The sequence below is a fragment of the Salvelinus alpinus genome, chromosome 8, assembly GCF_045679555.1.
Source record: "Salvelinus alpinus chromosome 8, SLU_Salpinus.1, whole genome shotgun sequence".
Taxonomy (NCBI): Eukaryota; Metazoa; Chordata; class Actinopteri; order Salmoniformes; family Salmonidae; genus Salvelinus; species Salvelinus alpinus.
The window spans coordinates 35,654,211-35,798,389 of NC_092093.1; the positions used below are offsets into that span (position 1 = coordinate 35,654,211).

At 43.3% G+C, this 144,179-nt stretch overlaps 3 protein-coding genes across 5 annotated transcripts; 1 reads left to right on the forward strand and 2 right to left on the reverse strand.

Moving 5' to 3' along the window:
- The first annotated feature begins 7,304 nt into the window (after positions 1-7,304).
- On the forward strand, positions 7,305-21,605 carry ccn6 (cellular communication network factor 6). Of its 2 annotated transcripts, none has more exons than XM_071413762.1 (5): positions 7,305-7,516; positions 14,473-14,755; positions 15,189-15,443; positions 16,074-16,267; positions 20,553-21,605. In XM_071413762.1, the coding sequence occupies exons 1-5, from the start codon at positions 7,469-7,471 to the stop codon at positions 20,832-20,834; spliced, it is 1,062 nt and encodes a 353-aa protein (XP_071269863.1). In that variant the 5' UTR covers positions 7,305-7,468; the 3' UTR covers positions 20,835-21,605. The 2 variants fall into 2 exon arrangements, with proteins under 2 accessions (XP_071269863.1, XP_071269864.1); XM_071413763.1 differs by lacking the exon at positions 7,305-7,516 and adding an exon at positions 10,259-10,381.
- On the reverse strand, positions 18,131-32,838 carry tube1 (tubulin, epsilon 1). 2 transcript variants are annotated; one of them, XM_071413760.1, is made up of 13 exons: positions 32,640-32,838; positions 32,050-32,458; positions 31,713-31,822; positions 31,440-31,492; positions 31,234-31,294; positions 31,031-31,146; positions 30,604-30,725; positions 30,269-30,456; positions 29,975-30,147; positions 29,476-29,616; positions 27,860-28,000; positions 22,101-22,275; positions 18,131-21,835 (listed from the first exon to the last, which is right to left on the reverse strand). In XM_071413760.1, exons 2-13 carry the CDS (start codon positions 32,072-32,074, stop codon positions 21,677-21,679), a joined length of 1,464 nt encoding a protein of 487 aa, XP_071269861.1. In that variant the 5' UTR covers positions 32,075-32,458; positions 32,640-32,838; the 3' UTR covers positions 18,131-21,676. The 2 variants fall into 2 exon arrangements, with proteins under 2 accessions (XP_071269861.1, XP_071269862.1); XM_071413761.1 differs by having other exon boundaries at positions 31,713-31,786; positions 32,050-32,837.
- A 5,139-nt stretch (positions 32,839-37,977) lies between these two features.
- Positions 37,978-69,316, reverse strand: LOC139583053 (laminin subunit alpha-4-like). The gene is made up of 40 exons (XM_071413758.1): positions 68,902-69,316; positions 65,325-65,426; positions 64,469-64,596; positions 63,991-64,071; positions 63,497-63,711; positions 62,696-62,796; positions 62,309-62,489; positions 61,092-61,175; positions 60,805-60,956; positions 60,380-60,490; positions 59,657-59,768; positions 59,215-59,379; positions 58,930-59,123; positions 57,446-57,562; positions 52,422-52,570; positions 52,020-52,161; positions 51,826-51,919; positions 51,613-51,729; positions 51,288-51,473; positions 51,030-51,166; positions 50,497-50,661; positions 49,588-49,733; positions 49,090-49,252; positions 48,736-48,869; positions 48,418-48,589; positions 48,108-48,239; positions 47,842-47,984; positions 47,518-47,647; positions 47,266-47,403; positions 46,148-46,281; positions 45,815-45,970; positions 45,277-45,430; positions 44,634-44,827; positions 42,207-42,396; positions 40,334-40,489; positions 39,665-39,824; positions 38,874-39,004; positions 38,693-38,786; positions 38,436-38,555; positions 37,978-38,231 (listed from the first exon to the last, which is right to left on the reverse strand). The coding sequence occupies exons 1-40, from the start codon at positions 69,016-69,018 to the stop codon at positions 38,086-38,088; spliced, it is 5,643 nt and encodes a 1,880-aa protein (XP_071269859.1). The 5' UTR covers positions 69,019-69,316; the 3' UTR covers positions 37,978-38,085.
- Positions 69,317-144,179: the final 74,863 nt, after the last annotated feature.

Sequence of the window (144,179 nt, forward strand, 5' to 3'; positions counted from 1 at the left end):
CGCTGCTGCTGCCGCTGCTGCCCGTTGCTACGCTGCTTGGTCCGAGATTGGTGGGTGGTTCTGTAACGGCAGCCTTCCCTCTCTTCACTAGAAGAGAGAGTGTAGCAGGGATCGGACCAACACGCAGCGTAGCCAGTGCTCAACATGTTTAATTACACGAAAACAGTGAACACTTACAACGATACAAAACAACAAAAATGTGGCAAACCGAAACAGTCCTATCTGGTGCAGACAAAACACAGAGACAGGAAACAACCACCCACAATCCCCAACACAAAACAAGCCACCTATATATGATTCTCAATCAGGGACAACGATTGACAGCTGCCTCTGATTGAGAACCATATTAGGCTGGACACAGAAACAGACAAACTAGACACACAACATAGAATTCCCACCCAGCTCACGTCCTGACCAACACTAAACAAGCAAAACACATAAGAACTCTGGTCAGGACGTTAAAGTTCTACCCCAGCTGGCATGAGAGGAATATTGACTTTGTTCTTGATGTTTTCGACAACAAGGGTAATATTCTCACATATGAACAATTTATAACATTGAAAGAGTTTCCAATACCTTTCAGAGAGTTTATTTCTGTGATCAAAGCCGTTCCCAGTGGTCTAACTACACAAATGAAAACTCATCTTAGCTTTGGTAATGATCACAAAGTGTCACACCCTGGCCTTTGTTATATATATTTTCTTGATTAGTTTAGTTAGGTCAGGGTGTGACATGGGGGATGTTTGTGTGTTTTGTCTAGTTTAGGGTGTGTGTATTGTTTAGGGGGTTTTGTAGTATGTATGGGGTTGTGTTCAGTGTAGGTGTTTAGAAAAGTTTATGGTTGCCTGATTTGGTTCTCAATCAGAGACAGCTGGTTATTGTTGTCTCTGATTGGGAGCCATATTTAAGGCAGCCATAGGCTTTAGGTGTTTGTGGGTAATTGTCTATGTGTAGTGTTTGTGTCAGCACTATTTGTATTTATAGCTTCACGGTCGTCAGTTTTGTTATATTGTTAGTTTGTGATTAGTGTTCGTTTCGTGTTTTCTCTCTTCAAAGAATAAAAAAAGATGTATTATTCACACGCTGCGCCTTGGTCCAATCTCTCACCGCAAGACGATCGTGACAGAATTACCCACCAACAAGGGATCAAGCAGCGTGTCAAGTGGCAACAGGAGCAAGGAATAAAGGATTCATGGACATGGGAGGAAATATTGGATGGTAAGGGACCTTGGGCACAACCGGGAGAATATCGCCTCCCTCGTGAAGAGCTGGAGGCAGCGAAAGCCGAGAGGAGGCGATATGAGGAGGCAGCACGGAGGCAAGGCTGGAAGCCCGCAAGTACAACCCAAAAATTTCTTGGGGTGGGGCTAAGAGGTAGTGGGCCGAGGGCAGGTAGGAGACCTGAGAGAGATTAAAGTAGATGTCACGCGTCAAAATTTTGATTGATGACCCTATGTGAACCTATGTGACCGCTATGTGAACCCTATGTCCTGATGACGTGTGCATGCCTTCCGGTCAGGCAAGCCTGGTGGTTAGGTGGGGGCTGGGTGGGTGAGTAAGGGTCCAGTTGTCAGGTCAACCGGTAATGATTTATGACCCAAGCCTGATTTATGACCCTATGTAATGATTTATGACCCTATGTCATGTAGAAGGGTGCATGCCAATATTTGGGTTTCAGGTCAGGACATCGTGGTGGTTAGGGGGGTAGGGTTGGGGGTTGAGTAAGTGACCAGGTGTCAGCGCCCACTTCCCAGGCTAACCGTGGAGAGCGGGAGTACGGGCAGACACCGTGTTACGCAGTAGAGCGCACGGTGTCTCCTGTACGTGTTCATAGCCCGGTGCGGGTTATTCCACCTCCCCGCACTGGTAGGGCTAGATTGGGCATTGAGCCAGGTGCCATGAAGCCGGCTCAACGCGTCTGGTCTCCAGTGCGTCTCCTCGGGCCGGCATACATGGCACCAGCCTTACGCATGGTGTCCCCGGTTCGCCTACATAGCCCGGTGCGGGTTATTCCACCTCCCCGCACTGGTCGGGCGACGGGGAGCATTCAACCAGGTAAGGTTGGGCAGGCTCGGTGCTCAAGGGAGCCAGTACGCCTGCACGGTCCGGTATTTCCGGCGCCACCTCCCCGCCCCAGTCCAGTTCCACCAGTGCCTACACCACGCACCAGGCTTCCAGTGTGTCTCCAGAGCCCTGTTCCTCCTCCACGCACTCGCCCTATGGTGCGTGTCTCCAGCCCGGTACCACCAATTCCGGCACCACGCACCAAGCCTCCTGTGCGTCTCCAGAGTCCTGAGCATCCTGTTGCTGCTCCCCGCACTAGCCCTGAGATGCGTGTCCCCAGCCCGGTACCACCAGTTCCGGCACCACGCACTAGGCCTAATGTGCGTCTCCAGGGTCCAGTATGCCCTGTTCCTTCTCCCCGCACTAGCCTTCAGGTGCGTGTCCCCAGCCCGGTACCACCAGTTCCGGCACCACGCACCAGGCCTACAGTGCGCCTCAGCCGGCCAGAGCTGCCCGTCTGCCAAGCACCGTCTGAGCTGCCCGTCTGCCAAGCACCGTCTGAGCTGCCCGTCTGCCAAGCACCGTCAGAGCTGCCCGTCTGTCCCCGAGCCGTCAGAGCTGCCCGTCTGTCCCGAGCCGTCAGAGCTGCCCGTCTGTCCCGAGCCGCCAGAGCCGTCAGCCAGACAGGATCAGCCCGAGCCGTCCGCCAGACAGGATCAGCCCGAGCCGTCCGCCAGACAGGATCAGCCCGAGCCGTCCGCCAGACAGGATCAGCCCGAGCCGTCCGCCAGCCATGAGCAGCCAGAGTCGCCCGCCAGCCAGGATCCGCCAGAGTCGCCCGCCAGACAGCCAGTATCCGCCAGAGCCGTCAGCCAGCCAGGATCCGCCAGAGCCGTCAGCCAGCCAGGATCCGCCAGAGCCGTCAGCCAGCCAGGATCCGCCAGAGCCATCTGCCAGTCATGAGCTGCCCCTCAGTCCGGAGCTGCCCCTCAGTCCAGTGGCGCCCTATGGGATGGTATTCAGTCCGGGACTCGCCGTTCCAGAGGCGCCACCAAAGCGGGTAGTGTCTATGGTGGAGGGGGGTCCACGTCCCGCACCCGAGCCGCCACCATAGGAAGGCCCATCCGGACCCTCCCCTTCTGTGTCAGGTTTTGCGGCCGGAGTCCGCACCTTTGGGGGGGGGTACTGTCACACCCTGGCCTTTGTTATATATATTTTCTTGATTAGTTTAGTTAGGTCAGGGTATGACATGGGGGATGTTTGTGTGTTTTGTCTAGTTTAGGGTGTGTGTATTGTTTAGGGGGTTTTGTAGTATGCATGGGGTTGTGTTCAGTGTAGGTGTTTAGAAAAGTCTATGGTTGCCTGATTTGGTTCTCAATCAGAGACAGCTGGTTATTGTTGTCTCTGATTGGGAGCCATATTTAAGGCAGCCATAGGCTTTAGGTGTTTGTGGGTAATTGTCTATGTGTAGTGTTTGTGTCAGCACTATTTGTATTTATAGCTTCACGGTCGTCAGTTTTGTTAGTTTGTGATTAGTGTTCGTTTCGTGTTTTCTCTCTTCAAAGAATAAAAGAAGATGTATTATTCACACGCTGCGCCTTGGTCCAATCTCTCACCGCAAGACGATCGTGACACAAAGTTTATCCAGAACTCAGATTGGAAGGCGTGGGCTTACTTAAGAAATCTTGTTGTAATAAATATATAAGACAAATTCTTCATTCACAAAACCAACTTACACCGAGAGGAACATTTTTCTGGAACATGCTTATTCCTGACATTGTCTGGAAAAATGCATGGTTAAGGCCTTACAAATACTGTATACCAAACAAAGTTAAGGAAGTGCACTTTAACATTTTACATAAGATATATCCATCTAATTCTATGATATCCAAATTTGTGGCTATTGATGATATCTGCGTTTTCTGTGAAAAAGAAGGTGAGAATCTGTCTCACTTGTTCTTTGAATGTAAATTTGTGTCAGAATTTTGGGAAAACCTTGCAAAATACTTATTTACTATTATGAACACTACCCATGTTTTTGAAATTAAGGATATAATATGTTACTATTGCAATGATAATAAGACCATTGAAATGATTGTGCATTTTTTAAATTCTTGTGGCCAAATACTTTATACACAAACAAAAATAAAAAAATTATATACCAAAATTACAGTTTTTTAAAATTGAATTTAACTATTTTATTAAAACATTAACCCTAATGAATAAGAACAAGAATAACATTTTCCTGAATCATTATAATAAGATGTTTTCAGAGTGATTACAATTGCACTAGAATTGTTTATTTTTTGATTACTTGATATTTTTTATATATTTTAGTATTTTCTCGTTAATACCTGTGTTCTGTTTTGTATGATGTAACAATGTAAATTGTTGATTTGTATTTTTAACAATAAATGAAAAATAAAAAATAAATGTGTACCGCTTACAACACTTTAACCAATCACAATGCTTGTTTTGACCAACCCTTTGTAGAAACTACTTTTACTACTACTACTACTACTACTACACAACACCAGTCAGAAGGGAACATTAGGGCATACTATACTGAACAAAAATATAAACGCAACATGCAACAACTTCAAAGATTTGTCTTAGTTACAGTTAATATAAGGAAATCAGTCAATTTTAATAAATTGATTAGGCCCTAATCTATGGATTTCACATGACTGGGAATACAAATATGCATCTGTTGGTCACAGATACGGTGCTGTGAAAAAGTTTTTGCCCCCTTCCTGATATCTTATTTTTTTAGCAAATTTTTCACACTTAAATGTTTCAGATCCTCAAACAAATTTAAATATTACACAAAGATAACCCAAGTAAACACAAAATGCAGTTTAAGTGATAATTTTATTTATTAAAGGAAAAAAACTATTCGAACCTTCATGGCCCTATGTGAAAAAGTAATTGCCCCCTAAACCTTGTAACTGGTTGTGCCACCCTCCGCAGCAACAACTGCAATCAAGCATTGCGATAACTGGCAATGAGTCTTTCACATCGCTGTGGAGGGATTTTGTCCCACTCTTCTTTGCAGAATTATTTTAATTCAGCCACATTGGAGGGTTTTCGAGCATGAACAGCCTTTTTAAGGTCACGCCACAGCATCTCAATCGGATTCAAGTCCGGACTTTGACTAGGCCACTCCAAAACCTTCATTTTGTTTTTAAAAAAGCATTCAGAGGTGGACTTGCTGGTGTGTTTTGGATCATTGTCCTGCTGCAGAACCCAAGTGTGCTTCAGCTTGAGGTCACGAACTGATGGCCGGACATTCTCCTTCAGGATGTTTTGGTAGAGAGCAGAATTCATGGTTCCATCAATCACAGCAAGTCGTCCAGGTCCTGAAGCAGCAAAGCAGCCCCAGACCATCACACTACCACCACCATATTTGACTGTTGGTATGATGTTCTTTTTCTGAAATGCTGTGTTACTTTTACGCCAGATGTAACGGGACACACACCTTCCAAAATGTTAAACTTTTGTCTCGTCAGTCCACAGAATATTTCCCCAAAAGTCTTGGGGATCATCAAGATGTTTTTTGCCAAAAGTGAGACGAGCCTTTATGTTGTTTTTGGTCAGCAGTGGTTTTCACCTTGGAACTCTGTCATGGATGCCATTTTTGCCTCTCTTTCTTATGGTTGAGTCATGAACACTGACCTTAACTGAGGCAAGTCAGGCCTGCAGTTCTTTAGATGTTGTTGTGAGTTCTTTTGTGACCTCTTGGATGAGTCGTCGCTGCGCTCTTGGGGTAATTTTGGTATGCCGGCCACTCCTGGGAAGGTTCACCACTGTTCCAAATTTTCTCAATTTGTGGATAATGGCCCAAAGCTTTAGAAATGGCTTTGTAACCCTTTCCAGACTGATAGATGTCAATTACTTTGTTTCTCATCTGTTCCTGAATTTCTTTGGATCACGGCATAATGTCTTGCTTTTTGAGATCTTTTGGCCTACTTCACTTTGTCAGACAGGTTCTAGTTAAGTGATTTCTTGATTCAACAGGTCTGGCAGTAATCAGGTCTGGGTGTGGCTAGTGAAATTTAACTCAGCTTTCCAAAAAATGTGATTAACCATAGTAAAATCATGATTTAACAAGGAGGGGCAATTACTTTGTCACATAGGGCCATGAAGGTTCGGATAGCTTTTTTCCCTTAATAAATACAATTATTACTTAAAAACTGCATTTTGTGTTTACTTGGGTTATCTTTGTGTAATATAAACATTTGTTTGATGATCTGAAACATTTAAGTGTGACAAATATGCAAAAAAATAAGAAATCAGGAAGGGGGCAAATACTTTTTCACAGCACTGTACCTTTAAAAAAAGTAGGGGCGTGGATCAGAAAACCAATGTCTGTGTGAAGTTGCTGGATATTGCCGGGAACTGGAAAACACTGTCACACATGTCGACCCAGAGCATCCCAAACATGGTCAATGGGTGACATGTCTGGTGAGTATGCAGGCCACGGAAGAATTGGGACATTTTCAGAATCCCAAACAGATATAATATTTGACTAAAACATAATAATGTATATAGTCATATTTGTATATGATCAAGTGTCTCTCTATTATGCGTGGGAATACCTGGGAAAAGATGTCCAAAATTAAAATGACTTCCTGGTGTTTTTACAGAGAGAATGATCATAACCTGCTCTACAGTATCTCAGATGAGCACTACATTTAAACGAATGATTACGGTTTTATAACCATTTTTGATTGGATTCTTTTCATTCAAAAAGTGATTTCAAAAATTCAAAATAATATGCTTATACCACAGTAAATTGTAGCAAAAAACGATCAATAACCTGTTATTATCTGTAACTGTAGTAGTAGATTGTTGTGTTAGGGGTTTGAGGTAGGTTACTGGCTGTGAGAGGGACCTCTTTACACAGTGTAAATAATTAAGGAATGTTACCTTAAATATATCCAGGTCCACCAAAACAAGGACATGCCCAGCACCACACGAAGACGAAAAACCCTGTACACTCCTGCTTGAGAATATCACTTCTATATAAACTAATTCACGTATACTGTCTATCTTTAGAGTATGTGTGTAGTGTAAACATGTTCATCTAAAATGTGTCCGTATAGTGTGGTTTCAAATACGTTTTAACTGAAAGCTACAAGGTTTGAGAATGAAGCACAGATGAATCCAATATGAATGTGCTTGTGTTAGCCAATAGATCTACAGACTGGGGGATAAACAAGTGGGCCGGACTTGGAGGTCTAAGAGCATACCAGAAGTTATGAAGTTAAATATTTCTCCTTCGGATCAGTAAGCCACAGAAAGGTGTGCTTGAAGGAGACAGAGGGGTGCTTTGTGCCTCTCAACCAGGTCAGCTCCCTCGATCTCTCTTTCCCATTCCCCCTCCTCTCTCGGTTGCTATCCCTCCTTCCCACTCTTTCGTTCTCAAGCTCCCAGAGTTCACCCAAACCTGGGTACTTAAAAGATGCTATCTCTGCTCTTCTCTTTGCTCCTGGTCATTCTAGCTCAACAGGTAAGAGCTGCGACTTTCCTTTTCTCTTAACAATAATGATGAGTTGTGTCTCCACGGTCTCTGATAGGACCAGGCTTGATGTGATACTCAGGGAGAACCAGGAAAAGGTGTTGACAACAAACCATAGAGAAAGGGGGTAGGGTTGATCTCAAAGTAAGGCATCAGTTGAACAGATGTTATTCACACCTTACAATATGGGGAACTTTTGTTACTTTCTAGGTTAATGTTATCTGAATGAAAGTGTTTTCTTGGCCTTATTTTATATTTACAACTTGATTCAAGGTTTTGTTTTGAATGAGTGGCTAATTCTACAGTGGCAGGGAATTACTATTGAGGCTAGCTGAGTGAGGTAACGTCACAGTAAAGTCGCAGTCAAAGGGGTTCCCTTTACGTCACTTTTTAAAAGACGTTCCTGGCAAAAGAGGGCAAGAGGTATGAGGTTCGCTGTGCTTTTGAAATGAGCGCATTCTGTAAACCTGGTAGAAAGGATTCACATTTTTGGCATAACCAATCAATCAAATGTATTTTATAAAGCCTGTTTTACAACAACAGTTGTCACAAATTGCTATACAGATACCCAGCCTAAAACACCAAAGAGCAAGCAATGCAGATGTAGCACAGTGGCTACGAAAAACTCCCTAGAAAGGCTGGAACCTAGGAAGAAACCTAGAGAGGAACCAGCCTCCGAGGGGTGTCCAGTCCTCTTCTGGCTGTGCCGGGTAAAATTATAAGAGTACGGCCATTTAGTAGAGAAAAGAGTAGAGAAAAGAGTTGAGATTGTAATCAGGGGTTAGGGAAATATTTTGGGTTTACAACGTTTTCCAGGATTGCAAAAACGGGGTACTTTGCCCTTGTCAATATCTCTGTTTTTATTGTCATAAAGAGCATGTCTAAGATCACATGGGACACCAGAAAGGACAAGAAAGTTTTGAGATCACACAGTGCACCAGATAGGACAGACAGACCCTTGCCCCCCACACTCACTTCGCCAAAGCACAGCCCCCACACCACCAAAGGGAAATCAACAGACCACTAACGTACTACCCTGAGACAAGGCAGAGTAAAGCGCACAAAGATCTCCTTAACCGTACGAGCCCGAGGGGGGTACAAAAACGGACAGAAAGATCACGTCAGTGGCTCAAGTCGAGTCTAGCAAAAAAAAGCCTAGCATGTCGTGATGCGCCCTAGGGATGGCATGGGAGCCCCCCGTAATAGGGTCAGAGGCAGAGAATCCATGTGGCGAGGGGAGCCGGCTAGGCAAAAACAGCAAGGGTCGTTCGTCACTCCAATGCCTTGCCGTTCACTTTCGCACCCCTGGGACTGACTACACTCAATCGTAGGACCTACTGAAGAGTTGAGTCTTCAGTAAGGACTTAAAGGTTGAGAGACCGAGTCTGCGTCTCTCACATGGATCGGCAGACCATTCCATAAAAATTGAGCTCTATAGGAGAAATCCCCACCTCCACCTGTTTGCTTAGAAATTCTGGGACAATAAGGAGGCCTGCGTCTTGTGACCATGGCATATGTGTAGATATGTATGGCAGGACCAAATCAGAGAGATAGTAGGAGCAAGTCCATGCAATGCTTTGTAGGTTATCAGTAAAACCTTGAAATCAGCCCTAGATTTAACAGCAAGTCAGTTGATAATGATAATCTGAAGGACCCAAAAAGGCCAATAGATGTCATCTGATAAAATTCCATACATTCCTTGAAAGTTACCAAAATTCCAGTAGTTTACTGGTAAATTTAGAAAGTTTCCAATAATATACCATCCATTTGCAGCCCTAATCATAATCAATGGGCATTAAATTGACTCGCTCCCTTCTTCCATAGAGTTGTACCTTTTTTATATAATACATTTTAAATCTGTGCTATAGAATATCCATATGTTGGAACAGAAATGAATTGCTGCCAGTTAAACTGACCTAAATACTGTGACTTACTGCTAATGTACAAAGGAGCTACTTGTTTACATCTGAGGGCTGAAGAGATTTTTCGAGGGCTCCATGTTGATTTAAACATGGCAATTTCTAGATTAATAAGAAGTCATTGCTGATTATGGAATGAAAAAGACAAAGATTGTAAAGCAATTTACACATCAGGAATGTATGATATGTTGTGTGAATCAAAATGCCAATCTGAATTCAATCACTATTAATACTGATATCATTTATATAATTTTTTGCCTAAGATCGATTTTTATAATTCATTAATGGAATTTGTTGATACTTTTGTAAGAACACCATGTTACTAGTCCTGCATTGTTTTGGTGTTCTTATCTTTTTATCCTTGTTCGTAGCCTCTTGACTGTTGTGAATGTCCTGAATGTTCTACCTTAGGTGACTTCTTGGTGAACTTGAAATTTTACTAAGAATTTACCAAAGGCAAAACTATATGAAGTCACATAAGGCAACACAATCGCAGGCTTTGTTACCTATTGGGTAACGATTAACTTTGACTACATATCCATAACACATTTACAGTATTACACGTCTATAAGCATTTCATTAACACTTTATAACAGGTCCCAACCGCATTATTAAAGGTTAATAAAGTACATCCATAGTATATCTATGGCAGATTCATATCATGCTATGCAATAAGTAATATTTAGGTATCTTAATACAGTAGATGCAACATCACAATGAAAGTGTAGTGTCATCATTATGGCAGTTTTTATATTTTCTATAAAGAGTGCTTCTGTATACCAATGTTAGTCAATACGCCAAAAGGTATACACGGGTTGGCTGACAACATCACGAAAATGATGCCTGCGAATCGATGGTGCCGGAAGCCGTGCGTTGTTGTGATTCTGAACGGTCAGATAGCTAGCAACAATGACAAGAAGCTGCCATGTGGGGAATCGTATGTGGCTCGTTTCAGCTAGTTTTATCTTGTCCTTGATACGTCTTGTTTTGAGGTGTTTTCATGTCAATGCTAATATGGCTAAAGTTCGCTAGCTAGCGAACAAACAACTGTAACGACGTATTTGAGAGACAACAAGTGCTCATCGTGCAAATATTTTTATGTTTTCAATAAACATTTGGAGACTAAATATAGTTTACATGTTGTCAACAACAAGCCAACCCTGTCTGCTTTGGCCAATAGTGGCGCACAAGTCGGTTTTGTTGCTAACAACCAACACACCTATAGGCCCGTGACTTACCTTCTTCTCACCAATTTGCGTAGTTGAGGGTCTAGTTGAGGATCAAAATATAACTCATTAGAATTATTTTCAATCACTTTGGCAAATTTTTCAGATGTAAGTGGTATATTTTGAAAACGTTTAAGTACAAAACTGATAAGACTTGTAATGCCCCCAATCTTATGTTCAGAACCTTCGATTGTGCATTCACCCAATTCATGAAAAATCTACGTTCTCTACCATGAGATCATTTAGTTTAGTCACCAATACATCAAATAACGAAAGACTCACCATTTTTAAGTCATTTTAACTACCAATTGAATCCAATAGCAAAAAATACATGATACACATTTCAAAACTGTTATTTTTGAAGTGCTGAATATTAACAATAGTAGATGGTATCATTTTCCATACAGTATTTTATGATTACTTGACATTTTTTAAAATAATTTGTATGCAATGGCAGGTTGTGAGCATGTTGAGAAATATGCATGTTTTACAGTTTCATTATCCTTTTACAGTAGGACAAATCATCAGAAATATTGGTTTTGTATGACATTTCTGCCCCATGCAACATTGTACAAGATCACCTTTCTATGCAACTGATACAGTACAGTATTGCCTGTCAGCCAACAGTGTATCAAATAAATGTATATAATGAATGGAATATATTGTTATATACAACCCAAGTATTTCAGCAGTGCATTGTACACTACACTATAATTCCAAAGGGCAGCACATAGTGACTCTGTCCACTTTGCCCTATTGAAGCAATGGAGAATGATGAAGTAGTATTTACAATCACATCCATATATGATTTTGTTTTACATTCCAACATAACTTAATGTCCAATTTATACATTTATAGAATTGTACAGTGTTCAGCAGTTAATAAATAAACTATACACATTAACTAGGCACTACATCATTTGGTTCAGTAGTTATTCGTTTTGAGTAGTTTGATTTAAGTGATAGTCGATTATATTGTTAACAAATTACAAGAAAATCATATCAAAAGTAAAGTTAATTTTGAAAAGTAGATACTTTGATTGAATATGTATCCAAATTGAAAGAGTGATTTGGTGCAGTGAACAAGTGACTTTGTGGATTTTTTTTGCTGTACCCAGCAAATAAAAATGTGCTTAGTTTTGAAACCATTTTGATGTTTAGATTTTTTCTTAGAGTTGTGAAAATGTACCACGTACTTGTGAAAATTGCACCAAAGTGAGAAAAAAAACTGTAACAGCCCTACTTCACATCATAATTAGACCTAAATTGGCCATACTGGTTTATAACGCACGCATGAAGGGTCTATGTATGAATTCTATTCAGTCAAAGTAAAGTCAAATCTATTTTCCCATTCATAATACATTGATAGCTAAGCACTTCATGGTAATTAATGCCGCGTTCACGTGCTATCAGAGTTAGCGGAAGCTCCTAGTTCCCAGTGGGAACTTTCACTTGAATGACCCTCCAAGTCGGAATTAAAAGTGGGAAACGGAGAAAATGTTGTCACCCGATTTGCTGAGTTGTGACATTTTACCACTGACTTTTTTCACCGTTTCAACCAAAAAATGACAACAAATAAGTTTGACAATACAACCGTATCAATATGGATAATGTTGCTAGTCTGACCATATTGTTAAGCAAGCTAGCTAACTTTATTATTAGCAATGTTAGCAACTTTATCAAGCTAGCTAAAGTGTCTGACTTCAAAAGCACTTGAACACAATCATGTCTGACTTACCACTTCCCAGTTTCCTATTTCTCACGAGCATGTGAAGCCAGCATACCTGTGTAGTTTGCCACTGTGATCTCTAACATCCACATTATAAGGTCTATGAATTCTATGCAGACATTGTACTGTCATTGCTATTTTCCGATTTATAAAGGTTTTACAAACATGCCTCACATATAAATAAAAGTATACGGACACCACAGATTGTTAAAGGAAATATGAACATTTTATTTACATTTTCCAGATGTAGTACAGAAAACAATTGCGGAGGACATTCCCAGAGAATCTTACTATTGACATTTTTCAGTTTGACTTTTCTTGAATAGATTCATATTCAAACATTCAAATTCAATTCCCCATTTCAGACTCATAGCAATAACTATTTTAGTGAGTAAAATGTAATAACACAAGGTGTTCCCCCTTACTTAGCTACTAATGTAGCTAGCTAAGCCACTGGCACAATGTAAACACGTTAATCATCATTAAACTCATGAAACATGTAGTTAAACATTTTATGTTACTATTTACAGTGTACTTTGGGACATAAAATATTTTAAAATAAGACAAATAAAGAGACAGAAAGCTGTTGCTTTTGTTTTGACTGCAGAGAAGAGGAGAGATGAGCGGTCCGTGACAGCCTACAGTGCATTCAGAAAGGGACTTTTCCACATTTTGTTACGTTACAGCCTTATTCTAAAAGAGATTACATTGTTTCCCCGCATCAATCTACACACAATACCTCATAATCACAGAGCAAAAACTGGTTTTTAGAAATGTTTGCAAATGTATACATTTTTTAAAACTGAAATATCACATTTACATAAGTATTCAGACCCTTTACTCAGTACTTTGTTGAAGCAACTTTGGCAGCTATTACAGCCTCAAGTCTTCTTGGGTATGATACTACAAGCTTGGCACACCTATATTTGGGGAGTTTCTCCCATTCTTCTCTGCAGATCCTCTCAAGCTCTGTCAGGTTGGATGGGGAGTCTCGCTGCACAGCTATTTTCAGGTCTCTCCAGAGATGTTAGATCAGGTTCAAGTCTGGGCTCTGGCTGGGCCACCCAAAGACATTCAGAGACTTGTTGCGAAGCCACTCCTGTGTTATCTTGGCTGTGTGCTTAGGGTCGTACTGTTGGAAGGTGAACCTTCGCCCCAGTCTGAGGGCCTGAGCGCTCTGGAGCAGGTTTTCATCAAGGATCTCTCTGTACTTTCCTCCGTTCATTTATGCCTCGATCCTGACTAGTCTCCCAGGCCCTGCTGCTGAAAAACATCCCCACAGCATGATACTGCCACCGCCATGCTTCACCGTAGGGATGGTGCCAGGTTTCCTCCAGACGTTACGCTTGGCATTTAGGCCAAAGAGTTCAATCTTGGTTTCATCAGACCAGAGAATCTTGTTTCTCATGCAATTATGCATCTATTAAGATACCTAAATATGAGCATAGCATGACATGAATGCACTATAGATTCAATCAAATCAAATTTTATTGGTCACATACACATGGTTAGCAGATGTTAATGCGAGTGTAGCGAAATGCTTGCGCTTCTAGTTTCGACTATGCAATAAAATCTAACAAGTAATCTAACAAATTCACAACAACTGCACACAATGTATACTAATATGCAATGGATATAGTTAATAATAAATTAACATTTAACAATGTGGTTAGGACCTGTTAAAGCAAGTTAATGAAATGCTTATAGACGTGTAATGAATGCATTATGGCTACGTAATCAAAGTAAATCGTTAGCCTGTTAATTCCACCTCCCAAGCAGTGGTCTTTTACCACTGCACCACATGGGGATCCTGAGTGGCGCAGCGGTCTAAGGCACTGCATCTCAGTGCTTGAGGTGTCACTACAGACACCCTGGTTCAATTCCAGGCTGTATCACAACCGACCGTGATTGGGAGTCCCATAGGGCGGGGCACAATTGGCCCAGCGTCGTCCGGGTTTGGCCAGTGTAGGCCGTCATTGTAAATAAGACTTTGTTCTTAACTGACTTGCCTAGTTAAATAAAGGTTACATTTAAAAACCCTACAAGAACCCTGTCCTTCCTTTCTTCCCTCCAGTCTCTATGCAGGGCTCAGAACCATGGTGGGCAGCTGTCTGGTCTGCGAGGAGGCAAGGCCATGTTGGAGAGGAAACAGTTGTGCCAGTGGCCGTGTAAGTGCAAGGCCAAGCCCCAGTGTGCCCCGGGGGTCAGCTCAGTGCTGGATGGCTGTGGCTGCTGTAAGAGCTGCGCCCGGCAGATAGGCGAGGCCTGCAACGAGAGGGACATCTGCGACCCCCACAAGGGCATGTACTGCGACTTCTCTAATGACCAGCCGCGATATGAGGTCGGAGTCTGCGCTTGTGAGTGAACTTTTCGTTTCATATGTTACCCCTTCGGGCTATTCATAAGAGTTAAAAGTCAATGTATGACTGAATGTCTCAAGGTCAATCACTTTTTTTCAGAGGGGGCAGGAGCTGGATTGTGTAATAGGACTCAGCTACTTCAAAGACCTGGCTAGAAACTGTACTACAGCTAAATACTTTAATCCCATGCTACTCACTCAGGATTGTAGATTTGCATAAACCTGTAGTTCCATGGGATTGGTTGACTCATTTACCCATGGTCTCTTTGATCATGAAAAGAACCCAGTAGGTCACACACATATATCAATCAGGCAAACACCCCAAGGCCAACCACACTAATAGAAACACACTAAGACCAGAAGAATGCTGCAAGCAGTGCACAGGCCAGTCAACCGAGTCGTGTTCAGTTTCTCCATCTCCTTCTCTGTAGACTTGATGGCAGTTGGTTGTGACCTGAATGGGGCCCACTATGAGAACGGCGAGGCCTTCCAGCCCAGCCCGCTGTATAAATGCACGTGCATCGCGGGAGCCATCGGCTGCACCCCAGCCTTCATCCAGAAGCCCGCTGCTCTCCTGGGTCCTGCCCCTCTGAGGAGCAACGCACCCCTGCCAGCTGGCCTCCAGAGCGCCCCTGGTGCCTCCAGAAAACACCAGCAGGACACAACAAACATGGCCGCCATGCCAGGTGTGTGTTTGCAGGGAAAACCAGGGCCAGAACCGCCAGCTTTACTGCCCTGGAATGCTAATTGCTGTAAAAGCTGGATGGAAAGAGGGAGGCGTTTTTGATTGCTTTGGCTGGGAAGTGCAGAGGGTGGATGGTGTGGCTGACTGACTGTGGTTAGCCACACAGAGGGAGTAGGGTGGATGGTTCCAGTCATGCACAAACGTCCATAGAGAGAGCTCTAGTTCACTTTCCATCAAAAGCACCAATGCCTCTTAAGTATGCTCCTTTGATATATTTGAGTAAATGTTCGCTTTGCTTGGCTTGATAAACACAAACGTCCTGCTTTCTAGTGAATCTGAAAGGTTAGCCGTCACTAGGTCTTGATGTTTTTGATATTGCCAACACACAAATCAAATATGTTTGCAATCACTGACTTCAAACCTTACAAAGAGGCAATTGAAACCATCTTGACCATCATGGCCCGCCTAAAGATAATTTCTCTCCAACTGGGATATCCAATCATCTTTAGCAGGCAGAATGCCTGAGGGCTCTTGATTCACTCTGAACAGAATGTGCTCTGTAGCAGCATGGCGGCGTACAGGCCGGGTTCCTTCCTCTAGCGATGCCCTTTTAATACTGTAAAACCGAAAGCTTACAGGGATCCTCCTTTAGCCTGGAAGAAGAATTGCCTGATCCAGACCACTCCGTGGAGCCCCTGCTCCAAGACCTGCGGCCTGGGTATCTCAGTCCGGGTCAACAATGACAACGGCAAGTGTGAGATGAGGAAGGACCGCCGCCTCTGCCTGCTGCGGCCGTGTGAGAAGAGCATCATGAAGTCCGTCCAGGTGACTGACCACTGACCAGCCAGGCTCTCTCTGAGAGATGATGTGTTCTGATGGTGATCGGTGAAATGTTAAATAACTGACTTGTACGCCCACAACACCCAGTGATATTTCTAATTCTGAAAATATGACAATGGTCTTGGAACTACTGTATACAGTGCCTTCAGAAAGAATTCACACCTCTTTACTTTTTCCACATTTTGTTGTGTTACAGCCTGCATTTAAAATGGATTAGATTGAGATGTTTTCGTCACTGGCCTACACACAATACCCCACAATATCAAAGTGGTATTATGCTTTAAGAAATGTTTACAAATGAAAAGCTGCAATGTCTTGAGTCAATAAGTATTCAACCATTTTTTTTATGGCAAGCCTAAATAAGTTCAGGAGTAAAATGTGCTTAACAAGTCACATAATTGCATGGACTCACTCTTTTATGTGCAATAATTGTATTTAACATGATTTTTAACTTCTTGGCGCACAGATCCTGATTAAGGGATCATTTTCGTAAACAACCCCTGAATTGGCAGCGCGCCAAACTCAAAAATAATACTAAAAATATCTATAATCATGGAATCACAAGTGAAATATACCAAAACACAGCTTACCTTGTTGTTAATCCACCTATCGTGTCAGATTTCGCTTTACAGCGAAAGCAATCCAAGCGTTTGTGAGTTTATCAATCACTAGACAAAACAGTAAGAACAGCTAGCCCCAAATTAGCATGGTCACGGAAGTCAGAAAAGCAATAAAATTAATCGCTTACCTTTGATAATTACATTTAAGTCATTTAGCAGACGCTCTTATCCAGAGCGACTTACAAGTTGGTGCATTCACGATAATCTTCGGATGTTTGCACTCACGAGACTCCCAGTTACACAATAAATGTTCTTTTTGTTCGATAAATATTAGTTTTATAACCAAAATCCGCCATTTCGTTTGCGCGTTATGTTCAGAAAACCACAAGCTCGTTCTGGTACTGAAGGGCAGACTTCAAAAAAGTGTCCGTAATGTTCGTAGACACATGTCAAAGGTTTTTTTATAATCAATCCTCAGGTTGTTTTTAACATACATAATCGATCATATTTCAACCAGACGGTAAATTGTTCAATTCTACAGAGATAGAAAATGTCGAGCAAAATCCCTCTTGCGCAGGAACCAATCAAAGGACACCTGGTCATCCACTGTCGCGTTTTGATAAATCTCGCTCATTTAAAAAAAATAAAAGCCTGAAACTATGTCTAAAGCCTGGTCACAGCCTGAGGAAGCCATTGGAAAAGAAATCTGGTTGATACGCCTGGAGGACGGGCAAGCAGTGGATTTAAAAAAAAAATGTTTTTTTTTAAGGAACTTCCGGGTTGGAGTTCCTCAGGTTATCGCCTGCAAAATCAGTTCTGTTATACTCACAGACAATATTATGACAGTTTTGGAAACTTTAGAGTGTTTTCTATCCTAATATGTCAATTATATGCATATTCTAATATCTGAACCTGAGAAATAGTCTGTTTACCTTGGGAACGTTTTTTTCCCAAATATAAAAATTCTGCTCCTAGCTTCAAGAGGTTTTAAATGACTACCTCATCTCTGTACCCCACACATACAATCATCTGTAGGTTCCCTCAGTCGAGCAGTGGCTTTTAGACATAGATTCAACCAGGTTTTCCAATGCCTCGCAAAGAAGGGCACATATTGGTAGATAGGTAAAATAGCAGACATTGAATATCCCTTTGAGCATGGTGAAGTTATGAATTACACTTTGGATGGTGTATCAATATGCCCAGTCACTAAGAATATACAGGCGTCCTTCCTAACTCAGTTGCCGGAGAGAAAGAAAACCGCTCAGGGATTTCACCATGAGGCCAACGGTGACTTTAAAACAGTTAGAGTTTAATGGCTGTGATAGGAGAAAACTGAGGATGGATCAACAACATTGTAGCTACTCTCTAAATGACAGAGGGAAAAGAAGGAAGCCTGTACAGAATAAAAAACATTCCAAAACGTTCATCCTGTTTGTAATACGGCATGAAAGTAATACAGAAAAAAATGTGGCAAAGAAACTAACTTTATGTCCTTAATACAAAGCATTATGTTTGGGGCAAATCCAATACATCACCGAGTACCACTCTTCATATTTTCTAGAATGGTGGTGGCTGTTGTTATGGGTACGGTGGGGGGGGGGGGGGGGGGGTGTACACTGGAGTTGCTTATCAAGATGACATGGAGTGGCCTAGATAGTTTGACTTAAATTGTCTTGAAAATCTATGGCAAGACTTGAAAATGGCTGTCTAGCAATGATCAACAACCACCTTGACAGAGCTTGAAGAAATTAAAAAAGATAATGTGCAATTATTGTACAAACCTGGTGTGTACATCTTTTAGAGACTTGTCACAGCTGTAATCACTGCCAAAGGTGATTCTAACATGTATTGACTCAGGGGGTTGAATACTTATCTAATCAAGATATATATATTTATTACCAGTCAAAAGTTTAAACACACCTACTCATTCAAGGGTTTTTCTTTATTTGTACTATTCTACATTGTAGAATAATAGTGAAGACATCAAAACTATGAAATAACATATGGAATCATGTTCAACAAATCAAAATATATTTTACATTTGAAATTCCTCAAAGTAGCCACCCTTTGCCTTGATGACAGCTTTGCACACTCTTGGCATTCTCTCAACCAGCTTCATGAGGTAATCACTTGGAATGCATTTCAATTAACAGGTGTGCCTTGTTAAAAGTTAATTTGTGTCCAAACATTTGACTGGTACTGTATATAAACTCAAATATTTGTTGAACATAACAAGATTCAACAACTGAGACAAACTGAACAAGTTCCACAGACATGTGATTAACAGAAATGGAATGTGTCCCTGAACAAAGGGGGGTCAAAATCAAAAGTAACAGTCAGTATCTGGTGTGGCCACCAGCTGCATTAAGTACTGCAGTGCATCTCCTCCTCATGGACTGCACCAGATTTGTCAGTTCTTGCTGTGAGATGTCACCCCACTCTTCCACCAAGGCACCTGCAAGTTCCCGGACATTTCTGGGGGGAATGGCCCTAGCCGACACCCTTCGATCCAACAGGTCCCAGACGTGCTCAATGGGATTGAGATCCGGGCTCTTCACTGGCCATGGCAGAACACTGACATTCCTGTCTTGCAGGAAATCATGCTGGAGGGTCATGTCAGGATGAGCCTGCAGGAAGGGTACAACATGAGGATGATGTCTTCCCTGTAACGCACAGCGTTGAGATTGCCTGCAATGACAACAAGCTCAGTCCGATGATGGTGTGACACACCGCCCCAGACCATGACGGACCCTCCACCTCCAAATCGATCTCGCTCCAGAGCACAGGCCTGTGTAACGCTCATTCCTTCGACGATAACGCAAATCCGACCATCACCTCTGGTGAGACAAAACCCCGACTCGTCAGTGAAGAGCACTTTTTGCCAGTCCTGTCTGGTCCAGCAACGGTGGGTTTGTGCCCATAGGCGACGTTGTTGCCGATGATGTCTGGTGAGGACCTGCCTTACAACAGGCCTACAAGCCCTCAGTCCAGCCTCTCTCAGCCTATTGCGGACAGTCTGAGCACTGATGGAGGGATTGTGCGTTCGTGGTGTAACTCGGGCAATTGTTGCCATCCTGTACCTGTCCGCAGGTGTGATGTTCGGATGTACCGATCCTGTGCAGGTGTTGTTACACGTGGTCTGCCACTGCGAGGGCAATCAGCTGTCCGTCCTGTAGCGCTGTCTTAGGCGTCTCACAGTACGGACATTGCAACTTATTGCCCTGGCCACATCTGCAGTCCCCATGCAGTCCCAACGTGCCTAAGGCACGTTCACACAGATGAGCAGGGACCCTGGGAATCTTTCTTTAGGTGTTTTTCCAGAGTCAGTAAAAAGGCCTCTTTAGTGTCCTAAGTTTTCATAACTGTGACCGTAATTGCCTACCGTCTGTAAGCTGTTAGTGTCTTAACGACCGTTCCACAGGTGCATGTTCATTAATTGTTTATGGTTCATTGAACAAGCATGGAAAACAGTGTTTAAACCCTTTACAATGAGTTTATATCCATTTTGATATAGTATTTTGTGTAGATCTTTAACAAATCAATTTTAATTTCACTTTGTAGCACAACAAAATGTGGAAAAAGTCAAGGAGTGTCAATTCTTTCTGAAGGCACTGTATGTTCACAAAAGGAGAGCAGAAGAAGTATGATAGGGTTTCTATCAATCTATCATATGACAAGAGAAGATTTAACTATGTCCCTTTTCCCTCTAGATGCTGAGAGGAAAGACATGTAAGCCCAAGTTCCAGGCTAAGAAAGCAGAGAAGCTGACCCTGTCTGGGTGCACTAGCACCAAGAGTTTCAAACCCACTTACTGTGGCATCTGCACTGACAAGCGCTGTTGCGTCCCCAACAAATCCAAAATGGTGACCATCAACTTCAAGTGCAAGGGCGGCTCCAACGTGCGCTGGAAAATGCAGTGGATAACGTCCTGCGTGTGCCAGAGGAAGTGTAATGACCCTGGGGACATGTTCGCAGAGCTACGCTTCCTCTAGCACCTTCTCCAGCATCTATAATCAACCTCAGAGCCATGTCCATGCCCACAGACTAACACAGGCCTGGCCTAATCTGCCTCTGGCTCCGTGCTGCCCGAGTCATGGTATTTCGGCCTGGCCATGAAGTGCTACTAAACAGTGCCTGTGTTCTCTGGCGATGTGCCAATGGGCTGGTATGGAAAGTTTAAAACGTGGAACCTCAACTCATGAAGACTGGAGAGAAACAACTTGTTCTGGGTATATTGCTTGACAATTAACATGAAAGGAAATGTAATGTAAGTGATCACAATGTGGGGTTAGACCTCAATTCTATAGTTTTTACAGTACCTCATTATACAATAAGGCTGTGAGTGAGGCCATTAGTGGCAACAGGGATAGATAGAGCAAACATGTTCTGGGTCAATCTTAATGAATCTTTGTAGCGATCCACTGATTATACCCCTTATCAACATAAAACACTGTTGTACCAGCTGAATCACAATACATCTTCCTACAAGTTAATTCTCAACCAAGTTTGCACCACAATACCTCATACAATCTCATGTCCACTCTGATTCACTAGAAATTTAGATTCAGAATCAATAAAATTAATTGTTATTATTTTTTTGTATTTTCCCCTGTGTTGTTGACCCTTTTCAAGGCATACATATTCATAACTCAGTTATTAATTGTAATTTATTTTTAACGGATAAGGAATATCATTTAGACACAGGTAAGAAATCCTTTGTAACTTATAAAAAATAAATAAATAAACCAAGTTATCAAATTACAGTACTATTTTCTGCTACAAACACGCTCCACTATGTGTAGTCTGCTAGTGCGAACACACAGACAGAGGACCTTCATGTGGCGATGTTGAGCCTGGCAGCGTCAGGCATAAGTCTGTCCTTGGTGGCATCCAGCTGACTGTACTCTTCTATCAGAGAGGAGAGGGAGGAGATAGCCTCCGTGAAGCAGCCCTGCTCCATCCCGTCCACATGCAGGTAGTGATGCATGTGAGCCTGTCAAAACAATCCATCGTGTCAGACAAGAATATACTCCACACTGATTGCAAGAGGGGGAAAAAAACTGATTGGGAAAATACAGGTGCCTACAACCCTGCTTAGAGAACATTAACTGTTGGTCTTTCCTTAGTATAACTCTGGTATTGTCCACTGTGAAATAGAAATGGGTCTTTTTGCTGTCTTTAACCCTCAATCTTCTGGACCGTAAACACTTATTTTGCAACAGAGTTTTGGATTGTTGCGATTGAAGATTAGGATGTACCTTCTTCCTGTAGAGCTTGGTGAAGCGGTCTCGGAGCTCCATGAAGGTGAGTTTGACACAGGTATTGTTGGCCAGGGCTAGTAGTGAGTGGGAGTGACCCACAGGGGGCACAGAACACAGGCCTGTCTTCCATCCCTCCTGATTCCATGACACAAAAGGCAGCATGGGCTTCAGTCTGAAAGGAAGAAGGAAAGGAGAATAAATGCTGCTTTTCTGTGAAGACGGATAGGATCTGCTTTTTCTTCTCAATGGAGAATATTCATTAAAAGTGCATTTTAGGCTCTGGGAAAATCAGCCCACAGGGTGTTTTTTTTTAATTTTAATTTTTTATACTTAGTCACAAGAAATCCATTAAGACCAGGGTCTCATTTTCAAAAGGTGCCCTGAACACAGCAATACAACAAAATGATCACTCTAACAAAGACAAAAAAAAATAAAAAAATTAAGGTTACAACATTACAAACACAACAATTTCTTCTTCAAAAAATATATATACAACTCTCATTCAACACATCTAATACTAGAGTAGAAAACTGCCATGGCGGCACCGGGGAATCAAGATGCAAAGAGTTCTGCAGGCTATTCCAAGAATGGGGACCATTAAAACGGAACGCGTATCTACCTAGATCGGTACGGAGTCGGACTAGTGGAATCTCGAGTTCACCACCCCTATGAATGGGTTTGGTGTCTCACTTTTTTTTCCTCCCCTGTGAAGTTAAGTAGGTTGCAAGCTTTTTCAGCAGAGCTTTGTAAACAAAAAGGAACTAATGAAGTGCTCTATGGGACTTTAGTGAGCATCAGCCGACCTTCTTATACAGGATGCAGTGATGAGTACTAAACCAGTCACCTGTGATAAAGCAAAGTGCTCTATGGTTGACTGCATCCGAAGGTTTTAAAGTGGTGTCTGCTGCAATTTGATAAATGGTGTCACCATAGTCCAAAACTGTCAGGAAAGTTGATTTTAAAACCAGTTTCCTGCTGTTTAGAGAGAGGCAAGATATATTTCTAAAAAAAGAAGCCCACTTTAAATCTTAGCTTTTTAACTAGCTCATCATGGTTTTTTTAACATGAGATCTTTAATAATCCAAAACGGCCAGACATTTATTGGCGGGAACACACACGATGAGAGAATCATCCAATGAGTAAATACTGTATGTAGTCCACCGGAGACATTTTTTGCATGAATTAGAGAACATATATTTAGATTTGCCCGAATTAAGTCAACAAGGGCTTTCTGTAATGTACTGTAACAAAATCAGATTGCAGCTCTAACATAGCTTGGTCAACAGTTGGTGCAAATGGCGTACATAACCGTATCGTCTGCATACAGATTCGTATTACAGGAGATTACAGATCCCAGACACTGAAGCAACCCATATATCCAGGGCTGACTTTAAAATGGTATCTTTGTGTGCAGGCTAATTCAACAACCAAGGTGAATAATACTGTCGCTATCTAAAGCCACTAAACGTGCCACGAGGTCTCTGTGCTCCAGATTTCCTCTCCTGATTTAGATGGTGGTCACACACGCAAGTATGTGCTCTCATAGAAGCTCCTGTTTCTGTTGCTCTTGACAACATGCCACGTGAAAAAGGTCTCTGCAGGGAGGGAAGAAGGTGGGAGCTGAATGGGCCAGTCATGAATCAGGGGCGTCTGTACTGGAGCACAAACACACGGCGGTGAATGGGAACACTATTTGAGAGTGAGCAGTCGGGAAGGTCATCTCTGGGTCTTATGAGTAGTTATGATGCTGGGTGAACTGGCAGCCCTTTTCATTCGAGACGGGGGAGGGGAGGATAGTGCTCAAAGTCATTTCCCCCGTGGGGATCAATGAAGAATGGATCGTTCCATGTCATTTCAGCAAGCCACGACACCCACTATCTCAGATTGTTCTAAAGTTTGGTCCAACTCAGATGTTGCGTACTACACTGAACAAAAATATAAATGCAACATGTAAATGTTCTGGTCCCATGTTTCATGAGCTGAAATAAAAGATCCCAGAAATGTTCCATATGTACAAAAAGCTTATTTCTCTCAAATTTTGTGGACAAATTAGTTAACATCCCTGTTAGTGAGCATTTTATCCTTTGTCAAGATACACCACACCTGCCAGGTAGATGGACTATCAAGAAGCTGATTAAACAGCATGAACATTACACAGGTAATGATCATGGGGACAATAAAAGGACACTTTAAAATGTACAGTTTTATCACGCAACACTATGCCACAGATGTTACAAGTTGAGGGTGCGCGCAATTGGCATGCAGACTGCAGGAATGTCCATCAGAGCTGTATCCAGAGAATTGAATGAGCCGCCTCCAATGTCATTTTAGAGAATTTGGCAGTAGGTCCAACAGGCCTCACAACCACATGTAACCACGCCAGCCCAGGAACTCCACATCTGGCTTCTTCACCTGCGTGATCGTCAGAGGGGGAGGGCGGGGTGCTGAGGAGTATTTCTGTCTGTAATAAAACACTTTTTTGGAGAAAAAACTATTCTGATTGGCTGGGCCTGGCTCCACAGTGGGTGGGCCTATGCCCTCCCAGGCCCACCCATGGCTGCGCCCCTGCCCAATCATGTGAAATCCATAGATTAGGGCCTAATACATTTATTTAAATTGACTGATTTCCTTATATGAACTGTAACTCAGCAAAATTGTTGTATTTCTATTTTTGTTCAGTATATACACAGTACCAGTATGAGGGCATTTTCTGTTAAACCTTACCAATGCTTGTGCACTAAAATATCCTTCTTTAAGCATAGGCATTGGGCTTGAGTTTGTTAAAGAAACTAAGTTATATAAGATAGAAAAGTACGTTTTGCATTAATAGAGGCCTGTGTGTGAAGTACGACCCCATGATGTCTGGGTGCTCAGCCAAGACCCGACAAAAACTAACTGGTTCCTCTTAGCTTAACTGGAGACAGAGTAAAGGTTATATCCTGCACACAAGTGGCAGAGCTGTTGTTCTGTTTGGAGCCTGTTTCTGGGCCAAAGATTTATGCTTTGTGTGTGTGTGTGTGACCAGTAGGACCATACATCATCTGGGACGACAGTCAAAGGCGCTTGCTTGCCCAACTTGGGGGAACCGTTGAGCTACTGTTAGAGGAAGTATGTCTGGAGTGACTTCCTGTCACTTTGGTACCCATTGTCCTCACTCAGTTGCGACAGACTGATACAACCTCTCCATTATCGTCTGTACCCTGTAACCCAGTTGTCTCCACACACACACACACACACCCTTGTTTTTGAAAGAAAAGCTATTTTTTTGTCCATTAAAATAACATCAAATTGATCAGAAATACAGTGTAGACATTGTTAATGTTGTAAATGACTATTGTAGCTGGAAACGACAGATTTTTTTATGGAATATCTACAACGGCGGACAGCGGCCCATTATCAGCAACCATCACTCCTGTGTTCCAATGGCACGTTGTGTTAGCTAAACCAAGTTTATAATTTTAAAAGGCTAATTGATCATTAGAAAACCCTTTTGCAATTATGTTAGCACAGCTGAAAACTGAGCAAGAGGACAAGTACATTAGAGTGTCTAGTTTGAGAAACAGACGCCTCACAAGTCCTCAACTGGCAGCTTCATTAAAAAACACACGCAAAACACCAGTCTCAACGTCAACAGTGAAGAGGCGACTCTGGGCTCCTGGCCTTCTAGGCAGAGTTCCTCTGTCCCAGTCTCTGTGTTCTTTTGCCCATCTTAATCTTTTTATTGGCCAGTCTGATATGGCTTTTTCTTTGCAACTCTGCCGAGAAGGCCAGTATCCCGGTCTTGCCTCTTCACTGTTGACGTTGAGACTGGTATTTTGCGTGTGCTATTTAATGAAGCTGCCAGTGGGGCCTCCCACTCTTTCTATTCTGTTTAAAGCCAGTTTGTGCTGTTTTGTGAAGAGAGTAGTACACAGCATTGTACGAGATCTTCAGTTTCTCGCATGGAATAGCCTTAATTTCTCAGAACAAGAATAGATTGACGAGTTTCAGAAGAAAGTTATTTGTTTCTGGCCATTTTGAGCCTGTAAATCAAACCCAAAAATGCTGATGCTCTAGATACTCAACTAGTCTAAAGGCCAGTTTTATTGCTTCTTTAATCAGGACAACAGTTTTCAGCTGTGCTAACATAATTGCAAAAGCGTTTTCTAATGATCAATTAGCCTTTTAAAATGATAAACTTGGATTAGCTAACACAACGTGCTATTGGAACACAGGAGTGATCGTTGCTGATAATGGGCCTCTGTACACCTATGTAGATATTCCATTAAAAATCTGCTGTTTCCAGCTACAATAGTCATTTACAAAATGAACAATGTCTACACTGTATTTCTAATCATTTTGATGTCATTTTAAAATGAACAAAAAAAAGTGATTTTCTTTCAAAAACAAGGACATTTCTAAGTGACCCCAAACTTTTGTACGGTAGCGTACATTCACAAGGTCACGTGCTTTGCAGATGCTTGTATAAGATAGCTTGACTACATAAGGCTGCCGTACTCGTGCGGGGGCTCTCACCCCATTCACTTTGTGAATGGTGCGACCAGCCTCCTTACTGCAATATTGACTTTGGCTCTCCTCATTATTAGTTAAAGGTAGAATTTCCACCACACCAGTCAAAAGTTTTAGAACACCTCATCATTCAAGGGATTTTCTTTATTTTTACTATTTTCTACATTGTAGAATAATAGTGAAGACATCAAAACTATGAAATAACATATGGAATCAGATACTAACCAAAAAACAACACCAATAAGAAGAGACTTGCTTGGGCCAAGAAACATAAGCAATGGACATTTGACCGGTGGAAATCTGTCCTTTGGTCTGAGGAGTCCAAATTTGAAACTTTTCGTTCCAACCGCTGTGTCTTTGTGAGACGCAGAGTAGGTGAACGGATGATATCTGCATGTGTGGTTCCCACCGAGAAGCATGGAGGTGGTGCTTTGCTGGTGACACAGTCAGTGATTTATTTAGAATTCAAGGCACACTTAACCAGGATGGCTACCACAGCATTCTGCAGCGATGAGCAATCCCATCTGGTTTGCGCTTAGTGGGACTATCATTTGTTTTTCAACAGGACAATGACCCAAAACACACCTACAGGATGTGCAAGGGCTATTTGACTAAGGAGAGTGATGGAGTGCTGTATCAGATGACCTGGCCTCCACAATCACCCGACCTCAACCCAATTGAGATGGTTTGGGATGAGTTGGACGGCAGAGCGAAGGTAAAGCAGCCAACAAGTGCTCAGCATATGTGGGAACTCCTTCAAGACTATTCGAAAAGCATTCCTCATGAAGCTGGTTGAGAGAATGCCAAGAGTGTACAAAGCTGTCATCAAGGCAAAGGGTGGCAACTTTGAAGAATCTCAAATATATATTTGGATTTGTTTTAACACTTGTATGTTTCTACATGATTACGTGTGTTATTTCATAGTTTTTATGTTTTCACCATTATTCTACAACATAGAAATAGTAAAAATAAAGAAAAACTCTGGAATGAGTAGGTGTGTCCAAACTTTTGACTGGTACTGTATTTATTGAATATCATGTGAACCATAAAAATTAAAAAAAGGGCCAATTTGCGTGCAATCAATTAGCTTAATTTCTCAGAGATCAAATAAAATTTCAACAAATAAAAATGTTTCAGGAATGCAACTCTTACTTGTTTCTAACTACAGAAGCAATTTCAGGAAAATCTGAGACGGTGCGTGTGCTTTTTGAGGTGGAACAATCCTAGTAGCGCTCTCTGTGTCTCACCTCTCTATGTTCCTGCGGAGGTCCGACACTTGCACGTTGCCACGGACCATGAGGGCACAGGCCAGGTACAGGCTGTGTTTGGGGTCAGCCCGGATCAGCTGGTGGTCTTTACTGAAGGCATCAGTGAACATCTGATCAAGCCTGGAGGTAGACAGAGTACACAGCTAAGGAACAACAATTATACAGAAGGGAAACATGCCATTTACATTTGACTCATTCAGTAGACGCTATTATCCATGGTGCCTAACTAACAAAAAAAGTGCATTCAACTAAGAAATGTGAAATACCACACTAGCTCTTTTGCAGTACACTTAACGTTATACAGGCCTGGACATGATCATTGGCACAATGTGCAGCTAATATATTTCCCACGTTCATCCTGAAAAGAGAGACACTGGAGTGAAAATGAGTTCCTGTTCCGTCTTGTCCTGTACATTTTTTGCCCGTACTGTCCCAATCGCACAACAGTTCTATAACCCCACAACTTTCCTGTCCTGATAAAAATCACCCCCGCTCAATTTAACACACAGAAATCAGAAATAACTTATTCCGTTAGCTGCACTCTGCTGCATGAGTTTCCATAGCAACGGCCTCGTTTTGGCCTCATGAGACAAGAGCGGGGGCTGTTAGCTAGCTACTATTTTGTTGCCTGCCCAGCTGGGTACCAAAACATTTCTGCAGTAAATATATTTTGATTTGTTTCACACTTTTTTGGTTACTACATGATTCCATATGTGTTATTTCATATTTTTGATGTCTTCACTATTATTCTACAATGTAAAAATAAAGAAAAACCCTTAAATGACTAGGTGTGTCCAAACTTTTGACTGGTAACGTTACTGTATAAATAAATGGCATATATTATGCATTATATTGATATTTATGTGAACTGTTGGAATCATAGAAATAAAAAATGAGTAGGATATTCTAATTCTGTGGTTGGTGTTGTTGTCATGAAAGTGAATGATAAAGACCGTATAGAAGGAGTTGTGAAAAGTCATTGCTTCCAGGGGACACGACCCTTTGAATAGAAATGTTATCAAGATTTTAGAATATGCTTCACCTATTCTCTCTGATTCAGAACATGACGTTGTTCAAGCAACATGCTGGCACCACCACTGGCAAGCGCCTGTATTAGAGCTAGTGTTTTCTAGCCAGATATGCCCTAGCCTCATATTACGTGCTAGCTCAATGCATTTAGCTAGCGATTAGCAGCTAAAGCAAAAAAATTACGTGGAGCTTGCTAAGACTAACTTATTAGCAATTGGCAGAGATAAAGAAACTAATAGTATAATACAAAACATGTGGATTGATATGAAGAAGCAAAGTTGAAAGCAGCATCGTTCTTGTTTCTTGACTGCATGGGAATCCTGTTCCCTTGTCAACCTCTAATCCAGAGATTCAACTGATACACCTGGATTTATAACAAGTACTGTTTTATACAGCACAGATCAGAGAACACAGCATGGATAACACAGAGCTTTGCCATTCACTAACTGTCAACAAAGGGCACTTGTACAGAGGGCGGTGGAGGAGCTCCAAATATAATATTCTGAGTTACAGAAAAGTCTAAACAAAACAGGAGTAAAATTAGCAATAGGGACAGCAGAGCAGACCTTCTGGTGGGGATGTTGACATCAGCCAGGGTGTAAAGAGGGGTGAGGCTGGGCACCAGGTAGTGCAGTCGAGGGAAGGGCACTAGGTTCATGGCTATCTCATTCAGGTCCATGTTGAGTGATCCCTCAAAACGAGCTGAACTGCAACAAAAGAGAAACAAACAGTTAATTGATATCACACATCAGACATTTCAGAATCAAGCAGACAGATGCTATCGCCTAAAACAAACAAGTCGTTTTCTTTATTGACATAAATAACCCCTTTAACATTTCAATGACTGCACTATGCAATTACGTTGTTGGTGGTGAGATGCTTTTATTTATTTATTCTAATGCAGCACTTAAATAATTCAGACTTTTCTCTGATTTTTACAGTGGCAGTAAAATGCACTGGAGGAGACCAGACTCCAAACACCTGGGAGGCTTAATGAAGGGAGTCTGAAGTTCAATAAAATGCCTAGTGTCACAGACAGCAGACAGCTTGTCTCCAGTAGTCTACCTGGTGATATTGAGCAGCAGGTTGGCTACAATGTTGTTCATGGCATCAAAAGGCTTCTCGGCTCCACTGACCCCTCCCTGGCCTGAGATGATGGCACTGTCCTTCTTGATCACAGAACCTGGCTTCCCACTGTGGGACATGTGCTTGATCTTGTTCACTATGTCTACCAGTGACTGGAAGAGGAATCATAAGAACGGACAAATGGAAGGGAATTGTTATTTACAACAGTCAGTAACAGATTGTAAAACATGGTCATGCATAATACGGAAATACCTTGCACGCACGCAAACACACCTGATTCTCCACAGGGAGGACACAGTCGGCATGCTCGGTGAGCTCCCGCATGGCCAAGACACTGTTGTAGGGGGAAGTGACGACATCGTCCTCTGCTGAGGGGTAGACTGAGGTGACGATACGACATACCTCGGGGAACTCCTCCTCCAGAAGTTTCAACACACAGGTGCCCAGGCCTGATCCAGTCCCTGACCATCACAGCATTGGACACAACACATCATGGTTATCCAAAACGTTACACTGAAAAAGCAGAAAGCACCAACGTCGTTCATGTCGTAATAATGTGTTTCAGTAGTTATGAGACTATGTATACATTTGTACACTCGAGTCCTCACCTCCACCCATGGAGTGAATGAGAAAGAAGCACTGCAGGCAGTCACAATGCTCTGCTGCCCTCCTCAGCTGGTCCACAATCTGTTCCCTGTAGGCTGAGCCATACGTCCAGTGGCCCACTGCCCTGGAGAGGAATAAACAGGTGGCACAGTTGTTTTACAAATGCATGTTATCAAACATAAAATGTACCTGCAATCGTACTGATGGAAATTACTACTGAGTGCCAGTCTGGTGCTATCATGCCAAGTCCTTGTCACTCATCGTTATGCCATAAGAAATGGAGTTGGCAAGAGCACAAACTGATCTGGGACCAGCCTGGGAAATAACCATGTATAGCCTATACAGGAAAAAAATGAAGAGTTTCATAAAGCAACATTTTGAAGGCATGCGAGATGGCACGCCGCGAGGCAGGCAGGCACAGTCGCTAACCAGTTGTTGCCTGAGCCGGACACGTCAGTGATGAGCTGAGTGCTATCAAACAATTCTCTCAGCGGGCCCTGTAGAATCTCATTCACCACACCCTCCTCCATGTCCACCAGCACCGCCTGTAGCGAAGACATTAGTCTTGTCAGAGGGTGTGAAGCCGACACACAAACATCAAAGTGAAGCAATAACTCGTCACTGGAATTTACCCTGGCCTTCAGGGATTGGATCCTCCCACCAGTGATGTCACAAGATCCCCCGACGCTTCTCCTGGAAATACACACATAGCAGGGAACCACAGGGGTCATTTGAGAAGGCACTCCATTTGTTTGTCTGAATGAACATGCACGTTTCACAGCCATGTGGTAGCTAGGGTTGAATGGATCACAGCAAGAGATTGGCAGGATGGAATTACCTTGAGTCAACATTCCGAAAGAAGCTGCTCAGAGCCTCATCGTAGATTCCTTTCTAAAATAAATAAATAGGAAGGCCATGTTAGAGATAATGCAGCTTAGGTAATGAATAGCCTATGCCATTGTCCAATGGAAACATACCAGTAGACTAACTTCCTGTCCCATTTCACACAAGTGATAAGACAACATGAGGCAAGTATATTTAGGCAACCAGCCTGGACTTTTCCAACATAAAATCAAATATTTAATTATTTCCTTTAAAAAGTATTACTTACTTTATTGACATGGGAATGTTCCCGCAAAGCAAGATCCCAAAACCTGCAGCCCACCTGGTTACCACACTGCCCAACTGCAGAACACAGACCATGAAAGCTAAGGGGATAGTCTGTCATAGAAAATTGTGAAACCAGCTGACCCATGTAAACATTTGCTAGCTCTTCCAGTTTCAAGTAATGATATTCCTCACTCATCAGCCATCTGGGTAACACAACTTTCGCCAACATGGCGCTGCTTTGTTTACGAGACGACGGTAAACAATGAGCTCAAAATAGATAATCTTTGTCACTGATCAAAAATCGTAGAAGACAGATAGACAGTATCAAACAAACTCACCTTGTACAACAACTGATTGTGTCATCACTGGAAATAATAGCAGTCTTCTACGACTTATTGCAACATTATCGTTTACAGAACTTCATATCAACTTTCAGGGCAAATGTACACGAATGTAACAAGACAGTTTTATATCCGCCGCACACGTTTGTCGCATGTTGATGCCGTATGTTTGTCATGGAAACATAAACCGTGGACCAATGCAACTTGTTTATTTCATCATATTCCTCCCTTCAGTTTGACAACGGCTTGCATCTGTATGGCCGAGATGCAATCGCGATGAATGTTGAAGCAATCGAATAAGAACGCGATGAATCAGCACAGAGAAATGTTCCATCAACTTCCATCTTCCACTGTCATCATACGCTAGATGGCAGTACACTGTGGTTGAAATTCATACCTCTCCCTCCTAGAATAATAAACAGGTAAGACCTTATTTATTGCATTCAATATACTTTCCATACAGCAATAGTGGGGTTTTAGGGCCACCTTCTGGATTCAAGGTTTAAAATAAAACCATACTTGATGGTCAAAACCAACTTACTCCGCACAACTAAAATAGTACATCGACAAAACTAAAACAAACTCACACTTCTTCCGTCCTCAAAGTTCCATATTTCCCCACTCAGTCTCTTGGGCCTGAAAGGGTAGCACGGCTCGTGACAGTCTTTCATGTAACTCATTCGTAGAGAAGTCCTCCAATCCCAGAAACTGCTCCACAATGATGTCCGTTTTTCTGGACTTTTTCTCCACTTCGGCAGTGCCGTTGATCACTATAGCCACAAAGACTACAAAGCCCACCTTCTTAACATATATAATATCTGGGTCCTGCTGATTAGAGGCAACCCCTTCCGCCTGCAGTGAAGGCCTACCCACCACCATGGGTCCTTCAGGACCATTCACTCCTCAGCTCTCTTTACAGCCGCTGCATATGATACAGTATGTTCTGGTCAGTGGTGGAAAAAGTACCCAGTTGAGTCTTACTTGAGTAAAAGTAAAGATACGTTAATAGAAAATGACTCAAGTGAAAGTCAGCCAGTAAAATACGGCTAAAATACTACTTGAGTAAAAGTATTTGCTTTTAAATATAGAGTTGAAGTCGGAAGTTTACATACACTTAGGTTGGAGTCATTAAAACTCGTTTTTCAACCACTCCACAAATTTCTTGTTAAGAAACTATAGTTTTGGCAAGTCGGTTAGGACATCTACTTCGTGCATGACACAAGTAATTTTTCCAACAATTGTTTACAGACAGATTATTTCACTTATAATTCACTGTATCACAATTCCAGTGGGTCAGAAGTTTACATACAATAAGTTGACTGTGCCTTTAAACAGCTTGGAAAATTCCAGAAAATGATGTCATGGCTTTAGAAGCTTCTGATAGGCTAATTGACATTATTTGAGTCAATTGGAGGTGTACCTGTGGACGTATTTCAAGGCCTACCTTCAAACTCGAAGCCTCTTTGCTTGACATCATGGGAAAATAAAAGGAAATTAGCCAAGACCTCAGAAAAAAATTGTAGACCTCAACAAGTCTGGATCATCCTTGGGAGCAATTTCCAAACACCTGAAGGTAACACGGCCATCTGTACAAACAATAGTACGCAAGTATAAACACCATGGGACCACGCAGCCGCCATAGGAAGGTGACGTGTTCTGTCTCCTAGAGATGAACGTACTTTGGTGCGAAAAGTGCAAATCAATCCCAGAACAACAGCAAAGGACCTTGTGAAGATGCTGGAGGAAACAGCTACAAAAGTATTTATATCCGCAGTAAAACGAGTCCTGTATCGACATAACCTGAAAGGTCACTAAGCAAGGAAGAAGCCACTGCTCCAAAACCGCCATAAAAAAGCCAGACTACGGTTTGCAACTGCACATGAGGACAAAGATCGTACTTTTTGGAGAAATGTCCTCTAGTCTGATGTAACAAAAATAGAACTGTCTGGCCATAATGACCATCGTTATGTTTGGAGGAAAAAGGGGGAGGCTTGCAAGCCGAAGAACACCATCCCAACCGTGAAGCACGGGGGTGGCAGCATCATGTTGTGGGGTTGCTTTGCTGCAGGAGGGACTGGTGCACAATTCACAAAATAGATGGCATCATGAGGGAGGAAAATTATGTGTATATTGAAGCAACATCTCAAGACTTCAGTCAGGAAGTTAAAGCTGGGTTGCAAATGGGTCTTCCAAATGGACAATGATTAAAGCATACTTCCAAAGTTGTGACAAAATGGCTTAAGGACAACAAAGTCAAGGTATTGGAGTGGCCATCACAAAGCCCTAACCTTAATCCCATAGAAAATTTGTGGGCAAAACTGAAAAAATGTGTGCAAGCAAGGAGGCCTACAAACCTGACTCAGTTACACCAGTTCTGTCAGGAGGAATGGGCCAAAATTCACCCAACTTATTGTGGGAAGCTTGTGGAAGGCTACCCGAAACGTTTGACCCAAGTTAAATTTTTTAAAGGCAATGCTACCAAATACTAATTGAGTGTATGTAAACTTCTGACCTACTAGAAATGTGATGAAAGAAATTAAAGTGGATATAAATCATTCTCTCTACTATTATTCTGACATTTCACATTCTTAAAATAAAGTGGTGATCCTAACTGACCAAAACATGATTTTTTTTACTAGGATTAAATGTCAGGAATTGTGAAAAACTGAGTTTAAATGTATTTGGCTAAGGTGTATGTAAACTTTCGACTTCAACTGTAGTTAAGTATCAAAAGTAAATGTAATTGCTACAATATACTTAAGTATCAAAAGTATAAACCATTTCAAATTCCTTATATTAACCAAACCAGACGGCACTATTTTCTTGTTTTTAAAATGTATGGATAGCCAGGGGCACACTCCAACACACAGACATAATTTACAAATTAATTATTTGTGTTTGTGAGTCCGCAAGATCAGAGGCAATAGGGATAACCAGGGATGTTCTCTTGATAAGCGTGTGAATTTGACCATTTTCCTGTCCTGCTATTCATGCAAAATGACGTTAGCTAGCTAAATTGAAACTGCTGGGGGAAAGGTACCTAGCTCTCACCTTAATCACTGCAGTGTAGCTAATGTTAGCTAGGTTTCTAGAAAATAAAAACTATAGCTATATTTTAAAGACTTGTTGCTGACTTTTGAACCCTTTTTTTCAAAGTACTTAATTCCACTGCATGTTTATTTATTAATTGGTGACTGAAAAAGTTGCAAAGAAAAATGTCCCTCCAAATGTAGGCTGTATTGGTTGGGTATCATTTGGCTGATGTGGACATTTACATGACAGGCTGACCACAGCGCTGGCGTCACGTGCGCGAGCGTTGCAAAACAAATGTAGAAATCTATGTTATTCAATTATTACAACCACACTGCTCGCGCGCACCAATGAGAGTCTGCATTGCCAAGGGCTAAAATAGAGATCAGTTCTATTTCTGACGCAGATTTCTGACTGCAAGTCCTACCTCTCCTATCTCCTCATTGGTTTATAGAAGCAGGTACCCACGTGCCATCTCCTCATTGGTTATACCGACGTGGGTGACTGAAAGACGAACGAGGTCAGTGGCAGACATGCACCTAATTTATGAAATTTGCCAATCACAATATAAAGTCAAGAGAATAAAAAGCCTGGAAGGAAGAGAGATGTCTAGAAACGATTCGGTTGATCGGTTATGTGTTGATTAATTGGTAGAGTAGAGGACCTTGTGCATTTCAGGTAAAATAACAACTCAATATTTATATCCCAGGACAAATTAGCTAGCAACAGCAAGCTAACTAAATAGGACAAATTAGCTAGCAAGTGCAAGCTAACTAGCTAAATTGCCATAAATGTTTAATGCTTTTCGACCTGTCCCCAAATTAATATAATTGGTTCAGAGTTTGTTTTGATATTTTAACCTGCGTGTCGTGATCGCGTTTGGTGTGGGGGGACAAAATACATTTATGCACGATGGCGCACGCGCGCAGCCGGGTTTAGGTTCCGTGTGACTGTTTAGTTAGCGAAGTTACTGACTTATAGGCATATTGTTATTCATGTTTTTGTTATTGTATTTTAGGTGGAGAGGGAGTAAGATCACTAGAAAGCAGCATGCTGCCACAACCACTGAATACTGGGGCCTGCCTTGGAGTATTGTTGTATTCATCTCCACCACGTGCCTAGAAATCATATGACGAACCTGCATAGACTAACAAAGGAAAATTGTGTATAGGTTTTTGTTCCAGTACTTCACTAACACCTCATTCAACTTATTGCGGTCTAAATTGAACAAAAACAGAAATCACCCAAGTCTGTATTATTGAATGAGCTTCCAAAGTTACAAGCTTCAATTCTGCATGATAGATAATAACATATGTGGAACTATTTCTATTATGATTGTACTTGCAAATCTCATCCTACAAATTGACAAAACGTCCTACAACGTGACAACAGTGACAGAACTCTGAGCGCGCGCAGATTCAAAAATCTTCAAGTGTATTTTTTATTCACGGCAGAATATTCATAGTCGTAAATGGACTTGCAATAATTTTGAAAATAAATGATGCTTTCAAATCTTATTGAATGTATTCAAATGTAGAGTTAAAAGTTTTCCGACTGTTGTTAAACCTTTCGCACGTCCTGATACAAGCTTGCGAAATTAAATTACACATTTTGCGACCACAAAATGAAAAATACAAAATCACATAGTTCTGTCATGATTATAATCCCATACAGCATGAACTCTTTCTTATCCTCAGAAGTACACTAAATAAAAACATGCCTCTTCTCATAACCCTCCCAGCATTTACTTTACCCATCGCTCTTTCCACCAGGTTGGATATCTCAAATGGATTCCTCAGGTTTGACAACTCGATATGCCCCTTCTCAATTCTCCCCGTTTCCCATTCTTTTGGACCATAGTCCAATCTTCCTTGCTTTCACCGCCATTAGTTCCAAGATCTACACCTAATCATGCCATCTTTTTCTCCTTTCCGGCCTCTCTCTTTCTGTGTGTGTGAGGGCAATAAACCAATAACAGCAAGGAGTTTAGAATATACATTTTATTCATCAGAAAATAAGTAGAAAAACTGCACTGTGACAAAGCAATGAAGACGATTTTGTTACGTACAGATGTGGCAGCATTGAGATGACAACATAGGGTGGTGGAAGCATTGTCTGGAACTGGACTTGGCTGCACTCCTACAGTACATCACAGCTCTCTGACAAAAATATGAACTATGCTTTAGGGTCCTATCAACCAAACCCAAACCAATCCCTTTGGAGTGGGAGTGTGAATTTGTGAGTTCAGCCTTTATATATATATATATATAATGCAGCCTTTATATATATATATATATATATATATATATATATATATATCTGTAATAGATTTCCATTAAAATGGGCAAGAATAGCTTTTTTTTTGCAAAAACAATAATTTTGCTAGTACTGTCTGGGAGTGGTCTGAGTGGGGAGTGGAAAACTGGAAACTAGCTGTTATTGGCAGAGAGGTTTGGAATTCTCTTTGTTATTGGTCTATTAATCACTGTACTGCATGGTGATGTCACCATGAAAAAACAAAAATCCCACCCATGCAAACCAGCTACTATCAGGAAATAACACTGATAAAAAATGTTCTCACACTTTTACAGTGTTAGTTTCATCAGCTGTTGTACAATATTATATAAAACAATGCATTTTGACTGTATTGGGCCTTTAAGAAAATTAAGATACCTTCTCATAGGGTGATACATTTACAAGCCTTCTTAAGTTGGCTATAATATGAGCAGTGGTCCTTAGTCATATCATGTTGCAGTCCAACTCTTTTGGGGGATATTTTCTCATGTGAAACTAATTCATATTGGTTGGTTATGTTGCCGGGTCATTCTCTTTTCCAAATGAAAACAAACATTGTTCTAGTTAACATCAAACAAGAATAGACAATTTAAAACACAATGAAAATGGCTTTTCATGCTTTATTGACAGTGTGGAAACTTGTTAGGAAGCAGAATTTGGTCAGTCGTGTTGCTGGAGAGCTGGGCTGTATTCGTTATGACAGGGCCTTTAGGCAGCTGGACAGGAGCCCACACTGACGGCCCCGCTGACCAGGGCAGCTTTGCTGAAGGCCACTTGGCTCTCGTTCACCGTCAGGTTCCTCATACAGCCTGTGTAGGCCCTCCTAGTGGCAATGCCCTCTGGGAGAAGAGATTCTAGGAAGATATATAATAAACAACATTATAAACACATTTCCTTTTATTTTGCTAAATCTAGGTTGATAGTGCTGCCTCACCCTGTAACCGAAGTACTCACAGTTTGGATGTGTTTTGTTAGTTGGAATGTCAGATATTGTGTCTAGCAAAAACTATTTTGTGTGAACGTTCAGTCGTCTTGAAATGCATGGCTTTGCCACTGACCTGGAGCTCCACCAATGAACACAGGGGCCCTGGCACTCTGGGTACTATGTTGGAGAGGTCCCACCACATGGTTGACATCTGAGTCCACATCCAGCTGGATTACATTGGCATCTCGGATCACTGAACCAGAGGCAGAAAGGACAACAGAACACATTGTTGTCAGCCACTGCACATAACATGGGCCAATCATTGCAAATGAACCGTGGTCCCATACTGTTTAAATCAGGGGCAGTCAATGCAATAATGAGATCTCTTACCTGTGATCCTGTGCCAGCTCCCATCACACAGACCCAGTCTAGGAGTGACCTGAGTGAAGAACTCACGGACCCCATTGTTCACCAGCACCACCACCTGGGAGCATAGAACAATACTCGCATTGAAGATCTACTAATAGCAAATTAGCAAATTACGACGGATTGCTTTGTATTAGTCGCTTACCGCTCCTTGGTGAATATACATGGTTAAGTACTCCTCTGCTGCTGTGTAGACATGCAGTAGTACCCCTGACGCCACACGAGGGCGCACCTCTACCACCAGCTCAAACTTCCGCCCCAGGTTGAACGTGTCATCTGAGGGAGACGAACAGAAAGAGTAATTCAAGTAAAGTCTGCTCTACCAGCCCCTCCGTCCGTTCGGAACCTCATCTTTAACGCCTGTAACCTGGAATGTTTCACTGCACTTCGGCCCAATGGGGCGTGTGCACTTGTGAAACTTAGCCAGCCACAGTAAGGTGTGAAATTGCTCTGCGCTCGTTCAAACAGCTGCAGCGTGGCTTCCAAGACCTTGGAGATTGCAGCTCTCCTCCGCGCCCTCAACTTTTCCACCACGCCAAATGTTCACCACAGCTGCACTGGGGATATCAAATTCCAATATCCTGACGAGAGCCTCTCTGCTTCCCCGTCTCTGTGGTGATTGGTGAGCGGCCCAGGGTTTTTGTCTGCTTTCCAGAGAAAATCTAACATGGCGTGTGATATAACTGACACATTGTTTCCAAACAGCTCCAGGCCCTGCCAAAGTGAACCGTGTACAATGATAGGATGGAGTATGTCCTGAAGATTGCAGGAAAATCAATGTTTCACAAGCTTTTCCTTTGGTATCATACTTCAAATTAATCTGGTAGGGTTCAGCCACAGTATAAAGCCAGAAGGGCCTTGAGGATAATCATCTGCCATTACTTTCTTAATTCCTAGCTAAATGGAGAGGCTTGGCAAAGTGTGTTTGTGTCTTACCCAAGACGACATATCCTCCCTCTTCAGAGAAGTATGTCCCCGGCTCAGAGAGTCCCTCGAAGCACGGCGTCACCCCGAAGGCCTGGGACACGGAGGACAGCCATTGGCCATTCAGCTGGAAGTTCTTCACACAGCCAGTGAAGCTGTATGCAGAGTTTCTCTATTGGAGACAAATACAGCACAGGAAAGTGTAAATGAGTGGTAGTACAGATATCTGTAGGTAATATGTTCCAATAACAGACCCCAGAGAGGGGTCACGTTGATGGTTTATTGTTTTCTGTGGGAAACGTATTGTCTGAGCACAGCAGTCTGAAGTGAAAATACTTGGATGGCTCCCAGTGTGAACATATAATGCCAAAAAAGACTAGAGGACCATAAACCATTCCAGACATCTCTTATAATGTTCTTTATCGAAAGGTCAGGATCTTGACTTTTTTGTTCATTTTATACATTCTTGGCCAGGGTTTTCATATGTTTCCAGGTTTCCACTGTAAAAACATTCTGCTCCATTTTCCTTCAGTAGGGTATAAGGTCCTGCTCTGTGTCCCAAATTACACCTCATTCCCTATATAGTGCACAACTTTTTGACCCTGGTGAAAAGTAGTACACTACATAGGGAATAGGGTACCATTTGGGATGTAGACCTGGGCACTAAGGGGTGTATCTTACCAGTATGTTCTGCTGGGCCCTCCCTGGTGGCACCCCTCCCACATAGAGGGTACTGCTGACGTGCCAGGAGACGTTGGAGCCCTGAGCTCTATCCTCCAGCAGTGTCAGCCCATCAATGATTAATCGGCCCAGATTCCCATCACGAATAAAAATAACCTGCAGGAGGAGAGACAAGACAGGGCTGTTACACTGTAGGGTAGAACTATGTCACTGCTGAAAACGAGTGGCTTATCCCATAGAACAATCTATTTATGTGTGACAGATGTCAGAGGTAACAGTTTTGTATTTTAGTATATGGTTAATGGGGAATAAGTACACTACCGGTCAAAAGTTTTAGAACACCTACTCATTCAAGGGTTTTTCTTTATTTTTACTATTTTATACATTGTAGAATAATAGTGAAGACATCAACACTATTAAATAACACATGGAATCATGTAGTAACCAAAAAAGTGTTAAACAAATGAAAACATATTTTATATTTGAGAATCTTCAAATAGCCACCCTTTGTCTTGATGACAGCTTTGCACACTCTTGGCATTCTCTCAACCAGCTTCACTTGGAATGTTTTTCCAACAGTCTTGAAGGAGTTCCCACATATGCTGAGCACTTGTTGGGTGCTTTTCCTTCACTCTGCGGTCCGACTCATCCCAAACCATCTCAATTTGGTTGAGGTTGGGGGACTGTGGGGGCCAGGTCATCTGATGCATCACTCCATCACCCTCCTTCTTGGTAAAATATCCCTTACACAGCCTGGAGGTGTGTTGGGTCATTGTCCTGTTGAAAAATAAATGATAGTCCCACTAAGCCCAAACCAGATGGGGTGGCGTATTGCTGCAGAATGCTGTGGTAGCCATGCTGGTTAAGTGTGCCTTGAATTCTAGATATATCACAGACAGTGTCACCAGCAAAGCACCCCCACACCATGACACCTCCTCCTCCATGCTTTACGGTGGGAAATACACATGCGGAGATCCTCCGTTCACCCGCACCGCGTCTCACAAAGACACGGCGGTTGGAACCAGTTTGGACTCCAAACCAAAAGACTGGTGGAAATTTGTCCAATGTCCATTGCCCATGTTTCTTGGCCCAAGAAAGTCTCTACTTCTTATTGTCCTTTAGTAGTGGTTTCTTTGCAGCAATTCGACCATGAAGGCCTGATTCACACAGTCGCCTCTGAACAGTTGATGTTGAGATGTGTCTGTTACTTGAACTCTGTGAATCATTTATTTGCGCTGCAATTTCTGAGGCTGGTAACTCTAATGAACCTATCCTCTGCAGTCTTCCAGTCCTGTGGCGGTCTTCATGAGAGCTAGTTTCATCATAGCGCTTGATGGTTTTTGAGGCTGCACAAAGTTCTTGAAATGTTCCATATTGATTGACCTTCATGTCTTAAAGTAATGATGGACTGTCATCTCTCTTTTGCTTATTTGAGCTGTTCTTGCCATAATATGGACTTGGTATTTTACCAAATAGGGCTATATTCTGTATACCCCCCTACCTTTTCACAACACAACTGATTGGCTCAAACGCATTTAGAAGGAAAGAAATTCCACAAGTGAACTTTTAAGAAGGCACACCTGTTAATTGAAATGGATTCCAGGTGACTACCTCATGAAGCAGGTTGAGAGAATGCCAAGAGTGTGCAAAGCTGTCATCAAGGCAAAGTGTGGCTATTTGAAAAATCTTAAATATAAAATATATTTTGATTTGTTTAACAATTTTTTGGTTACTACATGATTCCATATGTGTTATTTCATAGTTTTGATGTCTTCACTATTATTCTACAATGTAGAAAATAGTTTAAAAAAAGAAAAACCCTTGAATGAGTAGGTGTTCTAAAACTTTTGACCGGTAGTGTATATTTACTTACATTGTGCCATGTTCCGTCGTTGTACTTCTCCGGGCTCTTGACCTTGACCTGTTGTTGACCCAGGTTGAAGGTGTATACCAGCTTCCCATGGGAAAGAAACAGAGCCATGTAGTTGTCCTCTGCCTCGTCTGATGCATAAAAGATGAGGCCGAACGAGGACTGGGTCTTCAGGGACAGGGAGAAGTGAGACCTGGGGGGTAAAAGGTGCATTATAAACCGGGTGGTTCGAGCACTGAATACTGATTGGCAGAAAGCTGTGGTATATTTAAGTAATAAGGCCTAAGAAGGGTTTGAGGGCCTTATTGCTTTTATAAAACGGTTATCGTAATACGGTTTAGAAAAATATGAATGACTTTTTCTCAGTAAAACATGATTTTAACGGGTAAATTCGTTTTTGCATTCTGAAGTTGCTACCCAAGCGTGCTGGTCGTTAGTTATTTTCTAATGTTTTGACCCAGTCGTTAATTCGAATCATTCTACGTTGCTATGCTAAACAAGCCATTGGCTTGTAGCTAGCAGATAATCAATGATGAGAGACAATAACTTCAATAAATATTGATTTAATAAATATCCAATAGGCCTACATAGGCCGCACTGCTCTGGTTAATGAATTAATGGGATTCTGAGTGTTTACGGTTTCCATGGTGAATTATTCGTTTTGCGTTCATTTATGGGCTAGCTAGCTAGCCTACAGGCAAGGGAGAGACCGCATTTGTAAAATGAAACCTTGTTGCACAGAGGCATACAGGTGTCACGATCGTCGTACGAACTGGAAATATACTCAGACCAACGTGCAGCGTGATTTGGGTTCCACATGTTTAATAAAGGAAACTCACAAAAACAATAAACAGCAAACGAAACGTGAAGTCATGGAGTGCTCACAGGCAACTACACACAAACAAGATCCCACAAAAACCAGTGGGGAAATGGCTGCCTAAATATGATCCCCAATCAGAGACAACGATAAACAGCTGCCTCTGATTGGGGACCGTACCAGGCCAACAATAAATGCACTAGACAACAACGTGGTTGTCCCACAACTCCCGCATATCAACCTATCAGCATCCAGGATCCAAACAACCTGTTTATAACAGACCTATACCCACGAGTGTGACACAAAAAAAAACGTTTTACTGTTATTACGTTGGTATCAAAAAGGCACCTTGGGAGTTTATGGTATATGGCCACTATACCACGGCTAAGGGCTGTTCTTAAGCACAATGCAACGCGGAGTGCCTGGACACAGAAGTCAGCCGTGGTATATTGGCCATATACCATAAAGTCCCAAGGTGCCTTATTGCTACCAACGTAATAACAGTAAAACGTTTTTTTGTGTCACACTCGTGGGTATAGGTTCATTACTACCTCGTGCCTTATTGCTTAATTATACTATACTCAGACCATTACTCAGAGACCCAGAGTAAAGTGCATGTGACTTGTACTTAGACCAAGAAAACAGAGTGGAGTTCATGTGTAGAGTGGGTTCATGATTGACCTCTGGTTGACCTCTGGTTGACTTCTGCTTGACCTATCACCTATGTTGTACCCCCAGGTTGTGTCCCAAATGTCACCCCATTCCCTTCACAGTGTACTACCTGTATCCAGAGCCCTATAGATGCGGTGAAGAGGTCATTGGAATGCAGACCATGGGGGGATAGAGGAAGGATGCAAGATTGATCTAACAAAGTGGATATTTGTCAAATCCGTCATGGTTGATTTATTGGAACAGGCCCACAATGTGGTTAATAAAGTCTGATATGCCTCATAGCCTGGTTCCTCTCTAGGTTTCTTCCTAGGTTTTGGCCTTTCTAGGGAGTTTTTCCTAGCCACCGTGCTTCTACACCTGCATTGCTTGCTGTTTGGAGTTTTAGGCTGGGTTTCTGTACAGCACTTTGAGATATCAGCTGATGTAAGAAGGGCTATATAAATACATTTGATTTGATTTGATATGGATATCTTTGGTTGTTTTTGCATAACATTTAGAAGTTGTCCCTTTTCAGGTTGAGAAGTGTCTGCTAAATGCTAACTCCCGTTCATATAAGCTGGTAGCATAGAGTAGCTAGCATACATCGGTGGTGGTAGTCAAAGTCATTTTTAACTGTAATGCAGTTGATTGGTGACGATGACATGAACATGTGTTGGGGTTGACATCCATAAAAGCATTATACTCTGATTTTTACCTCAACATAGTGTGAAATACACATATAAACACTAGCCTACATGTAGGATTATTTTGCTGGGGGGCAATGAGGAGATTGGGGATCTTTCACAGACAGCATCTTTAACCCAGGCGTTTCCATTGTTTTGGTTGAGTTCCATTGACCTCTTTACCACATCTATGGGCCCTGGTCAAAAGTAGTACACTATATAGGGAATAGGGTGCTATTTGGAATGCAACCCAGGTGTTCTTCCCTTTCCTGGCCTTACCTCTCAGCGAGGGACTCTGGGATGTCAGTGTACTCCTGCCTGCTGTTGGCGATACCCCCGTAGTGGTGGGCGTGGCGGGTGGCATGGGGCCTGGCGGACAGGTAGCATGGTGTCTCTTCTGTCTCTCCTGGCTCCTGGTCATCACTGTTCAGTCCCAACAGGCCTTGTGGCTGGTTGGACTTGTCTCTGCCCACCTTAGTGAGAGAAGGGAAGTTACTTGACTGTTAGTAGTGGGTCAATGCATGCCTATTGTTCAGTATACAGTATCATCTTTAAAGATCGAAATTAGGGGAAGCAGTGCTACTGTTTGCCCCAGCGACTTTGTTATTGTGGGGAATGGCACCTCCGGCAGCATGGGGAAAAAAATTGCGGTACATATTCTGCTGTTCAATGCGCGTGCAATGGTGTCCGAGGTGTTTGTTGTTTGGAGTAACTTCTTTGTTATTGTAGAATCCCAAACGGATGTGGCAGTATCACCAATTAAGGATTCCATCTTTAAGTGTTTATAGACTCTTTTAAGACTTGAAAAGACAGGCATTTTTTATGAATGAATACTGATGACTTTTGTATCCGGCAGGCATAAGCTTTTAGAAGCCAAACTCGGGTTCAATGACATGTATTTAAATGATCTTTATTTCTTTACCTTCCTAGTATGGCCCTGCTTGGTTTTGGCAGAGTTTTTGCTGTGCTTTGAGAGCAGGGCAGCGGGCGGTCGCTCCACAGGGCAGTCCTGCAGAGAGGTCTGGACATTCTCAGTGTACTTCTGAAAGTCCTCAGGCTCAATGTCCCTGTCTTGTCTGGAGAGAGAGAGAGAGAGAGACTAGCAACTCAGTGCCAAAGACATAAGAGCCATAGAGATACTCAAACACACACACACACACAACTCTGTCTCCATGGAAACAAACTCCATGTCCTCCCACTCGGCTCTCAACAGCAGCTCTGCTTGGCTTTCTTCCTCTCATGGATGCAGCTAGGCAGCAAGGTTTTCACCAACCGACCTGAGCCAGAGGTCCAATGAGCTTGCTATCATAACAATGTTCTCTGGAGATAGGAGGTGTGTAAAACCTTGGACTTGTTCATTTGCTAATATTAGATGCAATCCATTACAGTCCATGACGTCAAACGCATTAGGCTTTTAATGTGGTCTGAGTGCTGTGGCAGTGAGAGAGGGGCCAGGTCACCTGCTGATGTAGGCGTAGCTGATGCAGCCAGTGAAGTTCTTGATGCTGCTACTGGGAGAGCCTCCTAAGTAGAAGCTCCTCACTGTGGAGACTGAGGCGGGGGAGGACGGACGTTTCTTCTCATGCTTGTCTTTGTCATCCACCACCAGCTCATATCTGATGGAGATAGATAGTTATCAGTCAATTGTTACAGTGAACAATTATAATACATTTTGCTTTTAAATCACACTTTTAAATATGAAGAAATATGTATGTGGCTTGACAGCGAGGCAATCCGTAAAAAATACTTGCCAGATAAAGGGAGATGTTTTTTACGGTACATTGGATTCTTACTTGTCATTATTCGCTGAAGCTACCAGGAAATGGGTCATTCCATCGTTGTACTGCTTCTTGTGTGATTTGACTCTGGTGCCCCTGGAGTTCAATACCACTGCTCCGTTCTCCAGAGCGATGGTAAACTCATCAGACTGAAGGAGGAATAGAGTTTGGAGTTGAACAACAGTTGTATTTCCTTTGCAGTTCCTTTGGAACTCATAAACTCAGCAAAAAAGAAACATCTCTTTTTCAGGACCCTGTCTTTCAAAGATAATTCGTAAAAATCCGAATAACTTCACAGATCTTCATTGTAAAGGGTTTAAATCCTGTTTCCCATGCTTGTTCAATGAACAATAAACAATTAATGAACATGCACCTGTGGAACGGTCATTAAGACACTAACAGTTTACAGACGGTAGGCAATTAAGATCACAGTTATGAAAACTTAGGACACTAAAGAGGCCTTTCTACTGACTCTGAAAAACACCAAAAGAAAGATGCCCAGGGTCCCTGCTCATCTGCGTGAATGTGCCTTAGGCATGCTGCAAGGAGGCATGAGGACTGCAGATGTGGCCTTGGCAATAAATTGCAATGTCTGTACTGTGAGATGCCTAAGACAGCGCTACAAGGAGACAGGATGGACAGCTGATCGTCCTCGTAGTGGCAGACCACGTGTAACAACACCTGCACAGGATCGGTACATCCGAACATCACACCTGCGGGACAGGTACAGGATGGCAACAACACCTGCATGAGTTACACCAGGAACGCACAATCCCTCCATCAGTGCTCAGACTGTCCGCATTAGGCTGAGAGAGGCTGGACTGAGGGCTTGTAGGCCTGTTGTAAGGCAGGTCCTCACCAAACATCACCGGCAACAACGTCGCCTATGGGCACAAACCCACCGTCGCTGGACCAGACAGGACTGGCAAAATGTGCTCTTCACTGACGAGTCGCGGTTTTGTCTCACCAGGGGTGATGGTCGGATTTGCGTTTATTGTCCAAGTTCAGTTTATGTCTCATATTTACACATGTTAAGTTTGCTGAAAATAAACGCAGTTGACAGTGAGAGGACGTTTCTTTTTTTGTTGAGTTTAAGAAACAATTAAATACAATTCAGGCAAGAATCAATATACCCCTTCGATGTGGTAGAACAGGAGACCAGTAGGCTGCAGTGTCCTGAAGTTAAGGCCACCCTCGAAGGCGTCGAAGGGAGATATCTTTGCTGCAGACCCCAGGTAGCTCTCTCCAGTGAAGTAGGCTTTACGTGACATCTGTTAGAATCCAAGACACAACAGGGACATTGTCAACTATTGGTAGTTCAGTTGATTCTGTATACATCACCAATGCTTTGTCTAGTAGCGTTTGCTATGGACTACAGTACATACAAAGGACTCCTCAGGACAACCGCTGCTGATGCCAATAGTGCCTGGTTCCTCCAGGAGGTTAAAGTCTTTCTTCTGGAACTGGAAGCCCTTCACACAGCCCTTCAGCCCCATCAGGGAGGATAGCTCAGGCCTGGGGGAGAGGGAATATGCTCATAGTCACATAGGGCCTGCTGTCCAACTGTCCAACTGTACTCAGTGTAATACTAATGTAATAGTCTGTTGATATTGTGTTACAATTGTCAACTATGCTTACAAAGTTAGACCTCTTAAGGTCCTTGGATTGGTGTGAGGAAGTGCACGTGTGTGATTAGATAACTGACTCACCTGGAGAGGAGAATGCGCGAGGGGGCCCCTCCTATGTAGATATCGGAGAAGGGCAACGGTTTTTTCTCATTCTCCATGGACTTCACGTGACTCTTGTCCACCAATAGAATGATCTTCTTGGAGTAATGATAGATGACTGACACCTATAAAAAGAACAGCACAGCTTAGATTGGATTAGGCCTACTGTTGAAAGGAAATTGATTTCATTCACATCTCAATAGGCACACCCCTGCCGACAGAAAGACAATGGGCTGATTTAGATTTACCTCATGGTATCTTGCGTCATTGATCTGTAGTTTAGGTAAGTTACTCTCCATGACGATCGGGCCTCCGCTGAAGCCAAAGTCGTACATGAGACGTAGGAAGCCATTCTTCAACTCTAACAGGAAGAAGTTGTCCTGGAAAGAATTATTGAACATTTTTTTCTAGAGTCATTTTACCCAGTAACATGATGCAGAAAAAGTATTGGTAAATCTCTCTATGCTCTGAAGAATTACAAGGCATAGCATTGCATCACTGACTGACACTATGTTGCTTGTTCAAAAATAAAGGGGACATTTTCGCTACTATATTTACCCCGGTGACCATGAGTAACAGGATGCCGTTGTTTGCTACTGTCCGAACAGCAATGTCAAACCGGGTGACGATGCCAAATTTACCCCTCCTCTCCATGTTGGTGATGAGGGCATATCCAGTTCCGTCAAACAGGTAGCTGGCGATACGACTCTGTGAGAATGCCAGCTTATACCTGATACGGCAAAGAAAACAATGTTAGAGTTAAGTCGAAATTAAGCGACTTGTCTGAAGGAGCCTCAGATGGAGACGTGGACTCTTTAAGGGCAATATCTAAAGTTCCCAACAGAAAATGTATAGACAAGATACAGTATATCATACCTGGGACAAGGTGTTGAAGCAACTACATCCATCTTGTGCGTCTGTTTGAAATTGTACAGACTGATGACATCATTATTTAAAGAGGCCAACTCGATGCAGCCCACAAAAGGAGCTAGGCTGAGTGCAGGTGGAAGCTACAAGGAAAAACAAAACATTCATAATCTTATCTTGGAAGGAAAAAGTAAATAGAGAGTCATCGCAATACTGGTTCAATTCTGCTGTGTCAATGGTTCATGAGTGAAGTACTGTTTACATCAATACTGTACGATGGAAATGGTCTGCTATGCATTAGCCAATGCCACAGAACTCTGATCAGAGGTTGATGTCATATCCTGTTAGAAAGTAATACCGTACCCTGACATCAGCGGGGACGCCACCCACGAAGAATACAGTGTCTTCAGGGTCCAGGTTGAACAGGGAGTAGGTGCCAGAGGCTTCGCCCTTTTGGATGAACTTCTGCTCGTCAGTGGACGTCTGACTGGGTACAGTCAGGAACACTTTTCCATGTCTGCCCAGCCTGTCAAAACAAAGACACAAAGCAGCGTGAATAATCAGTCCCATCAACACCATTACATACTGCATGGCCAGAACAGCCTCATAAATCCCTGTGAGTGGTTAGACTAGACAGATGTCCTGTCTGTGTGAATGGACGGACGGTCTTTAGCAAGGTTGCAAATCTGTACTGTATGTGCTCTAGCCAAGTTTGTCATCGCTTGTCATTCATGAAACATGTATGGCATGACAACAGACACGACAGATGTCTTGTCTAATAAGCATTAGTTGATCTTCTACCAGGCTATGCCAGTCTATCTGTGCGACTGGATCTGTTGCTTAGGTAACACACTACTGTACCTCTCCACTTTGATGAGGTTGAAGACTGGAGGCCATTGGCTGACAGGCTTTGAACCCAGTGGGATTTCAACATCTTCCCCTCCCAGGTTGTAGATGTACACCAGGTTGTCATTCTTGATGGCCAGACCCATGTAGTCCTTCTTACCCTATATGATATGTAGAAGAGAAACCAAGGTGACAGGTTTTATACAGCACAGTGCATGTATTGTAATATTGAATCCCTGCATGCGATCTTATTCAGGAAAATCTCCTAATATTTGCTTTATAAAACCAACGAAGGGTCACAGAGTACCATTTCTAAGCATCAAGCAGACTTACACAAACACCACTGCATAATTTACAGCAGTGGGAGAATCACCAGGGTAAGCAGCATCATTAAAGAGAACAGAGAGGCCCAGAGAGGAGAGCTCTGCCCTGCCGTCATTAACCTCCTGCGGGTGGGGGGTAACGGCATTTATGTAAATGAGCCCCGACTTTGGCGGCAGTGGCGCACACAACAGGCGTCTCCTGGAAACCTTTTGAAAAAGGCAACTGTCTGTTCTCAAAGGCCTCTTCTGCTCACATGATCACAACAAACCATTCATCTGCACACAAGCTGCTCTCGCCCTTTTATCTCAAGCCATCCTCAGGGTCCAAGTCTGGGAACTTTCAATAGCAGATCTGGGCCAGTCTGCAACCCCCTTCTCCAACCCACCCACTTCTTGCACACAATAGAAAAACACCCCAGTATTATCGCTATATACAGGTCTATGCTAGCCTGATCCCAGATGTGTTTATGCTGTATGGCCAACTTCCAGGGTTGTGGCATGACAACAAAAGGAGTCGGTTATACAGGACAAGTAGATCTGAACCCAGCACCAGCCCAGCTCCCTATTTCCTGACCTCCCCCTCTCCCCCCAGCCTCCTCACGTTTCTGTCTCCCAGATAGAAGATGAAGCGGTCCTCAATAGGGTCCTTATCTGGGTCCACCCTGATGAACAGACTGATGGTGGTCACTGTCTTAAGGTCCGCCACATTGATGTGGGGCTGCACTTCAACCGACGACTGACCGTTGAACTTCATGGACACTTGGACCTACAGTATGGTGTAACAAAACATGATATACGGAAAGTATTCAGACCCCTTGACTTTTTCCACATTTTGTTACGTTACAGCCTTATTTTAAAATGGAATAAATAAATGTCATTATGGGATATTGTGTGTAAATTGATGAGGGAAAAAACTATTTTATCAATATTAGAATAAGTCTGTAACTTAACAAAATGTGGAAAAAGTCAAGGGGTCTGAATACTTTCTGAAGGCACTGTATCTGTGTCATACAGGACTCGATTATGAACAAGACTTGGGATTATAGTAACACAAGACTGTACAGGGTTTTTCATTGGTGGTTGAAAGTACATTTTGGTTGTGATGTTAGTGATTGTTCAGATGTTAATATTGACCTTCTTGGCCACACTCCTGGCCTGGGCGATGAGCTCTCTGATCCTCATGATGTTGGTGGTCACGTTGTTCACTGGCTTCTTCTCAATGATACGTAGCTTGTCCAGCAGCTCAGGAACCAGCTCAGACAGGTTCTCAACTGAAAACCCCACCATGGATGGAGAGGATTACCACTTACTAGTTTGAGTGTAATGCTTAGTCATTTAGTCTTCTCTGTCGAGGATTGAAATACTGTAGAAGTGTTTATGAGTGTACTGTACCTGCTTCCCCAGCAGATACTACAGCGCGGTCAAAGGCTGCAGCAGAATAATCTTGGTTCTTCATGTTGGTGGCCCACTCCTCTACCTTCTCGTGGATGGGGGTGATGGTCTGCAGGACCTCCACGGAGCGGTTCAGGGTGCCTTCAGCCACCTCCCTGGTGAGCTCCAGACGCTTGGTGGTTCTGCCTGGAAGGTCAGAGTGGAATTCAGAACAACAAATTCAGTACCGAGATGAGGAGAGCAATCTTCGAATGGCAGTGAATACAATGATGTGCATGTCAGAGACCCTAGATAGGCTATGGTCCAGAACAAGAATGTGTTTTACCTGGCTCAATTCCCTTGATGTCTTTCAGTACTTCCGCTAGTTTTTTGGTGTTGTCATCCATGGTCTCCTTGGTCTCCTCAATATATTTCATCTTGTCCAGAACCTCAGTTTCAACCTCTGTTGAGACAATTCACACATGTATCATTGAGGAGAACCTGTACAGCCTAGTCTAACAACAATCAGACAATGCCCAATCTAAAAAACATGTTATACCTAATTGCTCAGAATGCAATGAAATAGATTCCTTGAAGATGTTGTCACTCTGGGTCGTCAGGAACCCCAGCTGTGTGTTGATCCCGTTGGTGGCCTGCCATAGACAGCACAGTTTTAGCTTATCAATTGAAAACCACTCTATATTAGCCTAAATACTGTATGTAGCTAACTGCTGCGCATTTCAGACAACCTACATCCTCAGCTCTTGTTGCTAAATCCAGTGCTGTCAGTCCAGTCATGTTGGCCTCTTCGATGTACTGGACTATGTTGTTGTACACATTGGCTGCATCCAGAGCCTTCTGCACGAATCCGTTGGCATCGCTGCGTTTCAGATCACTAGGTGGAAAGAAACGTACAACAACGTCAAGGTCTAGTTGGAATCTTTGTAAAGCATTAAGGGTGAAGAACATAGCTGTAGTGTTGGCCTGCTTTTAACTGTGATACTACTACTGTACTACTCATTTGTGCTTCAAGTAATGTGGGATTGAGTGTTGATCAGTGTTGAATAATGTTCAGTGGTGGTTTTGTTCTTGAATGTGGTGTGCATTATAATGGAATAAAGTGGATAATCGAGTGTGGTCGTGTGGTCTCCTCACTACTCCAGCTCGCCCGCTTGACTCTGTAGATCATTTGCATGGTCCTGGGCTCTCTGGACCAGGTCTCTGTCTGCCAGGGACAGCGCCTCAGTCTTCTCCTGCAGTAGCTTGCTGGCACCATCGATCGCAGCGTGGTACTCAGTCACGTTCTACACAGATACAGACCCCATTCCAGGACTTAACTAACAAAATTACGTCTGAATGATTCTATTTCCCCACTGACTAAACCAATAGAGAGCCAATTGACTTAAAGGGATACCTTGGGATTTTGGCAATGAAGCCCTATGCTTACCATTAATGTCCAGTCATTATGCTAATGCTAGTTAGCAATTGCGCTAATGGTAGTTAGCAACATTCTTCACGCAGAGACATACAAATGGTATCCACAAGTTCATCTGACTCTGGGGAAGAATACAAAGTGCTTCATTTCCAAAATCCTGAAGTATCCCCTCAAAAGGGGAATTGTATAACCTGTTAAACACTGAGCGGTTGTTTTGGGTCCTGTACAGGGTCTGGCAAATGTTGGTGGGTCATAAGAATGAAGTTCTTACCTTTCTAACAGTACTAAGCATGTGTTTGTAGTACTTATAGTTTTGAAACCGAAATGTACTTTATAAGGGTAGTATACAATATTATGAATCGTTTAGAAAATGCCATCAGAGGGCGTCAGAGTTTGCAGCAGCGTTTTTGATCTCATGCAACTCCAAAAAATGCCCTAATATCATTTTGGGTGTCTGTTAGATTTGTCATGGATTCATACTAGAGGTCAACCGATTAATCGGAATGGCCGATTAATTAGGGCCGATTTCAAGTTGTCATAACAATCGGAAATCGGTATTTTTGGACACCGATTTTGCCTTTTTATTTTTTATTTTTTACACCTGTATTTAACTAGGCAAGTCAGTTAAGAACACATTCTTATTTTCAATGACGGCCTAGGAACGGTGGGTTAACTGCCTTGTTCAGGGACAGAACGACAGATTTTTACCTTGTCAGCTCGGGGATTCAATCTTGCAACCTTATGGTTAACTAGTCCAACGCTCTAAACACCTGCTTTACATTGCACTCCACGAGGAGCCTGCCTGTTACGCAAATGCAGTAAGAAGCCACGGTAAGTTGCTAGCTAGCATTAAACTTATCTTATAAAAAACAATCAATCAATCATAATCACTAGTTAACTACACATGGTTGATGATATTACTAGTTTATCTAGCGTGCCCTGCGTTGCATATAATCGATGCAGTGCACATTCGCGAAACAGGACTGTCGTTGCTCCAATGTGTACCTAAACATAAACATCAATGCCTTTCTTAAAATCAATCCACAAGTATATATTTTTAAACCTGCATATTTAGTTAATATTGCCTGCTAACATGAATTTCTTTTAACTAGGAAAATTGTGTCACTTCTCTTGCAACAGAGTCAGGGTATATGCAGCAGTTTGGGCCGCCTGGCTCGTTGCGAACTGTGTGAAGACTATTTCTTCCTAACAAAGACAGCCAACTTCGCCAAACGGGGGATGATTTAACAAAAGCGCATTTGCGAAAAAAGCACAATCGTTGCACGACTGTACCTAACCATAAACATCAATGCCTTTCTTAAAATCAATACACAGAAGTATATATTTTTAAACCTGCATATTTAGCTAAAAGAAATCCAGGTTAGCAGGCAATATTAACCAGGTAAAATTGTGTCACTTCTCTTGCGTTCATTGCACGCAGAGTCAGGGTATATGCAACAGTTTGGGCCGCCTGGCTCGTTGCGAACTAATTTGCCAGAATTTTACGTAATTATGACATAACATTGAAGGTTGTGCAATGTAACAGGAATATTTAGACTTATGGATGCCACCCGTTAGATAAAATACGGAACAGTTCCGTATTTCACTGAAAGAATAAACGTTTTGTTTTCGATATGATAGTTTCCGGATTCGACCATATTAATGACCTAAGGCTCGTATTTCTGTGTGTTATTATGTTATAATTAAGTCTATGATTTGATAGAGCAGTCTGACTGAGTGGTGGTAGGCAGCAGCAGGCTCGTAAGCATTCATTCAAACAGCACTTTCCTGCGTTTTGCTAGCAGCTCTTCAAATTTGCCAGCATTCAATTTGCCAGCATTGCGCTGTTTATGACTTCAAGCCTATCAACTCCCGAGATTAGGCTGGTGTGAAATGGCTAGCTAGTTAGCGGGGTGCGCGCTAATAGCGTTTCAAACGTCACTCGCTCTGAGACTTGGAGAAGTTGTTCCCCTTGCTCTGCATGAGTAACGCTGCTTCGAGGGTGGCTGTTGTCGATGTGTTCCTGGTTCGAGCCCAGGTAGGAGCGAGGAGAGGGACGGAAGCTATACTGTTACACTGGCAATACTAAAGTGCCTATAAGAACACCCAATAGTCAAAGGTATATGAAATACAAATCGTATAGAGAGAAATAGTCCTATAATTCATATAATAACTATAACCTAAAAATTCTTACCTGGGAATATTGAAGACTCATGTTAAAAGGAACCACCAGCTTTCATATGTTCTCATGTTCTGAGCAAGGAACTTGAAAGTTAGCTTTCTTACATGGCACATATTGCACTTTTACTTTCTTCTCCAACACTTTGTTTTTGCATTATTTAAACCAAATTGAACATGTTTCATTATTTATTTGAGGCTAAATTGATTTTATTGATGTATTAAGTTAAAATAAGTGTTCATTCAGTATTGTTGTAATTGTCATTATTACAAATAAAAAATAAAAAAACGGCCGATTAATCGGTATCGTTTTATTTGGTCCTACAATAATCGGTATCAGTATCGGCGTTGAAAAATCATAATCGGTCGACCTCTACTTCATACTAAGTGCATTGACAATACATGGTACTCTCCCTGTCATGCCATACAGTGCCTTCAGAAAGTATTCACACCCCTTGACTTTTTCCACATTTTGTTGTGTTAAAGCCTGAATTTAAAAGGGATTCCATTTAGATTTTGTGTCACTGGCCTACACACAATACCCCATAATGTCAAAGTGGAATTATGTTTTGAGACATTTTTACAAATTAATAGAAAATTAAAAGTTGAAATGTCTTTAGTCAATAAGTATTCAACCCCTTTGTTATGACAAGCCTAAATGTGTTCAGGCGTAAAAATGTGCATAACAATGTGACTTACATAATAAGTTGCATGGACTCACTCTGTGTGCAATAATAGTGTTTAACCTGGTTTTTGAATACCTCATCTCTGTAACCCACAAATACAATTATCTGTAAGATCCCCCAGCCGAGCAGTGAATTTCAAACACAGATTCAACCACAAAGACCAGGGAGGTTTTCCAATGCCTCGCAAAGAAGGGCACCTAATGGTAGATTTAAAAAAAAGCAGACATTGAATATCCTTTTCAGGAGTGATTAATTACACTTTGGATGGTGTATCGATACACCCAGTCACTACAAAGATACAGGCGTCCTTCCAAACTCAGTTGCCGGAGAGGAGGAAACCGCTCAGGGGTTTCACCATGAGAGCAATGCTGACTTTAAAACCGTTACAGAGTTTACATTGTAGTTACTCCACAATACTAACCTAAATGACAATGTGAAAAGAAGGAAGCCTATACAGAATACACATTTTCTAAAATATGCATCCTGAATAAGGCACTAAAGTAAAACTGTAAAAGATTTGGCAACGAAATTAGCTTTATGTCCTGAATATAAAAGTGTTATGTTTAGGGCAAAATCAACACGACACATCACTGAGTACCACTCTTCATATTTTCAAGCATGGTGGTGGCTGCATCATATTATGGGTATGCGTGTCATCGGCAAGGACTATGGAGTTTTCTTTTGGATAAAAATAAATGGAATAGAGCTAAGCACAGCACAGGCAATCCTAGAGGAAAACCTTATTCAGTCTGCTTTCCAACAGAAACTGGGAGTCCTTTCACCTTTCAGCAGGACAATAACCTAAAACACAAGGCCAAATATACACTGGAGTTGTTTACCAAGACGACATTGAATGTTGCTGAGTAGCCTAGTTACAGTTTTGACTTGAAAATCTTTGGCAAGACTTGAGAATGGCTGTCTAGCAATGATCAACAACTAACTTGAAAGAGCTTAAATAATTTTTTAAATAATAATTTGCTAATACTGTACAATCCAGGTGTGCAAAGCTCTTAGAGACTTACCCAGAAAGACTTACAGCTGTAATTACTGCCAAAGGTGATTCTAACATGTATTTTATGTATTCTATTTTTTTACCCCTTTTTCTCCCCAATTTCGTGATATCCAATTGGTAGTTACAGTCTTGTCCCATCACTGTAACCACCGTACGGACTCGGGAGAGGCGAAGGTCGAGAGCCGTGCGTCCCCCGAAACACGACCCCGCACTGCTTTTTGACACACTGCTCGCTTAACCCGGAAGCCAGCCACACCAACGTGTTGGAGGAAACACCGTACAGCTGGCGACCGAAGTCAGCTTGCATGCGCCCGACCCTCCATAAGGAGTCGCTAGAGCACAATGGGACAAGGACATACCGGCTGGCCAAACCCTCCCCTAACCCGGATGACGCTGTGCCAATTGTTCGCTGCCTCATGGGTCTCCCGGTCACAGCCGGCTGCGACACAGCCTGGGATCGAATCCGGGTCTGTAGTGACACCTCAAGAATTGCAATGCAGTGCCTTAGACCGCTGCGCCACTCGGGAGGCCCCCAAAATGAGATATTTCTGTATTTCATTTTCAATACATTTGAAAACATTTTCTAAAAACATGTCTTCACTTTGTCATTATGGGATAGATGGGTGAGGGAAAAAACAGCTATTTAATCCATTTTGAATTCAGGCTGTAACACAACGAAATGTGGAACAAGTAAAGGGGTATGAATACTTTCTGAAGGTACTGTATTCAAAACATGCACTGAAGCAATCCAATCCATCGTAATTACATGTATAATACAGGTGACCTCATTCAGTGGGTCCAAAATACAAAGCTTTCAGGCATAGGCTAATGGTGACTGTGGTGTGTACAGAAAGAGAACAGGCCTTACCTGCACCAGGAGAACCATCTCAGCAACAGTATTCTCAGTGTCCATGATGAGGTCTTCAGCTGTCTGCAAGGTGTCATTCACAGCTTCGTAGTTCTCCATCAGTATCTGCTGCTTGGCCTGGGAGAGAGAGTGGACAGGACTGGTGACTACTTGAATATTTTCATTTTTGTAGTACAGAGCAAAGGAGGCTGGTGGGAGGAGCTATACGAGGACAGGTTATACATTATGTGTAGTGAGTACAGGTAATGCATGTCTCCCATATGAACCCTCTTATCACAAAGTACATAACTCATAGGAACAATAATATTAAACGTGAAATGAAAATGATGAAAAATGTGTTTTTCCCCAAAGAGGCAAGATAGGGATATTTGTTGACAAAGATATAAGTATAGCACAGTAACATCGTCCTACCCTCATAGTAACCCTGGCTTTGTTTCTGTTGCTAGTGTTGACTAGTGTTGACCAATCTGCTTATGGAAGGAAGAGCCCCAGATTATGGGAGGCCTCCTGTTTGGACAGTGCACCGTTCATGTCATTGGTTTACAGCAGAGTCCCTGATCATGGGGATAACACACACATGCGGCACTGCAGCAGCTGGCTGCTCCAAGCTCCACTGGAGCACAACCACAGTGGGCCCATAATGTCAACCTGGGCATGACAACAGGCCAGTCTGTGTTCTACAAAGAATCACAATCCCTCAGGTTGTCACACCATAATGAATAGGACCAACAGGCCTGTTGTATTGTATTTCGGATCTATAAACAGAACAGACATGCCCCAGACTTAAATAAATGTTAAGGAGCTTTATAGAATGACTGTACACATGATCCCCAATTCAATGTCAAGCAGCTGTAGGTATTTAACTCTAAGGGGCATAGCCTCTTTATATGGGGATACGATTGTGTGGTGCAGTAATGCATCTCCCCCAGTTTGTGCCTCCGAACAATCCAATCCAACAGCTGTTTCTGTGTTACTGTTCTCTACTACTAAATACCACGGGTAATTGAGTTCTCTGGCAGACTTTGGGAACAACAACAATCCCCATACAGATGGAGAGGAATATCTGGTCTATTCCTTGGCAGGAGCAGGACAGTGTTGCTTCCCAGTGATAAAGCCAAGCTGAACTCCTGCAACATTCAGAGGGGAGATAGAGGTAGACTGCACTGAGGCAGAACTCAACAACATCACACTCCCCCAGAGCAGGCTTGAGCTGCACTTATCTTTTTATCAGGGCGTTCTCACAGTGAGCTGTAGTAATAAACCCAAGCGGACGAACACAGAGAGCTGGAAACCAGAGAGCCAGGGAGTCAGGCCAGCAGGCAGTCAGTCAGTCAGGCAGCCAGTAAGGAAGTCAGTCAGAGAGTCAGAGGATCAGGGAGGCTGGGAGTCAGGGAGTCAGCTAGAGACATTTGGGGAGCCAGGACGAGAGCGGCTCCCGGCGGCACGGTTTGGGCCAAGAGGACCCCGGGGTTGTGGGAAGTTACCTCACTCCTCTGGAATTTGACGGTGTTGGCCTTGTTCATGTCCTCCGTCTCCTGGACAGTGTTGGCAGCCTTCTGGAGGATCTCCTGGGCCTCAGAGAGCTTTTTGGTGAAGCGGGAGAGCACCTCCCGTACCGGGGCCACGCGGCCTTCCGTACTGATCAGCTTCTTCTCCAGCTGACGCACGTGTCTAAGGACTGAACGACACACAAATGGGACCACGAATGCAGCCTTTTGTAACACATCATCAAAAATGTGTGTGTGTGCGCATGCACGTGTTTTCCTCACGGTCGTGGGCCTCCGTGGACTCATCGGTGGCGGTGGGCTCTCGTGGGGACAGGTCCAGTTTCTTCATCAATGTCACCATGCCCTCGGCCATGGCCGTCTTCTTTCTGATGACCTCTGGGTCCAGGTCCTGATGGACACTGTAGAGCTCCCAGTCACTGATCATTTCTGTGAGACACAAACATAACAGGGAGCACATGGTGAAGGAAGGCTGGGATATGACTGAGGCCGCGTTACCAGAAGCACCCCACGTAAACTCAAACGCTGATAAATGGATGACAGTAGGAAATACAGCAAAGGTGATTTGGATTTCAACCTTAAGCCAAGGCGCCATTCAAAAGTTATTGAATATCACATATCAACATTTAAAAGCCTTAATAATCACGGGGAGGTGGACAGTACTCAAAGAGGCATAGCAGTGTAGCTTTAGCAGGCCTAAAATTACCTTCAATGAGTACGTTGAGGGCGGTGAGGTTAGTGGTCAGCTCGTCAGCCAGAGTGACGCTTTGTAGTGTGTCTTCATCCACTCGGTCCCCCATGGACTTCACTACACTCTCCTGGCCCACCACAAACACCAGACACATCAATGACATAGTCAAGACAAACACCACAAGAACACACAAATCAATCACACAGTCCGGACACTACCACTACAGCTCAATAAAATAGATTTGATGGCTCTGAGAGATAAGCTAACTGATCTACACTCCCCTACGTATTTATTTGGACAGTGAAGCTAAAACATTCTTCCTGGCTCTATACTCCAGGATTTTGTATTTGAGGTCAAATATTTTTTTCTCAGGCGACAGTACAGTGTCACCTTTTTTTTTGCTAGGGTATTTTCATACATATCTGTTTTACCGTTTAGAAATGAAAGCACTTCATGTATCTAGTCCCCCCATTTGAGGATGTCATAGATATTTGGGGAAATTCCCTTATTAGTGTATTAAAATTGGTCAAAAGTTTAGTGATCGGCCCCATATTCCCAGCATGCAATGACTACGTCAAGCTTGTGACTCTACAAACTTGTTGGATGCATTTACAGTTTGTTTTGGTTGTGTTTCGGGATTAATAGAAATGGTTTTCTGCAGGTGGACTTTATTTCACCTCCAGAGTAATGTAAACAGTGAAAGAGGGAGGAAGAGGAGTGATGAAGGTGTCCTCTTACTGTCTCTGCCAGATGGTTCATGTCTGAGAGTAGAGCAGCACTGGCCTCCTCCAGCTGCCCTGTCTGTGTCCTCATCATAGATGACTTATTCCTCCAGTTCATAAACTGAGTCTGAAAACAAAACGGGAGAAATTAGATACACTTACACAATACTATTACAACACAGTCAATGCATGTGAGAATTGTGTGATGTGCACTGTACGATGGTTGGTGTATTGGTTGGTTAGTTAGTTGGTTGGGTGGTTGTTTGGGTGTTTAGTGTGTGAGATTTGCCAATATCCAGTGGCTTTGTAATAGTTAAACTCCTGAAGTTGAGTTGCTTATTTCTCTTGTTTAAATCAGAATGAACTGATAATATAGGTGTGTATCAACATGATTGAGTCCCGACTATATCAGCGTGAGCAGAAAGAGAGGCTGTACTCTACCTGCAGACGGTGGGCGGTGTAGTTGTAGTACTTGAGCCTGTCGTTGGCTGCAGCCCCAGTGGAGATGTTCAACACACTGACCTTCACCTGGTCCAGCGTCTTATTGGATAGCCTCAGGTCACCAATCAGGTGCCAGATACACTCATCACAACCTGATAGGAGGGAGGAGCCAAATGAGGACAAATGATTTTCTATGTAATTTCCCCAACATCACATCAGTCCAACACAAATAAATAGTTGTTTACGATGAACTGAAATGTCTTTTATTTCTAACCAGGCCCTCTTACTGATGTTGCAGGGGTTGACCATGGCTGCTTCTGGCAAACACTCCCCAGTGTGCATGTCACAGTGCCCGCTAGCACAGTCACATTCTGGATGGAAGAAACAGACACACACATGCACCTCATATAGCTACAGTTGATTACATGTGGAGTTCCTTTGATCAAGTCGAATGCTTTATCAGCTGGACATGTGAGAGTCAGTCTGGGTACCAAAAATATGATGGAACCCATGGTGAGTATTATGTCTGGGAAGGAGTGGTGCTGCACGTGCTGAGTGGTTTGGTACTGGCTCTGAGCTTGTATTGTATATAGCTTCCTCTCTTAGTTCTTATTTCTCATGTTTTGTACTTTCTTATAATTTATACTTTTGAATACTGCGCTGTTGGGTAGGGCTTGCAAGTGAAAGATGCAACATGCCGAAATCGCTCCGCCATTGCCTGGATGCTAAAATTCTAAAAGTTCGGCCTAATTTCAGTTTATGTGACAAAACAATCTATGCAAAGTGTAGAGAATCATTGTACCATCTAGACCACTGTGGAATAACTTTTCAATAGCCAAAAATATTGTATTTTCAGCTGTTTGAAGCTGGTGTACAAAAACGAAGGTGAAAGACGCAAAAACGAAAGTTAAGAATGGGAAGCATAGAAATAGCGTAATATATCTACCGCTTCTTAGACTTGCTTTCAATGAGAATGACAGATCTACAACTCCCATTTCTATGTGAATTTGGTTGGGTCGCCCAAAAGTTACATTGCAGCTTTAAGCATTTCACTGTACTTGTGCATGTGACAAATAAAACTTGAACTTAGTTCCCTGGTTCTCTATAATGTGGCTGTGGGATGATTTTGGCAGCTGGCCAGATCAATTGGGGCTGGGTGGTGATGTCAGAGGAAAGTCGGATGCTAGCTGCAGTCTGTCCTTGTGGTCGTGTACAGATGTGTACAGCTGGCCCCGGGACTGCAGATTGCAGCAGATGCCTGCCTGACATCATGTATGAGTGGGTGTGGGAACAGTGGACTGGCTAGTTAGCTGCAGTAAAAACTCTGGGGAAAACAACATCGGTTCCCAATGTTTCACCAAACTGGTCTGGGTTGTTTATGTTTTTGAGTGTGTGAAACTCAGAGAGAGTGATTTTTTGACATGTATGACAGACACTAGCTTTTGATTCCATCATTTCCTGCATGTTGGTGATTGAGACGGGAGTAGGGTCACACATGACTTACTCTGGCACCCTGAGGGGCCGTAGTTCCAGTGGTCTGGGAGGCAGCGCTCGCAGTATCGGCCTCCGGCCCCTGGCTGGCACTGGCAGCTGTGGGTCAGAGGGTGACAAGTAGGCCGGAGACCGGCAGCCCCACAGTCACACCTCCGGCAGCCCTGGCAACTGTTGAAACCTGTGTGACCCTCCTAAAGCACATTATAGACACAAGCCTTATAGTTCGTTTTGCTTGTTGTTGTTGTTCATGCTGTTGTTAACTACATGTTCACAGTAGCCTAAATGATTTTGTCTGCTCTCTTCTGCACCTGCTTTGCTTAGTTATCAGGAAAGACGGTGTGAATGTGTGTCCACATGGTTGTACGGCTCGCCTTGATAAGGCCCTTGAGTGACTCACCTCACATCGGTCACAGAGTCGGCCGGTGACACCAGGCTTACAGTGACACGTCCCGGTCCTGTCGTCACACGAACCTGTCCCGCACTTGCTGCACTCACACGCTGTAACGCACGACACACTCATAGTTAATACAGCGCGGGTCACAGAAGCATGACATGGTCACAATGGAAAAGGTTATTTTTGTCCTTGCGGAGGACAATACAAATGCTAATCCTGCAACAGATTGACAAGGAGTTTCCCATGTCCATTAGTATTCTATGACGTTTTCTACAAGTGACCAGAAGATCGACTCTATTGTCTCGTAGAGTTACTAGAGCTTGACTTTCCGTGATGCTATTCTTCCACCGATGTGCACATGCCACAAGGTTATCTTTGTTGTACTGCACTGTCTCTGAGGCATGGAGGCATTAGAGCATGGCAGCCTGCCAAACTATGTAAACACACAAAATAGACTTTGTTTCACATAGAGCTTTGTAATTGGCGTATGTCTATAACACCCATTATGAGCAACACAAGGGGGGATTGTTAGAGCTCTATTGAAGACAAAGCCATAGTAACCCTTTAAGACGAAGAGCAAGGTAAAAGCAGGGTTCAAATACAAAGTTAAGCATATTACTGCTCATGAACATATCTTCACCCTCCAGACAAGTGGGCATTATCTTTAGACGTATAAAAATCTATTTTGTTCTCTATGTTTTTCCATGGGTAGTCTTCATTGACAGTAGGGCTGACTTATATTAGTGGAGCAAAGGCCTTAGAGTAAGTCGTGTTTAATAGTACTCTTGACAAGTTGGCACGCACCTCTGCAGTTCTTGGCACTGATGGCATCACCGTAGAAACCCGGGGCACACCGTTCACAGTTGGCTCCAGCCGTGTCCCCCCAGCAGTTCTGACAGAAGCCGGTCACGTTGTGGCATTCATTGAAGATGTGGTTGGGGTCCGAGTTACCGTTACAGTCACACCTCTTACAGGAGTCACCAATCACCATGGGGTTGCCATAGAAACCCGGAGCACATCTGGGTGAGGAAGATGCAAGGCGATTGCCAATAATTGTTTGACTTAGGATGTCTTAATCACTTATACTGAAACATCATTGTTATTTGAAAGCATTTCCAAATATTTTCCTTTCAGGTTCAGAAAAATTGGCCCATATTCAAAATGTAGAAATAGGTGGAAATGCAAGAGTTTCATTTGTGGCTACTTGAGCTGATTTAATGTTATGAGTGTAATTGCTCCCATGGTGGAGTTGCAGTAACTCATGGTTGTGGCCAAGCCAAGTCCCTGTCAGCACTGACCTCTCACAGTAATGTCCAGCATAGCCCTCTTGGCACTTGCACCGTAGGATGTTACTGCTTCTGTCACAGTGCTGTGCAAAGCTGGCCAGACACACAGGGGAAAGAATGTTAGTCAGTGAGCTCTGCCCGCCAACACACAGCCCACTGGGCACAGACGTCATTTGAAAGTCTAGTTCCCGATTTACATTTGGTTGAGACGTCTACTAACGTGAATTAAACATGAAATCAACACAAAATGGCACCATGTCATTGGATTTAGATTACAACTTGGGTGAGAGGAAGACGAAATTCCTTTACGTGGATGACTTTTGGCAAATTCAATCCGTTTTTTTCACGCTGATTCAACGTCATCAGATTTGTATAAATGTTTTTTTATGACGTGGAAACAACGTTGATTCAACCAGTTGCCCAGCGGGAGGCTTCTCCCTGCAGGGCCGACACAACAGTAGGGTCTGGCGGTACGGGCGCTGTGGCTTACTTGTTGGAGGGGATCGAGAGGGGACAGGCGCACGGCCGGCAGGAGTGTTGTCCGTATGTGTTGACGTCAGGCATGTATCCATCTTCACAGATCTCACAGAAATCCCCAGTGGTGTGGTCCTGACATGACTGTATGGTAGGGGAGAGTGGGGTATGTTGAGCCAAAGGGGTAAGTTGAGCTACCCTTGTTTCTAGGAAACCATACACAAAGTTCATAATTTGACCAAATATTTAGGAAGGGGCTATCCTTTCATGGAGCCTGTGAAGGAAAAAACCACATATAAAAGTGGTAAGTAAGTTAGGTCCCAAAGATTTTATTTTCACCAAGTCAAAGAAATGTATTTGTGTTAGAGGTTTGATGATGCTTGTATCTAAACCAAAGTAGATCATTTTAAGATTGTTCTATACATTAGTTCTCTATAAGCTTCATATAAGGTCCTAAACCTAGCATGAAAGGGCATCCTTGTGGCTGTGTGGGCTAATATAGTCAAAATGTTTGCCTTGGGGTAAGTTGAGCCAATGGTTGAGCAAATGGAACTGTTTTCTTCCCAGGTGTAATGCAAGGCATTATCGCTACATTTTCAAAACTGTAATGTTTACATGAATTCTGATTATTTCCAGGGATACGCATCACCCTAAAATATATGTAGATATCTTTGTGAGAAAGAATACTATATTTCCCTTGACGGAGTGATATTGAATATATATATATTTAAAAAACTCTACCCAAAAGAGTGTAATCTAGTTGAAATCTATTACTGATATAATAGTAGATTGTAATCTAAAGATTATAATCTATTACACCATAGTGTAATAATGATTAATCAAGAGGATGTAATACATGGGGAAATACTTACTATACAAATGCCGGTGATCTCCTCACAGGCTTCTGAATGGCCTTTGCAGTTACATGGTAGGCATTTGTTCTGGTTACTGAGGAAATATCCTTTTGCACACACCTAAGAGAGGGAACATGAGGGAGATTTTTGTTAACGGAGTACAACCTCAGTTTCCCACAAATACAAATTTGCCCCTGAACCTGATCTGTCTAAAATGAACCAGTTCAATGGCTGCAGAATAAGAAACACATTGACCAGAGAGCAGCTGGGTTCCTGACGTTAATGCCAAGTTGCTAACGAGGCACTCTATCATTCAACAGCAATTTCAGAAAGTAGAGCACCTGGAATCGTTTTGGCCAGACTGGCTTAGGTTGTCTGTCATCAATGTGATACAACGTTCCACTGTTTTCCCACAACATCTCTTATCAAACACACTCGCATTCCTTCATGGGAGAAGATGCTCTCTTATTCAGCTACTGTAAGATGTGAAAGTTAAGCACAGTACTTGATCAGGGGAAAAAGTATTACATACTCGATACTGCTCTGTAATATATTTACAGAACGTCAGTTACACAAAACATTTGTGCCAAATTCCCTCTGCCACTTTCTATGCCACTGGTAGTGCTGTGGATTAAAGTGCAGGGATGTGGGAATGACAGTCCCAGCTCCGACACCTCTAGAGTTTCTCCCTCACACGGCCTACACGGAATTTATGAGACAGTACTTTTAGTCATCCCACGTCTAGTACATGTAAATCCACTTAGAGGCGGTTTCCTGCTGCAGTGTGATGTCAGAGTTCAGTAACCCCTCTCCCCACCCCTTCCTCCCCCCACACACATCACTTTGATCTTCAGTCACCCCATTCAAAGAGCGCACTGATCATACAATACCACTCTGTTCATATCGGCCTACTGTAAGAATGCCAAGTTTGCCCCCTTGTTCCATCCAGAGTGGCTGGGACAAATACATCATACATTCCAGTGATACTGTATGCTCCCAGTTGTGATGCATATTTTCCCTTGATTTATTCGTGAGCAGGCCGTGAGACAAAGAAATGCCTCTCCAGTGCACTAATGTGGAACATCCTGTGAACAGCAGTGCTTTCATGACCAGGGCAGATTTTTCCCTGTAGCCCCTCCCTTCCTGTGGCTTTCCTGACCTATAGTACACAAAGTAAATAAGAACAGACTTATACATCATATTGTTACGATGTTATATGATGTCCTGGTTATAGTTCAATCAATTCTACTGACCTTGTGCACGCACACATACAGTATGTTTGCATGACAATTGATGACATACTTTTTATTTAACCTTTTATTTAACTATTAACACATACTAAAGAGTAGATGTTAGAGGCCAGACATAATGTAAAATGATCTGACTGGGTACTGGGACGATAAGCAGTCTAGAGATCCATATCACAGATGAGGCCATTGGACATGGGTTCTAAGTCCACCACAGAATGTTAGTCCACCGGTTTTAGCGGTGGCTGACAGTGCTGAAGAATGAGCCTTCGTTGCTAATGACTGGATTTAGATTGATTAGCTGTGTGACACCCTGTGACGGGTCAAACAGCTGGACGATGCATACACAACCAGACCCATGGGACAAGAGGTTCCTGGGAAAGATGGAGCAGAATCAGCAGATGGTTTAGTGTGGGATAGTCTGTGTCCCAAATGGCAACCGATTCCCTACACAGTGCACTACTTTTGACCACCAAGGCCAATACAGTAGGGTTCTGGTCAAAAGTAGTGCACTATATAGGGAATAGTGTGCCATTTAGGACTCAAGTGTATATACAACCCAGTAGCCTTTACACCACGTCATATCTAATTACATTATTTCCTGTTCGTATTAATGCTTTCATTCAAATGTAATTTAGTTTCGGATCCCCTTTCATTCAAAAACCAAGCCCAAACTTTGGGTGATATTTCCCCTGGGCATAGGGAGTAATCCTGAGATACTGAAAATGAACCCCTCAATAAGAATTCACAGCATGGTGAATGCTCTAATCCGCTCCTAAATGGCACGAACATTGAAATAATGGACATCTGTAGCCTTCTGGTCCACTATGAATGTCCTCTGTAATGTGAGCAATTTCGGAACTTCTTCTCTGTGTGCCCACTACCGTAGAGAACAAAGATTGTCATTCACCATGCGGTATAGCCTTTCTGTGTTTCATATGTAGCAGCATGTTCCAAAGACTATGTCACTGGGTTCCACTTCTAACAGGACTGAACATTGTTAAATGGTATGCGTTTATCACTAGCTGTTCATATCATGTGTTCAGAAGTGCTGGAGGAGGCCTATGTTATTAGATTCACAAGATTGACCATGAGTCTGCCTCTGGGACAGCGCTGAATAAATACAGTGGGTTTTAGCTCAGGCAAAAAAAAAAAAAAGAATTGGTTTCAAACAGGAATTCAGTCCAAAATCTACATCTCTTCAGGTCTGAGGCTGTGGGACTGTGTGGCTGTGAAATCCCGCTCTCTTTGCAATGGGAACAACAAACCATATGCCTCCCTGATTCCACTCCTCACAATAAGGGGCAGATAGCTTATTGACTTTGGCCCTGGTGAAGGCTTCGGTCCCTGGCTTAGTGGTTAACTCCTCGGAAGACACTGGGGGGAAAAGGGCCTGGTTAGGTCATGTGAATTTCCTCATAGTCCAAAAACAGAGCAGAGACGATATGTCTGCAGTGGAGAGGCCTCATTCTCCTCATGGGACAATGGTATTCGAATGCTCACAGAACAAGTAAACAATCTTCACATTTCACAAGAGGCGGAAGATCGTTCAATTCTCAATTGAAACACTATGGGGGGTCTGCTCCCTGCCCCTCCCCCACACAAATCTAGCTATTCAATTCATTGTTCTTACATTAGTCTAGTTTTGGACACCATTGTTTTGCCTGTGTCCCCCTGAGATAGAAGAAGGCACCTTTAAGCTCGATGCCCATTATAGGGGTCCCTATTGTCCCCACAAACAGGAAATACCAGCCTGTACCCAGTCTACCCACTATAAATACATCAACAGCATGTCACGTATTGTTTTTCATGCTCTTTCTGCCTGCTGTGTTCACTCTACGTGTGTTGCTCAACACTTGGCAGCTGGTTTCCATTAGGGCCCTATTGGGGGGCCAGCGGGTGCCAGTGGAGAATGGCACGGCCCTCATCGAGATCTCGGCTGGAGCTCCTCCGCTAACAGCCCGACCCCAGGCGGAACACAGAGAGGGTTGAGACGCAGCACTGAGTGGCCAGAGTGCGGCCATAGAGATATAGATCCACACAGCAAGATCCTCTCACACCCAAACCACCCCAGCACTTCACAAATGTCTACGGAGCACACTGTCTAACTCACAAACCTGCCTGTCTTACAGTGGCTCTCAAATCTAAACCTGTTAGGGTTTAGCTACAGAGGCATTCAGCACAAGTCTTTGACATGACACAGTCCAAAGGATAGGACTCTTTCCACAGTCGTGGAAAAGTTTGTAACAACAACAGGCCCTCTATATTTAGCTGTGATAAGGCACTGGAAGCCTGCTATGCATCCTGTACCAGCCAAGCAGAGGAAAAAACTAAAAGTCTGGTCTTACTTTTACCACCGAAAGCTGTTCCAAATCTAAACCGTTGGGAGCCGCTGGGCAGACGATCCCTGAGAGGATGATGGAGAAAAGAAGGCAGAGGCATGGCAGAGCTCTAGTAGCAGACATGTCTGTGTGTTAGTCCAGTGGAGCACTGCTCCCTCTCTGTCTCTCCCTGTCCCGTCTGTAGTGAAGTCTCTTTGGGACATAGGCAGCTCTTTCCCTGCTCCACTGCACCCGTTGGTTTCACTTTTCCACTGGTCCGACCTCCAGATGCGGTGCCTGCGCCAGCCCAGTCCCAAGTCCTGTAAACTGTGTGGACTTCCTCCTCTCCCTCCTCCCTCTCTCCTCTCGAACTCCCCCCTACGCCTCCCCCAGCGGACCTGCCTCTCCCCAGAGCCTGAGCTTAAATCACATACATATGGGAAGTCTGGAGAGAGTGGGAGAGATGGGGGGAGAGAGAGAGTGGGATAGGAGATAGTCGAATTGAGAGGGGAGAGAGAGAGAGGGGGGAGAGCGAGAGGGAGGGAGAGAGAGAGAGGGGGAGAGGGAGGGGGAGAGAGAGGGAGAAAGAGAGAGAGATGAGATGAGATGAGAGAGATGAGAGAGGGGGGAGAGAGCAATAGAGAGTTCACTAGACTAGTGTGTATGTCCAGCAGGCAGGCAGACAGACAGTGTAGTGTAGACATCCAGACGGCATATCTACCGCTGACTGTCAGAGTCACATTGAGTGTTGTCTGGCAGCAGTCGCCTCCGTTTGCAGGGTCCGTGTGTGGCACCCTTTCACCTTGGGGGCCTGAGCAGCAGACACAACCCCCAAACCCCCTCAGACCCCTATCCCTTCCCCCTTTGCTCCACTCGTCCAGGAAGAGAGGGCAGCCGGAATAAGCCTCAGCACTCTTGTCTGTAGTACAGGCTGAAGGAAAACCAGCTGCCCTCCCACCCCTTCTCCTCCACCCCTCTCCCTTGCCGGCACCGCCTCTATGTTTGTTTACCCAGGTCAGACCGCCAAAGAAGGTGATTCATTTATGAAAAATGTGTAAGGGTCAGGATGCTTCCACACACCAGGAAGAGGCCGCTAACGGACTGACTGACTGCTACTTTCAGTCACAAAGGAAGTATTGTTCTGTGTATCTGTTTTTATGTGTATGGGCATTTTCAATGCAGGAACTCAAGACTATAAAGAGACATGTCATGCTGGACATTAGATTGTGACAGGTGTGATTTTGTTCTCGCTTCATGTCTCTGCCTACAAAGAGCGTGTTGTAAGCCGTTCCAAACGCGGCTGAGTTGTGCCATTGGTCCTGACTGAACCATGTGGAAGTTATATGTCTCAGATGACCAATAAACAGGTTGTCAAATTCCATTGATGCATGTTAGGGATGTTCCTTCCGCGCAAGAGCAAAACAACCCCACAACAACATGGCAGTTAACCACGTCCACTTGAATGAGACACATCAAAGGAGAGCAAACCCCAACCTTTATAATATGCATAGGGTTTCTCTCTCACACACACAGACACAGCACACACACTGCCTTATGTAAGGTTTGTGAGAGGCAGAGAGCTCATAATATGTTATTATAACCAAAAGCAGCAATTCAGCGTTCTGAAACCCACAAGCTCTCAGCAAGGTTTGTCTAAACTCAGTGAGCCCCATGTAAACAAACGTCTCTGGCTGCATGTTGAAGAGGCTGTTGAGGAGACTGTGAGTCTCCTCTTGGTCCCCGAGAGTCCCTCCCCCGTTTGCCCTATTGCACATTGGTATTCTCAGCAGAGGGTCTAAACACAGGGGGAGATCACTCACAGGGCATCATCGCCTTCTGGAATAATCTGTGGGCTTCACAGAGGTTCACTCCTTCATGGGTAAATCAGTCTGTGGTGGTCTACACTGCCCCATTCAGCCCACTGAGCCCAGGAGTCACAGCAAGGCCATCAATCTGATGAAAAGCTTGGAATGAGGCTCCCTGCCCCTCCTCGCCCACTGAATACTACAACAGTCATGACGCTGCTGCGCTCTGATCAAAAGACTGAAAGAGATCTGATGCATGGTGCTGCCACCACCTGAGACACTCAGTTCTGCATTGTTCATTGGTGTTTAGTGATGTTGTTCTGCGTGCCCTACTGCTTTGAAAGGATCCGTTCACTGCTCTGAATAATAAGGAGATGAATTAGAGGCTACTGCCAGCACATTATCTAGGTGTTTTGACAGAGACAGATGCTATCTAACCCCAATCTCCCATTTATCGAACATTTTGGCCTATCTAACCTTCAGTATGGGCTGAGAATGTCATGGTACTATATGGAGAGGGAGTCTTTACTGCTGCACATGAGTGCGTGGTTGATTAAAGTGAAGAAGCGTTTGTTATGATAGATCTTTTCCCTGGCTGCCTGGGCTTACCATGTGGCAGAGAGTGAAAGAGGATCTCCTAGGCTCAGCCACACAGCTTTAAGGGGCAAGGAGGGAGACAAACAGGGGTGAGGGGGTGAGGGTTGACCTCTCAGGGCGCTCTTGGACTCTCTGATCTCCCTCTCACTCCAGGAGAGACCGTAAAGCCAGTCTGCGTCCCCCTTCCGCCCTACTTTACGTGACCCTGCTAAGCCTAACCCTACCACGGTGGAATGAGGTATACATTTCACAGGCGAAATGACTTGGGGTTAGGTCTAGCACCCGAACTGTTTTCAAAATGAACTCGAGGACGCTGCCTGCTCAGTTGACCATAGACAAGGAAGTTGCAGGAAATGAATTATCCATGTATTTGGACATCCTCATGAAATCAGTTTTAGTTTTAGTCTTGCTTGAGAAATTGCTCTTTGCTAAGAAGCTCTTTTTTTGTTTTGTTACCATTTTAATTTAAAACAATCACAGTAAGGTACTTAATTGTTACCCAGAAATTATTGATATTGAGATAAATAAATAAAAAATGAATCCACCAATCTGGAGACTACAGACAGCTCAAGAGGTACAGAGGCAAGAAAAAGTATGTGAACCCTTTGGAAATACCTGGATTTCTGAATAAATTGGTCATACAATTTGATCTGATCTTCATCTAGGTCACAGCAATAGACACAGTCTGGTTAAACTAATAACACACAAAAAAGTATACATTTTCATGTCTTTATTGAACACACCGTGTAAACATTCACAGTGCAGGGTGGAAAAAGTATGTGAACCCTTGGATTTAATAACTGGTTGACCCTCCTTTGGCAGCAATAAACTCAACCAAACGTTTTCTGTAGTTGCGGATCAGACCTGCACAACGGTCAGGAGGAATTTTGGACCATTCCTCTTTACAAAACTGTTTCAGTTCAGCAATATTCTTGAGATGTCTGGTGTGAACTGCTCTCTTGAGGTCTTGCTACAGCATCTCAATCGGGTTGAGGTCAGGACTCTGACTGGACCACTCCAGAAGGCATATTTCCTCTGTTGAAGCCATTCTGTTGTTGATTTACTTCTGTGTTTTGGGTCGTTGTCCTGTTGCATCACCCAACTTCTGTTGAGCTTCAATTGGCAGACAGATAGCCTTACATTCTCCTGCAAAATGTCTTGATAAACGTCGATAATGGCAAGCTGTCCAGGCCCTGAGGAAGCAAAGCAGCCCCAAACCATGATGCTCCCTCCACCATACTTTACAGTTGGGATGAGGTTTTGATGTTGGTGAGCTGTGCCTTTTTTTTCTCTACACATAGTGTTGTGTTTCTCTTCCAAACAACTCAACTGTAGTTTCATCTGTCCACAGAATATCCAGGTGCACTTTTGCAAACTTCAGACGTGCAGCAATGTTTTTTTGGGACAGCAGTGGCTTCTTCTGTGGTGTCCTTCCACGAACACCATTCTTGTTTAGTGTTTTACGTATCGTAGACTCGTCAACAGAGATGTTAGCATGTTCCAGAGATTTCTGTAAGTCTTTAGCTGACACTCTAGTATTCTTCTTAACCTCATTGAGCATTCTGCTCTGTGTTCTTGCAGTCATCTTTGCAGAACGGCCACTCCTAGGGAGAGTAGCAACAGTGCTGAACTTTCTCCATTTATAGACAATTTGTCTTACCGTGGACTGATAAACATTAAGGTTTTTAGAGATACTTTTGTAACCCTTTCCAGCTTTATGCAAGTCAACAATTCTTAATCTTAGGTCTTCTGAGATCTCTTTTGTTTGAGGCATGGTTCACATCAGGCAATGCTTCTTGTGAATAGCAAACTCAAATTTTGTGAGTGTTTTTTTAGGGCAGGGCAGCTCTAACCAACATCTCCAATCTCGTCTCATTGATTGGACTCCAAGTTAGCTGACTCCTGACTCCAATTAGCTTTTGGAGAAGTCATAAGCCGAGGGATTCACATACTTTTTCCAACCTACACAGTGAATGTTTAAATGATGTATTCAATATAGACACGGAAAATACAATCATGTGTGTTATTAGTTTAAGCACACTATGTGTGTCTATTGTTGTGACTTAGATGAAGATCAAATTTGATGACCAATTCTGTATCCTTAGATAAGCAGAAAATGAAACATATTTTTTTACATAGAATTCTGAATAATGATTATGGCTCTAGATTGAGGGAAAAGGCTGATTCAGGTGTTTGGAAAATGCAACATTCTCCAACTTCCGGATTGGGTGCTTAGCCCCGCTCCAGATTACCACCAACCCCCCCCCTGCCTGAAAGGTAGTGCACTATACAGGGAATATAAGGTGACATTTGGGATGCAGCCACTGAGACAACATGGGAAGGATGTACAGTATGCATCACTTCCTGGTCAGGGTATCACCACCAGATGATAACGAGGACCCAATCAAAGAACAGGAAACAGATTTGTTTATATCACCGGTTTCAAGAGTTGAGATAGAATGCAATTCATTCCCACCTGGTCTAAACATATGTTCAGCATGAAAATAAATATTTTTCCTGTGTAATTACATGCTTTTGAACTTGTCTGGTATATATGTAAACATTCCTTTCGACAAAATCAGTACGTGTATTATGAGTGTATGGTTTTCATGAGTCATCTCAATACTATAACAATATGCTTCTTTCTCTGTCCTTCGGTATTTTGAAAGGCTCAAATAAAATCAATTATTATTATTATACCATTTGTATTATATCTCCTAGCTGATTTGTTGACAGTAAAGTCTGTATAATGTGAGCCAGGGAAAGGAATGCTATTTATTGTCTGGTTTCTAGTCTGTTATGCAGTTTCTCAGTTTGTGAAAAGGCTACCATGGGGAATAGGAGCGAACTGGATCCCTGGGCCACTGGCAGTTAGCGTTGATTAGAAGCAGATGCAGAGAGGAGAGGGGGTGCGTGAGAGAGGGATTGGGGGGGGGGGGGGGGGGGTGGAGAGGAGAAGTGGTGTGTGGGAGAGGGATTTCATTGTGTAGAGAGGTCTGACTTGGTGGGAAAATGTGTAACACATTCAAGACTGCTTTTACATAAATTGTTCCTGTCTGCAGCAAAAATTTACGCAATCGGACAAAGTGACATTTCTCGAGCCTATAGGCAAATCACAAAAAAAATCCAGCCTGTGACTTTGAAATGTAGAATGTATTTTTATGCCTTTCATAATTAAATATACTGAACAAAAATATAAATGTTAGTCCCATGTTTCATGAGCTGAAATAAAAGATCCCAGAAATGTTCCATACGCTTATTTCTCTCAAATTAAGCTTATTTCTCTAAGATTTGGTGCACATCTGTGTTTACATCCCTCTGAGTGAGAATTTCTCCTTAGCCAAAATAATCCATCCGCCTGAAAGGTGTGGCATATCATGTGTAAAGATAATGCTAATTAAACAGCATTATCTTTACACAGACGTACCTTGTGCTGGGGACAATAAAAGGCCACTCTAAAATGTGCATTTTTGTCACAATGCCACAGATGTCTCAATTATTAAGGGAGCGTGCAATTGGCATGCTGACTGCAGGAACGTCTACCAGAGCTGTTGGCAGAGAATGTAATGTTAATTTCTCTACCATAAGTCGTCTCCAACATAATTTTAGAGAATTTGGCAATACATCCAACCGGCCTCACAATTGCTGACCCCGTGTAACCACGCCAGCCCAGGACCTCCACATCCGGCTTCTTCAACTGTGGGATCGTCTGAGACCAGCCATCCGGACAGCTGTGGATTTGCACAACCGAAGAATTTCTGCACAAATTGTCAGAAATCGTCTCAGGGAAGCTCATCTGCGTGCTCGCTGGCCTCACCAGTTTCTTGACCTGACTGCAGTTCGACGTCGTAACCAACTTCAGTGGGCAAATGCTCATCTTCGATGACCACTGGCACGCTGGAGAAGTGTGGTCTTCACAGATGAATCCTGGTTTCAACTGTACTGGGCAGATGGCAGACAGTGTGTATAGGCGTTGTGTGGGCGAGCGGTTTGCTGATGTGAGTGCCCCATGGTGGCAGTAAGATTATGGTATGCGCAGGCATAAGCTACGGACAACGAACACAATTGCAGTTTATCGATGGCAATTTTAATGCACAGAGATACTGTGACAAGATCCTGAGGCCCATTGTCGTGCCATTCATCCGCCGCCATCACCTCATGTTTCAGCATGATAATGCACGGCCCAATGTCTAAAGGATCTGTACACAATTCCAGGAAGCTGAAAATGTTCCAGTTTTCCAATGGCCTGCATACTCACCAGACATGTCACCCGTTGAGCATGTTTGGGATGCTCTGGATCGCCGTGTACGACAGCATCGATCCTCTGATTTCCTTACATGAACTGTAAATCTTGGAAATTGTTGCATGTTGCATTTATATTTTTGTTCAGTGTATAAGAACTGCAAAGGAAAACAGCAGGCATCTTGTATCAGGTCACATGAAACCACGTATCCTAGGCCCTGTCTTTAATTTGAAATCTCTTTTTAAGACGAACCCAAATATGTGTATAGTGTATAGCTATGTATGACTGCCTCAGCTGGTGGGGCAGTGGTGAATATATCCTTTCATAGCGCTGGCCTGCCTGCCTCCCATGGGCTTGGTTACAGCAGCACAGTCCCAGCCATGCACAGCTGCTGTGGCCAACAGACCTCAGAAACATTACTCCACCATTAGTCAGTTGCTGGGTCATTTTCTAGCGTACACATTTACACAGCAATACCATGAGACAGTAAATGTGTTTATCAAATTGTACTACAGGAAGAGTGGTTGCACGATCATGCTATACATGAAATGGCAGTGGCGTAAAAGTCTAAAGGTATTTGGTTTGAAATATACTTACGTATCAAAAGTAAATGTAATTGCTCAAATATACTTAAGTCTCAAAAGTAAACGTAAAGCAAACTAGGCGGCACAATTTTTTATTTGTTTATTTTTGGATAGCCAGGGGGACACTCCAACACTCAGACATCATTTACAAACGAAGCATTTGTGCTTAGTGAGTCAGCCAGATCAGAGGCAGTATGGATGACCAGGGTTGTTCCCTTGATTTTTAAAATGTTAATTTTTTTTAAATTTCACCTTTATTTAACCAGGTAGGCCAGTTGAGAACAAGTTCTCATTTACAACTGCAACCTGGCCAAGATAAATCAAAGCAGTGCGACACAAACAACAACACAGTTACACATGGAATAAACAAATGTACAGTCAATAACACAATAGAAAAAATCTATATACAGTGTGTGCAAATGAAGTAAGATTAGGGAGGTAAGGCAATAAATAGGCCGTAGTGGCAAAGTAATTACAATTTAGCAATTAAACACTGAAGTGATAGATGTGCAGAAGATGAATGTGCAAGTAGAGATACTGGGGTGCAAAGGAGCAAATAAATAAATAACAATATGGGGATGAGGTAGTTGGATGGGCTATTTACAGATGGGCTATGTACAGGTGCAATGATCTGTGAGCTGCTCTGACAGCGGATGTTTAAACTTAACAAGGGAGATTTAAGTCTCCAGTTTCAGTGATTTTTGCAATTTGTTCCTGTCATTGGCAGCAGAGCACTGGAAGGAATGGTGGCCAAAGGAGGAATAGGCTTTGAGGGTAACCTGCTGGAGCGCGTGCTACGGGTGGGTGCTGCTATGGTAACCAGTGAGCTGAGATAAGGCGGGGCTTTACCTAGCAAAGACTTATAGATGACCTGGAGCCAGTGGGTTTGGCGACGGATATGTGGTGAGGGCCAGCCAACGAGAGCATACAGGTCACAGTGGTGGGTAGTATATGGGGCTTTGGTGACAAAACGAATGGCACTGTGATAGACTGTATCCAATTTCCTGAGTAGAGTGTTGGAGGCTAATTTGTAAATGACATCGCCAATGTCAAGGATCAGTAGGATGGTCAGTTTTACAAGGGTATGTTTGGCAGCATGAGTGAAGAATGCTTTGTTGTGAAGTAGGAAGCCGATTCTAGATTTCATTTTGGATTGGAGATGCTTGATGTGAGTCTGGAAGGAGAGTTTACAGTCTAACCAGACACCTAGGTATTTGTAGTTGTCTACATATTCTAAGTCAGAACCGTCCAGAGTAGTGATGCTGGACGGGCAGGCAAGTGCGGGCACCGATCGGTTGAAGAGCATGCATTTAGTTTTACTTGCATTTAAGAGCAGTTGGAGGCCACGGAAGGAGAGTTGTATTGCATTGAAGCTCGTCTGTAAGTGCGGGAGTTGGACCATTACCCTGTCCTACTAAGCATTCAAAATGTAATGAGTACTTCTGGGTGTCAGGGAAAATGTATGGGGTAAAAAGTACATTATTTTCTTTATGAACGTAGTCAAGTAAAAATAAAAGTTGTCAAAAATATAAATAGTAAAGGATAGTACAGATACCACAAAAAACGACTTAAGTAGTACTTTCAAGTATTTTTTACTTAAGTACTTTACACCACTGTGAAATGGTGGCATTTAACAGATAAGGGAGATCATCATCTCTTATGAACATAACTGCATGTTTACTGAGTTGTTGTCTGTGATTATGCAGTGTGACTTTATACCATCCAAAATGACAGCAGAATGTTGCCATAAACTATTCAAAATGTCACTTAGTGACCTTGTCTGTATGCTAGGTATCATATTCCTAATGGTTGTTAATGTCAGGGCCCTAAACAGGGTACAATGCTTCCCCAACACGCAGCAAGAGTAGCACACACACAGGAAGTGTTAGTCTTCTGGATATGCGTTCCTCCACTATCTCAGTGTGAAAGGCCGGATAGCAACCAGTCTGGATACTAGCAGTGACACTCGGGACTCCCTCCTGTCCTGCTCTGTGTTCACACACCATGTCCTCCTGTTATCAGAGACACTGGCCGGTTGGAGCAGCAACTGACAAGGACACGTGTCATATCCTGTCCAGTTCCTGTCACCCTATCATGGTCTCACACTCCTGGTTCCAAACCAAGTTCCTTTGAATACTCTTAGTCCATCCTAAAATCCTTAGTGGGAGTAAGCAGTCACCCCAAAATTGTTGCATGATGTAAATGAGATAAAAGTCTGAATAAAACGCTGCCTAATTTCTACTGTATCTTGTTTTAGGCTTGATAATCTTTTAATGAACCTTGTTTGATCGTATTCAAAAGTATTTATCACCCAATGTTAAGAATCATGAAGTTAAGCTACTCAACTGTGCTGGGCCCAGTTTCCCAAAAACATCTTAAGTCTAAGTTCATCTTTAGAACCTTAGGATCCTATGGTTCTAAGATGAATTTAGCCTTAAGATGCTTTTGGGAAACCTGGAATTGTATTTTAGTTATATGAGTGCCCCCTGGTGTTGATACACTAAACTACAGTTAATTTCCCCCAGTAGAATGTCCTGAGCAGTCCCCACTTTGGACTCACCATCCTCATCCTCATTCAGAGAGGAGCATGTTTTTGACAAAAAGCACCGAGGATCTTCACACTGGATAAAAAAAGATTTGAATACAGAACGAATACATCCATGGTTGAGGGCTTCTAAGATCTAGTAATATAAACTCCCCACAACATTTTCAAAAGCAGAAACATTTAACACTGCCACACGTAGTGGTCATTTCAATATATACTGAAAATCCTTCTTCCTCTGTCCTTCTTCAATTACCATGAAAAATAAAAAAAGCAGCCCTCTTCAGAGGGACTGTCAAAGTCTCCAGGGGATATTAATCTGCTCCCTTCCCTTCTTCTCGTGAGGTGCAGGTGCTGCGGAGAGCAGGTCTGTGGAGGAGGTGTAATCCTATGGTACCTGACAGAGCACTTTCCCACAGAGACAATAAACCCTATCCATCACCTCCACCCACCTCCACCAGCGAACACCACGGCACAGAAAGATGACAAATGACATTGATTTACTTTTGGAAAACAGCTACCGCTGAGCTGAGGTTCATTGCTCCTCACTTCAAAGTGATTATTTTGTTTGCGGGAGGACCAGTGGAGCGGTGTGTGTGCGTGTGTGACAAATGCTCTTCATCTTATTGGTGAGCTGGCTTGATCAAAGCAGCCCACTCCCTGGAACTGTCAGTGCCCAGCCTTCCGTAGGCATCCCAGCTCAGCCTGCATTCAGGGAGACAGTAAATTACTTTTTCTTTCTTCAGAGGCCAGGCAGACAATAATTGTGCTGTGATGGTCTGTCAGACTAATGAAAATACCTGGAGGGGAGTCACTGGCATTTTAATAACTTCACTATGTTTCATTCATTCATTAGATTAAAACCTTCTCCGCTCTGAGTAGTTTTTGGAGAAAAAAAATCCACTGAGTACAGCTATTGTTAGGCCTATTGAGCTGTTGCCTGTCTTTTTGGGCTTTACATGAGCAGAGAGTATGTTTCAGTAATGTTTGAAAACGGTACTTGAAAGACAATAAAGAAATGTACAGGTCAGTAAGGATCACCACTTTATTTTAAGAATGTGAAATGCCAGAATAATAGTAGAGAGAATGATTTATTTCAGCTTTTATTTCTTTCATCACATTCCCAATGGGTCAGAAGTTTACATACACTCAATTAGTATTTGGTAGCATTGCCTTTACATTGGTTAACTTGGGTCAAACGTGTTGGGTAGCCTTCCACAAGCTTCCCACAATAAGTTGGGTGAATTTTGTTCCATTCCTCCTGACAGAGCTGGTGTAACGGAGTCAGGTTTGTAGACCTCCTTGCTCGCACATGCTTTTTCAGTTCTGCCCACACATTTTCTATAGGATTGAGGTCAGGGCTTTGTGATGGCCACTCCAATACCTTGACTTTGTTGTCCTTAAGCCATTTTGCCACAACTTTGGAAGTATGCTTGGGGTCATTGTCCATTTGGAAGACCCATTTGCGACCAAGCTTTAACTTCCTGACTGATGTCTTGAGATGTTGCTTCAATATATCCACATAATTTTCCATCCTCGTGATGCCATCTATTTTGTGAAGTGAACCAGTCCCTCCTGCAGCAAAGCACCCCCATAACATGATGCTGCCACCCCCGTGCTTCACGGTTGGGATGGTGTTCTTCAGCTTGCAAGCCTCCCCCTTTTTCCTCCATACATAATGATGGTCATTATGGCCAAACAGTTCTATTTTTGTTTCATCAGACCAGAGGACATTTCTCCAAAAAGTATGAACTTTGTCCCCATGTGCAAACCGTAGTCTGGCTTTTTTATGGCGGCTTTGGAGCAGTGGCTTCTTCCTTGCTGAACGGCCTTTCAGGTTATGTCGATATAGGACTCGTTTTACTGTTGATATAGATACTTTGTAGCTGTTTCCTCCAGTATCTACACAAGGTCCTTTGCTGTTGTTCTGGGATTGATTTGCACTTTTCGCACCAAAGTTCGTTCATCTCTAGGAGACAGAACGCGTCTCCTTCCTGAGCGGTATGACGGCTGCGTGGTCCCATGGTGTTTATACTTGCGTACTATTGTTTGTACAGATGAACGTGGTACCTTCAGGCGTTTGGAAATTGCTCCCAAGGATAAGGATGATCCAGACTTGTGGAGGTCTACAATTTTTTTTCTGATGTCTTGGTTGATGTCTTTTGATTTTCCCAAGATGTCTAACAAGGAGGCAGTGAGTTTGAAGGTAGGCCTTGAAATCCATCCACAGGTACATCTCCAATTGACTGAAAATATGTCAATTAGCTTATCAGAAGCTTCTAAAGCCATGACATTATTTTCTGGAATTTTCCAAGCTGTTTAAAGGCACAGTCAACTTAGTGTATGTAAACTTCTGACCCACTGGAATTGTGATACAGTGAATTATAAGTGAAATAGTCTGTCTGTAAACAATTGTTGGAAAAATTACTTGTGTCATGCGCAAAGTAGATGTCCTAACCGACTTGCCAAAACTATAGTTTGTTAACAAGAAATTTGTGGAGTGTTGAAAAACGAGTTTTAATGACTCCAACCTAAGTGTATGTACATTTCCGACTTCAACTGTATATGCACATTGTTTGTACAATAGTTACTCCCAAAATGTGATATAAATTCTAGGTTAGTTTGTCTTTGCAAACTGTTTGTACAAGTGAGACATGAGTCTATCTATAATGGTTGCCTGGCTCTTTTCCGCCCAGTAGGTCTATATATGCTTATGGTACTGAGCTGTCACCTGTCATCTTGTGCTTTGGATGAACAGAACATGTAATGTTCCAGTAACACAACTGTGTTGGAGAATAAACCTGAGTGCCATAGCAACATGCCTGCGTATTGATTCCAAATGGACTCTGCAGAATGATACCTACTCATATGCTAATCACCTGTGAAGCTGTTTCAATCTGAATGGAGAAATTATTTTAAAAAGTATGAAAATGTGAAACATTTGCTTATAATTGTATGAAAAGAGATGACTGGTGTCCATGCTAAAGCAAGCTATTCACACTCACTATCAGTTTTTCTATTTTTGCAATCTGTGTGTAAGTGAGACAGCCTGTAATGGTTGTGAAAGCAGTGAGTGATGTAATGGTCTTTGAAGTAGAGGAACTAAGAGTGTAAATGTTAAACCCTTGAAGCCAGAGTCCTAATTATTTCAAATTTGTCATCATCGTTAGCTAGCAATAACATTAAAAAAAATATATGGGACATTTTACAAACATATCAGCCATCTTTGAACCCACCCACTCATGTTCACATGGTGTCTATCAACCAGACCCATTTCCCCATGAGCAAGATTTCACCACACACACACACACACACACACACACACACACACACACACACACACACACACACACACACACACACACACACACACACACACACACACACACACACACACACACACACACACACACACACACACACACACACACACACACACACAGATGGTCAAACAACACACTAAATCTGACTCAGTCCCTAGGATAAACAATCTGATTCGTCATTATCAGCAAACAAAGCCTGCAGTGTAGCACTGTTAGCCCCATCTCTCAGTCAGAGTCAGGCCGGCTGGGATGACTGGATGTCTGGCCCACATTTCTCCGCAGGCTGCAGTACCCTGCCAGACACTCTAGAGGGCAACGCCGCTCACAGGTTCAGGCCCGGACCAACCGCAACATCTCCCTTAGGCCTCCTATTACAGGGAGAGAAAAAAAACAGTCTGTCTTCCTCTTCCTGGTTACTGCAGGATGGGACCCCTGCCAGCCTCCTCTCAAATATTACACACACAGAGAGGAATGAGTGGAAACCCTATGGAGCAAAATACAGGCTACAAACATTCAGACCTGGCCTGTGCCATTTCATTCCTGGTGTTGGAGAGTGGAAGTGGAAGTGTTTTTTCCTTCAGTAGGCCTAAATAATATAACCAGAAGATTTCACAATGGCAGTCAATATGTCTGGTTGCATCAAACAATGATAGATGTAACTCAAAAAGAGAGATAAGATATAGAAGGCCATAAAGCACTGCTTTTGATAAATCTGCCAAGCGCATTTATATTGTGATGTGAAAATGTATATTTCAAAAGAAAAATAAGCCAAGGTGAAGGAAAGACCGTAAAATACGCACGAGATTGTCTCTTTAAATGCTATGGTCAAAGACGACAGGCAGGTGTCAAAGGTTAACAAAGAGATGTAAATACAGACGGCCTTCTTCTCTCCGGTCCCCAAGGCATTATGGGGGAGTTATCAATGTCAGACAGATGCAAGTGGGCGGTGTGGGTGTGGGAGAGCCGTGCTATCCTTGTTTGATTGGGTTGAAATGTCCACTCTACCCCAACAGCACACACCCACACAGCACATCAAAGCTGTCAGTCTCCTCATGCCCTTAGCTGTAAATCAAACACGTCCTCCAGCTCCCAGATCTATACCGTGCGTTTCACACCCCACCCCCGGCCTCTCATTTCTGACACATAATGAAAAATACATATTTCAAAGTCACTCCTGTCTAATCCCTTTTCTAACGTCTCAGGAGAGACTCGGAGACAGGTCAAGGTTGAGGTGAAAGCAACCAGGCACAGAGATGTCGATGAAATAATTATTTGAATTTCTAATTCTGAATCATCAATCATGTTTGGTCAGATATGTCTTGTTTGTTTTTATATTCAGTCTTTAGAGGGTGCAAAAAAAAGAAAAAGAACAAAACATCAGCAGAATGTGGGAAATTGCAAATGAAACGGCCGGGCACTCACACCCATAACAATCTAGTGTTGTATACACTTCTATTTCCTGCATCAAATATTCAAGAGCAGATTAAATCAGAGGAGTCCCTTCCCTGGAGTGACCCCTCCCTCCCCTGTGATTTCTGGGACTATGGCTACAAAGTGACCATACTGATTATACGCGCCGATATGATGATTGTAGATGTCCTATGACAATATGCTCACATATATGTCTGAGTATGCACACAAGCATAATAGCATGTGCATGTAATGAGAGTACATAGAAGCACCTCGAAAAATAAGGCACTGAGCTGGATGTGCGCCAGCTCACCTGCTCGCTTGAGGACAGTAAGAGTAACCATGTCCTTATCTGTAAAAACAAGCACACCATTGAGGAGTATGCTTACGCTGGGAGAACCCCTCAGCCCTGTGTAGTGGTCAGCCTCAGAGCTAGGAGTCCGAGGCAGGGCAGTAGAACGGCGAGTGAATGGACAGGCAGACATCCGCTGCCTGCCAACTTGTCAATATTTGCTCTAATAATTGCCAGGTGCTGTATGATCCTCCAAACCCCCCCTGTAATAACGGTCAATCAGAGTTCCTCAAATAAGAAGCCGTAGTCTGCGAGCACATTCAGTTTTTATTTCAAATAGGCTGTACGTTTCCACGCTTCTTTTTTCAAGGTGTGAGACACAATTCCTTTTTCGTAGAAGTTTAGTTTTCTATGAGATGTGTTCAGGGTCTCCAAAAGAACACACAGGCAGGGGGAAGTGTACTGTAGTAGCCACCGCATAGCTTCAGGGTCGTCACTGCTACTGTCCAGGATACAGCTCACGTACTGCAAAGCAAAGAAAACATGTCCCCTTGATGAAGAGATGTTCCCCTCCTGCCCTACCATGCAGGTTTTAGAGCACGGCCTGAAGGAAATGTACAGCTGCTCCCCAAACGACCACGAGATGACTTGTCTGCTGATACAGTCTATGGCTGAGATGTCATTTGGTGCAAGGTGTGCATTGCCTTACTTCAAAGGGGGAGTGAACATAGCACCAAAAACAGATCTCACTTGAGAGTCATCACCTATGTATTTCACACTTTCAAATACACACTTTGATTCAGCAAAAATGTTTGTCTACTTTTTTTGATTTCTGTCAAGTGACCACCGTTCCAAATGAAGCTCCTCTGACTGAGAGCACGTTGCCTGAGGAGGAATGTACCCGTTGCTGTCTGGGTGCAGCGGAGGCAGCTGCGGTGGACCTTTAACCATTGATTTATTATTCCCCAGCACATTCTACTGCTTTGTGTCAGTACACCATTTTGTTTTTGCCCCGGAGCGCTGAGCCTGATCTCAAAAGGAGACATGTCATAAAATACAGTAAACACAATGTTGAAATTATTACAAAATACCCACAAAACATGTGGCTTAGAGATTTATGAAACCATCATTCAATTACGTGTGTTTTGAAAAGAGGCCAGACTCCCCTAAACCCTACTGCTTTGGGTTGGCCAGCCAGTCTTTGTTTGCTTTTCACTTTACAGATTTATGTAACTCTAGTGCACAGCGATATTGATGAATTATGCCTCCGTTACTCTCCTCGCATTGTGTAGAGAGAGAGGACACATTTTCACCATCTGTTTCTTCTCCCAAACGGAGAATCCATACACCTTTTCCTCATCTGTTCTAGTAGAATCCAGACATGATCACATGTAATACGTTATAATGGGAACTGACATTTAAATGCCCAGATGTTAGTCATAAGATATCTCCATGCAATACATCACATTCCACATTCAAATGTCTCTGTACTTCCTAGTTTCACCATGCAAGGCATTCTTTAAAAAAAAAAAGTGCTCCTGTCCAATGTTACTGACAGTAAATAAAGTGTGTTTGGAGTGAGTGGCCTGGGTATAGGCTTGAATCCCAAATGGCTTCTCATTCTTAATGTACTGTAGTGTGTTTTTTTTTTTTTACCTATAGGGAATAGGGTGCCATTTGGGACACAGCCATGTTGTGCAGAATGGACCATACCAGAGGCTCATGGTGCTAGCTGTGTCAGGAAGGTCCAGCCAGCAGGACTTAAACAAACACAGCTGTTGGTTATTATAACACCGCTGTCTCTAGACAAACATTATCGTTAAAATGCATTTGATGGGCATTCTATTAATTAAGCAAATATTCACCCTGAGTTATTTCTGCAATGTATAAAAAATAAAAAAAAGATTTATGTTTATTCACATTCTAGGCATTCCACCCCTGTCTCTTCTGTCTTCACTCACGTCAACCTGACATTGTGCACCCAGTCTCTTTTGCTGTCACTGACGATTAACCCCACAGAAATGACGCCGGTGCTACCTGAATCTAAATGTAATAAAGCCATGCCTAACTAGAAAATGACATTAGAGAAGCAGTCAGATACGGAGTTTCCAACAAGTTGCACTTGTGGTTAGCCGGTGTGAAGGACTCCTGTTCCACTAATTCCTTGGCTCACTGGCCTTTTAATGGGATTAAACTACTACCACAGCCAGATAAACTGGATTCCCATATCACTCCTGGCAGGAGGGCCTAGGTTATTATCACTGGAGGAGCTACCGAGTGGAGGAGAAGAGAGGGAGCGAGGGATGGAGGAAGGGAGAGGAGGAGAGAATTAAAGATGGGAGGTGATTAGGCTAGAACCCTTTCAATAACCTGTTTAGGTTCGAGGTAGAACCCTATTGAGTTCCATGTAGAACCCTTTTCCCAAAGGTGTCTTCATGGTACCCAAAACAATTCTACCTGAAACCAAAAAGGGTTCTACCTCGAACCTAAACGGGTTATTGAAAGGGTTCTCCTATGGGGACAGCCGAATAACCTTTTTAGGTTCTAGATAGCACCTTTATCAGTTAGTTGTAAATGCTTCTGTTCAAGTAGTACGTTAGTGGAATCTGTCTGAAGCTTATTATAGTAATGATGTCCTACAAAGGCACTACTTCCACAGTACAGCTCCACTGCCATTCAAAGGGTTATCCTATGGTGGACAGCTGAAGGAACCCTTTTGGAATCATTTTTTTCTGAGACTGTAAGATAATGCTAATGCTACGAATCCAGTGTCTAGACCACAGTATGACACAAGGGGATGGATAGCAGGCTATACAATGATACCCTTCTGCTCCTATAATGCTACAGCACAATCACTTTTGCATGATACAGTATCAGCCTGATGATTCCCTTTAATGATCCTCTTTCAGGGCTCTTGGCAGTAGAGCGCTTCTCCCATAGAATGAAAGAGATCATATTCTCTGGCTTCGCCCCCTCTCTCCTTCCCACGTCCTTCAGCAGTGTGTGTTTTGTAGCAGTGTGTATTGTAGTACACAATATACAGTAAGTGGCAGTTGGTGCCGACACCCCCCCCCCCCCCCCCCTGGAGCAGTGTAGTAGGAGTGGTGATGGGTGATGCCAGACCCCATGTGAATAATAGGAGCCCTGTACGATGGCCCAGCTGCTCCTGGTTGGCCTCTGCACAGCCAAAAGGCGAACAGCGGGGACTCTTACAGTCGACGTTCCACACAGATAGCACACTCTGCTCTGCCACTGGCCAGTCATAGGCCAGTACAGGCACACAGCCAATCATAGCAGAGCATGGCATGTGGCGATATCTCAGGCCTCTGCCCATCTGCTTCCTGGCCTATGTGACCTTGGAGGTGACCTCTCTTGGCGGATGTGACAGACTAGACCTGGGATGAAGTCAGGATGATGTCTGAGTGCAGGACTGACCCCTGGTTAACACGCAGCCTGCATTCAGAGGGAATATCTGAAACGTGGACTTGTATGACGGTTATTGCATGACATCGTTTTTTTCTCCCACAACAGCATGCGTGTCAGAACTATTTGTACAACACAACAAGTTATTGTTGTAACACACCACTAACTCACACCTGTTTGGATCTCATTCTCCTTCCTCTGATGAAAACCAGAGGCCTGTACCTCAGACAGGTTTCCGAACAGAAACAGAAAGAGACACTTCTGGTAATGAGACGCATGACACCGGCTGACAGTCAAAAGACAGCTATCGACCTGGTGTAATAAAACTGCCAGGAGCTTCACTATTCCCCTGTCAAGATGTGAACGGCGCAGAGCAGACTGACTGACAGAGAGACGGTCCCCACTTCATTTCCCCTGCGTATCAAGCAGCCGCGGTGTGCATAGAGCAAATCAACAGGACGTCAACTGATAAGTCAAGTAAACACTGAGCGAAGGTGACAAACTGTCAAAAGCAGAGAGCGGCGCTCTGGGAGATAGGATGAGAGGAGAGGCCTTAGCTGAGGTGGAATGCTTACCAAACACAGAGATAAACCACAGAGCAGAAACATAGCTCACACAGGTGGGGTGGCTGGGATGAGAAGTGCATCCGGTCATTCCCTTGTATGATATGTTTAACCCATGGTGCACAGGGGAATTGCCTGGTGGGATCTGGAATGTGGGTGGATGAGAGGAAGCAGGGGCACCGCTAGAGACAAATATTTCCCTCAGGTCTGGATGGTGGAGGGCGGTGGGATCACATCCCTGAGAGGAAGGTAGACAGTGTTTGGGTAGGGGTGGATGAAGGAGGTGGATGGAGTGATAGGTTAATGATGTAAGGAGAGTGGGTGGTGGTTGGGGTGGATGGTATAGAAGGGGGGTAGTGACTGTAGCTTGGGTGGTTCAGTCGACACACTGACCAGCAGATTAAGGTGGAGGTGGAGCCGGAGCTGGAGGTGGAGGTGGAGGTGGACCATTACCACACCACACCACACTGCTGTGGCTCAACTCTCAGGAAGTCAGCCCGCTCTAGTCCCCACATTCCTCCAACAGATGTTTGACAGAGAAAATATTTCCAGAGCTGGGAGGGAAGGAAGGGAAAATAAATGTTTTATGATATGTCATACTGGAGGTAGCGAAAAAAATTATAAAACACAAACAAGATGATATTACGGTCAATTTACTGTTCTCACGGAGTCTTCACAAGTTTGGGCCAGAACACTGAACAGTATGTCCATTCAGAGTTTCCTCAATCTTTCCCAGGTTTCACTGTGTCACTGCTCTGAGGTGTATTCCAGCTGATCTTTATCCATTCATCCATCATCCATCCACCAGCCTGGTGAGAGGACTGTGCATGGGTGCATTCTGTTCAGGGCCCTGACACTAACAACGATTAGTGTGTTTGTCTACCATTAGGAATACGACACATAGCTTATGTGTCACAGGTGTGACTCATTTGCAATTTCTTTACCTAACAATCATTTCTATTGGTTAATTACCTGGTCATGTGACTTGAGCTGTATGTATTTAAACCCCCCTGTTTTGTGTTTCTTGGCGGCCGCCCACAGGAAGTGATGCAGTCTGGAGGTGTGGTTGAGAAGAGCATGTAATGGCGGCAATGGGTCAGAGCATGTAATGGCGGCAATGGGTCAGAGCATATGGCTAAAATGGAGTTAGTATGATCAAATAGAACGTATGATGAAATGGTTGCCTGCCTGCTGGACTGTGCCGCATTTTGTTTGTTTTGTGTTAGTGTCACAAGCCGGCTCATAGCCTGTGACAAAAATGAGGGGACGCAAACAACAGGTATAGGCCAATTTAAAAGTGTTCTTTATTCTACAACAAACTATTAACTTAAACTAAGAAAAAGGAATGAGGTGTGGAAGTATCATAATGTAAGGTGTATGTAAAGTGCATGGATGCGTGAATATGTGTGTGTGAACATGACTGAATGAAAACTAGGCAAAACGACAAAGGAACAAACAAATCATGAGCATACCTGGAGGAGCAGAGAGAGAGAGAGAGAGAGAGAAGTGATTAGTGACAGCTTTAATACCCTGAGCCCAGGTGGCTCCAATCACTAACGACCCTCCTCTGCCTGCAGGAGGAACCGCCCCCTGCACTGCAGAGGAGGAGCCGTGACACCCCCCTCCTTAAAATGAGGGTCCCACCTTCAACCCAACTTCCTCCAACATATTCAAAATAATTCAAATTTCCCAAAAAACAAATAAACAACAAAATTACCAATCCCGGCTCCTAGCAGTAGCCCCGTGTCCCCCAGCTGACTGTCCGCCCCTCAAACTCAGCAGCCTTGGTACCTGAGGAGCAATTTAAGAGGAAAGAGGCGCAGACAGCCCGTAGGGGTCAGCAGAGAAAAGATACAAGCTAGGTTAAAGGAGCACGGGACAGAGCATCAGCAATGATATTATCCTTACCACTAATATGCCTAATATCAAGGTTGAATGGTTGCAAGAACAAAGCCCAACGCATCAGGCGCTGGTTGGGGTTTTGCAGGGACCTCAGAAAAACAAGTGGGTTGTGGTCAGTGAACACAGTTAAAGGGGTCAAACCAGAACCAACATAGACCTCGAAGTGCTGTAAAGCCCAAATGAGACCTAAAGCCTCCTTTTCAATTACAGAATAGTTTTTCTGATACTTATTAAATTTTCGGGAGAAGAAACTGACTGGACACTCAACCTTGTCGTCATTCTCCTGGAGAAGCACAGCCCCAGCACCGATTTGACTGGCGTCTACCTGCAATTTGAAAGGTTTCCCAAAATTTGGTGCTGCCAACACAGGTGCCAAACACAAAAGAGTCTTAACTGCATCAAATGCCTCTTGACACTGGGTGGACCAGATAAATTCAGCCTTGGCCTTCAACAGATTGGTCAGTGGGGACACTACTACCGAAAAGTTTTTACAAAAAGCACGGTAGTACCCCGCCATTCCCAGGAAGCGCATCAGTTCTTTCTTTGTAGAGGGCTGTGGGAACTGCCTCACAGCCTGAACCTTGGCTTCCACGGGACAGACAAATCCCTGACCAACAACCTTGCCTAGGTATGTGACTGTGGCTTTGGCAAACTCACATTTTGCCAAATTAATAGTCAACCTGGCCCACACCAGTCTTTCAAACAGGCCTTGCACTCTCCGAACATGCTCCTCCCAGGAGTCTGAGTAGACGACCACGTCGTCCAAATACACGGCACACCCTTCCAGACCTGAGACCACCCGATTCATTAGCCTCTGGAAGGTGGCTGGAGCATTCCGCAAGCCGAAAGGCATCACTTTATAAGAGAACAAACCAGATGGAGTTATAAAGGCAGCAATCTCACAAGCTCTTTTGGTAAGGGGTACTTGCCAATATCCCTTTAAAAGATCAAATTTGCTAACATACTTTGCTGACCCAACTTGATCAATACAGTCCTCCATCCTAGGAAGAGGGTAAAGGTCTGCTTTAGTAACATTGTTAACTTTTCTATAATCAGTGCAAGGTCTGAAAGTAGAATCAGACTTTTTGACCAATAGACAGGGTGAAGCCCAATTTGAACAACATGGCTCCGCAATACCATTGTCCAACATATACTGCACCTCTGTTTCCAGTTTCAATCTCTTCTCCTCAGACACACGATAAAATCTCTGTTTGATAGGCTTAGCATCTCCGATGTCTATATCATGTTCAATTAAGTGGGTTTGCGATGGAGTGTCAGAAAACAAAACAAGGTAGTTTCTAATAAGAGCTACCAATTCATCACGTTTCTCAGAGTCTAAATGATCTACCAAAACCCCAAGGTTTTGCAAAGTCTGGGAGTTTTTCAACCGTCCTTGTAAGACCTCATCCGAAACTTTAACTTCCTCTTCTCCCCCCTCCACCAAATTAAAGCCACAAGATGCAGGGACTGGGGCAGCAGTCAACACTGACCTCACTGCTGGAGTGCCTTCAACTTTGCTTAGATCACGGGAGTGATAACATTTTAACAGGTTCACATGGCATAATTTAGAGGACTTCCTATGACTAGGGGTTTCAATAAGATAGTTCAAATCTGACACTTTACGCAACACAGTGAAAGGACCACAGTATTTCGCCTGAAAAGGTGAACTTACAAGAGGCAGAAGAGCAAGTACCCGATCACCAGGACTAAACTCACGCAGCTCAGCCTGTCCGTCATATTTCAGTTTCATTTTCCGTTGAGAACATTTGAGTTTTTCTTTCGCTAGTTCACCAGCCCTATACAACTTCAACCTAAAACCATTTACATAGTCAATAAGGTTCCGAGGTGGTTCCTCAGGCAAACAACCATCCTGCAACACTGCTAAAGGCCCACGCACCTTATGACCAAACACTAAGTCATTTGGGCTAAACCCTGTGCTTTCCTGCACTACTTCACGAGCAGCTAGTAACAGCCAAGGTAACCCCTCCTCCCAGTCGGCAGACAGTTCTGTACAATATGCACGAAGCAAGGATTTTAAAGTTTGATGAAAACGTTCCAAAGCTCCCTGGCTCTGGGCATGGAACGCAGTAGACTTGTTGTGTTTAACTTTAAGCTGTTTGAGAACCTGAGCAAATAAATGGGAGGTAAAGTTAGACCCCTGATCTGACTGGTTTTTGGAATCCCAAATGTTGAAATAAATTGAGTTAACGCTTTAACTACTGATTTTGAAGTTATGGTACGCAAGGAAAAAGCTGCCGGATATCTGGTTGCTTGACACATAACAGTTAATAAGTAGCTATGACCTGACTTGGACCTTGGTAATGGCCCAACACAATCGATAATAAGATGCTCAAAAGGTTGCCCTACGGCTGGTATTGGATACAACGGTGCAGGCTTTACAACCTGATTTGGCTTGCTTGTGCGCTGACACGTATCACAAGTTTTAATAAACTGAGCTACATCCCGCTTTAAACGTGGCCAGAAAAAAAAACGAAGTATGCGATCATAAGTTTTACGAACACCCATATGACCTGCCACATCACCATGTGAAGTTTGCAACACTTTCTTTCGCAAACTAGTAGGTACAACTATTTGAAAGACTGGTTCTCCTAAACCCTGATCATAGTGTGGAACCCATTTCCTGACCAACAGCCCATCAAGAAGAAAATAACACTGAGCACTATTCCTCACCACTGAATCAGGAACCACTTTATCAAACAGATCAGCTAAAGTAGTATCGGCCTTTTGCTCAGTCATCAATGAATCTCTAGAACTAGTCAACTGTTCTGTCTGGAGTTTGACTGGCAACTCAAGACTTTCTGGCTTACTCTCAATCTCCTTACGAGAGGCTGCGCGGGTAACCGCACAGACTGGAAATATCTCAGGAGACACACAATTTTGATCCGGAGATTCCCTTGCAGGTGACACTGAAGGTTGCTTCTTACAGATGTTTAGTTTGCCATCTGCCCACACCTTACTACCTGCCAAGTCATTCCCCAAAATCATGTGGACTCCCTCTACTGGCAACTGGGGTCTAACCCCAACATCTACATCACCCTCTACCAGACCACATTTTAGGGTAACTTCATGTAAAGGACAAGAGAATGGAACTAAACCCATACCACATACCATTACACAACGGCCAGTATCAGACTCTTTAGAGAACGGCAAAACAGATTCCAGAATAAAAGAATCTAAAGCTCCAGTGTCTCTTAGGATCTTGATTTTAACATTATGGTTGCCATCTACCAGGGACACTAAACCATCTGAAATAAAGGCTGAAAAATCACAACGGAAAGACTGAGAATCAAACTCAACTACTGGCTGAAACAGCTCACCCTGGTGGTCAGAGGCTGTAACAGGACTTGCCATCACAGCAGGTTTAACTTGACCTGACTGTTTTGATTTAAGCAGAGGACAATTTTTCTTCCAATGTCCTTCAACTAAACAGTAGCGACAGGTATTAGCATTAACCGGTGCTTTAAGTCCTCCAGACCCAAACGTCTGCTGAGGCCTTTGGAAAGAAGCCCCCAAAAAAGGTGACTTACTATTCCTAGGAGTAAAGTTAGTTTTATGGTACATGTCACTGTTTGACTCAAAATGGCTTTTATGTGTTAGCCTGTACTCATCTGCAAGGATTGCTGCATCACTTGGAGACTTAACTTTACGTTCATTCATATATGTAGCAACCTGGTCAGACACAGAATTTTTGAACTGTTCTAACACAATCAAATTAGACAGACCCTCAAAAGTACTAACTTCAGAAGCTATACACCAACGATTAAATGCAGAAGTCAAATCACGAACAAACTCAGAATAGGTTTGTGAATCTAACTTTTTCCTGTAACGAAAACGTTGACGATATGCCTCTGGCACAAACTCGTAGACCTTCAGAACTGCTGATTTAACTTTAGCAAAAACTTTACTGTCAGCTACACTCAGTGCTGCAAAAGCCTCACGTGCTTTACCTGTAAGTACACATTGCAACAACATAGTCATGTCCAAATCTGACCAAGCTCTAGCTTCCGCAATACGCTCAAATAAAGTAAAGTATGTGTCTAGATCTGACTCATCAAATTTAGGCAACAAATGAAGATTCTGTGAAACATCAAACTGTGGTAGTCTTTCCGGTCTATTAGCATTTCTCAATCGCTCTATCTCCAACTGCATTTGCAACAGTTCCCTCTGCTGCTCAAAAGTTAATGAAGGGCTAGACTGAAAACTTGCACCCTCACTACTAGTAGACTGACCGTCAAAAACACCCATTTCCCTAAGACCCTGCTTTAAGCTAGTTTTAACAGTCTCTTTAATTTTTTTATCAACAATCTCAATCTGATAATGTTCAGCAATTTCAATTAACTGCTCCTTAGTACACAACTCTAAGGCTACCTCTGAAGGAGCTTGAACAAAACTACACAAAATGGAAGACATTTTCCTCAACCAATACAACTATTACAAATGCTCAAAAAAACACAACTCACCTGCTGTCAATCTGGGTTCAAGGACAGGAGCCACACCCCACTATCCTCCAAAACTACTAACTAACTGGCCCTGGTCTTCGTGCAGTCACATGTGGTGGGGTTTTATGCACACAAAACCAGTGGAGTGGAAAAGACAACCAGAAACTGGCGGCCCTCCCATAACCACGGAGGTGCTCCCGAGCCGATGTAGGGGAAAAGGGAAAGGGATGCTCTACCCACGTTCACTGCCACCTAAAACAAAAACACCACAAGCCTCCTATGGACACTTGCTGATATGCCTGAACAGGAGAGGACTCCCACCTGAACAAAACCCAGAAAAACACAGAGTGAATTGCTTAGCTACCAAGCTAACTGAACCAAAAGAACACATGGCTCTCAACTCTCTCTTAAACAAAAATTGGCCCAACCAAAACATCCACTCAAACAAAAAAACATTTGGCAAACTAAACTAAACTAACCCAAATTAACTACTATCCCGGACGAGTCCCCACTTGTCACAAGCCGGCTCATAGCCTGTGACAAAAATGAGGGGACGCAAACAACAGGTATAGGCCAATTTAAAAGTGTTCTTTATTCTACAACAAACTATTAACTTAAACTAAGAAAAAGGAATGAGGTGTGGAAGTATCATAATGTAAGGTGTATGTAAAGTGCATGGATGCGTGAATATGTGTGTGTGAACATGACTGAATGAAAACTAGGCAAAACGACAAAGGAACAAACAAATCATGAGCATACCTGGAGGAGCAGAGAGAGAGAGAGAGAGAGAGAAGTGATTAGTGACAGCTTTAATACCCTGAGCCCAGGTGGCTCCAATCACTAACGACCCTCCTCTGCCTGCAGGAGGAACCGCCCCCTGCACTGCAGAGGAGGAGCCGTGACATTAGTTTGTTCTGTTGTATTTTAAATAACGTGGTTTGTAAAGCTAAAAGTATAAGAAAATGATAGTGTGGAAATATATTTTTATTTTTCACCGCCTTTTTTCTCCCCAATATTGTGGTATCCAATTGGTAGTTACAGTCTTGTCTCATCGCTGCAACTCCGTACGTAATCGGGAGAGGCGAAGGCCGAGAGCCGTGTGTCCTCCGAAACACAACCCAGCCGAGCTGCTCTGCTTCTTAACACAATGCCCACTTAACCCAGAAGCCAGCCGCACCAATGTATCCGCGGAAACACCATACACCTGGCTACCGTGTCAGCGTGCACTGCGCCCGGCCCGCCACAGGAGTCGCGCGATTCCCCTAACCCGGACGATGCTGGGCCAATTGTGCGCCGCCCCATCGGTCTCCCGGTCGCGGCTGGCTGTGACATAGCCTGGACTCGAACATCGCCTGAACGCTGTGCCACCTCGGAGGCCCGGAAATGATTTATGGAACTTAACCAAGAACGAGCATGAACTTTGATTTCAACTTGTGGAGAACCATGCCTTAAGGAAATACATGTTGACTTTTGTTGTCTCCCTCTGGTTCACTAAGCCTGCTCAACCCATACCTAGAACTTGTCACTTCCCACCCCGTGACATTTGAATAGTTTATAGTTTAGGATGGTATAAAGTCACACTGCATAATCACAGACAACTCAGTAAACATGTAGTTATGATTATATAAGATGATGTCTCTTATTTGTTTAATGCCACCATTTTGTTTATAGTTTGACCGTGCAACCAATATGATAAACAATTTACTGTCTCATGGTATTGCTGTGTAAATGTGTACGCTAGAAAATTACCCAGCAACTGACTAATGGTGGAGTAATGTTTCTGAGGTCTGTTGGCCACAGCAGCTGTGCATTGCTGGGACTGTGCTGCTGTAACCAAGCCCATGGGAGGCAGGCAGACCAAGACTATGAAAGGATATATTCACCACTGCCCCACCACTTGAGGGATACAGTCAGGTAACTGCCAAAATATCGGAAACACCAACATAGTGCCATAATAGGGCATTGTGGGCCACCACGAGCCAGAACAGCTTTAATGCACCTTGGCATAGATTCTACATTTGTCTGGAACTCTATTGGAGGGCTGTGACATCAATATGCTTCCACGAGAAATTCCATAATTTGCTGATTTGTTGATGGGGGAAAACGCTGTCTCAGGTGCCACTCTAGAATCTCCTATAAGTGTTTGAGATCTGGTGACTGAAACAGCCATGGCATATGGTTTACGTTGTTTTCATGGTCCTTAAACTGTTCAGTGACCACTCATGCCCTGTGGATGGGGGCATTGTCATCCTATGGCGGCATAGCCATGGTAGCCAAAAGAATTGCCGGCCCAGCATTTTTATACATAACCCTAAGCATGATGGGATGTTAATTGCTTAATTAACTCAGGACCACACCTGTGTGTAAGCACCTGCTTTTAATATACTTTATATCCCTCATTTACTCAAGTGTTTCCATTATTTTGGCAGTTACAAAATTCTAAAACGTGATGTCCAAATAAAGACAGGGCCTAGGATATGTGGTTTCATCTGACTATATACAACATGCCTTCTGTTTTACTCTGGTATTTGTGGAATTGGGACAGCTGCAGTCCTTATATTTAATTACAAAATGCATAAAAATAAATGCCACATTCCAAAGACACAGGTTGATTTTGCCTAGGTTAGCTGCAATGCTAGTCTTTTTCCTCAACACTCAGCAGGAGCAGCACACACACATTGTGTTACTCTGGAGCCAGAATAATGCAATGCACAGCACATTCACTTCACTTTGTCCAATTGTATCTCTTTTCGCTGTAGACAGGAACAATTGATGTAGAACCTTGAAAGTGTGACAAGTTTTCCCAGCATGCCCATGGACCCTACTATGCACACTCCCGGTTCGACACCAAGGTCCATAGAGTTCTGTTAGTCCATCTCTAATATGTAACAAAGCAGTTGGATGGAATTGAATGCAGTAGTTGGATGACTTGATGTTTTGTTTTGGACCATGTCAGATGGGAGAAGCTAAGTGGTCTTTATCAGGCAGAATAACAGTGCCAGCCCAGTCCAGGGTTTATATGGAAGACTGTGTGTGATTCCTAAATGATACCCTACATAGGAAATAGGGTGCCATTTGGGATGCAGCTGTGGTCTTATCACCCAGAATACAAGCGCCAGCCAGCGCGCCAAGTACGGGGTGCTTTATATGGGAGCCCCTCTCTAGGGCAGCATTTCCCAAACTCGGTCCCGGGGACACCAAGGGTTGCACATTTTGGTTTTTGCGCTAGCGGTAGACAGCTGATTCAAACAATGGACTCTTCATTACTCTTTTTATTATTTGAATCAGCTGTATAGTGCTTGGTCAAAAAGCAAAACGTGCACCCCTTGGTGTCCCCGGGACCGAGTTGGGGAGTGCTGCTCTGTGGGGAGGACCCAGTGCTCCGAGCTCTCTGAACAGAAACCTCATAAACACCAGGGACCAATTAAGCTCTATTTTCTGGGCTGTGCCTGGGCTGTTTTGATCCAAAGTGAATCGAACACCCTGCTGAGACGACAATTTTCTCCTCTCAGAAAAATGTGCCTGGTCAATTATCTAACTACTCCTTAACCATTCAGTGTTTTATCTAGCAATTGAAGTCAAAACGACCGGTAAACAAGTTTCAGTTTCCCCCAGAATGTTGTCAACATGCATTTGTCTAAGGGACGAGTTGTATTTGGAAAGGCTGTAATACAAGACATAGTCCGTTGGAGTGTTATGACATTTAGATCGTACTGTACATTTACGCCCCGCACTGAACCCTCTCCTCTCTCTTCTGTGTTGTTGAGTTTGAACATCCTCATAATGGAAGGAAAACATGGGCTGGGAGAGATCAATATCCATTCTGTTATTATTGCTTCTGTGGCTTAGAGACGCTGGTGGAGCATGGCCAGAGGCAGCAGGCAGCATGTCACTCAAAAGACCAGAGAGGAGAATCCTGTCTGAGAAAGACAGTAACAAAACCGAATTGACAGATAATGCACTATTACTCAACGTCGATGTATAGTAGCGGAGTATTGAGGGATGATGTGAGGATGATGTTGATGATGATGATGCTGCTGCTGATAATCATCATTATTGAATAGTGTTGTCTGCCCAATACATAGTGCATATTACTAAATGCTGTGATCTATGGAATGTCTTGAGGATGTGTGCTAGTTAGTACACCTACACGAATGCCGACAACATACATCTTTGTCATCTTAGTCTTTTACCCTTGATAAATGTACTCCTAAGTGGAAGAGGAAATGTTGCCCCCATTTTGCCACTGATTCTTAACAGAGAAAATATGAGCTTCCTCTAACTGTTACCATGTTAGTCATGGCTGCTGATCAGTAGTGTCATACCCCCACTGTCTATACTGGTGTCAAACCTCCCATTGTGTGCTGCTGTCCACACTGACCAGACAGTCTCCTACAGCAGCCCCGGTGTCTGAGCAGACTGCCCTTAGTCGGGATACAGTCACTATGCTAGAGCAGTGAGGACTGGCTAGCAGTTGCAGTATCAACTCTACTCTGTGTTTTATTGAATGCATTTTTGGATTGGCTATTGCTTGATCATACAGTATTGCACTTATTGAATGTAATGCATTACATTCACAACTCCAACACAACTCCAACAGTGCTTGATTTCAAGCAGAGAGTCAATATCTCCTGCTCATCCCACTGTTTTCTCCCAAATCACCAGGGCACATTCATCTCTGTGGTCAGACACAACCTCTGTAATCTATTGGCACTAAGATATGCAGGGGCAGGATTGTAAAACAGGGATGTGAGGCCATTACTTCTCTGTGTCTCTGTGTTTACCCCATGGTCATGGTGTTGCCTAAAGGTCTTTCACACCCCTGCTGAATCTCAACTCTCTGCTCCATCTCTCTAGATGGTTCAACAACTTCAATGTTTATTAGGGAAGTTGCTTTTTTCTAGACAGCTGGTACCGTGTTAGAAAGAAAAGTTTATAATTTGCTTCCTGTGTATGTCCCTTTCCCACTGAGGATGTTGCACACTCACATATGCTATTGCAATTCGAGATGAAGCCCAATTGAATATTTTTTCTCTCGAAAAAACGAATAATAAGTGCACATGCGCGAATGTGCACGCACACCATGCAGACAAGCACACACACATGTAAGCACATGATGCACCTTCACAGCACACAGTATTGTAACATTTACTTCAGAAAGAATTCACAACCCTTGATTTTTCCATATTTTGTTGTGTTACAGCTTGAATTTTAAATGGAGTACATTGAAAATGTGTGTCACTGGCCTACACACAATACCCCATAATGCCAAAGTGGAATTATGTTTTTAGAAATGTTTACAAACGGATAAAAAATGAAAGTCTGAAATGTATTGAGTCAATAGGTATTCAGCCCTTTTGTTATGGTAACCCTAAATAAGTTCAAGAGTAAAAATGTGATTTTTAAATGACTACCCCATCTCTGCACCCCACACATACAATTATCTGTAAGCCCCTCAGTCGAGCAGTGAAATTCAACCACAAAAACCAGGCAGGTTTTCTAATGGTTCGCAAAGAAGGGCAACTATTGGTAGATGGGTAAAAATAAAAAGCAGACATTGAATATCCTTTGAGCATGGTGAAGTTATTATTCCTACTTTTGATAGTGTATCAATACCCTCAGTCACCACAAAGATTCAAGCACCTTTCCTAACTCAGGTGCCGGAAAGGAATGAAACCGCTCAGGGATTTCATCATGAGGCCCATGGTGATTTTAAAACAGTTACAGAGTTTAATGGCTGTGATAGGAGATAACTGAGGATGGATCAACAACATTGTAGTTACTCCACGGTATAAATGACAGAGTGAAAAGAAGGAAGCATGTACAGAATAAAAATATTACAAAACATACATCCTGTTTGCAATACGGCACTAAAGTAACACAGAAAATGTGGCAAAGAAATACACTTTATGTCCTGAATACAAAGCGTTATGTTTGGGGAAAATCCAAAGCATGGTGGTGGCTGCATCATGTTATGGGTATGCTTGTCATCTTCTAGGACTAGGGAGTTTGTTAGGATAAAAAGAAACGGAATAAAGCAAAGCACAGTCAAAATCCCAGAGGAAAACTTGGTTCAGGGTGCTTGACATCAGACACTGAGAGACAAATTCACCTTTCAGCAGGACAGTTACCTAAAACATATAGCCAAATTATCAAGGCACAAGGCGAGACCCAGATGCAGACACAGGAGGCAGATGGTTGGAGTCTTACAATGTTTAATAATCCAAAGAGGTAGGCAAGAGAATGGTCGTGGACAGGCAAAAGGTCAAAACCAGATCAGAGTCCAAAAGGTACAGAGTGGCCGACAGGCTCGTGGTCAAGGCAGGCAGAATGGTCAGGCAGGCGGGTACAGAGTCCAGAAACAGGCAAGGGTCAAAACCGAGAGGACTAGAAAAAGGAGAATAGCAAAAGGAATACGGGAAAAACATGCTGGTTGACTTGACTAAACATACAAGACGAACTGGCACATAGAGACAGAAAACACAGGGATAAATACTCTGGGGAAAATAAGCGACATCTGGAGGGCGCGGAGACAATCACAGGAACAGGTGAAACAGATCAAGGCATGACACAAATATACACTGGAGTTGCTTACTAAGTTAACATTGAATGTTCCTAAGTGGCCTAGTTACAGTTTTGACTTAAATCGGCTTGAAAATCTATGGCAAGACTTGAAAATGACTGTCTATCAATGATCAACAACCAACTTGAGTGGGCTTGAAGAATTTGTTAAGGAATAATGGCCAAATATTGTACAATCCAGGTGTGCAAAGCTCCAAGAGTCTTACCCAGAAAGACTCACAGCTGTAATCTCTACAAAAGGTGATTCTAACATGTATTGACTCAGGGGGTTGAATACTTATCTAATCAAGATATATTAGTGTTTTAGTTTCCATAATAAAAAAATTAAATACAAACATTAATTGTTCTCCCACCTTCATATTCAGAGTATTTTGTGTAGATCGTTGACCAAAAAAGGACAATTAAATCCATGTTAATCCCACTTTGTAAGACAAATTTTTGGGGAAAAAGTTCAGGGGTGTGAATACTTTCTGAAGGCACTGCATGTCAGTTCAGTTATTTTAATTCCATTTTGTTCATTTTTTTCCTGTGACTTTATGTGCACATTTTCTCTAGAAATAAATCAGTTCAAGCCAGAACTGTATGATATAGTAGGGAGTTGCAGTTTCCAACAAGCCAATATTCTAAATAGTTTAGCACAGAAAACATGGTAATTAACTACAATGACCATAATTCATTGCACACCTTCTTGTCTGGTCAGTGTTTTACACTTGCAATGTAAAAGAGACAGAAGAATGCGTGATGAGGGTTCGAGAGCAGTTGCTTCACAAAATACATGACCTAAGTGATTGATAGTCGGTATTCAGCAGTCATAAAAGTATGCCTTGTTTTCTTTGAAGAACTACGAGTGAATAGTGATTTTGTCAGACAGCATAGGCAGCAGCTCTATAGAGATGAGATGATGACTTGGAATGAAATAAGAAAGTAATAAAATAAAATATATGTAATATACACAACAACTGAAATATTTTACTAAGGTAAAGTAATGTGAATAAATGATGGTTAATAAGTGATCAGCAGTAATGGGCTGTCACTACCATCATGGGACTTTACTAACTATTTTATTCAGTGTTGTTACATGCTGAATTTAATGTAGAAAAACATTTTTGAAACCGAAATCGAAAACCCAGATGATTTTTTAATTATCAAACTGAAACCAACCTCAAAGAGCACTAATCGCTCAGCACTATACGATAAGTAATTTTAACTTCCACTCTCTTGTACTCAGACAAAGTGATTTGACATTTGATATACAGGCTGACTAGCTCAGCAGGATTGTGAAATTGTGTATGGCAGGTTTCCATGAATCTAACGACTGTTGTCATCTGACATCATTTCAGGGGCCCCTGCTCTGTTGTACTTTCAACACCATCCCTCCAACAGTAGTCAACTAACAGAAAATGGCATCTGTGAAAAGACCGGCTTCTTGGCTGTAATTTTCTAATCAATAGTCAAACTATTTAGTAATTGCTGTTTAGTGATATTTGGAGAATAAAAGGCAATTTCCTTTTTGACTGGCAGGTCAGAGCTTGTTATAAACAGGATCTCCAGTCAACCTGGGGCCAAAATGTATCCCAGCACGCCAGGAAAATAGCAATCACATAATATGCTGCTTCTCTCCGGATATGGGACCAAATCCTTACACTATACAATATTTCAGGAGAGCGAGAGAAAGGGAACATGAAATAGTAGATCAAGTTGGCTTATAGTCAAAGCCCAATAACCGACGTTGGAGCATTGCTGCCAGGTTCGCTTTTCTTTCAAACAGCCATGGTCGTGAAAGTAGGAGGTACAGTAGTACAGATGGTGAATGGGGTCGGGGGCCCGGCTGTGTCTCGCCCGCTCCGCTCACTGTCAGGTCCTTTTCAGCACTCCATGCACGGGCTTGGGCTCAACCACAGCCTCCCTGTGAAAAGAGCAAGGATTAAGACAGTTAGAGACAAAGACAAAGGGGACACATTGCCTCCCTTTCCCCTTAGAGCACCCCCGGCCACACAATGACAGTGAACAATGGGATGATGTGTTCTTTCGGGCCTAGGCCGGATGTGTCATCCCGCACTACTGTGCAGAACTTCCTAGCATTGTGTGCGGCCCTCTGCCATTGTGCCCGGGCCATACTAATACCTTACAGATATTTCACAGTGGGTGAACGCTTTCTTTCCGCCCAGGCTGCCTGGTGTTCTCTGGCACCCAGGGCCAGGAAGCAGGGAGGACCCTGGACTCATGATCCAGCAGAGCCGACCACAGCCTGTTGGCCATCACCACTGTAGGTGATGTAGAGATCCTCTTTGGGATCCTCTTTCTGTCAATCTGTCTGTCCATCCATCTTTCCCTCCTCTATTGCTCTCTCTCTCTACCTCCTCCTGTCACCTATCACCTGTCACTTGGTCCCGTGTGGCTCAGTTGGTAGAGCATGGTTTGCAACGCCAGGGTTGTGGGTTTGATTCCTATAGGGGACCAGTATGAAAATGTATACACCCACTCACTACTGTAAGTCACTCTGGATAAGAGTGTCTACTGTAAATGTTAAACACTATATCTTTTTTTAAGAAACGTAAACGTTAAACCTGTCAAATGGCTTCAGGCCTCTCAGTGTTTCAGAACGAAAGTGTAAGATGACATGCAGATGTCTGTCATATTTTTCCCCCAAGCCTTGTCTGGGGAGATGTGACTGGAGGTCAGCTGAATGGGCGGCCAGAGGACAGAGGACCTGACTGACTGACTGATTGTGTGAGAGCTGAGCAGAACACAGTGGGAAAGAAAATGGCCCCAGGGGGCCAAGAAAGCACTTTTTTTCTCCGATGTCATGGAGATTTCTGTCTCTAACGAGTTGAGGCCATGGGCTATCAACTGGTTCCAAACTACAGAGGGGTGTTGTTCATTTGGTTAATTCAATTCTGGGTAATTTTGCAGCGGTAATGCTCAGAATGTGAGCCGCTGTGAAACTGTTAGTGGGATTTTTTTTCTCCACACATTCTTGTTTGATTTGATTCCATGAAACAGCTCAATGAACGTCTGAAGGATTAGATGATTTGTTGAGGTTGGTAAGCAGCATTTTTATATTTTCACACTGAACGTTAAGTGTGGACATTCGTCAATATTGAACCTTTCCCTCCCCACACCTCCAACAAAGTCAGTTGCACACCCAAAGCATGACTTTTAAGTGCCCCTCTCTCCAAACAAAGGAAAACTCAAAATTCACAAACTAGACTCGTTGCCAAAATGGAACTATCCACTGGTTGAATCAATGTTGTTTCAAAATAATTGAAAACAAATTGTAACATGGAATCAACCTGGAAAATACTTTGATAAAAGTCATAAACACTACTGTTCTCATCTTATTTTAACCAGCGTTGTAAATTAGGGTAAACCTTCAACTGAAATATATTTACTTGACTTAACCTGACTAACAGGTTGTTACATAAATCTAATTTCAACATAATCATCAGAACTATGTACAGAATATGTTGAAATTGAGTTGAAAATTCCTATGGCTGAAATACAATTGAATTTTATATTTTATTATATTTTATTTGACCTTGTTGTAATGTTGATAGTAAAATGGTATGTTTGAATCAAAGTCATTGTTTCCACGTCATGCCATCAACCTAAATAAAGAGCCATCAACTCATCCTTGACCGCTGGCTACGTCCCTTCCGTCTTCAAGAGAGCGAGAGTTACACCTCTTCTGAAATTAAACCATACAACTCGACCGCCTCCAATCTGATCATCTACTCCCAGAATGACCTACTGATCCAAATCTCAAAACTACATTCAACGAATGCCGTCTTAGTCAGATTTTCTGCATACTAAGCTACTCACACTCACCAATTCTAGACAATAAGCAGCTGTAAAAGTGGAAATGGAAAACTGGTGTTCAACCTTCCCAAGTTCTCTCACGTCACCCCGCTCCTCCGCTCTCTCCACTGGCTTCCAGTTGAAGCTCGCATCCGCTACAAGACCATGGTGCTTGCCTACGGAGCTGTGAGGGGAACGGCACCTCCGTACCTTCAGGCTCTGATCAGGCCCTACACCCAAACAAGGGCACTGCGTTCATCCACCTCTGGCCTGCTCGCCTCCCTACCTCTGAGGAAGTACAGTTCCCGCTCAGCCCAGTCAAAACTGTTCGCTGCTCTGGCACCCCAATGGTGGAACAAACTCCCTCACGACGCCAGGTCAGCGGAGTCAATCACCACCTTCCGGAGACACCTGAAACCCCACCTCTTTAAGGAATACCTAGGATAGGATAAAGTAATCCTTCTAACTCCCCCCCCCTTAAAAGAGTTAGATGCACTATTGTAAAGTGGTTGTTCCACTGGATATCATAAGGTGAATGCACCAATTTGTAAGTCGCTCTGGATAAGAGCGTCTGCTAAATGACTTAAATGTAATGTAAAATGTAGGTATATTAAAATAAAATGTGAAGCCATAGTCCAACGATTTCTGCCTGAACAGTGACTCCTACTGGTATATGAGGGGTAATGCACTTCAGTGAGAACAAGTCTACCAGCCAGAGGCCTACATCTATGTACCCAACTTAGCTTTAATTCAGCTGAGCTATCATGTCAACACAGTTAGACATTAATCAGCTTCTATACTTATTTCTGTAGACTACCTAAATAACATTTATTAGTTGAAAGTAACTCCTCTAACTTGTCTTACACAAGCTGTATGTGACAGTAAATTCAGAGTGAGGTTGGGTTTATGTAGGCTACATTGACATCTGATTTGACTAAAGGACATCATTTCAACGTGAAGCCTAGTGTACTATCATTTGCCCATGCTCGATTGGATCTTTGGAAGTTTAGAAGTCAACATTAGACCTATAAATAGGATGCAAAATTAATGATATTATATACACTTTTGCCTTTGGATATTGTCTTTTATATGAAGGATGGTTGGTTGATTTCAAATTTAATCTGCAAGTTATTAATATGTTGGATTCACGTCTCCATCTCAACCAAAAATGTAAGTTGAAGAAAATGATTGAATCAAACTTTATTTGAAGTGCATTTAAAGTTTGATTTGATTTCGTACCATTCTTTAACTTCGATTTTTGGTTGAGCTGGAGACGTGAATCCAACATATCAGCATACATTTGTAGACAAACTGGATATTGAATTTTGAACGCAACAAAATATCAACATTTGAAGAAGATGTATCTTCTGCTTGGATAGTATATTATGAATAACATAAAATACAATATTAAAAGGCTAAAGTTTCTTATTAAAATCATGAATTTGGCATCCTATTTATAGGGCTATACTAGTAGGAGTTACTGTTCAGGCAGGAATCGTTGGACCGTGGCGACACATTTTATTTAAATATAAGTCTTTATTTAGGTCAGGGGTTTTCTAACTGGTGTCCGCAAATGATTTTATTTTTTATTACAAATATTTGTTGGGATTTTTTGAATGTGAGAAAGAGTTATTTTATGAATATCGCTAGCTGAAACAGAATACCATCGTGGATACCATTTGTATGTCTCTGTGTCCGATATGAAGAAAGTTAGAGGTAGTTTCACAAGCCAACCCTAACTAACTAGCGTTAGCGCTATTACTGGAAGTCTACATGAACAGTAAGTGTCCTATGCTAGTTAATATCAGACTCTGGGGAAGTAGATACATTGCATTCATTGCCAAAAATCTCAAACTATCCTTTTAATATGGAGGAAATTACAGTCATTTGAGCTAATTACAGGGTTTTTTCTGTATAGAAAATTCTTAAGTGGATCGTTTAAGTCAAGTGTCAAACTCCACGGAGGGCCGAGTGTCTTCGGGTTTTTGCTCCTCCCTTGTACTTGATTGATGAATTAAGGTCACTAATTACTAAAGAACTCCCCTCATCTGGTTGTCTAGGTCTTAAATGAATGGACAAATCTAAGACCTGCAGACACTAGGCCATCCATGGAATGCGTTTGACCCCCTTGGTCTAAGTGGTCATTTTCAGAAATAGAAAAACAGTTTCTGTGTCAACTTATTCAACCAAAAACAAATAGAAAGTGTGCAGATATATTGAATATTAGTAATAATAATTATAAAAACTGGGATTCAGGGCACATGACTATTGATTTTTGTATTATTTTTGAGCAGATGAACATAGATGAAATGCATAGAATTTGCAGGAAATGTGCTTTATAACTGCAAAACTGTCTCTCAGCTCAAATGAAACATTTGTAGAATTGCAGAAAATGTGTTTTACAACAGCAACATGTTACCCTTTCTAGTTAATAGACTATGTTACAGTTTACACATCCTTGTGAAAACGTGAAAAATCTATTACATAGTGTATATATTCTTTTGCTTTCATATGATGGGGGTCCCTGGGTCACCGATTTAACTGAGTGGGGGTCCCGGGGCAAGAACAGTTTGAAAACCCCTGATTTAGGTTGATGGCATGATGTTGAAACAATTAAGTTGATTCAAACATACCATTTTTTTAACACTGGAAAAAATGTCAAATAACATACTGTATGTCTAATCAAATATGAAATTTATAATTTCAACCACTCAATATACACTACATGACCAGAAGTATGTGGACACCTGCTCATCGAACATCTCATTCCAAAATTATGGACATTAATATGGAGCTGCTATAACAGCCTTCACTCTTCTGGAAAGGCTTTCCACTAGATGTTGGAACATTGCTGCAGGGACTTGCTTCCATTCAGCCACAAGAGCATTAGTGAGGTCGGCACTGATGTTGGGCGATTAGGCCTGGCTCACAGTCGTCATTCCAATTCATCCCAAAGGTGTTCGATGGGGTTGATGTCAGGTTTTGGCCAGGACTGTTTAGGTTTTGTTCACTAGATGTCCCCCTTGCACCTTTTTTGTACCTTTTGTTTTTCTTGCTCCAATTATTGTTTGCACCTGTAAGTCATTCCCTTGTTAGTATTTAAACCCTGTGTGTTCCTTAGTTCCTTGCTCAGTGTTTGTAAGTTAGCACCCAGCCCCAGCCCAAGCCTTGTTTTATATAGACTTTTCTCTTGTTGGATTTTCCAGAGGTTCTCTGGTTTTGTTCTTGTTTATTATTTGAGTAGTCTTTTGAGGTTTGTTTTTCCCTGCTGTTTTTTACCACTTTGTGGATTTTTCGTTGTATTTTGGAGGATATCCATTTTTCATTAAACCACCATCTCTAGTACTGCTGTGTCTGCCTCATCTTCTGGGTTCTGCCAATTATTAAGTGACTGTTTCTCGCACCGGGTCCTGACAGAAACACTGAGCCATTAATATGAACCCAGAGGCAGCCAGTACCCAGGACTTTTTTCCCATGCTGTCCCACCACGAGGGGACTGTCCAACGTCACGAAGCTGCTCTGGTTCAGCAAGAGGCCTTACTGGCTGGACATTCTCAACTTCTGTCGGAGATGATGACTTCCATAAAGCAGATTTCTGATCAACTTTCTCCTGCAACCGCTTCTGCTCCAGTTCATCAGATTCAAGTGCCCGTGGCAGTTAACCCCCTGGCTGAACCTCGTCTGCCGCCTCCCCAACGGTTCTCAGGTGATCCGAGTGTTTGTAAGGGGTTTTTCACCCAATGTTCTCTCTCCTTCGAGCTGCAACCCTCGTCGTTTCCCACCGACCGGTCCAAGATAGCATATATCATCACCCTGCTGTCGGAAAAAGCCCTAGCCTGGGCTACTGCTGTGTGGGATGCCCAAAGTCCCTGCTGTGCCAGCTACTCTACCTTTGCTGAAGAATTCAAGCGAGTGTTTCAAGGTCCTACCAGCGGTCCTGACTCAGCCAAACAGTTCCTGACTCTCCGCCAAGGTCGGCGCAGCGTGACGGACTATGCCATCCAGTTCCACACGGTGGCAGCAGCGAGTGGCTGGAACGACGAGGCGCTCACAGTGTGCTTTTTGAAGGGTCTTTCCGACACCATCCAAGATGAACTGGCCACTCGGGAACCACCAGACAACCTCGAGTCCCTGATCAAGTTGGCTTCACGCATAGACCAGCGTCTGAGAGAGAGAGAGCTCAACCGTAGATCTCTCACCCTAGCTCCTATCGGTCCCAGCTCCGAGTCTCCACCTTTATCCTCGCTGACTCCACCGGAACCCATGCAGGTTGGACGCATCTCCCAGGCTGAGAGAGACCGCCGGATGAGGGAGCGATGCTGTCTATATTGCGGTAAACCGGGCCATTTCCTCTCCACGTGTTCCGGGCTCCAGGGAAAATGCACTCTCCCGTGCAGGCCTGGGAGGACTGTAACGGGAAACATAACCTCCTCCCATCCATCCAACTCCCGCCTGCTCATTCCAGTTACCCTTTCCTGGGACAACCACGAGCTTCCCCTTCAAGCCTTGGTAGACTCTGGAGCCGCAGGTAACTTCATGGATGGTGTCTGGGCGAAGGAGAATGGCGTTCCCTCTGAACCTCTAAGTGACCCCATAAGGGTTACTACGTTGGATGGAAGCCCTTTGGGATCTGGACTTGTCACTCGTGTCACTACCCCCTTGCGACTTTCAGTTTCCCAACACCAGGAAGTGATGAACTTTCATCTGACCTCGTGTTCCGAGTTCCCTCTCGTCCTTGGATACCCCTGGCTTCACAGCCATAACCCTCACATCTACTGGTCTGTGGGCACTATCAAGCAGTGGGGTCCTACGTGCCAAGCCACTTGTATCTTCCCAAGTTCCCCGAGTTCCCCTCCCGAGTCTCTAGAATCCATCGACCTGTCCCGAGTTCCCGAGTGTTACCATGACCTCAAACCGGTATTTAGCAAACAGAGGGCCACCAAACTACCACCCCATAGACCTTACGATTGCCCCATCGACCTGTTTCCGGGCACCTGCCCCCCCAGGGGTCGGATCTTTTCCCAATCTCCTCCCGAACGAGCTGCTATGGATACCTACATCAAGGACTCTCTGGCAGCAGGCCTCATGCGTCCATCCACCTCGCCAGCGGGAGCAGGGTTTTTCTTTGTGGCCAAAAAAGACGGGGGATTACGTCCTTGCATCGACTACCGGGGACTTAATGCCATAACCGTCCGTAACCGCTACCCGCTACCCCTTATGGCCACAGCCTTTGAGCTGCTCCAGGAAGCAGTGGTCTTCACTAAGCTTGACCTGCGGAACGCATACCATCTTGTGCGGATCAAACCCGGTGACGAGTGGAAGACCGCTTTCAACACGCCTACTGGTCACTACGAATACTTGGTGATGCCCTTCGGCCTGACCAACGCCCCGGCTGTGTTCCAAGCGCTCATAAACGATGTGCTTAGGGATATGCTTAACATTTTCGTGTTTGTTTACTTGGATGACATCCTCATCTTTTCGAGCTCCCTTCAAGAACACACCAAGCATGTCAGACAAGTGCTCAAACGCCTCCTAGACAGCCATTTGTACGTTAAGCCGGAAAAGTGTGAATTCCATTCCTCTCGAGTACAATTCCTGGGATTTATAGTGGAACCCGGTCGAGTCCAGATGGACCCCAAGAAGGTAGGGGCGGTAGCGGATTGGCCCACCCCCAAGTCCGTTAAGGAAGTTCAGCGTTTCCTGGGCTTCACCAACTTTTACCGCAAGTTCATCAAGAACTTCAGCTCGGTGGCAGCCCCTCTCTCAGCTGTAACCAAGGGTGGCAACACAAGGTTTCTGTGGGGAAGAGAAGCTGAGACGGCCTTCCAAGGACTCAAGCAGCGCATCCTCTCTGCTCCCATTCTGACACTACCAACGGCGGATGAACCTTTTGTGGTGGAGGTAGACGCATCAGAGGTTGGGGTTGGAGCTGTCCTGTCTCAGAGGGGTGAAGACAAGAAGCTTCATCCTTGCGCCTTCTTCTCTCACCGGCTTACCCCGACCGAGAGGAATTACGATGTGGGGGATCGTGAACTCCTAGCGGTTAAGATGGCATTGAAGGAATGGAGACACTGGCTCGAGGGGGCTTCTCAACCGTTTCAAGTGCTTACGGACCACAAAAATCTGGAGTATATCCAGCAGGCGAAGCGGTTGAACTCCAGACAAGCTCGATGGTCTCTTTTCTTCAGCCGATTTCAGTTTATCCTCACCTATAGACCCGGGTCGAAGAATCTCAAACCGGACGCCTTGTCACGAATCTACTCTCCTGCCATTCGAGAAGATACTGACATGACTGTCCTTCCGGCCGCTAAGATCGTGGCTCCGATCTCGTGGCAAGTGGAGGATACCGTGAAACAAGCTCAAGCCATCGAACCGGGCCCTGGAGGAGGTCCTGCTAATCGGTTGTTTGTTCCCAAGGCAGCAAGATCCCAAGTCCTTCTGTGGGGGCACTCCTCTCGCCTCACCTGTCACCCGGGCGTAGGTCGCACCTTGGAGTTCATTCAGCGTAAGTTCTGGTGGCCCACCATAAAAGAAGACGTTGCCACTTTCGTCAAGGCCTGTCCCGTGTGCTGCCAGGGCAAATCTTCTCACCTCCGCCCTCAAGGACTCCTTCACCCTTTATCTATTCCCCACCGACCCTGGTCCCATATCTCGTTGGACTTTATTACTGGCCTTCCTCCGTCCCATGGTAATACTACTATCCTAGTCATCATCGACAGGTTTTCTAAGGCGGCCAGGTTTGTTCCCTTGACCAAATTACCTTCTGCCAAGGAAACAGCTGAGTTGGTGATTAACCATGTGTTCCGAGTCTTTGGTATCCCGCAAGATATGGTTTCCGACAGAGGTCCCCAGTTCGCCTCAAGGTTTTGGAAGGCCTTCTGCCAACTCATAGGGGCCACGGCCAGTTTATCTTCAGGGTACCATCCGGAGTCCAACGGCCAAACTGAGAGGATGAATCAGGAGCTGGAAACCACCCTCAGATGTATGGTTTCCAACAACCCGTCCACATGGTCATCCTTCATTGTTTGGGCCGAGTACGCGCACAACACCTTGTGCTCCTCCTCCACTGGTATGTCTCCGCATGAGTGTCAGTTTGGCTATGCTCCGCTATTGTTCCCGGACCAGGAGGCAGAAGTCAGAGTGCCTTCAGCCTCGAGGTTCATCAGACGCTGTTGGCTTACGTGGAAGAAGGCCCGTCTTAATCTTCTGCGTTCCTCACAGCAGTACCAGCGACAAGCCAACAGACGTCGCCGTCCCGGTCCTACCCTGTACCCCGGCCAGAGAGTATGGCTCTCAACAAAAGACTTACCGCTAAGGGTGGAGTCTCGCAAGCTGTCCCAGAGATTCATCGGTCCCTTTAAGATTGCCAGGAGAGTCAATCCCGTTACTTTTCGCCTGCACTTACCCAGATCCCTTAAGATCAATCCCACATTTCACATTTCCTTATTAAAACCTGTTGTTTTTTCTCCCCTTATCCCGGCAGGCAGACCTCCCCCTCCGCCCCGTGTCATCGGAGGCCAGTCGGCTTATACCGTCCACCGGATACTGGATTCCCGCCGGGTGCAGCGGTCCTGGCAGTATCTGGTGGACTGGGAAGGCTACGGTCCCGAGGAGCGCTCCTGGGTTCCTGCCAAGGACATACTGGACCCTGACCTCATTCGTCAGTTCAGGGTCCTCCACCCTGAGAAGGCTGGTAGGAACGTCAGGAGCCGTTCCTAGGGGGGGGATTCTGTCAGGTTTTGGCCAGGACTGTTTAGGTTTTGTTCACTAGATGTCCCCCTTGCACCTTTTTTGTACCTTTTGTTTTTCTTGCTCCAATTATTGTTTGCACCTGTAAGTCATTCCCTTGTTAGTATTTAAACCCTGTGTGTTCCTTAGTTCCTTGCTCAGTGTTTGTAAGTTAGCACCCAGCCCCAGCCCAAGCCTTGTTTTATATAGACTTTTCTCTTGTTGGATTTTCCAGAGGTTCTCTGGTTTTGTTCTTGTTTATTATTTGAGTAGTCTTTTGAGGTTTGTTTTTCCCTGCTGTTTTTTACCACTTTGTGGATTTTTCGTTGTATTTTGGAGGATATCCATTTTTCATTAAACCACCATCTCTAGTACTGCTGTGTCTGCCTCATCTTCTGGGTTCTGCCAATTATTAAGTGACTGTTTCTCGCACCGGGTCCTGACAGTTGAGGTCAGGGTTCTATGCAGGCCAGTCAATTTCTTCCACACTGATCTCGACAAACCATTTCTGTATGGACCTCGTTTTGTGCACGGCGGCATTGTCATGCTGAAACAAGCTTGGGATTTGATGCTTGGTGCTTGATTTGATGTAAGCAACAGGTGTGGCAGAAATTGCCTAATCCAATCATTTGAAGAGGTGTCCACATACTTTTGTATATACAGTATAGTGTACAGTATATTGAATATAGGGTGACATTTATTTAACTTTTCTATGTGAAATCTTCTACGCAATTTCAATGTATACATGTTGAAATTAGATTGATGTAACAACCTGTTATCCATGTTAAGTCAATGTATTTAAATTGTAGTTTTAATCTAATTTCAATGTTTACAACGCTGGTTGAAATAAGATGAAAACAGTAGTGGTTAATGACTTCAAATCCATTATATTTTCTACGTTGATTCCATTGCAAAATATGTTGACAAATGACGTTACACAGCGTTGACTCGACCAGTGTGTTCCCAGTTGGTAGATCTTCTCTTAGGATGGCTATCTTCCAGTACAAACAATGTTGACTGTGGCATGACATGTAACACAATACCCTCCACAGAAAAGCCAAACAGACTTTAGCCCATAACATGACACATGATCCTTGAACAATGCTTTGGAAAACCTATACACCTCAAAGAGCTTAGGCAATGTTAGCTCTGCCCTCGGGGTAATACCGATGGTAAACGTAATGGATCCCAGCGACGAAGAGAAGACCGGTACAGTGAAAACAGCAAGGGGCTCAGTATCATATTGGTAAAACCACAACAGCCAGAGTAATCCCTCTCATAGTGCTGTCCCTCCGCTTGACAGACATGGGATTGACAGGTAATAGGTCTGAGAACTTGGCAGTATTATCTCCCGTTCATCACCTCATTCTAAAAGTCTTTAACGAGTTGATCATGTATTTAGATACAGTATGTCAGTGTGGTCAGTTCAGACATTTCCCTTTAAGCTTTTCTTAAATCTTCATTTTTCAAAGCAGACAGTTTACACTTCTCAAAGGATCTGGGGGACAGAAATACTTCAAACGGAGGGGTTTACGCGAGTGCATTCACCTTGGCAACCTCGATTCTACCACATTTCCTCTTCTAATAGACCAACGAGGTTTTTTGTCTGAGAAGCCTTTGAGATGATGAAAAGAAGTTCCGCGTGAAGCTTAAGCCAACAGCTGTTTTAACAATGCAACAGAAGTGAGAATGCAACTTTTTCATGTTCAAGGCTTGCCCCTCCTGATGAAAGGGTTCTTTCATGGTGTTATATGTGTTAAAAATGGCCACTTGTATGCAGCAGACTGGAACTCGGGAGGGGGAAACGGTTCCAGATGGTCACGGCTGGCGCACAATGGAAAAACAAACTTGGTGTGGACCGGTGTTGTATTTACATTTGTGTTGGTCCCCGGCTCTTTCCCTTTCAACATTATAGAGAGTGGTCACTCTGCTATTGCTCACACAGGTGCTTTACATTTTTAATTGAATTTAGTGGGAATATAAATTGGAAATGAAACTGCTCACATGCCAAATGTTTAGCAGACTGTAAAACCGCAGACTGAAAATTAAACACAAGCACTGTATTCTCTGTGGAGAAGTTGCAGCTTACTATTTCAAAATATATAAACAACATATTTGCTTATTCTGTATGGTTTCACATAAAAACCTAAAATACAGTATATAACTATGTCACAGTAGTTACAGTGGTAGAATGCATTCCACAGAAGTGTCATAGCCCTGCTCAGCTAGATACCAGTGCTGTCTCATGTTCAAAGTGCTGTGCTTTCAGACGTATCTCTTGCCACAAGGGACTTCATTTATGACATTCTGATGCTTAGCGGGCCTCATTTCCACAAAGAGCACTCACTCCAGATTTTCAAAGGGATTTTTTCTTTTTGTCTTTCTTTTCGTTTCCAGCATATATTCCTGTGTTCGACTGTACCGCTCATACAATATCCAAACCACAAGCACATCTGTTCCTGGTCCCCTCAAAGCAGACACATCTGATCTGGTGGCAATATTCCGAGAGTACATGTGAAGTTTTAGGAACACATTACGATGAATGAATAGGTCAATTAATTCATAACAGTAGTGGTACTCTACCCCGGCGGAGTTAATGGTAGCAGGTTGTTTGATGAGTGTCTCTCTCTCTCTCTGACCTGTGCCAAGGCAGAGCAGTGGTTGTGTTTAAGATGCAGGATTTGCTACCCTGCTCTGGGTTTCCGTGACAGCAGAGCTCCTGTCAGCGGCAAGCTTCTGAAAGACTGTGCTCCTCCTCGCCCAGGGGGAGTGGCCATACCTTAGAGTAGTAGTCTGTGCTAACAGAGAGTGAGATTTCACTTTCAGTACTGTTGATATCTCTAAATACTGTTCAAATATTTTGATTGGCCATTATATTAAACAAGTCTGGACTGGGTCTGCTTCCCAAGTAAAACATGCTTATATGAATATAAGCAAATTGTATGTGAACATGGTCTTATGTTTGCAAAATCTGAGATAGGTAATGGCCAAAATAGGACTTATTGTTTTGGTAAGAAATGAAAATGAAATTAAAGGTCAATAGTTTTGGCTCATCCTTACAGTGCATGTTTTTATATTCAAAATCTCCACGTTTGAAATATTTGCTTTTAATTTCCTGTCTGTAAGAAAAAGATGACATCTGGAAAAGATATCATCCACTCCCTTTGCTTTTGTCACTTAGTTACAGTGGTCATGGAAACAAGGCACTAGACAAGGCAGACAGCTACAGTTGAAGTCGGATGTTTACATACACTTAGGTTTGAGTCATTAAAACTTGTTTCTCAACCACTCCACAAATTTCTTGTTAAACTATAGTTTTGGCAAGTCGGTTAGGACATCTACTTTGTGCACAAGTCATTTTCCCAACAATTGTTTACAGACAGATTATTTCACTTATAATTCACTGTATCACAATTCCAGTGGGTCAGAAGTTTACATACACTAAGTTGACTGTGCCTTTAAACAGCTTGGAAAATTCCAGAAAATGATGTCATGGCTTTAGAAGCTACTGAGGCTAATTGACATCATTTGAGTCAATTGGAGCTGTACCTGTGGATGTATTTCAAAGCCTACCTTCAAACTCAGTGCCTCTTCAGCCAAGACCTCAGAAAAAAAAAAATTGTAGACCTCCACAAGTCTGGTTCATCCTTGGGAGCAATTTCCAAATGCCTGAAGGTACCACATTCATCTGTACAAACAATAGTATGCAAGTATAAACTTTGGTGCTTTGGTGCAAAAAGTGCAAATCAATCCCAGAACAACAGCAAAGGACCTTGTGAAGATGCTGGAGGAAACAGGTACAAAAGTATCTATAGTCATAGAAAAACGAGTCCTATATCGACATAACCTGAAAGGCCGCTCAGCAAGGAGGAAGCCACTGCTCCAAAACCACCATAAAAAAGCCAGACTACGGTTTGCACATTGGGACAAAGTTCGTACTTTTTGGAGAAATGTCCTCTGGTCTGATGAAACAAAAATAGAACTGTTTGGCCATAATGACCATCGTTATGTTTGGAGGAAAAAGGGGGAGGCTTGCAAGCTGAAGAACACCATCCCAACCGTGAAGCACGGGGGTGGCAGCATCATGTTGTGGGGGTGCTTTGCTGCATAATCTGGATATATTGAAGCAACATCTCAACATATCAGTCGAATCAGGAAGTTAACATATCATATCAGGAAGTTAAAGCTTGGTTGCAAATGGGTCTTCCAAATGGACAATTACCCCAAGCATACTTCCAAAGTTGTGGCAAAATGGCTTAAGGACAACAAAGTCAAGGTATTGGAGTGGCCCACAAAGCCCTGACCTCAATCCTATAGATTATTTGTGGGCAGAACTGAAAAAGCATGTGCGAGCAAGGAGGCCTACTAACCTGACTCAGTTACACCAGCTCTGTCAGGAAGAATGGGCCAAAATTCACCCAACTTATTGTGGGAAGCTTGTGGAAGGCTACCCAAAACGTTTGACCCAAGTTAAACAATTTAAAGGCAATGCTACCAAATACTACATTTTGTCTATGTAAACTTCTGATCCACTGGGAATGTGATGAAAGAAATAAAAGCTGAAATAAATCATTCTCACTACTGTTATTCTGACATTTCACATTCTTAAAATAAAGTGGTGATCCTAACTGACTTAAGACAGGGAATTGTTACTAGGATTAAATGTCAGGAATTGTGAAAAACTGAGTTTAAATGTATTTGGCTAAGGTGTATGTAAACTTCCGACTTCAACTGTAGTTTTGAGGAGTGCTGAAACAAATGCCCAAAATATAAGTAAATTATGTTATGCTTCCTTGGATAAAGTTCAGCTTTATCTTCAGTGCTTGAATGAAAATGTGCCGTGCAATCCAAGCTTCAGTAGACAAAATGAAAGCACAAAACAAAATGTCCTCAGCCGGCAATGCTTCTCTGGGTTAGACTCTTCATACTGTCTTTTTGAACAGTCATGGCAAATGAAAGCTCAGTCAGTTTTCTCTCTCTCTCTCTCTCTCTCTCTCTCTCTCTCTCTCTCTCTCTCTCTCTCTCTCTCTCTCTCTCTCTCTCTCTCTCTCTCTCTCTCTCTCTCTCTCTCTCTCTCTCTCTCTCTCTCTCTCTCTCTCTCTCTCTCTCTCTCTCTCTCTCTCTCTCTCTCTCTCTCTCTCTCTCTCTCTCTCTCTCTATCTCTCTCTCTCTCTCTCTCTCTCTCTCTCTCGCTCTCTCTCTCTCTCTTTCTTCCCCACTCTCTCTGACAGCCATCTTAAATCCATTCAGAGATCTCAGGGGACCAGTTTTCTGCATACTCAATATGCTCGCAGCTCCTTTAGCCCACACAGTCGCCATGGCAACCGTGGACCACCTCTGGCTCCCAGTGCATCTGTCAGCCTTCCCCCACTACTCCCTCTGCCCACCCCGCCCGTGCTCACCATCACCATGCCGCTCCCCCTTACTACAGAGAACAGAAGGCAAGGAGCTCCATACACCTTACGCTTTGTGGTATACTGTAGTAGTTAAACCTTCATTTGATTATGAAGACCTTAGATTTACCACAAACCAATAACTGCACTCGATATGGTTTTCAATGAAAGGCAGTGCTGTGGAAAATTGGTCCGTTTAATAGATCACAAACCTCCATTTTATTTCTGCACCTTCACTAGATACGGTTGGAGATGTTACTGTAGCCGAGAGCTCTACTCTGTCTTTAAACAATTTGCAGTTGGTTTTCAGGTGCCATGCGCACCACCTGAAGAGGGCAGACTTGATCCTTTCTGTTGCAGCCGTGTGGATACTTCCTCACGTCCTCACCAAAACCATGCAAACCTGCTGTGTCACAACCACTTCTCTGAACCCAAGACCACCCATCCAGCACCAACATTTTCTGGCCGTGATTTAAACCCTTTCGAATCTCCCTCAGAAACACAGGAAACTGTACTGTGTGTGTGCACGTATGCATGCTTTGACGTGTTTGCATGAGCAGAGGGGAGGAGAGAGAGTGAGAGACTCTCAGCACTCTGTCATGTTTCCCGTAGGCTTTCAGAAAAAGGCGAAACAGCATTGTGCAGTCAGCTGCGCCGAATGTATCTATTCTCTAGTAGCCATCTTCTCTTTCATGGGAGATTTATTTCCATTGTTGTCACCAAACCCTCCCCACCCTCTACAATCTAAAGTCCCCCCCCCCTCCAAAAAAACAGAACGAGGAGAGGTGGGGGTGGACGTGATCGGGCGCAGGCAGGTGGGGGGAGGGGTGTAAACTAGCGCAGTTGTAATCTGCAATTGTTACAGTCTGTGGCCTAGCTACGCTGTCACCATTCCAAATTGATTTAACCATCAATGGCAGCAGCCATTTAGATTTGTTAGAGGTCTGGCCGGGCTGCTCAAACTCAACTGAATGTGCAATGAGCCCCTCACTCCCTTTCCCACCATCTGGTATCAAAGGCCATTGTGTCCCAAAAAAGTGGTGGGGTCATCCATTCACCCCGTGGGTCAACTACAGGCTGAGATAGAGGGAGAGTGAAAGAAAGAGAGAGAGGAAAAGAGAGGGAGGGGGCTAGAGTCTTTCAGTTTTGAAGACAGCAGCTCCATAGAACAGCTCTCTCTCCACTGAAGGAGATGACTGGCTCCCCCGACGTCAATGGAGCCATTTAATCCGGCAGACTGAAAATATTTGGAGTTCGAGGCATTTGTCTTCTATTATCACTGGGATGTATATGAGTTCCTGTTTAACGTCTCCTCGTGGTGGGTTCCTCTCTGCCTCCGCCGGCCGGCTCGTCTCCCTCAGGCCGTGTTTACAGGGACTCATCAGAGGCCATGTGAGGATCGTTTGACCCTCTCACAGACAAAGCACGGCTTTAAAGGGCCACACTCATAGCTTGTTTGTTTTGGCTTGGTACATTGGTTTCACAATTTTTTTGTTTGCACACACACAAGCATTCATCGCCGATGAGGTTTCTTTCATGTGTTGGCTGTCGTAGCGAGACGCTGATTGACAGGAGCAGAGCGTGAATAAGAATGTTTTCATAATATCTGCCGAGGGGCTGGTGGTGTTTATGATCAACACAAACATTTCTTAATCTAAGCCTGTTGATGTTTAGTGGGCGAGTATAGCAAGCTCAATAATAAGATGTAGAGCCAAGATAGCTAATACATACACAGTTACTCCCAGTCCCAGCCCCCCCAGCTCAACAGACTCTAGAGCAGGATCCCAGATTACACCAGACGTGTTCCTTTATTTGCTAATAGTTGTGAAGTCCAACCTGACAGATTATTGGCCACGCACAGTTCATTGCAGACATGTTAATGTAATGATGCTGTTTATGCCGTTTTAACTTTCCCCCATTTCTCAAGCCCAACATGAATACATAAGGAAGCAAAAACAGCTCCTAGAAAATAGTCTGAATGAATGCTTTTACAATACTTATCAACAATAACAAAAGTTATTTGACCCATGGGGGAGAAACTAAATATTTGTTGTTTTAAAGTATCTTTGGTAAATATGCTTTCTTGGAGTGAACCCAATTTTATAATAGACTGTACTATATATCATATCAATTTAAGATAATATCCATAATGTGTCATTTGTCACAATCAGCAAGCCTGTGATATTGTCAGAGTCAATAAAACAGTCAACTGATCTTAATTAGCGTCAGCATGAGTCGTTTTGTCACTTCCCTTTCCTTGTTTGTGTGCCAACAGAGGTGTCTAAACTATGCAGCTCATCGTCCAATCAGATTCCTCCCATACTGTAGTATGTTGGGGTTTTAGTATCTGGCTGGTGAGTGTGTCATGTGACTCAAATCTGGATAACAAAGGCTTCATTTACACAAGCAGCCCAATTCTTATCTTTTATTTTCACTAATTGGCCTTTTGATCAATCAGATCAGCTTTGAAAAAGATCTGATGTGAAAAGATCTGATGTGATTGGTCAAAACACCAATGAGTGGGACAATTATCAGAATTGGGTTCCCTGTGTACAATCAGCAGCCAGTCTGTGTCCATATGACAAACTCATTGCTCAGGATAATACCACAATTAGCTGCACAGTCACTTTTCAGCAAATCCATGTAACCACATTTAGCCATCAAAATGAATGACTCTGGGAAGAGAGTTAGACAGTTCATTATGAGACTAAATGGTGTGTGAGGATCTTGAGGTGGTTTTTTTCCCACCTGAGACCAGTTCTCAGGTTTATCTCCTAATTGTCCAGGAAGAGTTTCATTTTGAGTGTTGAAGTTTAAATGGAGCTGAGGGGCGGAGGGGTTTGTGGAAAGAGATAATTTGTCTCCCTGTAAGGTAGCCTTGGGAGACAACAATTATGCATAGGATATCTTTGGGTTGATACATCCACCAGAATGCAGATGAGGCTTCCTTTAACATTCCTTCTACAAAGAGTATCACTCTCTCTCTGTCACCCAGAGAAGTACTGAGCTGCTGAGCACAGTCCCTTTATTTCCCAGTTTCGCTGCTCCCTGTGTTACCATAGTAACCTGGATACTATTCAGTTCTCTTCAGTGAGAGGCAGGCAGGCAGCCTTTGCAGGTGGCTGTGCTTTCATGCAAAGAATGCTACAAATGCAGTTCCTTCCTAACAACTGACTGTGTGAGTGAGGGGCCCTCCATTATTTGGATTAGCTAGATTCGTAATGTTTGTTTGAAATAGCGAAATATGATGAATATCGAACATTACGTCGTCTATACCAGATTCCTGAAATGTAACTTGCTCAGCAACAAATATGACATATTATTCTATAAGGATGCATCTTTCAGGAGTAGATGTGTTTGATTAGCATGTGGATGTAATAAATATACTTAACCTAAAATGGATTAAGTAACAAACAAATCCTCAGCAATCTACACACAATACCCCATAATGACAAAGTGAGAACAGGTTTTTAGAAATTTTTGAAAATGTATTAAAATTAAAAACAGAAATACCATATATACAGTTGAAGTCGGAAGTTTACATACACTTAGGTTGGAGTCATTAACTTCACTAGGGTAGGGGGCAGCATTGGGAATTTTGGATGAAAAGCGTGCCCAAATTAAACTGCCTGCTACTCAGCCATAAAAGCTAGAATATGCATATAATTAGTAGATTTGGATAGAAAACACTCTATCTGTTTCTAAAACTGTTTGAATGATGTCTGTGAGTATAACAGAACTCATATCGCAGGCAAAAACCTGAGAAAAAATCCAACCAGGAAGTGGGAAATCTGAGGTTTGTAGTTTTTCAACTCTTGCCTATCGAATACACAGTGTCTATGGGGTCATATTGCACTTCCTAAGGCTTCCACCAAATGTCAACAGTCTTTAGAACCTTGTTTGAGGCTTCTACTGTGAAGTGGGGGCGAATGAGAGGGGATTGAGTCAGAGGTCTGCCAGAGCGCCACGAGCTGGCCACGCGCGTTCACGTGATAGTTAGCTTGCATTCCATTGCAATTCTACAGACAAAGGAATTCTCTGCTTGGAACATTATTGAAGATTTATGTTAAAAACATCCTAAAGATTGATTCTATACATCGTTTGACATGTTTCTATAGACTGTAACGGAACTTTTTGACTTTTCGTCTACACCTAGTGATCATGAATTTTGATTACTGGGCTAAACGCGCTAACAAAAAGGAGGTATTTGGACATAGATTATGGACATTATCGAACAAAACAAACATTTATTGTGGAACTGGGATTCCTGGGAGTGCATTCTGATGAAGATCATCAAAGGTAAGTGAATATTTATAATGCTATTTCTGACTTCTGTTGACTACACAACATGGCGGATATCTGTTTGGGTTGTGTTGGTCTCTGAGCACTGTACTCAGATTATTGCATAGAACTGTTTGGCCGTAATTACCATTGTTATGTTTGGAGGAAAAAGGGGCAGGCTTGCAAGCTGAAGAACACCATCCCAACTGTGAAGCACGGGGGTGGCAGCACCATGTTGTGGGGGTGCTTTGCTGCAGGAGGGACTGATGCACTTCACAAAATAGATGGCATCATGAGGCAGGAAAACTATGTGGCTATATTGAAGCAACATCTCAAGACATCAGTCAGGAAGTTAAAGCTTGGTCGTAAATGGGTCTTCCAAATGGACAATGACCCCTCTGTCAGGAGGAATGAACCAAAATTCACCCAACTTATTGTGGGAAGCTTGTGGAAGGCTACCCAAAACATTTGACCCAAGTTAAACAATTTAAAGGCAATGCTACCAAACACTAATTGAGTGTATGTAAACTTCTAACCCACTGGGAATGTGATGAAATAAATAGAAGCTGAAATAAATCATTCTCTCTACTATTATTCTGCCATTTCACATTCTTAAAATAAAGTGGTGATCCTAACTAATTTTTACTAGGATTAATTGTCAAGAATTGTGGAAAACTGAGGTGCTTAGCTAAGGTGTATGTAAACTTCCGACTTCAACTACACTGCTCAAAAAAATAAAGGGAACACTAAAATAACACATCCTAGATCTGAATGAATGAAATATTCTTATTAAATACTTTTTTCTTTACATAGTTGAATGTGCTGACAACAAAATCACACAAAAATGATCAATGGAAATCAAATTTATCAACCCATGGCGGTCTGGATTTGGAGTCACACTCAAAATTAAAGTGGAAAACCACACTACAGGCTGATCCAACTTTGATGTAATGTCCTTAGAACAAGTCAAAATGAGGCTCAGTAGTGTGTGTGCCTCCACGTGCCTGTATGACCTCCCTACAACGCCTGGGCATGCTCCTGATGAGGTGGCGGATGGTCTCCTGAGGGATCTCCTCCCAGACCTGGACTAAAGCATCCGCCAACTCCTGGACAGTCTGTGGTGCAACGTGGCGTTGGTGGATGGAGCGAGACATGATGTCCCAGATGTGCTCAATTGGATTCAGGTCTGGGGAACGGGCGGGCCAGTCCATAGCATCAATGCCTTCCTCTTGCAGGAACTGCTGACACACTCCAGCCACATGAGGTCTAGCATTGTCTTGCATTAGGAGTAAACCAGGGCCAACCGCACCAGCATATGGTCTCACAAGGGGTCTGAGGATCTCATCTCGGTACCTAATGGCAGTCAGGCTACCTCTGGCGAGCACATGGAGGGCTGTGCGGCCCCTCAAAGAAATGCCACCCCACACCATGACTGACCCACCGCCAAACTGGTCATGCTGGAGGATGTTGCAGGCAGCAGAACGTTCTCCACGGCGTCTCCAGACTCTGTCACGTCTGTCACATGTGCTCAGTGTGAACCTGCTTTCATCTGTGAAGAGCACAGGGCGCCAGTGGCGAATTTGCCAATCTTGGTGTTCTCTGGCAAATGCCAAACGTCTTGCACGGTGTTGGGCTGTAAGCACAACCCCCACCTGTGGACGTCGGGCCCCCATACCACCCTCATGGAGTCTGTTTCTGACCGTTTGAGCAGACACATGCACATTTGTGGCCTGCTGGAGGTCATTTTGTAGGGCTCTGGCAGTGCTCCTCCTGTTCCTCCTTGCACAAAGGCGGAGGTAGCGGTCCTGCTGCTGGGTTGTTGCCCTCCTACGGCCTCCTCCACGTCTCCTGATGTACTGGCCTGTCTCCTGGTAGCGCCTCCATGCTCTGGACACTACGCTGACAGACACAGCAAACCTTCTTGCCACAGCTCGCATTGATGTGCCGTCCTGGATGAGCTGCACTACCTGAGCCACTTGTGTGGGTTGTAGACTCCGTCTCATGCTACCACTAGAGTGAAAGCACCGCCAGCATTCAAACGTGACCAAAACATCAGCCAGGAAGCATAGGAACTGAGAAGTGGTCTGTGGTCACCACCTGCAGAACCACTCCTTTATTGGGGGTGTCTTGCTAATTGCCTATAATTTCCACCTGTTGTCTATTCCATTTGCACAACAGCATGTGAAATTTATTGTCAATCAGTGTTGCTTCCTAAGTGGACAGTTTGATTTCACAGAAGTGTGATTGACTTGGAGTTACATTGTGTTGTAAAGTGTTCCCTTTATTTTTTTGAGCAGTGTATATATTGCAGAATTCAGACTCTTTGCTATGAGACTCGAAATTGAGCTCAGGTGCATCCTGTTTCCATTGATCAGCCTTGAGATGTATCTACAACTTGATTGGTGTCCACCTGTGGTAAATTAAATTGATTGGAAAGGCACACACCTGTCTATATAAGGTCCAACAGTTGGCAATACATGTCAGAGCAAAAACCAAGCCATGAGGTCGAAGGAATTGGCCGTAGAGCTCTGGGATAGGATTGTGTCAAGGCACAGATCTGGTGAAGGGTACCAAAACATTTCTGCGGCATTGAAGGTCCCCAAGAATACAGTGGCCTCCATCATTCTTAAATGGAAGTAGTTTGGAACCACCAAGAATCTTCCTAGAGCTGGCTGCCCGGCCAAACTGAGTAATTGGGGGCGAAGGGCCTTGGTCAGGGAGGTGACACTCTGATAGAGCTCTAGAGTTCCTCTGTGGAGATGGGAGAAACTTCCAGAAGGGCAACCGTCTCTGCAGAACTCCACCAATCAGGCGTTTATGGTAGATTAGCCAGACAGAATCCACTCCTCAGTAAAAGGCACATGGTTGCCCGCTTGGAGTTTCTCTGGTCTGATAAAACCAAGATTGAACTCTTGGTTTCTGGAGCAAACCTGGAACCATCCCTACAGGGTAGCATGGTTGTGGCAGCATCATGCTGTGGGGATATTTTTCAGCGGCAGGGACTGGGAGACTAGTCAGGATCGAGGCAAAGATGAACAGAGCAAAGTACAGAGAGATCTTTGAAGAACCTGCTCCAGAGCGTTCATGGCCTCAGACTGGGGCGAAGGTTCACCTTCCAACAGGATAATGACTCTAAGCACGCAGCCAAAACGCAGGAGTGGCTTCGGGACAAGTCTCTGAATGTCCTTGAGTGGCCCAGGAAGATCCCGGACTTGAACCCGATTGAACATCTCTGGAGAGACCTGAAAATAGCTGTGCGGCATCGCTCCCAATACAACCTGACAGAGCTTGAGAGGATCTGCAGAGAAGAATGGGAGAAACTCCCCAAATACAGGTGTGCCAAGCTTCTAGCGTCATAACCAAGAAGACTCGATGCTGTAATCGCTGCCAAAGGTGCTTCAACAAAGTACTGAGTAAAGGGTCTGAATACTTAAGTAAATGTGATATTTCCAGTTTTTATTTGTAATACTTTGCTAAAATTTATAAAAACCTGTTTTTGCTTTGTCATTATGGGGTATTGTGTGTAGATTGATAAGGGAAAAAAGGTTTTAATCAATTTTAGAATAAGGCTGTGACGTAACAAAATGTGAAAAAAGTCAATGGGTCTGAATACTTTCCGAAGGCAAGTGTTCAGAACCGCCTTCTTTTATCACTAATTATTTTTGTCCTCTAACAAATTTGCACTCTGAAATTTGAGGGGTGTGGGGAGTGAGATGGTTGGGGAGGAGAGATGGGGGGTGGGGGTAGAGATAGTGTAATGAGATTGATGTAATCTAATATTTCTATACTGCGCTTGTCGCTGAGTAACGGGTTGCCGTGGCAACCATTCTCCTTCTTTCTTCTGCTTCTTCCCTGCCAGCTCGCCTGCCCGCCTCTCCTTCAGTGGGTATGTGATCTTCATTACTGGTGATATTAAAATGGCTTTTATTGAGGCTTAGGATAACTACCAGGCCAGGGTCATCCGTGTTCGTACACAGGTCCAGATAAACGATCCAGTGGACTGGTGTGTCATCCGCCATATGCTGGTTGTGTCATGTCACTGGTTGGGCTAATGGTTCTGCACACCCAAACCTGACTGAGGGCAGCTTGGCTGACTGATTGAATGGCTGGCTGGCTGGCTGGCTTGGAGTGAAAGGGCGGCCTGACGGTGCTATGGGGAGCTGAGATGACAGAAAACACACTTGGTTTTTCATTAAAGATACTTGAAATTCATTCAGTCACTAATGAGGCATAAACAGGATGTGGAGTCAACCTGTTTAAAGGGGGAATGTGACACAGAAAATGATGTGACAATCAGTATTGAGAAATGTGCCAGCTGATGTCACCTTAAACATGTCTAAAGTACAGCTGTTTTGAGGTATGCATAAACCCTGCCAAGTAAAGCTGTTGATGTTACTACAGTTATTACTGTGTAGTTACGTAGTAATAGTGGCAACTTAATGTCAATTGTTACCAAAGCTATTACGGGTGATTTAATGACAACTTTCCATCATGGATATATGCCTAAAATGCATTCAAGTATGATCTAATAAACCTGATACTGCATTTGAATAGCATCACACCACACATTACATGAATGTACTGTACGTGATACCTTAGGCCCATTATGCCTCAGATGTATAGACGTGCTGTGAGTGTCAATACCGTAGTATCTGTGAGCATTCCTGCCTGTCTTGCTCAGACGACAATCAACCGTGTCATACATAGCACCACGGTGTGTGTGATTGCAATCTACAGGCGATTGAAGTTCGTGTCAGAGAATGCACGGCTTGTTGACAAGAAGCTATAAATCTCCTTCATATCCCCTCCGCAATTAACAACTAGTTAATGACACACTTCATCTTTCCAGATAAAGAAATAAGTCAGAACTTTGTGTCTGCTTCTTGAGGAACATGAATATTTAGGCCCTAAAGTAGAGAGTTCAGGGGGTTGTCTTGCTGAATGTTGCTATACTTCACTAACTAGTCGTACTAGTACTGATCGCCACACATATTGATGGAGTTAAATGCCTGTTTCATGCCCCTTTCACTCAGTTTATTATGATTAACATATTGTCAATCAAACATATTCGCTTCTGAGGATACATGGCCAGTATAGATCTAGCCCAGATTTCTGATTGGACCCTCGTCAGAGGCAAAACAAATCAGATGAAATAATCAATGACTGCCAGTTTCCTTCCCTCATTGCAGAGTTATAATAATCTCACAACAGACAACATCAGAGGTCATTAAGGTTTGTCATAGCGATGGCGGCCAGATAAAAGCAGTTATTGTAACTCAGCATTTCTCATCAGTGAGTGCCGCCTCCTCATTGCAAACAGGGTTATTTGCTCCTATAGATGAACACATCCTGATGAAACAGGCAATAATGTGAACATCAAATAGACTCCCACTTGGTGGAGGTATTTGGATCTCTTCAGTAGTTATGGATCTGTTCATATGGGAATGGCTTTTGTCACTGTAATGGATATTGATATTAAGGCAGGTCTGATCTGAAGCAGGGAAGCTTGATTTAAACTTCCATTAGTCTTCAAGAGAGAAAAGGATGAACTCATCTTAAACATTCCAAAAACCATTGATAAGCCTAATTATTCTAATTCGGAATTGAACTTCCAAAAGTGTTCCGGATTCACAGTTTCCAGCTATCCAATAGGCATATAAAATGATCTCTTCTATTTAAAAGTGCATTTAAGTTTCTAAGTCAAATACTTGCTTGGTGGGTCTGACTTAAAAGAGGAGAGCAACTTTGATTTCCTGGTGATTTTCCTGCAACAACACAGAGCACCACTCTGCATCCTGTTTTAATTATGGAAACGAAGCTACATTTCAGGAGCCAGCCAGAGCTGCTGGGGAGCACTGACTAATTTATTCTGGGTTTGGAAACACCTCCCCTCAGAACTCTCACTGAACAGGCATAGAGCCCTTCGATTCCCGGCACAAAATACCCCCAGCCTTCTGAGATCAACTTCACAGAGACTCATGAAACAAACAGTTCATGCTTTGAACACTGATCAAGAAGTCAAAATTCTGGTTCAATTACCCCAACTTTGTTCGTTTAGAATTAAAGCTTTGTTTTACAGTGTACGGCTGAGTCAGAAATAACCATGGGGGTTTTGCTTTGTCTTTCAAAAAAGGCAGACGGTTTGAATAACACCTATTAGGTTCACAAAACACAGGAGGGGAGAGAGAGAGAGAAAGAGAGATGGAGAAACCGGATGATAAGCAATAGGGAGTCCAGCCGACACCTTTATCTAAATCATCAGCCACTCAAGAGTTTTAACCCTCCATATCAGTGCGTTAGTGAAAGGAATACAACAATGCGAATGAGTTGAATCAGCCTGAGGCTAAGTGTTTCCCAGTAGGCCCTGGGAGGTTGGCTCTGTATGAGGTGGTATGTACTACTGGGCCTGGCTGACATTTCCCTGGACAAACTCTCTGCAGCTGGAGCCGAGCATGGATAAATAAAAGGAGGAGGAGGAAAGAAGTGCACTGTGCAGAGCTCACTGGAAAATCAGTTAGGGGCATTACAAAAGTCTGATTGTCCTCTATTTGATCCAAGAGTGCAGCTGGGAGCCGTGATTTACTACCCTGTACCCAGAAGTCCTTGCTGCGCTCATCACATGGCACTGGAAACCACCAAGGGTCACGGCTCAAAACATTTCTGGGGGATGCTGGGGGATTACTGAGCAATGAGGCGCGCAACCACAAGGCCCTGACTTCCAACCATGAGACCCCAGAACCAGTTAATAACTGCATGGGAGCTGCATGGGCTTACCTGGGACAGTCAAGTCAACTGGGTCGCGGGGTCTGGGGCCAGACAGTGGGAGGAGGTCAGAAACAGAACATGACAAAGCTTTTTAAATCAGAGAGGAGATGTACTGTATACAGTCTAAATTGTCTGCATTAAAATTCAGTACAGTTTATTCAATGAACAAATGCGTTGGTCTATTTGTACTAAATACACCCATAACCTTGCTTCCCTCTCCACTTGGACGTTGAGATTTAATGAGGGGAAGCAATGGACTAAAGAAAAACACTCAACATGCCAACTCTAGTAATATAGACTTTGAGCTATTTCAGAGGAGCAGCATTTGAACGTAAAACATGTTTTCTGGGACATGTGAACTTTCATGTGTCTTAATAACAAACTTGTATTCCATCCATAAATATGAATAAAATAGTTAAATTATGAGCCTAGTTGGTTTAGCCGTGGAAAAAGACAGGAACCCATGAGCCATGATTGGCTGACATAATGTATGGGCTGGACATGCCGGGAGATGAGTTTTGGATTGGTCTGCCATGTACTGTAGCACGCTTCTGTCTATAATGTGAGCTGTTCAGTATGTGTTGACAGTCCTTTCTACCTCACCGTTTTTGAAAGAAATAACTTTAGCCATCGAGAACTACAAAAGTTTTGCTATTTTCCTCAACTACGTTGATGCCCTGAATTCAGCAAGCGCTATGGACAGATCAGTAGGAAAAAGTGATGGGCTACTTTCTGCACATGCCATGGTCAGTGTGAACCGGAGTGACTTGACACAAAGCTGGCCAAACAAGATGTAGCTAGAAACAAAATGGTTAAATGGTTCCAGTCTGCCGTAAAGCGTTCATTCATGTATACGGGTAGGAGTCTAGCTACATTTTCCAGATATAAGTTTCTAATTTTGTCAGAAAGTATTTTTTATTGCGAGTTAAAGCATACTGTTAGTTGGCTAGTAAACATTAGCTTGCTGGCTCGCTAGCTATCGTTACGTGTATGATCTGTGTAGTAATATTATTCAAATCAGAAGCTCATTTGCATTGCTAGTGATAGCCTAATGTTAGCTAGTTAACATTGAACCTAGTTTGTTAGCTTTACATTTACATTTACATTTACATTTAAGTCATTTAGCAGACGCTCTTATCCAGAGCGACTTACAAATTGGTGCATTCACCTTATGATATCCAGTGGAACAACCACTTTACAATAGTGCATCTAACTCTTTTAAGGGGGGGGGGGGGTTAGAAGGATTACTTTATCCTATCCTAGGTATTCCTTAAAGAGGTGGGGTTTCAGGTGTCTCCGGAAGGCTCCGGCTTTAGCTACGCGTATATCCATACTACAGCTATGACAATGTTTGTATTGGTAGTAGTATGAGTTGGGGTTATGTCGGTTCATTGTTTAGTTAGCTAGCTACCTAGCTAGCAACATGTCTAAACAAAAGACTCCACTTCGGACGTATTATTACATGACCCATCAAATTAGCAGGTGTGTCTGGGGGTGATTATGGCCATCGCTTGTATTTCATGAACATGTGTACATGTCGAGACAATAGTGACCCATACAATTGGATAAAAGAGTCTCTACTTTTATCCAATGTAAAAAACATAAGATCGAATCGAGCCGGTCGGTCACAAATGGTCAAAAAGAAACAAAAATAGCTTCTTAGCAAAGAGCAATTCCTCAAGCAAGAATTTTGCTAGGACTGTCTGGGAGTGGTCTGTGGGGAGGGGAAAATTGAAAACGAGCTGTTTTTAGCAGAGAGGTTTGGAACTCTCTTTCTTATTGGTCTATTAACTAATTTACCGCCCGGTGATGTCACCAGGCAGGCCAAAAGTCCATCCCACCAAAGCAGGCAGTCTTTTCAAACAGCTCTTGCACTTAATGGGCATTATCATCCTTTTCACAATTTTCATATTGTGGATTTATATATTTTTTAAATCACATTTTTGACTGCACTGGGCCTGCACTTTAGTGTTGCTTTTAGTGCTAAGTGCTATTCCAATAAATACTAATTGAAACTTGTCCTTGGTCATATTCCAAGTTACCCACTTAGCCCACTTAGCCACCAACAAAGCTACACTAAACTGTATGCATTAACCCTGGTTCCTACAGAAAACAAAGTCACAGAAGGTTGCATAATGTGCGGGGGAATCAACACACAATAAGAATGCTTCAGTATCAAAGTTCGCAATAATTATCAGTAACAAAGACATTTTCAGTATAGCTGTTTTGTAAATTAAATTAAAATGGGATCGGTGTTGAATGGTTTCAGCCCTGACCCTACCTGCCTTATTATGGCCCTCCTGAAATGCCTGAACCCTAAATAACCCTGTTACCTCATTAGATGCTCTTTTGTTCTCTTAAACCCAGTCTCCAGTCTTGTTGTTACTATGGCCTTGTTATTGGGATGGTGCTTAATTCGCTTTTAGTGGGAGCCATTGTGCAGGAACAGAGGTTTATGTAAGCTGGAATGATATTGGCCTCGACCCTGTCCTATTCAGACCACTGTGATATTTGTCTGAAATTTTGTTTTTAATTAGCACTCTGACATGATTATGACGTTTAGTTATGCGGGCAGTGAGATCCTTACACATGTTGCTGTTCACATAAGTGACGCAGGTCATGGAAATGAAAAGTCAGACGTTGCACTGTTATGGAAATGAAATGATGGAAGGATCATATTTATTCATTTATTCACTCTACTTATTTAGAGTAAGAGGGAGGAGGAGCATTGAGTGAGAAAGGGTCAAACCCACTGGCTCTAGGTCATCTACAAACACTGCTAGGTAAAGTCCCCCCTTATCTCAGCTCGCTGGTCACCATAGCAGCACCCACCTGTAGCACACGCTCCAGCAGGTATATCTCTCTGGTCACCCCCAAAACCAATTCCTTCTTTGGCCGTCTCTCCTTCCAGTTCTCTGCTGCCAATGACTGGAACGAACTACAAAAATCTCTGAAACTGGAAACACTTATCTCCCTCACTAGCTTTAAGCACCAGCTGTCAGAGCAGCTCACAGATTACTGCACCTGTACATAGCCCATCTATAATTTAGCCCAAACAACTACCTCTTCCCCTACTGTATTTATTTATTTATTTATTTATGTTGTCCTTTGCACCCCATTATTTCTATTTCTACTTTGCACATTCTTCCACTGCAAATCTACCATTCCAGTGTTTTACTTGCTATATTGTATTGACTTCGCCACCATGGCCTTTTTTGCCTTTACCTCCCTTATCTCACCTCTTTTGCTCACATTGTATATAGACTTATTTTTCTACTGTATTATTGACTGTATGTTTGTTTTACTCCATGTGTAACTCTGTGTTGTTGTATGTGTTGAACTGCTTTGCTTTATCTTGGCCAGGTCGCAATTGTAAATGAGAACTTGTTCTCAACTTGCCTACCTGGTTAAATAGAGGTGAAATAATAATTATTTTTTAAAGCGGAGGGTTAATTGAATCAAAGTAGCTTGACTGTAACTGTAAAACCTCTGATAAATATAATTAAAATGTAAGGATGTCTTCACATGGTATCCACCAGTACAGTGTTTCTGTTTCTGAGTTGAATTGGGTGGTCTCAACCAACAGCCCTTAATCAAACCAATTGATGGCGGGCAGGCCTATTGATGGTGTTCATGATTCCCCCAGAGGGAGGGAGCCTATACATGAACGGAGAATATCTAAAAAGGAAACCCCTTTCCCCATCTCCGTCTCCTTACAGATGGCTGTCAGTAAAGACTTTCTCATCAGAGCTCACGCCCAGGCAAACTGAGGAAACCTGGAGGGTGGCGTTCCATACCGAATACATTTTTCATATTCTTTCTCTCGCCATCAATATTTTATAAGCTAAGTCTTTCGTACTGTTTTAATACGGGAGGAGTGATCGAAACGTCCGAAAAGGTCCTGACACGCATTGGGTAAATCATTTCCACTCTATTTCAGATTGACCATTGCTGCAGAATACAGTAAAGGAGTGGATGGCTTTTACAAGCACAAGATCAAGTCATTCGGGTGGTCAACTCTGTGTGTGTTTACACTACGCCATTGGTCACTTAGCCTGGTACTGGACAGCTACTGTACGTGTACACTACATACTTTTGTTCCGAACCAAAACAAAAACACCTCATTCCACAAATCACTTCATCATCAAGAATCAACATCATCATTCATTGAATTAGATGTTTTAGTGCTGGGCTGGAACAAAGCCTCCTCAACATGTGTAGCTTTACCAGGACCAAGGCTGGAGACCAATGCACTCATTAAAGCTTTATGGTTAATTGTTCCCTCCAATGTAAAGCAACAGAGATGCAGGGAGAAAGAGTGCAAAGGAAAGTTAAAAGAAAGCTTTAATTATGAAAAATGTATTATGTAATATACAAGACATAGAAATGTAATTTTAAAGAGCTTCTGGGATAGAGTTTATTATTAGAAAGTGCTGAATATTTCACTTAATTTCCCCCTCCAGTAAGCAGGTGACCCACCCTTCTCCTACTCTCTCTCTCTCGCCCTCTCTCTCGCCCTCTCTCTCTCTCTCAAGCTCTCATGTATCTCCAGTCCCTCTGGTGTTGTGTTTGTTCAAAGTATCTACCCGTAGAAGTGCATGAATGAGGTCAGCTCATGTTTTCGTCAATATGAGCCAGCTTCAGACAAACATGATGTAATACTGGGATTTATCTTTTAGTTGTTCCTGACAATAACAGTGTGGGTAGGCGTGTGCTTGTGTGAACAAAACAGATATTCAACTTTTTCATAAATGCAAATACAGAGGCGTTAATATGTTCCTTCTTGTCTTTCATTGTGTTGTTGTGTTAATCTTGCTCATTTCCATGACAAAAACTTGTTGAATCAACATTGTTTCCATGTAATTTTAACATTTTCTTTTTAATGTGACGATGTTGAATCAACATAGACGGTATAGAATTTCGTATTTTTTCAACCCAACTTTGAACCGAAATCCAATGTCATGGTGACATTTTTTGTTGATTTCACGTTGAATTCACATTCGTTGACAACTCAACCAAATGTAATTCAAAATTAGATGTTGAACTGACGTCTGTGCCCAGTGAGATCTGAATCAGGGTAAAGAAACAAAGATAGACGTCCAACTTCCCAAAGAGAGGAGCAGATGGCAGATGGCTCAGGACAGGAGCCTGGACACACAGCCAGGGCCAGTTTGGCCTGCCTGCCCTGTAAACACATTAACTTCACAGGCCCAGGCAATATACTACACTCACTGAACGAGAGTGATTGGATTTCAGTCAGAAACCTGGCGCTATCTTTGCTATTTCTTTGACACAACCACTCCAATGTCTAATTTAATTATAATGATGAGGAGATTGGGGTTTGTGTCTTTTTCCTGTCTGTTGGTCAACCCAAATATGACATCATTGTCTGGATAGGAAAGAGGAATCTAACCTGATTAACTGAGCAGAGAGAATCTGAACACCCCTCTAATAATAAAAGTGGCTGATAGCCATGACCTCAGACCAATATGACACACCAACCCTTTCACAATGTGAAAAGGCACTACAATTATATATTTTTTTCAACCATCTCATCCAAGCTGGCTTAGCAGCTCAGACGTCTTTTTCTGTTCCGTATTGTCGTGTCCTGTATATATATATATTTACACCTTTCTTCGCATATCTTTTATTTATTTTATTATCCAAGAACTCAACTACAAAAGCTTTCCTGCAAAAGCTTTCCTGCAACCCGCTTCACCAATTACAAAAAGTATTATTTACCTCAATCTGAAAATCCATCGTGGAAGCTAGCCAGGGGCTAATTCAGAAGCTAGCCTGAAAGCTAACCAGAAGCTACTCCGATAGCTAGCCAGAAGCTAATCTGTAGCTGCCCCGAAATTAGCCGGTTTGCTGGCTAGCGTTGGTGTTTCAGCTGCCCACGTTTAGTGGTCATCAGCTATTCCTTTAGCTCGATAATCTACCGGCACTTTTGTGCAACGCGACTCGGACCGGAGCATTCCGGGACTCTTTTTCTCTCAGTTTCCCCGGATTCCAGCCGCAGGCTCTGGACACTTGCACCTTGATTTCGCAGCTAGCTAGCTGCAAACCGTGTGACTATTGGCTTACGTCGACCCCGGAGCAAACTCAAATCATTCTGGAGCTAGCCAGCTGAGGAGTTCCATCACCATCCGGACCCGTTTCTTTTGTTGCTGCTGCAGATACGGAACCCCACCGGGCCTTCACGACTGACTGCCGCGACTGACTGCCGACGTTATCTGCCCGAGGGATTTATCCAACTGGCACCTCCGTCCCGACGTTACCTGAACGCTCATCTGAGACCCGCTAATCGTTAGCTGTCTTATCGGCTGCTATTTGAACAAGTATATCGGACAACTATTATTATTATTATTATTTATTTATTTTATTTTTTTCCTTGGGTCACTATATCTATTTTGCCAATTTGGATTGATCCCCTCTACCACACGGAACCCCACTACACGGAACCCCACTAACCTACCGACGGAAACGCACGAGGTATCTACAAACAGACCTCCATCCTATGCTGCTACCGATAGCCATATACCCGGCCAGCTGTCTGGATCGCCACGACCCCAACCAACCTCTACTCACTGGACCCTTATTGATCACTCGATTAGCATGCCTCTCCTTAATGTAAATATGCCTTGTCCATTGCTGTTCTGGTTAGTGTTTATTGGCTTATTTCACTGTAGAGATTCTAGCCCTGCTCTCTATACCATATCCAACCTCTCAGTTCCACCACCCACATATGCGATGACATCACCTGGTTTCAATGATGTTTCTAGAGACAATATCTCTCTCATCATCACTCAATACCTAGGTTTACCTCCACTGTATTCACATCCTACCATACCTTTGTCTGTACATTATTCCTTTAAACTATTTTATCGCCCCCAGAAACCTCCTTTTACTCTCTGCTCTAGTAGCTCTAGGCGGCCAATTCTCATAGCTTTTAGCCGTACCCTTATCCTACTCCTCCTCTGTTCCTCTGGTGATGTAGAGGTGAATCCAGGCCCTGCAGTACCTGGCTCCACTCCTATTCCCCAGGCGCTCTCTTTTGATGACTTCTGTAACCGTAATAGCCTTGGCTTCATGCATGTTAACATTAGAAGCCTCCTCCCTAAGTTTGTTTTGTTCACTGCTTTAGCACACTCTGCCAACCCGGATGTTTTAGCCGTGTCTGAATCCTGGCTTAGAAAGACCACCAAAAATTCAGACATTTTCATCCCCAATTACAAGATTTTCAGACAAGATAGAACGGCCAAAGGGGGCGGTGTTGCAATCTACTGCAAAGACTGCCTGCAGAGTTCTGTTATACTATCCAGGTCTGTTCCCAAACAATTTGAACTTCTACTTTTAAAAATCCACCTCTCTAAAAACAAGTCTCTCACCGTTGCCGCCTGCTATAGACCACCCTCTGCCCCCAGCTGTGCTCTGGACACTATATGTGAACTGATTGCCCCCCATCTATCTTCAGAGCTCGTGCTGCTAGGCGACCTAAATTTGAACATGCTCAACACCCCAGCCACCCTACAATCTAAGCTTGATGCCCTCAATCTCACACAAATTATCAATGAACCTACCAGGTACCACCCCAATTCCGTAAACACGGGTACCCTCATAGATATCATCCTAACAAACTTGCCCTCCAAATACACCTCTGCTGTTTTCAACCAAGATCTCAGCGATCACTGCCTCATTGCCTGCATCCGTAATGGGTCAGCGGTCAAACGACCTCCACTCATCACTGTCAAACGCTCCCTGAAACACTTCAGCGAGCAGGCCTTTCTAATCGACCTGGCCGGGGTATCCTAGAAGGATATTGATCTCATCCCGTCAGTAGAGGATGCCTGGTCATTTTTTAAAAATGCCTTCCTCACCATCTTGAATAAGCATGCCCCATTCAAGAAATTTAGAACCAGGAACAGATATAGCCCTTGGTTCTCTCCTGACCTGACTGCCCTTAACCAACAGAAAAACATCCTATGGCGTTCTGCATTAGCATCGAACAGCCCCCGTGATATGCAACTTTTCAGGGAAGCCAGAAACCAATATACACAGGCAGTTAGAACAGCCAAGGCTAGCTTTTTCAAGCAGAAATTTGCTTCCTGCAACACAAATTCAAAAAAGTTCTGGGACACCGTAAAGTCCATGGAGAATAAGAACACCTCCTCCCAGCTTCCAACCGCTCTGAAGATAGGAAACACTGTCACCACCGACAAATCCACTATAATTGAGAATTTCAATAAGCATTTTTCTACGGCTGGCCATGCTTTCCACCTGGCTACCCCTACCCCGGACAACAGCACTGCCCTCCCCTCTGCTACTCGCCCAAGCCTTCCCCATTTCTCTTTCTCCCAAATACAGTCAGCTGATGTTCTAAATGAGCTGCAAAATCTGGACCCTTACAAATCAGCCGGGCTAGATAATCTGGACCCTTTCTTTCTAAAACTATCTGCTGAAATTGTTGCCACCCCTATTACTAGCCTCTTCAACCTCTCTTTCGTGTCGTCTGAGATCCCCAAAGATTGGAAAGCAGCTGCGGTTATCCCCCTCTTCAAAGGGGGGGACACCCTTGACCCTAACTGCTACAGACCTATATCTATCCTACCCTGCCTTTCTAAGGTCTTCGAAAGCCAAGTCAACAAACAGATTACCGACCATTTCGAATCCCACCACACCTTCTCCGCTATGCAATCTGGTTTCAGAGCTGGTCATGGGTGCACCTCAGCCACGCTCAAGGTCATAAACGATATCGTAACCGCCATCGATAGGAAACAATACTGTGCAGCCGTATTCATTGACCTGGCCAAGGCCTTTGACTCTGTCAATCACCACATCCTCATTGGCAGACTCGACAGCCTTGGTTTCTCTAATGATTGCCTCGCCTGGTTCACCAACTACTTCTCTGATCGAGTTCAGTGTGTCAAATCGGAGGGTCTGTTGTCCGGGCCTCTGGCAGTCTCTATGGGGGTGCCACAGGGTTCAATTCTTGGACCGACTCTCTTCTCTGTTTACATCAATGATGTCGCTCTTGCTGCTGGTGATTCTCTGATCCACCTCTACGCAGACGACACTATTCTGTATACTTCTGGCCCTTCTTTTGACACTGTGTTAACAACCCTCCAGGCGAGCTTCAATGCCATACAACTCTCCTTCCGTGGCCTCCAACTGCTCTTAAATACAAGTAAAACCAAATGCATGCTCTTCAACCGATCGCTGCCTGCTCCTGCCCGCCTGTCCAACATCACTACTTTGGACGGCTCTGACTTAGAATATGTGGACAACTACAAATACCTAGGTGTCTGGTTAGACTGTAAACTCTCCTTCCAGACTCACATCAAACATCTCCAATCCAAAGTCAAATCTAGAATTGGCTTCCTATTCCGCAACAAAGCATCCTTTACTCATGCTGCCAAACATACCCTTGTAAAACTGACCATCCTACCAATCCTCGACTTCGGTGATGTCATTTACAAAATAGCCTCCAAAACCCTACTCAATAAATTGGATGCAGTCTATCACAGTGCCATCCGTTTTGTCACCAAAGCCCCATATACTACCCACCACTGCGACCTGTACACTCTCGTTGGCTGGCCCTCGCTTCATACTCGTCGCCAAACCCACTGGTTCCAGGTCATCTACAAGACCCTGCTAGGTAAAGTCCCCCCCTATCTCAGCTCGCTGGTCACCATAGCAGCACCTACCTGTAGCACGCGCTCCAGCAGGTATATCTCTCTAGTCACCCCCAAAACCAATTCTTCCTTTGGACGCCTCTCCTTCCAGTTCTCTGCTGCCAATGACTGGAACGAACTACAAAAATCTCTGAAACTGGAAACACCTATCTCCCTCACTAGCTTTAAGCACCAGCTGTCAGAGCAGCTCATAGATCACTGCACCTGCACATAACCCATCTACAATTTAGCCCAAACAACTACCTCTTTACCTACTGTATTTATTTATTAATTTATTTTGCTCCTTTGCACCCCATTATTTCTGTCTCTACTTTGCACTTTCTTCCACTGCAAACCAACCATTCCAGTGTTTTTTAGTTTTTATTTTACTTGCTGTGTTGTACTCACTTCGCCTCCATGGCCTTTTATATTTTTATTTATTTATACATATATTTGTTTGCCTTCACCTCCCTTATCTCACCTCACTTGCTCACATTGTATATAGACTTATTTTTTTTTTCACTGTATTATTGACTATATGTTTGTTTTACTCCATGTGTAACTATGTGTTGTTGTATGTGTCGAACTGCTTTGCTTTATCTTGGCCAGGTCGCAATTGTAAATGAGAACGTGTTCTCAATTTGCCTACCTGGTTAAATAAAGGTTAAATAAATAAAAAAAATAAAAATAATTTCAACGCCTCAAAATGGGCAACATTTTTACAGGCGGTTTGGTCCTAGTTCATGTAAATTTACAGGTCTTCTGGACGTTAGTTACAAGGTGTTCAGTCACAAATATGTATGTTTAACCCCCCATATTTCACCCTTTTTGACGGATTGCCTTTTATTTTCCCCCAAAGATGTATTGACCTTTGTGAGACCCGCCACAACTTTTTGCCGGGAGAAAATATTTATCCTGTCCCCTATTCACTTGACTTATCAGGGGAAGAGACAATGAATGTGTGATAAAAACCAGTGTCTCCTGTCACAGAACTACATTCAGCCGTATTTAACCACGACATGGAAACACAAACATTATACACTCGTTCATTTACCAAGGATAGGGTCAAACGAGGTCATCAGATTTCACAGTGAACACGGGTACTTCAGAGCCAATCACTCCACTATAGAATGGGGTGCTGCTATTGCCTTATGATACTCCCAATTGGTCTTATTGTGTGATTTGGATTAGAAAAACAAGCATCAATACACACTGAGGACTGCTACTGACTGACTTCCTGACTGTAAATATAGAAAAACACTCCTAGGGCCTGACTGTCGCGTGGCGGTGGTAATTTCTCGATTACTGATTGAATACAGAGGTCGTGAATGTGATAAATACAATTAAGCAGACCATGTTTTGTCAATACGAACGAAGAACCAAGTGGAATTCACACACTCACATTCCTCCTACAAAGTAATAAACTCTCACTGGGGTTTGTGGTCTTCAGATCCAATAATGTCATTCTCACATAAAAGATGGAAAACACTGCTCACCCCGTGTTTAGTAAAAATGTATGTCTGACACGTACCATTCAAATCTTTGCATGTGTCGTTTATTCTCAACCCCCTTTCTCTGTCTCTTTTTTTCTGTGTGTGGAATTAGACGTCTGTAACTTGTCTCACCAGGCAGGTTTATTGGTCGTTGTGCCTGACTTAATGGTGCACTTGACAGGCTTCCTGGCAGTCAGCAGCTCCTGGAGAAGAGAAGCCCCTGGCTCCAACGGCTCCGTGGGAGTGAGTTATTACTCCACCAGGCTGGATGGGGTTGTTTATCTATCCAGCTACCCCAGTCTCCACTGACTGCCATTTGAATGCCTGTGTTGTGTTTATATGGGCAGGCAAATGAACCAAAATGATGCCAGATGAACGTCACCCTGGAGTTGCTTCTCCTTCATGTTCTTTTTGGGCCTTGCATTCTATCCAACTGAGAGGACAACAGATGTCACACACTGCCGGGTTGACATTGAGCCATTAATCACTGCTGTGACGTCTCTGAATGAGACTCACTCATTCAGCTCTTTCTTAATACGGTAATATGCAGAGTGACTGGCAGGCAGGGAAAGGGGATACCTATAGTCAGTTGCACAACTGAATGCATTCAACCGAAATGTGTCTTACTCATTTAACCCAACCCCTGAATCAGAGAGGTGCGGGGGACTGCCTTAATCGATGTCTACATTATCGGCGCCCAGGGAGCAGTTGTTGTTGTGGGTTAAGGGCAGAACAGCAGATTTGTTCCACCTTGGCAGCTCAGGGATTTGAAACAGCAACCTTTTGGTTACTGGCCCAATGTTCTTAACTGTTAGGCTACCTGCCGTGAGGGAGAGGTTCTAATATGAGAACACTGTGTTCACAAGTTCTGAATAGGGAGCAGATTGTGTTTCTTTTCATGTCTATGCTCCTGGACTACTGACTACATTAGTACATTGTTTTCAGCTCCCTGTGGACAACAGAGAATATTTAAAGATGTACTCCGGGATCTTAAGCACAACAAATTCGTAACATACTACACGAATTGGATTCGTAGCATATCACACGAATTGCAAAATTTGTATGAGATACAAATAGCAAACTTCGAAACATATCACACGAAATGGATGACATACCCTTACAAAAAAAACATCAACAAAAAACACGTGTGAACAAATCACGTGGAAAAATAGATTTTACATGAGTCACGTGTGAAGTTTCATGTATATTTTGTAATTATTATAATTTTTTAACACGTAATTTTTTTTTACCACTTCCAGCTGCGTCTGGTCTCCCATCCAGGATGACCCTGCTTAGTTTCAAAGGCAGACCAGCAATGATTTCCTTGCAATATATTATTTTGCTATCTTTGCTACTTTTGGGTTTATGTTTTGCTTTCAATATTTATTTGACCTTTATTTAACTAGGCAAGTCAGTTAAGAAGAAATTCTTATTTTATCATTATTTTAGTTTGCAATACTAAGAATTGTGTTCTCGACTTCAGACGTTTTGCTTGATATTAATGGCACACAAGTAACTCACTTGAGGATTGCACCATATAATTACACTATGACGCTATGAAAGGTGCTTAAAGCGACAATCCTTAATTGAAACATTAACAAAGTGCCCTCCCCAGCACAGTTTCAGTAAAAAGCTGAGGCATAGGGCTAAAGACATGCAACCACTCTCAAATCCATAGACTGCATTACTGACCATCCATGATCTCAAAATGATAGTTTTAACCAGGTTCTGATGGGGTACGACAGTTGAACTAAGCTCATGAGTCATTTATACATTATATTCTTCAAGAATCAAGGGGTTCTGTCATTAATTTATACGTTCAAAAATTGATGTAGCAACTAAGGACTGGCCCTTTAACAGGCAGTGACCTTCATACAGCAGAACTATGTTGCCAATTGAACGTGACACATTAACCACAATAACCTGAACTGCATGTTGGCTTTTTTAGATGTGGTCAGGAGGAGAATAAGATTATTTCAACCCCACATGTGAATCTGCAATTCCACATGTGAAAGTACACAATTGGATGATGTAGTACAGTAAAAACGAGGACCACTTTTGGCTTGTGAGCACCACTTTCAAAACTACTGGCTTGAAATTATACAAATGTTCGAGGGTACATTTTTTATTATCTCCAATCCAACCAAGCTGTAAATGGGACATACACAGAACATTACTACATTTACATTTACATTTAAGTCATTTAGCAGACGCTCTTATCCAGAGCGACTTACAAATTGGTGCATTCACCTTATGATATCCAGTGGAACAACCACTTTACAATAGTGCATCTAACTCTTTTAAGGGGGGGGGGGGGGGGTTAGAAGGATTACTTTCTCCTCTCCTAGGTATTCCTTAAAGAGGTGGGGTTTCAGGTGTCTCCGGAAGGTGGTGATTGACTCCGCTGACCTGGCGTCGTGAGGGAGTTTGTTCCACCATTGGGGTGCCAGAGCAGCGAACAGTTTTGACTGGGCTGAGCGGGAACTGTACTTCCTCAGAGGTAGGGAGGCGAGCAGGCCAGAGGTGGATGAACGCAGTGCCCTTGTTTGGGTGTAGGGCCTGATCAGAGCCTGAAGGTACGGAGGTGCCGTTCCCCTCACAGCTCCGTAGGCAAGCACCATGGTCTTGTAACGGATGCGAGCTTCAACTGGAAGCCAGTGGAGAGAGCGGAGGAGCTACTACCCTCGATGCACTGTCATTTCACACAGTGTTTGGTAAAGCTTGGCCAAGTTTACGAGTAAAACAAAGCATTCAATTTAGAGGTCTAATTTCAGTGTTTTTGCAAGCGATAACTTGAGAGGGGGTGACCATGCTGGAGGGGTCAAAGGTGAATTGGGAGGAGGGGTAGGGGGGTGATTGATACAGTATTAGCTTGCACACTGACTCCAGAGAGAGGGGCGTCTTGCTCAGGGAGTAAACAGCAGATGCCCTGTGTCAGAAGTCACTCCCCGTGGACCTCCCTCCCTCCATCCCCCGTCCCTCCATAGACAGAAGGGAGATAGGGAGGGACAGACGGTCGCTAGGCCCCTTTGAGATGCAAAACAAAACAGGCCTTTCACCTTATAAGCCTCTGAAGCTTTGTCTCGAGATCCACTAGTAACTGGCTGGTTAGAGAAGAGCAGTAAATCTAGCCACAGCTCAGTGGATGGTTAGGGTATTGGTTGGGAGACAACAGAGAAAGAGTTTATCCAGTAAATACAAATGTATTTCAGTTGTATTTATGGCTTATTTCTCAGAGCAGATTTTATTATTACATATAAACCAAATCAAATTTAAATTGGTCACGTGGAGATATATGTACATTTAGGCAGGGGTAAAGTGACTATCTGCAGCATATGATGAGTGTGAGAGTGTGTGTGTGTGTGTATATGTGTGTTTGGCATCAGTATGCGTGTGTGAGTTATGTATGTGTGTGTGTGTGTGTGCATCTGCAGTGTATGTGTGTGTGGGGGGGGGGGGGGGGGATGAGAGTGTCAGTGTATTGGGTAGAGTCTTGTGAGTGTGCATAGAGCCAGTGCAAGATAGGGTCAATGCAGGTACTGTAGCTCGGGTAACCATTTGATTAATTATTTAGCAGTCTTTTTTATTTATTTATTTTATTTTACCGTTATTTTACCAGGTAAGTTGACTGAGAACACGTTCTCATTTGCAGCAACGACCTGGGGAATAGTTACAGGGGAGAGGAGGGGGATGAATGAGCCAATTGTAAACTGGGGATTATTAGGTGACCGTGATGGTTGAGGGCCAGATTGGGAATTTAGCCAGGACACCGGGGTTAACACCCCTACTCTTACGATAAGTGCCATGGGATCTTTAATGACCTCAGAGAGTCAGGACACCCGTTTAACGTCCCATCCGAAGTCTTATGGCTTGGGGGTAGAAGCTGTCTCAGAGCCTGTTGATTCAAGAGATGCGGTACCATTTGCCGGACGTTAGCAGAGTGAACAATCTATGGCTTGGGTGGTTGAAGTCTTTGGCAATGTTTCGGGCCTTTCTCTGACACTGCCTGATATAGAGGTCCTGGATGGGTACTGGGCTGTCCGCATCACCCTCTGTAGCGCTTTGCAGTCAAGGGCAGTGCAGTTGCCATACCAAGCAGAGATGCAGCCAGTCAAGATGCTCTCAATGGTGGAGCTATATAACTTCTTGGGGATCCATGCCAAATATTTTCAGCCTCCTGAGGGGGAAAAGGAGCTGTTGAGCCCTCTTCATCACTATGCGGGTGTGTGGACCATGTTAAGTCCATAGTGATATGGACACCAAGGAACTTGAATCTCTCAACCTGCTCTACTGTTTCCTACCTTCACCATTTTAGCCGGCCCGTCAGGAAGTTCAAGATCCAGTTGCAGAAGGAGGTTTAGTCCCAGGGTCCTGAGCTTGATGATGAGCTCGGTGGGCACTATAGTGTTGAATGCTGAGCTGTAGTCTATGAACAGCATTCTCACAT

Bases quoted from the DNA above. Each gene is read 5' to 3' on its own strand.
- LOC139583053 (XM_071413758.1), bottom strand. From the start codon at position 69,018: ATGTCTGCTACTAGAGCTCTGCCATGCCTCTGCCTTCTTTTCTCCATC. The intron at 51,474-51,612 runs GTAAAACACATT...CTGACCTTCCAG, and splicing joins CATCAAGGGAATTGAGCCAG to GCAGAACCACCAAGCGTCTG. The intron at 38,232-38,435 runs GTCAGTGGCAAA...ATATCTTCCTAG, and splicing joins GTTCATTGGTGGAGCTCCAG to AATCTCTTCTCCCAGAGGGC.
- tube1 (XM_071413760.1), bottom strand. From the start codon at position 32,074: ATGACACAATCAGTTGTTGTACAAG. The intron at 29,617-29,974 runs GTAGACTACTGG...CTTTTGTTGCAG, and splicing joins CTGCTGCTCAATATCACCAG to TTCAGCTCGTTTTGAGGGAT. The intron at 28,001-29,475 runs GTCTGCTCTGCT...GTCTACCTCCAG, and splicing joins GTCAACATCCCCACCAGAAG to GCTTGATCAGATGTTCACTG.
- ccn6 (XM_071413762.1), top strand. From the start codon at position 7,469: ATGCTATCTCTGCTCTTCTCTTTGCTCCTGGTCATTCTAGCTCAACAG. The intron at 7,517-14,472 runs GTAAGAGCTGCG...TCTTCCCTCCAG, and splicing joins TGGTCATTCTAGCTCAACAG to TCTCTATGCAGGGCTCAGAA. The intron at 14,756-15,188 runs GTGAGTGAACTT...CCTTCTCTGTAG, and splicing joins TGAGGTCGGAGTCTGCGCTT to ACTTGATGGCAGTTGGTTGT.